General features: G+C 33.9%; 17 protein-coding genes, 1 non-coding gene and 1 pseudogene across 21 annotated transcripts; 8 read left to right on the forward strand and 11 right to left on the reverse strand.

Moving 5' to 3' along the window:
* Positions 1 to 851: 851 nt before the first annotated feature.
* Positions 852 to 6080, forward strand: LOC18597794 (cation/H(+) antiporter 20-like). Its single transcript, XM_018120651.2, has 4 exons — positions 852 to 1088; positions 1182 to 2207; positions 4728 to 5567; positions 5675 to 6080. The coding sequence occupies exons 1-4, from the start codon at positions 909 to 911 to the stop codon at positions 5987 to 5989; spliced, it is 2361 nt and encodes a 786-aa protein (XP_017976140.2). The 5' UTR covers positions 852 to 908; the 3' UTR covers positions 5990 to 6080.
* A 4002-nt stretch (positions 6081 to 10082) lies between these two features.
* On the forward strand, positions 10083 to 11350 carry LOC148762343 (cation/H(+) antiporter 20 pseudogene; annotated as a pseudogene).
* Positions 11351 to 12055: 705 nt separating this feature from the next.
* AGD7 (ARF-GAP domain 7) lies at positions 12056 to 15776 on the reverse strand. Its single transcript, XM_007027018.3, has 4 exons — positions 14813 to 15776; positions 14631 to 14720; positions 12586 to 13087; positions 12056 to 12484 (listed from the first exon to the last, which is right to left on the reverse strand). Exons 1-3 carry the CDS (start codon positions 15623 to 15625, stop codon positions 12587 to 12589), a joined length of 1404 nt encoding a protein of 467 aa, XP_007027080.3. The 5' UTR covers positions 15626 to 15776; the 3' UTR covers positions 12056 to 12484; position 12586.
* Positions 15777 to 21560: 5784 nt separating this feature from the next.
* Positions 21561 to 21632, reverse strand: TRNAC-GCA (transfer RNA cysteine (anticodon GCA)). The gene has a single exon. It is a non-coding gene; the product is annotated as a tRNA-Cys (tRNA).
* Positions 21633 to 21706: 74 nt separating this feature from the next.
* On the reverse strand, positions 21707 to 29015 carry LOC18597798 (putative E3 ubiquitin-protein ligase LIN-1). 2 transcript variants are annotated; one of them, XM_088806168.1, is made up of 17 exons: positions 28931 to 29015; positions 27781 to 28801; positions 27602 to 27665; positions 27082 to 27471; positions 26892 to 26977; positions 25503 to 26783; positions 24945 to 25089; positions 24579 to 24836; positions 24159 to 24468; positions 23948 to 24072; positions 23744 to 23863; positions 23500 to 23631; positions 22824 to 22946; positions 22606 to 22716; positions 22368 to 22511; positions 22041 to 22292; positions 21707 to 21934 (listed from the first exon to the last, which is right to left on the reverse strand). In XM_088806168.1, exons 2-17 carry the CDS (start codon positions 28722 to 28724, stop codon positions 21917 to 21919), a joined length of 4503 nt encoding a protein of 1500 aa, XP_088662294.1. In that variant the 5' UTR covers positions 28725 to 28801; positions 28931 to 29015; the 3' UTR covers positions 21707 to 21916. The 2 variants fall into 2 exon arrangements, with proteins under 2 accessions (XP_088662294.1, XP_088662293.1); XM_088806167.1 differs by having other exon boundaries at positions 27602 to 27668.
* Positions 29016 to 36168: 7153 nt separating this feature from the next.
* LOC18597799 (NAD(P)-binding Rossmann-fold superfamily protein) lies at positions 36169 to 38996 on the forward strand. The gene is made up of 8 exons (XM_007027021.3): positions 36169 to 36507; positions 37246 to 37477; positions 37588 to 37667; positions 37767 to 37920; positions 38030 to 38108; positions 38285 to 38369; positions 38460 to 38506; positions 38598 to 38996. Exons 1-8 carry the CDS (start codon positions 36183 to 36185, stop codon positions 38769 to 38771), a joined length of 1176 nt encoding a protein of 391 aa, XP_007027083.1. The 5' UTR covers positions 36169 to 36182; the 3' UTR covers positions 38772 to 38996.
* A 61-nt stretch (positions 38997 to 39057) lies between these two features.
* On the reverse strand, positions 39058 to 39835 carry LOC18597800 (forkhead box protein G1). The gene has a single exon (XM_007027023.3). The coding sequence runs from the start codon at positions 39508 to 39510 to the stop codon at positions 39148 to 39150; it is 363 nt and encodes a 120-aa protein (XP_007027085.3). The 5' UTR covers positions 39511 to 39835; the 3' UTR covers positions 39058 to 39147.
* Positions 39836 to 39878: 43 nt separating this feature from the next.
* On the reverse strand, positions 39879 to 43173 carry LOC18597801 (Major facilitator superfamily protein). The gene is made up of 10 exons (XM_007027024.3): positions 43000 to 43173; positions 42658 to 42821; positions 42329 to 42392; positions 42119 to 42232; positions 41926 to 41970; positions 41293 to 41543; positions 41097 to 41187; positions 40557 to 40669; positions 40337 to 40460; positions 39879 to 40200 (listed from the first exon to the last, which is right to left on the reverse strand). The coding sequence occupies exons 1-10, from the start codon at positions 43171 to 43173 to the stop codon at positions 40027 to 40029; spliced, it is 1314 nt and encodes a 437-aa protein (XP_007027086.1). The 3' UTR covers positions 39879 to 40026.
* Positions 43174 to 43183: 10 nt separating this feature from the next.
* Positions 43184 to 46606, reverse strand: MEE40 (Pentatricopeptide repeat (PPR) superfamily protein). 2 transcript variants are annotated; one of them, XM_088806067.1, is made up of 2 exons: positions 46153 to 46606; positions 43184 to 46014 (listed from the first exon to the last, which is right to left on the reverse strand). In XM_088806067.1, the coding sequence occupies exons 1-2, from the start codon at positions 46505 to 46507 to the stop codon at positions 44249 to 44251; spliced, it is 2121 nt and encodes a 706-aa protein (XP_088662193.1). In that variant the 5' UTR covers positions 46508 to 46606; the 3' UTR covers positions 43184 to 44248. The 2 variants fall into 2 exon arrangements, with proteins under 2 accessions (XP_088662193.1, XP_007027088.3); XM_007027026.3 differs by having other exon boundaries at positions 43184 to 46606.
* Positions 46607 to 48779: 2173 nt separating this feature from the next.
* On the reverse strand, positions 48780 to 51049 carry LOC18597803 (actin-depolymerizing factor 2-like). The gene is made up of 3 exons (XM_007027028.3): positions 50894 to 51049; positions 49508 to 49773; positions 48780 to 49416 (listed from the first exon to the last, which is right to left on the reverse strand). The coding sequence occupies exons 1-3, from the start codon at positions 50894 to 50896 to the stop codon at positions 49266 to 49268; spliced, it is 420 nt and encodes a 139-aa protein (XP_007027090.2). The 5' UTR covers positions 50897 to 51049; the 3' UTR covers positions 48780 to 49265.
* A 6745-nt stretch (positions 51050 to 57794) lies between these two features.
* On the forward strand, positions 57795 to 65694 carry LOC18597805 (Acyl-CoA N-acyltransferase with RING/FYVE/PHD-type zinc finger domain-containing protein). Of its 2 annotated transcripts, none has more exons than XM_007027030.3 (20): positions 57795 to 58130; positions 58232 to 59096; positions 59198 to 59266; positions 59369 to 59567; positions 60410 to 60491; positions 61054 to 61128; positions 61344 to 61412; positions 61498 to 61579; positions 61658 to 61717; positions 61806 to 61858; positions 61937 to 62103; positions 62503 to 62671; positions 62995 to 63052; positions 63146 to 63202; positions 63300 to 63548; positions 64251 to 64312; positions 64586 to 64642; positions 64769 to 64862; positions 65117 to 65257; positions 65344 to 65694. In XM_007027030.3, the coding sequence occupies exons 2-20, from the start codon at positions 58440 to 58442 to the stop codon at positions 65428 to 65430; spliced, it is 2487 nt and encodes an 828-aa protein (XP_007027092.3). In that variant the 5' UTR covers positions 57795 to 58130; positions 58232 to 58439; the 3' UTR covers positions 65431 to 65694. The 2 variants fall into 2 exon arrangements, with proteins under 2 accessions (XP_007027092.3, XP_007027094.3); XM_007027032.3 differs by having other exon boundaries at positions 61661 to 61717.
* Positions 65695 to 67189: 1495 nt separating this feature from the next.
* Positions 67190 to 70460, forward strand: LOC18597806 (RNA-binding (RRM/RBD/RNP motifs) family protein). Its single transcript, XM_007027033.3, has 3 exons — positions 67190 to 67394; positions 69796 to 69864; positions 69997 to 70460. Exons 1-3 carry the CDS (start codon positions 67280 to 67282, stop codon positions 70230 to 70232), a joined length of 420 nt encoding a protein of 139 aa, XP_007027095.1. The 5' UTR covers positions 67190 to 67279; the 3' UTR covers positions 70233 to 70460.
* Positions 70461 to 71505: 1045 nt separating this feature from the next.
* On the forward strand, positions 71506 to 76232 carry LOC18597807 (arginine biosynthesis protein ArgJ family). Its single transcript, XM_007027034.3, has 17 exons — positions 71506 to 71703; positions 71870 to 71995; positions 72110 to 72233; positions 72393 to 72466; positions 72699 to 72743; positions 72955 to 73005; positions 73103 to 73171; positions 73354 to 73412; positions 73753 to 73822; positions 74036 to 74116; positions 74194 to 74280; positions 74395 to 74517; positions 74918 to 74980; positions 75249 to 75326; positions 75398 to 75543; positions 75856 to 75926; positions 76023 to 76232. The coding sequence occupies exons 1-17, from the start codon at positions 71644 to 71646 to the stop codon at positions 76103 to 76105; spliced, it is 1410 nt and encodes a 469-aa protein (XP_007027096.3). The 5' UTR covers positions 71506 to 71643; the 3' UTR covers positions 76106 to 76232.
* LOC18597808 (uncharacterized) lies at positions 76206 to 78310 on the reverse strand. Its single transcript, XM_007027035.3, has 3 exons — positions 77985 to 78310; positions 77095 to 77416; positions 76206 to 76910 (listed from the first exon to the last, which is right to left on the reverse strand). Exons 2-3 carry the CDS (start codon positions 77383 to 77385, stop codon positions 76488 to 76490), a joined length of 714 nt encoding a protein of 237 aa, XP_007027097.1. The 5' UTR covers positions 77386 to 77416; positions 77985 to 78310; the 3' UTR covers positions 76206 to 76487.
* Positions 78311 to 80964: 2654 nt separating this feature from the next.
* On the forward strand, positions 80965 to 82212 carry LOC18597809 (histone H2A.2). Its single transcript, XM_007027036.3, has 2 exons — positions 80965 to 81278; positions 81786 to 82212. The coding sequence occupies exons 1-2, from the start codon at positions 81069 to 81071 to the stop codon at positions 82035 to 82037; spliced, it is 462 nt and encodes a 153-aa protein (XP_007027098.1). The 5' UTR covers positions 80965 to 81068; the 3' UTR covers positions 82038 to 82212.
* A 1099-nt stretch (positions 82213 to 83311) lies between these two features.
* LOC18597810 (histone H2B.9) lies at positions 83312 to 83997 on the reverse strand. Its single transcript, XM_007027037.3, has one exon. It carries the CDS (start codon positions 83894 to 83896, stop codon positions 83477 to 83479), a length of 420 nt encoding a protein of 139 aa, XP_007027099.2. The 5' UTR covers positions 83897 to 83997; the 3' UTR covers positions 83312 to 83476.
* A 1098-nt stretch (positions 83998 to 85095) lies between these two features.
* LOC18597811 (uncharacterized) lies at positions 85096 to 87367 on the reverse strand. Its single transcript, XM_007027038.3, has 2 exons — positions 86633 to 87367; positions 85096 to 85417 (listed from the first exon to the last, which is right to left on the reverse strand). Exons 1-2 carry the CDS (start codon positions 87220 to 87222, stop codon positions 85411 to 85413), a joined length of 597 nt encoding a protein of 198 aa, XP_007027100.3. The 5' UTR covers positions 87223 to 87367; the 3' UTR covers positions 85096 to 85410.
* A 751-nt stretch (positions 87368 to 88118) lies between these two features.
* Positions 88119 to 91523, reverse strand: PPA4 (pyrophosphorylase 4). Its single transcript, XM_018122162.2, has 9 exons — positions 91335 to 91523; positions 90228 to 90365; positions 90089 to 90117; positions 89695 to 89760; positions 89482 to 89589; positions 89132 to 89197; positions 88923 to 89043; positions 88744 to 88825; positions 88119 to 88511 (listed from the first exon to the last, which is right to left on the reverse strand). Exons 2-9 carry the CDS (start codon positions 90361 to 90363, stop codon positions 88469 to 88471), a joined length of 651 nt encoding a protein of 216 aa, XP_017977651.1. The 5' UTR covers positions 90364 to 90365; positions 91335 to 91523; the 3' UTR covers positions 88119 to 88468.
* An 8434-nt stretch (positions 91524 to 99957) lies between these two features.
* Positions 99958 to 103157, forward strand: LOC18597813 (ras-related protein RABE1c). The gene is made up of 9 exons (XM_007027040.3): positions 99958 to 100087; positions 100218 to 100329; positions 100949 to 101021; positions 101130 to 101230; positions 101944 to 102009; positions 102256 to 102353; positions 102484 to 102546; positions 102637 to 102729; positions 102868 to 103157. Exons 2-9 carry the CDS (start codon positions 100257 to 100259, stop codon positions 102949 to 102951), a joined length of 651 nt encoding a protein of 216 aa, XP_007027102.3. The 5' UTR covers positions 99958 to 100087; positions 100218 to 100256; the 3' UTR covers positions 102952 to 103157.
* The last annotated feature ends 955 nt before the right edge of the window (positions 103158 to 104112 follow it).

Raw genomic sequence — 104112 nt, forward strand, 5'->3', positions numbered from 1 at the left:
GCAGCGTTTGGTTTACAAGTACTTTACTAGAAATGTAATGTTAATTTTCAGAATTACCCTTGTTTATTAAAATGCAATTTTAATATAATTGTATTTTTTATTGTTAATTTTTATATAATATCATCTCTTATATATATTTTTAATATCATATATTTTATTTTCATTTCTTATTATAATTTTATATATTTTATTTTCATTTCTTTAATATAATTTTTTATATTATATATTTTTATTTTAATTTCTTTTATATCTATTATATAAATTTTATTTTATTTTATTTTATTTTCTAATTCTTATATTATATATTTTATTTTAATATATTTTATTTTAATTATAACATTACAAAATATTTTTAAGAAAATAATAAAGTTGAAGGGTAAAAATATCTTTAACAACATTATAGAGTGCAATGTAATGTGATTACATTGATTTTAAACTGCAATTACATTACATTACTTAATTGCAATGTGATTGCATTACAATCTTATATTGCAATGATCTGCTGCAAAACAAATACTGTAATACAATTTAATTGAATTTATTGCAAGAAATGTGCTTCAACTTTCTTTATACCAAACGTTACCAAAAGGTCTTCTTATTGAGAGGATTCTCAACCACGAAAATAATATATATACCATGTATCTATATGTGTTGCGGTAGAAAACCATATGGTAAACTTCCCATTAATCATAAAGCAGCATCTTTGAGACAATTATAAAGTATTGTTTGGCCAACCATAAATATGAGTGCGCCAAAATTAGTGGGTCACGAAACCCCCCAATAATATTGCCATGGAACAGACCCAGCAACACCTCCATGTCAAACTCTATAAGAACCCTTCTCCACTTCACGAATTTTCTGCCTCAGAGAAATCAGGTGTAGCAATAAATTTTTCCCTTGTCACAACAATGGCGATCAATGGAACCTCTGTCAGAACCAGCTCAGATGGAGTCTGGCAAGGCGAAAATCCTCTCAACTATGCCTTCCCATTATTGATACTTCAAACAACCATAGTTCTTTTCACCAGCCGCTTCCTTGCCGTCCTACTCAAACCTCTCCGACAACCCAAAGTGGTTGCCGAGATAGTAGTACGTTTCAATGTTATTTCACTGTGTAATTGATTCTCTGTCTCTTTTTTTTTTTTTTGATGTTGTTAAATGATATGTTATGTTTTCTGTCAGGGTGGAATTTTGCTAGGTCCTTCTGCTTTGGGCCGCAACAAAGATTTCTTGCACCTTGTTTTCCCTACATGGAGCACACCAATACTGGAATCGGCAGCTAGTATTGGTCTTCTCTTCTTTCTCTTCCTTGTGGGTCTTGAGCTCGATCTAACCGCAATTCGTCAAAGCGGCAGAAAGGCTTTTAGCATAGCCATAGCCGGGATGTCTGTTCCTTTCATATTTGGAGCTGCACTTTCATTACTTCTCCATAAAGCTGTCAATGGGGAGGAGAGAGTAAGTATTGGGCAGTACATACTGTTCCTAGGCGTGGCTCTTTCCATCACAGCTTTCCCCGTTCTCGCCCGCATTCTAGCTGAGCTCAAGCTCCTAACAACCCAAGTAGGCCAAACCGCTATGGCCGCAGCTGCGTTCAACGACCTTGCTGCATGGATCTTGTTGGCCTTAGCCGTAGCCCTAGCAAGCAATGGCTCAAGTGAAGCCCACAAAAACCCGCTTATATCCGTTTGGGTTCTTATATCCGGAGTTGCTTTTGTTGCTTTCATGCTAATTCTAGTCCGGCCCCTGATGAATTGGTTGGCACGACAGTGCTCGCCTGAACATGACTTTGCCATCGATGAAGCTTATATATGTTTGACCCTGTCAGGGGTAATGTTATCCGGGTTCATTACTGACCTTATAGGAATCCATGCAATATTTGGTGCTTTTATATTTGGACTAACGATTCCTAAAGGTGAATTTGCAGCAAAACTGATCAAAAGGATTGAGGACTTTGTAGCCGGTCTCCTTCTTCCGCTGTACTTTGCTTCTAGCGGGTTGAAGACGGATGTGACCAAAATACGTGGAGTAGAGGCTTGGGGCCTTTTGGCGCTGGTTATAACCACAGCTTGCGCAGGGAAGATTCTAGGAACTTTCGTGGCAGCGATGCTCTGTATGGTTCCGGCAAGGGAGTCATTAGCTCTCGGTTTGCTGATGAACACCAAAGGATTGGTGGAGCTCATTGTTCTCAACATTGGCAGGGAAAAGAAGGTGAGTTGTACTATCCTAATTAACCACTCGCACCTTTTCTTTCTTTCGCATATACTTTTCATCGCTTCCTTTCTTTGGTTTTACATTCTCCAATCACTATTCAATTACTGTTTCCCCATCATTTTCCTCCTCTTCTAACACCCCTTTTTTCACCCTTAAAGGACTTTATCCCTCTACAAAGCGTGAGATCTACATGAGTAAACAGTGAGGGTAGTAATCAAGACGGAACCAACCAATTTTTATTAAAAGGTCAAATCAGAAGAATAAAGAATAAAAATTTTAAAATTTAATATGTTGAATTTAACCGATAATTATTAAATTTATATAATATGTAAATTAAGAGAAGGAAGCTTTAAATTAGTCTTTTAAAAAAATTACGCTCGATGATGTTTTCTATATTCAAATTCATTAATTATTGATTTTATATTAAAAAACATCTATTTTTTTATGATTGAGTCTTGAATGTTTTGATTCAAATTATTATTATTCATGAGTTGAAGCATTAAGGTTTGGTAGCTCAAGTGTAGAATTTGTTGTTTTTTTTTAAGAATTAGTCAATTGTTTTCAACTTATACTTAAATCAAACTTGAAAAAAAGTTAATGTAATTAACATCTAATATTTTTATTTTATTTTTAATTAAATTTATAGTACTAAATATAAAACTATAATGTACAAAATATAAACAGTACAACATTCCAATTTATATTTAATAAAAAAAATGATACATTGATGAAATTTTAAGTAACAGTGTAATATTATAATTTATATTTTAAAATTACATAATAATTTATTAATTTTTAAATATTAAAATTATAAAAAATAAAATATACATAACAAAAAAAAAAACATGACAAGTAAAAGATAGAACCCACATATGACATAACAAAAAGGAAAGAAAAAGAATATAGTTAGTGGTTAATAAAAATTTGGAGAAGAAAATTTATAAAAAACCTAGAACATATAAGTAAATAAAATAAAAATAAATAATAAATAATAAAAATAAAATAATAATATAAATTAAAAGAAGAAAATAAAAAAATTTTATCTTCTATTAATTTCACACAATGATGATGAGTAGTTTCTATTTTTTTTGCCTAAATTAGTAAATTTATAAATCTCTTTTAAAAAATAAAGTGCATTCCAACGGTGAATTACAGATAATAGAATAAAATAACATAAACGATAAAAGGCAAGAGAAAAAGATAAAAATAAAAAAAGGGAGAAAAAGAAAGTGGAGAAACTTTAAAATAGACTCTAGCTACAAGGCCGGTTGATGTACACTACTAATGCGTTCCACGTCCTTACACTCAACATCAGACATATTCCTTATTAACCTTGTCGCCAAGAAATGAGGGAAAGGGAGAGGCGTGCAGTTGATTAGACATTGTGGTGCTTGGCCGCCGTGATGGCTTCAGGTCTTAATTCATACTTTCACATTATGCTAACGACAACCTCTCACACCAAGCCTTCACATTTTCTTTGCTTCTTACCATGCTTCCCTTGTTTCACTCTTTAATCTTTACTTCTTGTCTTTTTAATCTTTAAGTAATTATCCAAACTTATGGGTGAGAGTAACATCGTCTATAAGTTCTGTTCACTCCTGTCAATCTCATTAATTATATAAAGTAAAAGTCACAATAATAATAATAATAATAATGTCATGATGTACTTAATTAGTCAATCCACCCTTAATATAAATTGATTATTTGAAAAATAAAACGGTTTATCCCAATCATTTTATCACGTAAATCAAAAATTTAAAAACTCTACGTATTTAAATTATTTTAAAATTTATATATATATATATATAAATACAGACATATGTATCACGAATATAATAATTTAATTTTAAAGAGCAAGAGGGCAAGTGGCAGTTATGTTATGGAGCCTGGTTCCAACCTTTTTGTTTCGCATATATATTCTTGGACGGTGGAGAGAATTCTTTTACCGTCGTCTTCGCCTTGATATCATTTAAGAAATATGATGATCGCCCAGCCCCTACATCATGTAAACTGAAGAAGTGAAGTCACCTTTATTCGTTTGGGATTCCGACTGAGCAGATAACATAGGAGGTTTTTGGTATCACATTTATCATCGATATTATCATGAGCACATAAATTTATATAATAATAAAAAGATCACCTACTACTTATTCAAGCATTCAACTTCAAACTATTAATAAAACAACAAATCAAAAGATTTTTGAGTAAAGTACTTAAAACGAAGGAAAACAAGTGAATTTTCTAAAGAAGCATAAATCGCTGTCCCCCAAGTGGCGACAAGGGAACCCCATCAACTGAGTTGCCAATTGATTTGCCATGTGACATTTTTTTTTTTTTTTGTTTTGGATAGAAAAAGGAAGGAAAAGGAAAAGAAACGAAAAGAAAAGAAAAGAAAGAGAGAAAGAAAAGAAAGGAGAATGAAAAAGGGGAGAAAAGAGAGAGCGTTGTCGTCAATCGTTGGCAAATCCTAGTTAGTGCTTAGGAAACTAACACCATTATCTGATAATGATCTAACAGGTTCTAAACGATGAGATGTTTGCAATTTTAGTCCTGATGGCCCTGTTTACCACTTTCATGACGACGCCGGCAGTCATGGCCATATACAAACCTTTACCTCGCATGACTTCCCAAACCCAACGCCGTTTGGAGCGAGCAATGCCCCCCGCTGAAAACGCAGAAGATGAGCTTCGGATCCTGGCATGTATCCACGGTCCTGGCAATGTCCCTTCACTCATCAACCTCATCGAGTCAATCCGTACCACCAAGAAATCCCAGCTCAAGCTCTACGTCATGCACCTCGTTGAACTCACTGATCGATCCTCATCCATTGTGATGGTTCAACAGGCTCAGATGAATGGCTTTCCCTTTGTCAACCGATTTCGTCGAGGAAAATCATACGACCAAATTGCTGCTACCTTCGGGGCGTATGGCCAACTTGGGAGAATCTGTATCAGGCATTTGACCGCCATCTCAACATTGTCGACAATGCATGAGGATATTTGCCATGTAGCAGAGGATAGAAGGGTGGCAATGATCATCTTGCCTTTTCATAAACTATGGAGAGGGGTGGAAGAGGAGACAATGGAGAATTTTGGCAATGGCTGGAGAGGGGTCAATCAAAGGGTGCTAAAAACTGCGCCATGCTCGGTGGCCGTCCTCGTGGACCGAGGCTACGGTAGGGAGTCAGAACAGGTGGCAGAAAGTGCCAACGTCGTGCCCAAAAGAGTTGGCATTTTGTTCATTGGAGGGCCAGATGATCGTGAAGCTCTAGAGCTTGGTGGGATGATGGCTGAACACCAGCCCGTTCAGGTTACTCTTGTGAGGTTCCTCCAAAATGATGACAATAAAACAGACAAGGTATAAAATGCAGTGCATTTTGTCTCTTATCCATCCCATCTCCCCAAATTCTTTTCAAAATCTACCAAGGTTCCCATATTTTAACACTGTGAGAATGCTTTCACCAGGAATTGGATGAATACGCGGTGGCAGAGTTCATAAGGAGGTGGGAAGGGTCTATAAAATATGAAGAGAAGGCGGTGACAGACATCGCAGAGGCAGCGTTGGCGATCGGACAGAGCAGGGAGTACGAGCTTCTTGTAGTTGGAAAGGGGCAGCTCCCATCATCTACGGAATTGGCAGACAATTACATAGAACATGCAGAATTGGGACATGTAGGAGATGTTTTGGCATCAGACGGGGGAATGTTGCCATCTACACTTGTTATCCAACAACAAAATGCAGTTGTTGCAGAGGATGTTACTGACGTAAAGATGATATGACTAGAAGAAAGCTGTTATCAAACATTGAAGTACATGATATCTAAAAAAAAATGTAAACAACTTAAAATATTTTAAAAAAATATTTATATTTTTAGTATGTTTAATTAAATTTTTATATTTTTATTTTAAATTAAATAAGTATTTATATTTATATTTTGAATTAAATAAATTTTTATGATTAATTATTGACTTAGTTAAAATATTATTTGTCATTCTATACTACGTGACGTTAACATGACATACTAACATATTATAATTGATGATAATGTGATATGTTGATATATTATAATTGATGATTATACAAGTTTTTTTACATTTCACATTAGTGTCATGTTAATGTCATGTGAATATAAAATAATAAATAATATTTTAACTAATAATAATTAATCAATCATTTATCGTAAAGATTTATTTGATTCAAAATAAAAGTATTAAGGCTTGATTGAATACAATAAAAAAATAAAAATTTATTTAAATTTTTTCAAATAATTTAAGAATTTATTTGAACATTATGCCTATTTGAAGTTTATTCTTTTTGTAAGAATGTGGACATGCAACTCTAAATTCGCAATTTGCGTTTTGTATAACTTGATGCAAGTACGGCCTGAAATGGGACTTTGGATCAAAACCTTGACATAGAAAAACATAAAGGATAGGATTGGCTAACAAATTAATCATGAAAAATTGAGTAAACAATAACATGATTAAAATACTAATTCATACACGTCTCATATCACCTCAGTCCATCGTCAAAGAGTTATACACCAAAGTAACTTACGCTTCATTACTATTTTCCTATTAAAAAATAATAAATAAAAGATGACAGACTTGTGATGTAATAATATAAAAGAAGAAGATTTTTGTTCACTATTCGCCTAAAAACAAGATGAGATTCGTGAAATCACTTTTTGAGATAAAGAAGCAAAGATTTGGAAGAAATTTAAAAGGGGAATCAGCGAGATTTGGTATCATAATCTCCAAATTCTTTTGGCAATAGTACTATGTAGTTTCTTATCAAAGTGATCATGGAACCCAAAGACCATTTCTAACATAATCAATTTAGTGAAATGACGGGAAAAAAGCCACAAATAAATATACCAACCATCTCCAATCTCTTACAACATTGGACAGTTGAGAACAACAGAAAACCCTTATCTCAGGAATATGTCCACCCATATTTTTCAATCGTAAAGGTGATCACGATCTAAAAACTAATCCAAAAACTTCTAACACGTTGCAGTTTCTCGACCGTGACCTTGGGAATTTAGAAGATCACTTTAGGGTTCACAGGCCTTTTTCAGTTAGGCAAAAAGCTCACAGCCTTCACTTTCCGAGAATATCAAAAGCACGCACATTTCTCAATTCTTTTAAAGTTCTTGTCACTGAAACAATTGTTTTCCATAGAAAGTTCAGGTCATTGGTGGATTGACAAAGGGTGGGTCTGGCTTGATTTGGTGAACTTCATCCACAAATTGCCATTAAGAGTTTTAAAATAGGTATCAAACTAAACCTGCACTAGTAGTTCATGTCCTAGTATGATCTGTTCTTCATTTCCCCTGACTGAAAAATAAACTTAAAAAAAAATGGAAAATTGAGCCACCACCTTTAGATATCCACAAATAGATTTGAGAAAGCCAACTTTCAGTGCAAGAGCTAGAGCCAATTGATACATATCGATTAATATTTATTGAAAGTTTGTTTCTCAAGCTAGCTTGAACTGCTTATGTTTACCACATGGGGATTGCTGCTGATTTGAATTTTCAGTAATGGCTTAGGGAATATTTATGATAGTGCTAAAGGAACAAAAGCTTTGTTTGGATCAATATATTTAGTGCTTATTTGGCCTAATTTTTTTTCAGCTTATCTACTTCTTAAAAGCAAAAATCAGGTCAAATATAAATTTTGAAAAATTCTTGAAAAAAAGTAATTTTTTTTAAAGAATAAATTTTTTTTAAAAAAATAGTTTCTGAAAAAACTCCTATGAGGAGCTTTTTCTTCTCTTCTTTTAAAAATACAAGAGAATTTTTATTTTTGTTTCAAAAATATCCTCATTTGTTAAATATAATTACAATACTACCCTATCAAAAAAAGAAATACCATTTTATAATAATTTAAACCAAAATTATAACATATAAAAAATAACTTATAAAAAGAAATTTACCAAACAATTTTAGCTTAATTTTAAAAGTTATTATTTTTCATAAGAGCTTCATAATAATTTTTAAATTAAAAAAAAAAAAAAGCTAGGCCAAACAGGCTTAGACTTAAAAAATTATGAGACAAATATCAAATTTATTTATACTGATTAACTTAAAGGATAACTTAATCTTGAATCTTGAATGAATATGTGCTCAAGGGTCTACGACTTGATTTTGAATGAATATTTATTTTAAGGTACTATGACTTGATAAAACTTGATCTGATTGTTAGAGTCTTGGATTTACCCTGGAGTGGAACTTTAGAGATGCTTTCGTTGAGCACTGTATTTATAATGCTAGATGGGAGATTTTCATGAGGATTTAGTTTCTTTGAATTTATCTCTAAATTATTTAAATTTAATTAGAGATGAATCATGATGAGTCAGAGATGATTTTTTGATTGGTCAAATTTTTAGCCTTTGAATTTTGATTGACCAAATTTGAATATTATTTCTAAATTATCTTAATTTGTTTAGAAATAAATTGGATAATCAAATTTGGATTTTATCCTTAAATTATCTTAATTTATTTAGACATAAATTGGATGGTAAATTTTTATTGGTCAAATTTAAATATTATCAATAAATTCTCTTGATTTATTTAGAGAAAAATTCGGTGACTAATAAGTGAATTTTCATTAGGTCCAATTAATATATTATCTCTAAATTATCTAAAAAAAATTTAATTGATCCAATTATGTGTCATAATTAGCCAATAAATTAATTGTTTTATAATTAATTATATAGCTATCTTAATTGATGTCTTCAAATTCATATGACAGCTCATGATTAGTGTTTGAAATTTTTTTTCAATTTATCAATTTCAGACATGTGCCATCTTGTAAGTGGATAACAATTTTCCTCCTTTTACACTGCCTATGACAAATTAGATACTGAACATTTGTTGTTAATCTCGATCGATAGGGAAGGGGTTAGTAATCAAAACGCAAAAAACACTGGAAAAGCAAGCTGACTTAAACTCAAAGATGAAAGAAAAAAAAAATCCAACAAAAGAACTTAAAGCTGAAACCTTAAGAGAGAGGAATTTGGTAGAGGTTTTTCTTGTTGAAAGATTAAAAATCTGTGTGTCGATTCGCTTGATAAAACTTATTTGGTTATAGCACATTAATTTATTCAACTTGGTTCTTGATCACTGCCGTAAAGTGGACCTAATGTCGTGATATAGCTCCGTGGAGGTTGAGAAATCATGTGCTGCATACTGTTTGCCCTGACCAATAAACTTCAACAGTGGCAAATTCAACTTACTGTTAGATCTGGAAACAACATGGCGGATTTGCTTGCTAGGCCGAGGTGAGGAGGGAACATGATCTTTTGTTATTTCACTTTGTCTAGATTCCATTCTGAGCTGGAAAAATGGTTCTTGGATTTCTTTCTCTATTCGCACCCTTGGCTTCTTTTTGGGCTCTACTATGGCTCATGGGTGATCAAAGTTCTGCTCTTTGCTTGGCTCTTGCCGATTTTGAGGGCTTTTGTGTCTGATTTTGGATTTTTTATGAGTCCTGCTAATTGATTTGATTTCTCCTGCTCAGGTGTACGAGAAGGCTGATAGATGGCAAAGATGGGAAAGATGAAAAAATTATATATATATTTAAAGAACACAGTAGCAATTAAATTAAGTTCCAATATATAAACCCTCGTCTAATTTACCTCCATTTCTAGAACTGGCATTGAATAAAGAGGATCACTTCGTCAATCAACTCCATATAAACCCTTGACTAATTTACCTCCCTTTCAAGACAAACAAAGCTTCATTAGGTTTTGAAATTATAGTAGTCGTACATGCTTGGCAGTTTTCAATGGCATTGATCCTCAAGGTTAACCATGCTGCTCAAGATCGATAAATATATTTAAAGGAAGCTTGAAAGGGAGTACCTCATGTTCCTAGGCGTGGCTCTTTCCATCACAGCATTTCCCGTGCTCGCCCGCATTCTAGCAGAGCTCAAGCTACTAACAACCCATGTGGGCCAAACTGCCGTGGCTGCAGCTGCGTTCAACGACGTTGCTGCATGTATATTGCTGGCCTTGGCCGTGGCACTAGCAGGCAACAGCTCAGGTGGAGGCACCAAGAGCCCATCAATATCCATATGGGTTCTTATTTTCTGGAGTTGCTTTCGTTGCTTTCATGTTAATCCTTGTCCGGCACATGATGAGCTGGGTTGCTCGGCAGTACCGCTCGCCAGACCATGACTCTGTCATGGATGAAGCTTGCATATGTTTAACCTTAGCTGGGGTAATGATATCTGGGTTCATGACTGACCTTCTAGGAATCTATTCAATTTTCGATGCTTTTGTATATGGACTTACGATTCCTAAAGGAGGTGAATTCGCAGCAAAATTAAAAGAAAGGATTGAGGACTTCGTGGCGGGTTTGCTTCTCCCGCTTTACAATGCGTCTAGCGGGTTAAGGACGGACGTGGCTAAAATTCGAGGCGTAGAGGCGTGGGGGCTTTGGCTCTTACTATATCCACGGCATGTGCAGGGAAGATTTTGGGGACGTTTGTGGTGGCCATGCTGTGTATGATCCCCGTGAGAGAGTCGTTGGCATTTGGCGTTCCAAAGGGTTGGTGGGGCACATTGTTCTCAACATTCGCAGGGAAAAAAAGGTGAGTAAAATCTAATCTTTCGCCATGAAAAGTTTCTTATGATCAAGTGCTAAGCTATCTACTTCACTAATTAGCAGGGAACAGTTTCATCTACAGTGCAAAAGTTAGTAATTTTTCATGCAGATCAAATATAGTAGCTGAATTACATATTCCAAGGTATAATTCTCTCCATTACCATCATAGTAATTAATGTAATTATCTTATAATTGTCAAACAGGTTCCCAATGATGAAATATTTGCGATTTAGTCCTGATGGCTCTCTTCACCACTTTCATCACAACTCCAGCAGTCATGGACACCAATTAGTTCAGGTGACTCTTGTGAGGTTCCTCCAAACAGCTGGGAGCAGAAGGAAGACGGCAATAAGCATACACAATTTTATCCAAAATTTACGAAATATCTACGGCTTTCTTTCTCCGCTGAAGGAAATGTTTTTACCAGGAACTGGACGAATTCGCGTTGGCAGAGTTTAGGTCTAATGAATCTATACAATGCGAAGAGAGGGTAGAGAGCAACGTGGCAGAGGAAGTGCTGAGGTAGCGCAAAGCAGGGGGGTAAGAGATTCTTCTCGTCGGAAAGGGGCAGCTCCCATCACCTATGGAATTAACAGGGAACTGTACGTACAGAGAGTGAAGAGTTGGGAACTATGGCAGATATTCTGACTTGATCAGATCTAGGCATCTTTCCATCTACCCTAGTGATCCAACGACAAAAAGAAACAGATGAAAATGAGGGCACTGTCTAAAATCATCTTTTAGACATGGAACATGATCATAGATTTGTGATGGTAAAATGGGACGCACAATCGTGGCACTGTTAATCTAAAAGCCACAAGGAATCTTAGCCCTTGTAACAGGTTCAGGTCCAACCCAAAAACTGAATCAGGAATCATAATCTAGAACTTGAAAATAAGGACAACATTAATTAGTTTCAAATAAATAGGCCTGGATCTGTTTTTCAAATAACTTTTACGTCCTAGCAAATCTGGCACTGCTTTCAAATTTTCCAGGACAAGAGTTATAACATGAACTACTTAACGCGTAAGCAACCAATGTACTTGTTTCCATTCCTTCGATAGATTAAGAAACATGCCTTGTGGCCAGGTTAATTTGCAAAACAATCTTTCCATGACTAGTAATTCCATCAGAATTTTGGAGAAAATAAGAAATAATTCAAAAAAAGATCAAAGAAACTACTGAAGATTATGAGAACTAAAATAAAATGAGATCAAGCACACGACAAAAGGATGAAAGAGAAATAATGAACTATAGTTGGTACAGATCCAAAGCAATTTTGAATTTTCATGTCACAAATAATGTTTCCTCACACTCACAACCAGTTCTCTTTCCAGTTGGGCAATTAACCCTTTCTGTCCACAGTTTTACAAAATATAAACTACTCTCAAACTCGAAACTTACCCAAGTTTTTACATAGTAAAATTTTTAAAGATAATAAAAAAAAGGGCAAAAGATTTGCTAAAAATATACTAACTTCATGAAAAGCATCCCCCCTTCCGCTTGGAGATCTAATTCACAAGCTATATTCTTAGCAGCTGTGCTAAGGTAGAGAAAGTTCTATCCATCCACTGTGTGCATTGCACCAGCAGGAATCAATTGTGTACTAGTTGCTTTTTGTGGGTAAGGTTCAGAGACTGTAATATCATTCAACTTCAACCTGGCCAAACATCAGATAATTTCATTTATGTATACAAGTGTAACATGATCATAAAAGAGACTAATGCAAAAAGAAAATAAGGGGATATATAAGAAATTAACCTTAAAGAAAGCCTCCACCCGTCCATGTGGCATCTGATTTTCCATTGTGACCAACAGTCTTTTTATCAGACGCACCACTATAGAAATGATCATATCCATCATCTTTGGCATCATCCCAGCCAGCCCAACCATCATTGCTTTGAGAAGCAGTCACTTTTGTACTATCTTTCTTCCTATTGTCTTTTGAGTCCCAGTCATCCCAAGAACTTGAGCTATAAGAATTATAGCTCCCACCAGAAGAGGATTGTCCTCCGGGAGTAGAATTCCATCCTTTGTTCTCCTGTTTAAACTCCTGATAATATCCATTCTTCTCACTATCATTTCGTTGCCAGCTTTCATTCTTCCAGTTCATGCCATCTTTAGTGTACTCCTCAACTTTTTGTGAAGCTATTGCCATGACCCCTTTCATGATTCCCCATGTCCTCTGGCCAATCTCACTTGTCCTTGCAGTGACAACATTGACAGTTTCATTAACCCTGGTATCATAACCACCCTCCTTAACCTGCAAAAAAGGTACATCATGCCCCTGTGTATCTAATTCCAAATCCTCGTACCCTTTTAAATAGCAATACAAAAAAAAGCAAACACATTACCTTACAACTATAACATCAACAGTTTAACAAAAACAAAGTGCAAAATGTAAAACAATATGTTTCTCAAAAAATATCAATTCCAGGAATGAGAGCCTAACTTTAATGTAGTAGATGCTCAGGGCCACAAACAGCAACCCTCAAGTCAAAAACCAATTTCCTTTGCAGAATAAGAATGAAACAGTCCCAATCTTTTGCAACAGGTAAACAATACCAGCTTGTGTATCTCCAACTTAAATGTAAAGAAAATAAAAGTAGACAAACAATCCATAGGATGTGGAACAAACGGATGGCAAAGGATTAACGATTGAAATAATTCAAATATCTCTGCTTTCTTATAAAACAGAACTACCCCAAAGGTTCTAATCAGTACTTCATATATCTTCCATGGTACTGTTATATAACCCAGCAGTTTTGCAGTTTAAAATGAAATGAAGAATATTAAGACTCCAGAAAGTTAAAGGAGCATCTTGATCCTAACAATGCCTTTGGATATTTAAAAGAACAGAGAAGAGTAGAGAACGAAGAAAAAAATGGAAAGTAAGTGAAACTGATGGTGAAACTAGGTGTACCAGGCAGAAGATTACCAACTTGGCTTATACTGACCTTAATGGTTTAATTATATTTACATATATTTTACCCAACGTAATATAAGAAATATTAGGTCTTATATACTTCAAATATTTTTACACATTGTATTTTTATTATAAATATAAACATTGGGCTTATGAACAGGTTGGTTGTACAATATTCCATTTTGCAGGCCAGGGCAGGCTTAGGCATAGTTGACAATATTAATATCACCTCAAGGCCCGCATTACTAAGGTCCATAACAGCATGTACCCAGTTGGGATATGAATGCTATTGCTCAAAGCACTTTTGCTCAGTCACTTGGACAGCAATATCAATTGCTTTCGGACAGCCTATATTTATTTGATGGACAACATAAGACCCCTTCATTGTGAATAGGGTATAAACAACAGCCCCATAGTCATTCTTATGCAAGTAAAGAAGCAATATTCAATCACAACGATCCCATATCTTATTCATCAATTATTATCCTCAGAGATAAAATTGCAATTCAAGGAGTTTGCAAATATCACTGTATTGCAGGTAAAACAAATTTTGATGGACAGAATGCATCACTGATCGTCAAATTGTACACTTATCATAAACCCCCAATTAGATTTATGGTTACAATGTAAATATTATTAGCTGAAAGTTGCTTTATACACAGAAAGAACTTATCAAAAAGGATGGTTCAATCTGCATTGCATCTCATTCATGCACAGTGTATAAACCCATGTAAAGATAAAACAATGTCTATGCACCCAAAAGAAGATTAGCATGCAAACATGGAAAACATAGATTCAACAACAGTGAATATCATCATTAATCAATGTCAATGTGAACGTGCAAAACAACCATAAGAGAAATCAAAATTTCCTAAAATACCTTCGAGGTGAACTCCTTCGTTCCTGCTTGGACAACATTTGCAGCAGATTGAGCTGCGGATGCAGCTACTACAGATAACTTCCCAAGCCCCTGCACCAAACACAAATTCAACCAATAATTAACAACTGTTGCCATAAAAATCACCCGATTAAAAGAAAAAATGAACTGAATAATCTTCTCACCTGAGACACAACAGAGAGAACATCCCCCTGAGAATTATTATTCCTCTGGGTAGGCATAGGACTCGATCCAAACCCAACATACTTCCCTCCTTGCGAAGGAGGTAACCCGTCAGGCCTTGATTCATTCTCAGCCATCTTCCTCGCAAAAAAGCTCTCCTTATTCGCCGCCGAAGCCTCCAACTGGGATCGCGTGTACATATCCTCTGTGGATCTCGACCTCACTGGAGCACCTCCCATTTGACCACCATGATTATTCCCTCCTCTAAAATCACTAGCCGATTGATTCCTCCTCAAATCGCTCGAAGATCTAAATGAATCGTCATTATCCCAACTATCCCACCCTCCATTATTCCCATAATTACTGCCCCTGCCACCACCACCGCCACCGCTCAACGGCGGCTTTCTATTACCACCACCTCCGTTGAGAGTCTCTTTCACAACGGGTGGATCCCGCCAGGGGCGACCCTCGGCAAGGGCTTGGATACGATCGCGATAAACACTCGCGGCATTGGTGTTATATTTGGTGACGATATCGGTTTCTTTAGGGATTCCGTATTGAGCCAAAAAAGAGTTGAGTTGCTCATTACCGCCCGATTCCATTTTCTTGATCTGGATCTCGGACCACGAATCCATCGTGACGGATCGGACGAATGAGATGTGGACACCTAAGCCACGGTGCTTCCCGGAGCATTCTAAGCACATGAAAATGCCGTAGGAAACCGAAGCCCATTGGGGATTCTTTTGGTTGCAATCGACGCAAGTTTTGTTACCTGGCTGTGATTGGAGGTCGCGTAACCGCCTCGTTGCCGCCATTTCTGAATCCGATCTAAATCGGATTCGCTTAAAAAAAATAGATCGAAAAAAAGATAAAGGATAGAGAAAAAGAAAAGATCAGAGAAAATGGATCTATTAAAATGATCTAAAAAGAGAAAACACAAAAATAAAATTACTGGAAGGCTAAATTCTTGGGGGAGGAGATCACCGACACCGTCAAAACATTTTTAGGGGTAAGGGGTGGGGATGGCTGGTGGTGTTGTGTTGTTGTTGAGATACGCGATTTTGGGTTTCTTTTTTTTTTAATAAAAAAAAAGGGGGAAATTTCAGTTCCCTTAACTTAACGAAACACGTGTCGTTCGTGTCAAAAAATTTCAACTCGGTTTATGAGTTATGACTCGTTTTTGCACTTCGTAAAGCTGTCCTCTCCCACTTGACTGGCTGGCTGCTGTGCACCGGAAGTGGATGATTATGTTTTTTAATAAACTAGTAAATAAATAAAAGAATATAATATTTTTTTCAGCCTTTTTTGACTGAAATTTTTTACATTCAAATATGCGCATTGAAATTGGAAAAAGAAAAAAAAATGGTAGTATGAAATTGACATAATATCTAAAGCAATTATTTATTATTAAAAAAATTAAAATTAATTTAATTTTTATTTTTTATTACTTTAATTAAATTTTTATATTTTTTATTTTTAATCAAATAAGTATTTATGATTAACGTTTAAGTAACTATAATAGATTAAAATATCATTTGTACTTTTACATCACATAACATTATTGTAACTGTTGACATATTGATAACAGGATATATTAATATAATATTTTTTATTTTTTGTATTAATGTAACATTAACCTCATTTAAGTATAAAATGATAGATATTATTTAAATAAATGATAATTAACTAATCACTAATTATAAAAATTTATTTGATTCAAAATAAAAAATATAACTTTTATGATGTTTAAATTTTTTACATATATCTATAAAGAAAAATTAGGTATGAATCTAGATGAAAATTTTATTACTGGTATAATAAGGCTTGTGAACAAAAAATATTTGCAATTATAACATGCAAGAAAAAGAAAATTATTTGCCATCTAATGTATAATGAAATAAGCTGGAAAAGTAACAGGCAATCTTGTCGTACTTGCATAGTTCATAGTTGATCTCAGTTTTTATTTGTTTTTTATATATATAAAATTTAAAATATATAATATAATTATCATTGAATCACTTTTTATGTAAAATTTTAAATCTAATCTTTTTAGATCTTAAAGAAATGCAATGTTGTGAGGGAGAGCTCCTAGTACACCGTGACCTCAAACGAGCTTTCTCAATTTTAGGTAATTGGGTTTTCCTTAAAAGAATGTTTGATTTAAGAAATACTAGAAAAAAACATAAAATTAATTAAAGCATTAATATATAAAAACCATTTATTTATTTATTTATTAAATTATTAATTTTAAATAATGTAAGAACATTTAACAGCAAAATTATAGTTGTGTCCAAAAAAAAAAACAACAAAATTATTGTTGTCATATACTCTCAAAACAAATTTAAAGTTATATATATAATAATTATTTGAAAATGACAAATTATATTGTAGCACAAATGAGAAAATAAAATTATATATGTTGTAGCATGTTCGGGTTTAAGGGTTTGTGGAGATTACTTTGGTCTTTTATTTTTTTTTATAGGTACATTCAACTACGAAGGCATTATGAATCCGAAAGAAAAAAGAAAAAACATTTAACAAAAGCATAAAAGAGAGAAAATTCGCATTACTCCCAAAATAAAAAGATAACTTAATAGGATGATGAATATATGATTCCTTCTAAAATGATTAAATTTTTAATAAATTAAAATTTTACATTCTTGACTAATATATTATCAGATGAGCTAAACGTCAGTATATTCGAGCAAAAATCAAACGTACATTTATTGCATTTTGATTCTAATCCAAGGAGCTCTAGTGCCAGTCACCTAGTTCACAATTGTCTTTCAATTTCAAATTTTATACTCTAAAGTATATAAAAGTATGAATTAAATAAAGAACGGTTGAAAAATGTTGAATTTGTAATTTCAAATGCCTCGATTATTCTCCATAAGGCAAATTATTTATAGACTAGTGTTAATTATATTAATTAAGTATCTTTAAGGTTAGGTATATATTTGGTTGTTACTTCTAAATCTAATGTTTTCCTTTTTATATTGAAACAAAAACAAAATGTTTGAAAGAAAGAGCAAAGAATTTAACATTGGAAGGTTCATTTAGTAACCAGAAAATAACTTGCTGTGAAATTTTTTTTTTGTATAAAATATTTTATAGAAAAATTTAATATTTTTTGTTGTTTGGATAAATTGTCGAAATATTTACTATTGTTTGGATGATCGTGTGGAAAATAATTTCCACTATACTGGTGGAGTTATTTGGATATTAAAATGATAAATAAGAGTTGATTACAAAATAATTGTGCCATTTACTTTTCACATTAAAATTAAGAATGGAAATGAAAATGAAAAAAATCAATAATGATATTTTTCAAAGCATTTAATCAGATATTTATAATATATATAAAAGTAAGATGTTTCAATTTGTTTCAATTGAGTCTTTAATTGAATGACAAGTGTCATTCAATTAGAACTTTTTTTTTATTTTTTTGACCTTTCGTTTTCTATTGAATTAATTTTTTTTACACTTATGCCAAAAATAAGTTGTTTTTGATATTTGAAGGGTTTTTTTTTTGTTTTTTACCTTTATTTTTTTTAATAAAAAAACTTAAAAATAATAATTTTTTAATATTTATTAGTTACAATTTAATATTATTTTTTATCTATATTCTTTTATGTCGCATGAACCTGAATCTATAGTATATAGATATCTCTTTTATACTTAAATATTTAAATTTTAATAAATATTCATCAAATTCATTATATAAAAGTAGAATAATTGATTGGGTCAATTGATTGATATTTGTCATTCTTAATTAAATTAATTTTTTTGCACCTTATGTCAAAACTACATTGTTTTTGACATTTGAAGGGTTTTTTTTATTTTTTACTTTTATTTATTTTAGTAAAAAAATATTTAAACATAATAATTTCTAACTTTTAATGCTTAGAAGATAGATTCATTTAATATTATCAACTGTAATTTAATATTATTTTTTGTCTATATTCTCTTATTCTGCATCAATCTGAATCTATAGTATATAGACATATCTTTTGTACATGAATTTTTAAATTCTAATAAAAATCCATCCAATTCATTGAACAAAATAAAAAAGTCCAAAAGACCTACTAATTTCTCAATGTACATGGCACTCAGTCATTATTAAATAAATAAATCAATTAACTCTTTTTCAGAGGTGGAGGTGGGAGGGCATATAATTAACGAACAATTAACTCTTTATTTATCTAACAGTTATAGGTAATTGCAAGGGAAAAGTATATAAACTGTAAGGAAATCTAATTATCACATTAAGAACTTTTTATCATCTTACAAGGAGACAAAGCAGTACTAAGCCTAAGATTTTAAGGCCAGCAATAATGGGATTAGCATGTTGCGGGTGTTCTGAAGTCAAAAGATATAATATTAGAAATTACTGACTATTTTATATTGATAGGATATTTACATTATATTGTTACCTTATAATCTATCACTGTTTATTTTAATATGTTAATAATATAGGTTATATACTTTCTCATTTCTTAATAGTTTATTATACATCTAATAATCTTTGATAGGATTATCGTATTTTTTGGATAAATTCTATTTTAAATAAAATAACTAATTCGATCAATTTGTTGTCATTCTCAATTGAATTAATTTTCTTTTACACCTTATGTCAAAGCTGCGTTGTTTTTTTACATTTGAAGGGTTTTTTATTTTTATTTATTTTAGTAAAAAAATACTTGAAAATAATAATTTTAAATTTTTAATGTTTAGAATATAGATTCATTTAATATTTATCAATTGTAATTTAATGTTATTTTCTATTTATATCTTTTAATTTCGCATGAACTTGAATCTATAGTATTTAGACATCTCTTTTATATATGAATGTTTAAATTCTAATAAATATTCATCAAATTCATTGAACAAAATAAAAAAGTTAAGAAGGTTTATTCATTTCTTAATATACATAGCACATAGCCATCATTGAACAAATAAATCAACTAAATTTGACAATCTTTAGCCATTCATTTTATATATAAAAAATATATTATTAAAAATTAATAACTATTGTATATTGATAGGATTTTTATATGATACGGTTGTCTTATATTGTACAACTATTTATCTTAATCTGTCAATAATACATGTTATATACTCTCTCATTTCTTAATATTTTACTATTTTATAACCATATATGTAGGTGCAAGTTTCCTGTAATTGAAACCAGAACAAATAATTATTTTAAATTAATACTAGTTTATTTTTTCCTCTATCAGTAAAAACCGAACATTCATGCAGTTGACTAATACAATATTGCTTTCTCTACAAACTCTTTTAAAAAGTATCAAATTGAAATCCACTATAACATAATCAATATTTTCTGTGATCTTTTTGTAGCGTAGCTACGAACACCATCCTAGTTATAATAAAAGTAAGCTTTAATTTCAAAAAAATTTTCATCTCATCATTTTTTTTACCATAACACTATAAAAATATCAATATTCATCAATTATGTAAAATATTAAAAGCCTATATTCATAAATATGTATTAATTAAATGATAATTATTGAAATAGTTTTTGTTATAATTATCAGTAAGATTTAAACAATTTATAAATAAAAATATTAATTGCATTAAATGATTTCATTAAAAAATATTTTTTAATTTTAATAGAATTGAATAATTTAAATATTAATATTTTTTAATATTTTAAGTTAAATATTAAGGTAAAATACCCTAACATTTATAAGTTTTAGTTGAAATTTTAAGTGGGTCAATTAGTTTTCAAAATGGACACTTCGCTCTAAAAATGCAAACATTGTTAATAGAGATTTAAAAAAATTAAAATATCTATTTTTATCAATTTAAAAAATTATTATTATGTTTTAAAAAAATTAAAAAGAAAAGCAAGGAGCACTAATGGATGCTCCCCATCTTGGAAGGTTTTTCTTAATTAATAAAAAAATAATAAAATTATATAATAGTAGTTTTAAAAATTAATCAAGGATAAAATTATCTTTTTATTTTTACTACGTCAGTAAGTTGACAAAAATACTAACAGTTGATTAACAATTGAATCTACGTGTCTAGCGAAAAAAAATTTTTTGAACGAGATGTCCATTTTAAAAACTAATGGACTTCTGTGTAATTTATATCAAAATTTAGAGAGATATGGATATTTTACCTTAAATAATAATATTTATCAAATTTATTATGCTAAATTTAGTATAAGAGTAGTTTTTGTGTTTTACAAAAAATGTCTTATACCTCTCAAAGATGTAAGACATTTTAGGTGATCAATACTCAATAGGGATTTTTCCTGTTGACTTGTAAAATATTTTATTTTTCGAATAACTTTTTTATTTTTCAAACAAATAGAAGTGGTGAAAACATTTTTAAAAAACATTTTACATCAAAACGAATAACAACGGACCTTAAGTCAAAACATTTTTTATGTATGAAAAAATATTATGTTTAAATTCTATTAGCATAATATTTTAAAAAGTCTTTTAATTATTTTAAAATATTTAAATAAATATTTTTATTACTATTAATAAATCTTAATATTTTTGTTTTTAATTAAATAAATTATTATTATTATTAATTAATTAACTATTTTTAATCAAAATATGACATATTATTTAATATAACAATAAACGGATCAGATTGGCGGATTGTATGACCAGTTTCTTAAGCGGGCAGTATGATTGGAGCCTGACCGGATGGCTACTGATGTTAATTGTTAAATGATGATTATCAAAAAATTTTAAGCAAATTGGAAATTAAAGGGCCCAACCGGGTTCGAACCGGTGACCTCTTGATCTGCAGTCAAATGCTCTACCACTGAGCTATAGACCCCTTGGTTTTTTAAAATTGATTTAGTCTTTCTCAATTTTAAATTTGAGAAAAAGTCAAACAACTTGATTATCGAACGTTTAGACTGTTGCACTGAGAATTCGTAACAAGGATATTTTAGATAGTCGTATTATTTCATAAACAGACCAACACTTAGAAAAAATGTTGGCCTGCCCTTTATAAAATGATTTACAGAAATGAAAATCCACTTAGCAAGATACGAACATGATGCTAACATTTGATTTACTTGATAGTTGATACATTGCTCTTTACAAATGAAACCCAGTTTAGTCTAGAGACCAAGCCTGCAACCAAAACCAAAACGGGAGAAGGGGTGAGTCGTGAGTACCAGGAAAATCTGTGATTCCCAATTTTTATTCCAATTATGATTTGCGTTCTTGAATTTCTAACCTGGATTTTACCATCAGATGAACCAGCAAAAAGCATTCCTCCATCCTTGTCTGAAGCCAAGGATGTAATCTTTGCATGTCCCTTGCTGCCCATTTTAATGGAAGCTACTCTGGTGACTCTTTCTTTCAACCAAACCTCGATGATCCCACATTTTGTAGCTGTAAATATGAAGTCATTGTTGACAGCAATTTGTTGGATGTCGAATCCCGTTGGGAAGGATCCCATTACTGCCTTAGACGATCGGGAGAATACCTTCATAAACAGAATTGAATTTACTATCAGACTCTAGTTGTTTGCCCTGATAAAAATTGAGTTGCATTTGCATACCTTTCCTGCTATTCCATCAACTGCAGAACCTCCAGCATAGAGAAGACCATCATCTATGTGCAGGGCATTTATTGTTTGTTTCCCCAACAGTTTTCTTGTTCCTGAATAGAATGTGCTCCATGTAGAACTGCACAGGTCGAGTTCCTAACAAATATTTGTTCAAAGACAATCAAGCTTCAACCTTATTGATTGGCAAACAGTTGCAAGAAGCAGAACAGGGAGCGAAAATTATGCGTACCTGGATGCTGTAGCCAGAGCAACCACAGTATATCTTATCCCCTGTTATGGCTAGGCACTTTACATGTTTGTTGAAAGTTATATGCTTTGGAGTCCCAGTCCAATTATACACCTGCCCAAATGCCATTTTTGTTTTAAAGATTTTCTTATGGACTAAACCGCTTGTTATACCTAATATGTTTTAACCAGAAGGCCAAGGTCCATGTTCAATGCACTTACCTTAACTCCATTTCCTTGAGAAATAAAACATGCAAATTTAGAATTGGCTGACAAATCATGCACTGCCTCTTTCACATCATGAACTTGAATACAGTGAATTTCTTCAGGTTTGAGTGCCCATATCTGCAGGTAAAAGTATATACAGCACTTTGCAGCTGAGAATTTTTTCAGGAACCAAACTCAAGCACTTTATAGTATTAGCAAAGCTTGAAGGCTTGACACTAAAATACAATTAAGTCATAGCCGTGAGGTGTTACAAGATGCACTAGTTTTCATCTGCTGTTTCTGTATCAGGACTATGTACTCAGCTAAAAGTACTGAACTTAAAGGTATTTGACATATATTAGGAAGTCCAAATATGAGTTGTATAGACTGCTCCCTGTGGTACCATATTTTTTGTCTCTCAATTTGAGTTGTTCTTGTTTCTTTAGAGGCAGCTAAATTTTTTTATGTGAAAAATCAAAGCAAAGACTGGTTCTACTATATATCTAAGAGCTGTGTTCCAGGATAATGGATCTTCTATTCGGAGGTTATCATTGTTACTTTATAGTTAGTTCTCTATTGAAGCTTTAAAAACTCTGTAACTAGGTAATTCTGTAATCAAAAAAACAAATGAAGAAGAAACGAATAAGAGTTTAATAGAAACCAATGTCCATTCAGATATGAGATAATTTACCCGAATAGTTTTGTCCAAGGAGCCACTGTATAGTCTATCACCTGAAGATGGGACATACAAGCATGTAACAGCCTTCATGTGCTCACGAGCTTCTTGAACCAGCCTTAAACCCCTTTTCCCAGAATCCCAAACCTTGGGGCAATAACATTTAAGCACAGTTATTGGGAGAAAGCAGTAAAAAGTTGTTTATATTTCTTGCATGAATGCATGTTTGTTTGAGGGAAAGAGTCATATAGGCCCAGACCTTTATGGATCCATCTGAGTGACTGGTTATCAAACAACCCTTCAGATGAAGCATACACAGAACCTCACCATTTGTGCTTGAATCTAGTTCTACGATGTCGGTGCAACTCCACAACTCCATCTATAAAGCAGAACATTATGTACAATCAGTTATCTGACATTTTATATGATATATGGTGGAGGATATGAATGGTTCCGAACTTACTGCATTGACGGATGACAAATTCATTAAAGCTTTCAGTATATCAGTGGCCACAACTGAATTCCTCTTGAGCTTTCTCAAAGTTTTGTAGATGCCTTTAGCATACTTTCCCAATTCTTCAAGGGCAGCTAAGAATATGACATTTCAAGTTAACAATTATTTTTATGGAAATGGTCATGATAATGCCATTGTAAGATCTACCAACGTCACTAACCTGGATCATTGATAAAGGTTTTCAAAGCAAGGGCTACCAAAATCTTCTCCTCCAAGTTCTTAGATGATTGGAGGACATTTATAAATTCATCAAGCAAAGATTCACGGGCAGCCTGACTTACACCAGTATCAGGCAGTGTTGACAGCATGTAAGTGAGCCATGTGGCAATGACAAGGCTTGACTTTGCCATTTTTAAGGAATTACTCTTGAAGCATTCTTCCAGAGCTTTGAAAATAGAACCTTTTTCGTGGTTGCACAGGACAAAAGCCACTCTTCTCTCCCATAGATATGCAGCTTTCTCTTCCCCTTCCTACAGTGAACATTAAGATTCAGGATTGACCTAAAACAGCAAGAAAGGGGAAAAGAAAAGAATAGAGGATCATATCTCCACAAACATCTGTATTCAAAATAAATGCTAACCATGGTTTCATTCAAATCTTTTTCATGTTTTTGCAACAAGTTTGTCTTTATTAAAGCATTGTAAGGCTGATCAAACCCTGCCATTTTGAGTAGCCAAACTTCGATATAGGACTCCCCTGCAGAAGTAAAACGGCCTGAAAGAGATAGGAGTGCATCTAGAACTATCATTTGTTGGTTAGGGAAATCCTTTCTGTGGAGTGCTTCAATCAATGCCTCTATAGCTTCTTCCCTATAAATGCTCATCTTCCGTGGCTCAACCTGGAAAAATTCACACCTTTAAATCTATTTTAAATAGCCTATTACTACTAGTGAATATGAACAAGTTTTATGATAAATTTTAGTATTTTGGTTGATTTTAAGACAAACCAGGAGATCAAGCTGCAGAAGAAGAGTGGCAATGGCAGGTTGATGTTCCATGGGGGCCATCTGAAGATAGACAAGGAAAGTATGCATAGTGCTAAATGCTCCTTCAGTTCTAATTATTTCCAACATCTGATTGCTGAGAGTCCTCCTGAAACACAGAAGAAGAATTTAGACAGATATTTGGAGTGGTATCAATTGGTAGCAATGTGCAGCACTCGGTGCTTCCATTCAAGATTACTATGACTAAGGAGTGCCAAATTGAATAAGTTTCTATACCATATTCTAGGCTTCAAAGAAGGTATCATTTAGCAAACTAGCAAAAGAATTATGGAACCTAAAGGGATTAAAAAGTACATTTGTGACACTAATTTTGATCAGTGAAGTTGAAATATACTCTTTTAAATAGAGGCAGAGCCAAGATCACTTTCTTGTGGGGCCAAGACTTTATTTCTTAATGTTTTCATGATTCCACAACTCCTTCCAAATTCTCTACCAAAATAGTGTATTTCTCATATAAGAAGTGAAGATGAAATGTGTAAAGTAAAAGATGAGTTCAAATACCTATTCAGCTGAACCAATGCGAACAAAAAATCTATGCATATGCCTCGTATACTATCGTTGCCAGCATGAAATAACTCAAGAACATAAGAAAGCTCAATTCCAGTTGCTATCAGATTCCTGCAACTTTTATCAACTCTCATACAACACAGGAGTATGGAAATAATAGACCTCCTTATTTCCATCCTATCCAGACACTTGACCAGGCGAGGAATTCCATTTGCAGAAATTACACTCAAGGCATTGAAGGACCTGCTTTTTTCATCCCCACCCATCAATATTTGTTCAAGCATTGCTATAGCAGCATCTGAGGGTTCCATTACTGACGGAAGATCATCCGATTCTTCATTTTTGTGTAGTACCATCTGGACAAGGGAGGGAACAAGGTCATGAGATGAAAGCTGAGCAATTGCTGGCCTCAGTTGGTATATAAGAACAGCAGCCTCAGCTAGGCCATTCTTTAGCAGAGCAGCCAAACAATCAAAATCAGAATCTACACTGGTCAACGTCTCCCCAACATTTTCATTAGTGAAAATTAGCTCTGAAAGGATGCAAATTGATGTTCTGAGAACTTCTCTGTCCAAAGAAGCTGACAGTATCTCCACAAACCCATTAACAATTGTTGGTTTGGATAAATAAGAATGAACTGCAGCATCACCCTTTGACTCCTTCCATAATCTAGCAATTGCCAGTACTGCTGCTTCACATTCTTGTAAATTGTTTGAATTACAAAGACATGGCACAAAAGGTTTTAGTCCATTGATAATTGTCTCAACAGCAGCTTGAGATATCACACTGGTTGGTGATGTAGCTACGGCTGCTCGTATAAATCTTTTGCTCCTTTGGTTAACATAATCATCTATACTCTTGCAACCAGGGACTTTGGATGATTTGGGTGATGGGGAAACCAATACAATTTCTTTCCCCAAGGGGGAGCTGAATGAATTCCTATGTGTTTCAGAGTATGAAAATTCCTGAGCAAGTTCAGGATGCTGCTCTTTCCAAGATGTTATAAGCCTCTTCAAAACATAGTTTGTCTTAGGCAGTGCGCTTGAAGAGAGAGGTTGCCGAGTAATGGGGCATGTTGTGTTCCCTCTATTTAGCCATTCTTCAATTGCTTTTCTTTCATATGTTTGACCTGTTTCCAGTGTAACAGGGTCATTGAAAATCTGTCCTGTGATGGGGCAGACAAAATCTTTCGGTGGTCTTGACTGCGGTGTCAGCTTCTCAGATAAGGGGAGGGAAACACAGCTATGGTTACCTTCACTGCTTTCATTTTGAGAACTGCAACATGAAATGAATATGAATGTCACGAGAAAAGTGCTAATGAATCCTTGGTAGAAGAAAGACAAAGATAAATGCTAACGTTAACAAGGAAAGACATGTTTGTACCTATGTTCCGATGTTCGGATATTCACATTATCATAACTCATACTATGAGCTCGACCACGGTTCTTCCTACAACTTTTCTGCATCTCCTGAATTTCCAAGTTAATGTCAGTAAAAGTTAAACATTTCAACTTCAGATGCATTAAGAAGACAACAAATGAAGCGAAGTGACTTTGGTATTTGAGAAACATACTATCACTTCACCATCCGACTCTCCTGAGCTTATGCTGTGGTCATTACTCTTGCATGGCGAGATAGGCAAAGAGGTAGGATCACTAGAATCTGTGATACGGCAGGATAAAAGGCGCAATATCGATTTCGATTCCTTTCTAGAATTCCCTTCAGGTTTCGGAGATGAACTTTTGGAGGAAGAGGTTTTGGGGGTGTCTACAGGTGAAAAATTTGAGGGGGAATGTGTTCGATTCCTAAGTTTTTTGGGTTGCAGAGCTGATCCGATTTCCTTATCCTTGGTCATTTTCATCCCTTTGCTAGATTGAACCTCATTACATTGGTCTTCATAGTCAATAGAAGCATCATTGGGCTCACACTCAGAATCATCTTCATTTTCCTCAGGCACACCATCCTGCCGTCATAAAGCAGAGATAGGGAATATGTCATTAAAAGTTCACAAAGCCTGTGAAAAGTTTTGAGTTCGGAATATTTATCCGGGGGGAGAGAGAGAGGGGAAATACACATTCAAATTTCAGCCTTACATGAGGATCCCATGCAGCAGATTCATCCGTATTATGTGAGTAGACTGAAGTTGCACTCATCATTCTGCTAGAACCAAATGTCCAATGAACATTGTAAGAACTTCAATGTCTAAATCCTTCTCCCTAAAAAATTGTAACCAAGTTTCTTTCTAATAACTTTCTATAGAATTGAAGCTAACCTGTTGTTTCCTTCTCTTCTGCCATGTTTAGATTTGAGAACTGGAGAGAAGCCGGCACTTTTAGGCAATATAGGACCGAATTTTACATAATCAGGGATTGACCGGCTCACCTCATGTAGAGGAGTCATTGGTGGCTCAGCAATCGGTAACATAGGAGCCATTACTTTCTTGCTAGCAGTTGAATCAGAATTCATACAGTCTTTATAGTATTTAGCAAACAACCGCGTATTCTCATCTAATGATTCTCCGTAAAGTTGCTCCAATTTTTTCAGTTTCTCAACTTGGTCTGGCCTCATGGAGAAAATCAAAGATTCATTGAAGAATTGATCAAAATCAGCAGTAAATGACAGATCAGAAGAATCAGGGATTGCTTCCATCATAAGCCTATGCCTAGCTTCTGAATACCACCCAACGATTGAGCTCATGTGTGGGAGGAACAGCTCTTTCCAAAGTTCAGGAGCAAAATCAATCCTTGCAAAAAAGGGATCGATAATAAACATCTGAAGAATATGAAGAACTGGATTATGAACATTGTTACGCAGTTTCCAAAGGTAGGAGAGGTTTAAATGAGCCCATGCAGAGAGGTAGGAATTGGGGACACCAGCAGTTTTCTGATCAGAAGTCAGCATGGCACAAACTTGAAGCATCTTCTCTGCATAGTCCAACCGTGCATGCTTGGTTTCCACATTGGATGTGTTGATAGCTTCTTCAAGGGCTTCAATCCCCCAATCTAAGTTTGCTAGTACAGCTTGATCAGAGTACCGAACCTCCATGTCCTTGTCTGTGCTTCCATCCTCGGCTGCCAATCTCTCTGCACACTGTTCTTTGTGCTGGATTCTCTGCTCTTTATTGATCAACCGATCTTGTGTAAAACTTCCCACAGTTGTAATCAATGTCCTCACAATATCTTTCTGGTCCATCACAAACCTATAGTTTCCAGCCATCTTTCCTAGGCCTCTAGACTCCTTACTCAAAAGTGCAGGACTAGTACATCAAGTCTCCATTTTCATCAAGAAAAATGCTTCCGAAGGTGAAAAAATATACAAAATAAAAGATATATTAGGATTGAATAAAACAAAAAGTCGTCCATTCTCTTCGACTTAAACATGACACTAACAAAACCAAATAAACTTTGTGAAGAACTGCTTACCTTGTTGAAGAAGTAACCATCAAAATGAAGACGAAGACGAAGACGAAGACTATGAATCCACAATTTTTTCTTCAGGTACTGGAATTTTGAGGTGAAGAATAATTCTTCGTCAAGTTCAGAGGATTAGAAAGAGAGGGCCGGCCTCTAAATTACTAGGTGGCAGTAGCTAAAGCCGGCTTTGGCAGTTTTTGAATGATGATCAAAGCATATGGTGGACTAAGCATTAATATATTACCATATCACTATCATAAGCATATAAAATGTTACAGACCAACAATGTTTTAAACTCTTTCGAGTGGCAGATTTCATGTCCTTTTCAGTTTGGTTTTGTTTCTTAAACTCTCTTTTGGAATTAATTATGACTTTGTGTGGAATATTACTGATTTGATTGCTAGCTAGGTTTACCAAGAACGGATTGATGGAAGAAGCACAAAGCATTTGATGATCTGACAGCTTTCCATCTTCCAATTTTGAACTCAATATGTTACTCTTTGAGTTTCTTTTAATGTTCTTATTGCAAATTTAATCTTATGAAGAAATCTAAATTGATAATGGTATAAAATTTAGAGATTCCCAAATTATATATATGTGTGTTTAATCTTCAAAAATAGTTTTTTTAATCCTAATTATTCTTTATAAATTAAAAATGGTATAAAAGAATATTACCATATATTAATTTATTTATTACACTAATTTATTATTTTTTAAAAAATAATTTAACAAGGTATATGCCAATCCGTAACTCTTAAAAGTGAATGAGATAATTTTCTATTAGCTTATTGCATCTAAACACCTTGGCAATTGCATAGCACTCGAAGGGGCCTAGTATACTTCCAAGAGCCCATAAAACACAGTTCATAGCCCATGACCCATGACCCATGGCCCAAGTCTCAGAGCATAGCACTGGTTCCTATCAATGGATTTTTTTTTCCAAGTCCATGAATTTCTTTATTTTCTTTGCTTTTCAATAAAAGAAATTAATTTAATCCAAATACGACGAGGTGCCATTATATTTTTCTTTGATTTAATTTATATTATTAACCTATTTGGTAATCGTTTAGTCTTTATTGTGCATTTCGTACTTAAATAATAATTCAAGGACTCAAATAAAAACAAATACATATTAAAAAGCTTATGTATAGGTTAGGGCATCCCCTATTCTTTTTAGAACAATAACTCTTATTATTAATAGATTTTATGTTATATATATATATATTCTTTAGATGCCTTTGATAATTTGGAAGGAATGTTTGAATCTGAAGATAATTAATTGCAATTTATATTTAAAATCAAGGTTCATGGTTTAGAAGTGAGATTAAAGAGAGAATTTTGGCATTATAAGTACAAGGATTATGGAGATGATCAAATAAAATAAGATAAGAAAATAGATTGGATTAAATAATATAATTTATTGTATGCTTGGTGTGCGTAAGAATTACGAGTAAGATAAGACGGGTTTTATTTTATATCATGTTCGATATATACAAAATTAAAGATAAGATAAGATGATTTCTTTTTATCGGTCAAAATAACCTTTCCCTAAGTAAATATAATTTAAGTTTATAATTTTTTAGAGGATTGAGTCATCTTATATTAAAAGGATGATTAATTCTATCTGCAATGGAATCCTTCCTTTCTAAGCTTATACCAAAAATAGGATAAGGTGAGTATTCATGCCCATCAGCTTACGCACCAAACACGCCCTTAGCTGACCACTAAAAATTTCAACATCTGGTTGTGCCCTTGTTTAATTTCCTAATTGCCCCAGCTTAAAAAACTAATCAAACTATTATCTATCATGTTGACAGACAATAACATTATTTTGGATCTATCTTTAACCGACAATAATAAGTAAGTCACGGTCTCAACAAGGAACCTTGAATCTCATATTAGAGAAAATATGTTATTTTAGGAAAGAGTCATAAATTTTTGAGCCTTGAATCCTACATTAGAGAGAATACATGGTTCCAATAGAGAGCTAAAAACCTCATGTCAAAAAGAACTGCTACAATGAAATTAAAGAGAGGATATCATGATCTTAGAGAGAAGCCATGAATCTCATATTAGTTGAATATTTAAAGATTCACATCACCTTCAACTTAAAGCAAACAATATCTCACAAGATCAATGTGAATGGTTACAATTGATATCAGACTCCCCGAATACTAACAATGTATTAAGGAAGAAAATAGATCCTTGTTGAAGTGAAAGTTCATACCTTGACTCTGACATGACATGGATAAACAAGCCATGCGTAGCTGGCCAAACTTCCTAACTCCTTTGACTAAAACAAGAAAACTCCTCCACAATAAGGTCCCCCGTCCAACATGATGGGCGGTCGGAACTTGGAACCTAGCCACAAGTATGGAGCAAAAGCTAAAGATAGGGGCTCTGCTGCATGGGAAACACTTGCATTGGATTGCATGTGAATTTATGGCTTTTACATCAACCATACAACCAACACCAACGTCCAATATGCACCATATTGATACAGCTCAGATTGTCGCTTTCAGGTGATTGTTACAGACTTTCATTTACCGTTTCATTCCCAGTTTTTCTTTCTTTCATACAAGCAGGGGCGGAGCGTCCCTTTGTAATGGGAGGCCATGGCTTCTTGGAATTTTTTATATATTATATATTTTTTAATGATTTTTCAAAATAATTTGTTATTGAATAATTAATATAATTAAAAAATAATAAAATAATTTTATAAGCTCATTCAATTTTACTAAAATTTTTAATTTTTTTTAAATTTTTTAAATTTCTCCACTCATCTTTTCCTTTTTTCTTTTTTATCCTTATATTATGAAATTATAAAAAGGTAAAATTTTTATTTAATTTTTTTATTTATATTATTATTTTATTTATTTATTTATATTTCAATTATATTCTATTTGCTCATATATTTTAAATTTCTATAGATTTTCTTTTTAAAATTTTTATTAATCATCAACCACATTCTTTTTTTTTTGTATATAAGTTATATCTCTTATTTGTCATGGTTTTTTTTTTTCTGTTATGTGAATTTTATTTTTAATAATTTTAATTTTTAAAAATTAAAAAAATATTGTATATGTAATTCTCAAATATAAGTTCTAGTATTGCATTATTGATTGTTGTTCAAAATTTCACTAATATGTTATTTTTTATTAATCCTAATTATATAAAAAAATTATCTTGAGTATATGTTTTTAATGTACTTTATGTTTTATATTTAGTTGAAAGAAAATTATCTTGAGTATAAGAATAAATTATTAATTTTGTATATCGTATTTAACTATTTATAGTTTATGCATTATAGTTTAATATTTAGTATTATAAATTTAAATATAATAAAATAAAAATATTAGATGTTGATAATATTAATTTTTTAGTCGTTTATATTGAGAAAGATAAAACTTCAAAACAAAATAAATGATAAATTTTTTGTAAATAATTTAATTGTTTATATTAAAAAAGATATTACCATCGTCGAACAAAATTTTTCTAAAATACTATTATAATTTTTTTTTATTTACATGTTATATAAAATTATTATCTATTATAAATTTTTTGATTATTAATGGTTAAGTTCAATATATTAATTTTAAAAATTTTTAACTTTTATTTTTCTTAACCTTTGGTCCCCAATAAAAATTAGATAACTCCACCCCTGCATACAAGTATAGCAAAGTTGACAGATTAATCATGGTTTTGGTTTTGATCGATGGGCTGATTCCAGTCTTCCCAAAGCATCAACTTGTGCCTGTCTTAGCCAAATTAATTTCTCGATCATCTTTTCAAGATGAAATTGCCAACTTGGCTAGTAACCGTGGACCACTTGAGACGTTGGGGATGGGATAAACAATCAATGTTGGGGTAGGTTTTATACTTAAAACATTGATGTTAATGCCTTTCATTGGAATTAATTCAATCAAGCCCTACCAATTCAAGGGCGGAGCCAAGGGTTGGCATGTGGTGACGGCGGCCGTCCTTCAATTTTTAATTATCTTTGTTATTATAGGTATAAAACTTTATATATAGATATATATATAATATTATTATTTTTATAATTATTTTTTATTTAAAATTTTAAATTCGTCACTGCCTATCATGTTGTGTAGTAAATCTGTTAATACATCGAATATTAATCAATAACATAAATTAAAATTGAAATTATAGCATCAATGTCATTGTCATGTTTCCATTACTTGAGAGTCTGAGACTTGATACATTTCCAAAGTAAATATGCTAGTACCCACATATTATTCCAATGAAAGGCTTCTTCTTTTATGGTATGTAGATATTACTCTTGTTCTCCATCTTGAGAGATAATAAAACTTATGATATTTTTCTGATCAAAATTTTGAAAAATAAGTGCGTTAATTTACACGTCGCATCCTAATTTATATTTTGTTTTGTCAGAATAAATTTCAGACAACAAAATAGGACTAGCATTAAATTTTTTTGGTACAATTGAGCAGAGATGGGAAGATAGAACATGCTTGTGTAATCAGAACAACTTGTTCCAAAGAGTGTTTGAAAAGGAAACCCAAAAACAATAAAAAATTGAAAAGGACAAGAAATGTGCCCCATATGGGTTGGACAATGACAAGCGACAGCATGTAAGAAGAACAAAATAAATATCTTTGTCATTCCCCTGTTTTAACTCTATTGTCATGGAATGACTCCTCCTCTATTTTTTACTTTTACCCATCCTAAAAATAGACATTTTCATACAAGATACAACCAATATATATATATATATGTAAAGGGGAATGCTCAAGTAGTTTTTTAATAAACATAATTACGAGTGAACAAATTTACAAGCATAAGGTACTAAAATAGTGTCAAAGTATATAATTTTTATATACAATAAGATCATCAACTATTGACACTTCATTAATAAAATATCGAGATTTGATAATCTAATAATATATAAAAACTATATACGATCAATGCATCAAACATTTTCTTTTAATTTATAACTTTACTTTACTTGTCCCTGAACCATATAAAAAACGTGCATTCATTGTTGACATCAGGACATGGAGAAATGTTTTTCCTCAATTCCAAACAAGTTGAAATATCATGTACATAGTGTAGGTTTCTCATAATTCTTTTCCTTACTATATTATTATTTATATCTCAATTTTCCCAATATACTCATCAAATTCAAAGTTCAGCTTGACTCGATAGTTAATTTTGCCATGATTTGATTTTAAATAGCAAAAAAAACTATATCTTTACAAATGGTTATATTTCAAATTTGGTTATGGTAGCAAAATAAGAGATTTTATATGAAATAATTAGGCAAGTGTAATTCAATTATATCTTGCAAAGGAAACAAAAATCAAAACAGAGGCCACCTTTCTTTGAATAAGTTGAAGCTTGAAGAAAAGTACATAATTATGCATTAAATGACCACCATTCATGGTATGTGGTTAATATATTTCTTTTAAAGAAGGACCCAAGATATTTTCAAAGGAAAAAATAAAATAAAAATTTATCATAACAATCATAAAAAAAAAAAATCAAAGGTGTTTACATAATTATAACAGTTATACAAATTATAAATTAAATCAATGTAATTTTGTTAAATTATAATATTATTAGATTGCGTAATCATATGCAATTAGATTAGGATTAAAATACTGTTAGTTTAATTTCCTCATAAATCATTAAAAATTACTTGTGTATATATAACTCATTAATCTTCCTGTAAATTAAGTAATTCAAAATACCAATGTCTCTTTTGCTAACAAAGCACTTTTGCTGAAATTATTGATGTACACCCAAGTTTATGTAATTCTTCCCAAAAATTATATATTTATAGGAATAAGTACATATTTCATCATTAACTCTTAAAGAATGTACACTCCCAAGATAAGTAACCCCTACTCCCCATCCCAAAAAATTATCTAATTTTGATTTTATTATTCTAAATTGATATTTTATTTTAAGATATTTTCCCATTTAAATCTATTTTATTTCGAGATCATTATTCGTGTTTCTTTTATTATATATTAATAAAAATAATTTAGAATAAAAACTTTGAAATAATTTTTCTTTTCTAAAGAATTTGAGAGATACCGGCTAGGGCGGCCATTTATTTAAGTTATTTATATACATTGAATTATAAATTAATGATGCTTGGTGTGAACAAACAAATTAATGGAAACAAACTTTAATTAAGCAGGAAAACTTGAGAAACCCCTTCATAAAAAAATAAAGTGATTTCTAGAGCTGAACATTAAACCCTAACCTCCAACCAAATAAAGGAAAAATAAATGGAAAAGGTTTTGAATGAATGGCAGGTTAATAAAGGTGCATTGGGCTGCTTTAATTGTCAAACCAAATGGACAATTTATTTCTTCATAGTTATGGTAGAAAAAAGGTGCATGACTCTATAGCCTAGAAACTTGACACTCAATAATTATTTATCAAATAAATTCACATTAACTCAATAATTAATGTTTTATACAAAAAGTAGTAATAACATTATCTTCTACAGGACAATCTAATATCAATATTTAAATTTGGATTTATATTTAATGCATTGTTAATATATAATTTGGATTCTATATACTATTAATGAATTAAATATTATCATATTGTTAAGAAATAAATTTAATAGTTGAAAACCATAAAAATAAATACCCATTATTTAAAAAATATTTATTTTTAAATTTTTTTAAAAAAATTTATAAAATATTGTGATATTATATAAATATTATACGATAACAGTGCACTAAATACAAACTCTTTTAAATTTCCAATAACTGACAAGTAGGGGCAGGCCGAACATGATAGCCAGTACCACTCAGTCTTTATATTTTTAATGATATATTTTGTTATAATTTAATTTTATTTAAAAAATAATTAATTTTTAATTCAGATCAAATCATTGACTCAATTTATAACTTTGTATAATTACACTTTAACATGTAAAATTTTGAATTCATCACTGCTTACAAGATCTTTATCGCTTGAATTAAGTATTAAACTTTTCTCTTTTTGGGTACAATTAGCAAGGAAATGGAAAAAGAAAATATATCCAAATTATATGCTTAGAGAGGAAAGGGGCAAAAACTTGGAAAGTTGCATGTACCCAACCTGCCATGGATAGGTATAGCTGATGGGTCGTTGAAAGTATTAACTGCTCTCCACCGACAAAGAGTGATTACAGCCTCGTAAGCACCGAGAAGCAAGAGTGACCACCTACACATCGCCAAACCCATAAATACTCATGCTCTCCTCCCCATTTTAGTCAATGTTTTTCGTCTCATCTTTGGTTTTCATCATTCTTTGTTCTTACCTTTTTGTTTTTTTCTCCCCTCTTAGCTTGAGGAAACAAAGAGAATCTTTCCTTCTTTGTCTCTGCCTCGTCAGTTTCTCGTATTGCTCATCGGGTCTCAAAGTTTCGGAGCTTGGTATTGCGCCCTTTTTTGAGTGGTTTTTTGAATTAGTGGAAACAATGGTTGGGATCTTCTCGTTGGTGACAGGGTGGCCAGGACGAAGCGGCTTTGGTTCAGCTTCCACTGCGGAAGAGGTTACTGAGGGAATTGATGGAAGCAACCTAACTGCTATAATAACCGGTCAGCTCCATCGTTTTCCTTTTAATGGAAGCAACCTGACCAGTATAAGTTTCATGCATTTGCTTTTCCTATTACTTTTTACCATTTGCTGGTAGCCTGGTACTCTTAGGCTTAGCTATAGGCTTTTGTTTTTTTGGTAGGGAAAGATGAAAATAGTAATACTACAACTAGAAAAGTAGAGTTTCATTAATGTACACTTCATATCTTTTACATAACCATTTGAAGGAAAAGCCTGTGTTCTTCTTCGAAAACTGACTTTTGCAACCTTATTTGCATTGTTTTTAATCTTGTGTGAACAGGGTTTATGACTTTGTCAGCATTTCTTTGCCCCTCAGTTTGTACTAAGATTTTTCTTACATTTTGGCTTTGACTCTTGCTCATAACAAGTGGCATATCGTGGCTTCATCCTGTCTTCCAACGTCACTTCACCTCTCTCTTCCAACAAATGACATGTTGTTTAACATCTGCATGTTCTATGTTACACTGACTCTGAACTTAGCAGTCCAATATCCTCTGTAACTTTCCCTTGTTTATCATTTCTTTCCCTGTTCTTTTTGCTTTTTCACCACCGTTTTGCATCTGCCAAGAGTCTGTTACAGTCAGAAGTTGTCTCCTGTTAGACTTGCAAAGACTTGGAAGCCATCTCATTTGGATATCAATATGATTCAACATTTAAAACCTGATAATTCACAAAAAGAAAGAAAAAGTGTAATTGTTAAAAGGGTTTTGTAAATGCAGGAGGAGCGAGTGGAATTGGGTTGGAGACTTCAAGAGTATTGGCTCTTCGCAAAGTCCATGTCCTCATCGCTGCAAGGAACTTGAAAGCTGCCAATGAAGCAAAAGAAAGTATCCTTACAGAGAATGAAACCGCCCGTATAGATGTTCTGGAGCTCGATCTTTGCTCTATCAAGTCTATTAGAGCATTTGCTGACAATTTCCTTGCTCTTAATCGTCGTCTCAATATCTTAATGTGATCTCTCTCTCTCTCTCTCTCTAAAAGCCATGCACACCCATGCTTTTAAATTTCATTTATTTGTTGATTTTAAGGAATCAGTAACAAGATTTTACAATGCCTCTCAGAAACAATGCTGGGATCATGTTCTGTCCCTTTCAGCTTTCTCAAGATGGAATAGAGGTGCAGTTTGCAACTAATCATATTGGTGGGTACTAATAAATTACACTAATCATACATCCATTTCAGTAATCCAAGATTAATCCTTAATGCCTTTTTCTTTTTTTGATTGCATTTACTTTTCCAGGGCACTTCCTCTTAACAAACCTTCTATTAGACAATATGAAGAACACAGCTAAAGCTACTGGTATTCAGGGGAGGATTGTTAACTTGTCATCAATAGCCCACAGCCACTGTTATAAAAATGGGATCCGGTTTGATAAGATCAGTGAGAAATCTGGGTATGTTAAAACATTTTCAATAATATAGATTTATTCTATGAATTTTTTTACAGTTTTTCTTTCCATAATCAGCTAATGATTGTTCTGTTTTTTTGTTTTCTACTTTCAGTTACAATGACAAAAGAGCATATGGGCAGTCGAAATTAGCAAACATATTACATGCCAATGAACTCTCTCGTCGATTGCAGGTAGAAAGTGATCCTACAGTTTAAACCCTACCTGTGTCTGGAAACTGATACCATGTTTTATTTTTAAACCAAAGCCGGCAAAAAGTTGATGGTCCTGGATTGATTACTTGATCCAATAAATGACCATTGATTAGGCTACAAAGTTGTTGAACATCTAAGCTTGAATTGTTGTGTAGGAGGAAGGTGTGAACATCACAGTCAATTCGGTCCACCCAGGATTGATTATGACGCCTCTCTTCAGGCACTCCGCAATTTTAATGAGTATGTTTACACTCCGAAAGACAAAACTCTAACTGTATAACACTACTTCTTCTACCACTTACCTTACTCTGTTACCGGCTTCTTGTGCAGACATCTTGAAGTTCTTCAGTTTCTTCCTCTGGAAGAATGTACCCCAGGTAATTTCTCCCTGCATCCATCCATGGAATGGATTTCCTACTTCAAAATGAAACAATCTTCAACTGATTTCTTTCTTCTCTTGGTTTTCAGGGGGCAGCTACAACCTGCTACGTCGCGCTCCACCCAAGCCTGAAGGGAGTGACGGGGAAGTACTTTGCGGAATGCAATGAGATGACACCAAGTTCATATGCTAGAGACGAAGCGCTGGCGAAGCGACTATGGGACTTCAGCAACAAATTGATTCACTCTGTTTCAAAACCTTGATCAAGCCAGTAGCTCAATCAAGACAGAAGAAGCCTAGGTCGTCATATTCCTATAAGTTGGAACAGTTACAGTTGCCCTATGCCATGGTCTCCTGGTGTTTAAAGTTTGCCATTCTAAATTTATTTACTAGTAATACGGGTTCTCCACCTTGGTATGGGTGGGATGATTATCACTATGTTGAAGCATAAATTATAGTACAAAAAATTAGTTTCATGCATTTGTTCATTTTCATGTTTCCAAGGGATAAAATCCTTTGCATATTTCTTGATATTACTCCAATTTGCAATTCATCCGAATTACTTATTTTTATCATTAAGTACAAAGGCAAAAAGATGTGAACTTTTAACTGTATAAAGCGAACCTAAATGAGCCAAAATTAATGGGTCTCGTCGAATTCCCACAAGCCCATGCCACGGACCACCCAAGCCGACCCAGTCACGACGACAGCAGCGAAAACTGGTGGCACTATCCAGTCAATTTTGGACCTACCAAACAGGTGACCCGGCAAGCACAGTTTCTCTCCCGGCACGTCTATCGGAACTCTAACGGACCCCTCTATCCCGCACTCTTTCGAAAACGAGGATGACTGAGATATGGCGGAGACAAACGCAAGCTCCGGCGAGAACGATGCGATCGCCACCACCGCCGTTAAGAGAACGGTCCACGTGGCAGCGTAGAGTAGCACTGGCCACCGTAGGAAGAGGCGATGAAGCAGGGATGTGAAAAGAGCGAGCAGCATATTTGAAAGAGATTATGGAAGCACTGTTACAAGCTAAAAATGGGTTTTTATAAAGGAAAAGAGAGTAGGGAGATAGAGAGGGGACCTAACTTCCAACTACTTTCTAGTTGGGATTGGCAGGGTTTCATTGGGTGAAACGTGTGGAGAAGATGAAAGAGACCAACTCCAAGAATGTTTTGACTTATGAGATCCAGCTTTTGTACTTTTGTTTTGGGGGTTACTGTTCGGTTTTTGGGTTTGGTTGGAGACAGGAGAACAACTCCATGACCAAGGGAGAAAACATACACGTCAGGATACAACAGGAAAGAAGTTCCATGGTTTGAGTCTAGTTCTCCAAGACTGGAAAATAATTTAACACTGCACTTGCATTTCAGAACTATAAATTAATTTTGGAAGCTAGACTTGGAATAGGACTGGATATTACAATTACAAGCACAGCTGATATGAAGTTTTCTCGTTCTTTAAGAAACATACATTGATTACTCCATAGCTGGTGGAAATATCACCGAGCTGGGGCTAAGAGAATGCTTTCTCTACCTTTACAGTAAGGAATAGGAACGAAACCAATGAAACGATAATTGCGACAAGCATGATCATCACCATTGTCTGCAACGTGATAGCCGGGCTCAAAAAGAACACTACTGCAATGGCGGAACTCTGCCACACCTTGAGCTGTGCAAATGCTCCTTCCTGTTCTCAGGAATTAAATATATTCATTTGTGATTAGAGATTTGAATTATGAACTGTGTTTTTGGCCAAACTGGTAGCTTGACGCTTAAGGAAAGTTCTGAAGATATTAAGAAGGTTAGACCAAGCATTACCCTACCGTGTCATGCTTAAAAAGTAGAGCAAGTAAAGCGCTAAGCTGTGTATTCAATACGCCATCACCAATGCCCAGTAAAGCTGCCATGAGAAGCGGGTATACTATGCCAAGCACTCCACTCGTTGCGCTAAATCATGGAAAATAACCAGGAGTGGGTAGAACAGAAAATAAAAATCAATGGAAGTTAAATATAGAAAGCTTTATAAGAATGCATTGCACTAACCTGTATTTTAGCAAAAGCCAGAGGAATATCACTGCCTGAAAAAAAGCTCCCCCGCAAACTATGAAAGTTATTGACTTGAGACCAGATGTGAGTCGACCAGCCGCCAGTGAACACTAACACAAGTTTTACCAACAAGATAAGACTAGATAATAAACCATCCAACATGCTTTATATGCTTTATACCAAAATGTTTTATACAGGAGTCCACAATAACTCTGTGCTTAATGAGTGCATGGATATCAAGATTTTACCAGACTTTGTAAGACTAAAGTGAGCACTGCCATACTATACGAAGAAAACTTACTTGAATAAGTAAATGAAATGCTCTCTTAAGGAGGCATATGGATGATTATACCTATCAGAGAGAAAGACATAGCTATAGTCCTAGTGAAGAGTGTTGACAAAAATAATCAGAAGATTTTGAGAATTAATATATTTTTCACTAAGCTTAAGTGCAAATGTTGACTGTTTCACACACTATTTCCTGTCAAGTAAAACTAATTACTAATAACTAATCATTTCTTAACTTTAAATACTTACAATTGCATCAAAAGCCCCATAAACTGCCATTGCACCACCCACTCCAGCCTCTCCAAGAATTGGGTTTACAACATCCTTGGTGTAATCAGCCCTAAAATTGCAAAAATATCTCTTATTACGAAGATAGATGGAATTCTTTCTCTTAAAGAAGGCAAAGCTTGGAACAAATTGCAGTAATGGCCTCAAAACGCAATACCATACAAATGCTTGCTGTAATCCTGAATAAGCAATAAGAGGAATGATCAACAGCATCCGTATGTCAAGCAAAGGAGTGATAACTGACTTCAACCGAGATACCACAGCAGAAGAAAAACTGACAGAAGAATCTGCTGATACCTTCTCTTCTTTGTCATTAATTTTACATAAGAAACACATAAGTATGGTACCTAATGTCATACTACAAAGAAACACGATGAACAGCAAAGTTGTGTTGCTGGAACTTCCTTCCTACAGTGTAAGAATAATTTATCAGCAGCTGCTAAACATTTTAACAAGGAAAGAAACTATAAACCCAAGCCAAAAGATCCATGCCATCAAATATTATGAATGAATCAAATCCCATGTTGCTTGAGTTTTTTGTTTTGGGACATTGGAAGAGGTGGTGTCTGCATAATTATGTAAAGAATAAATCAGTTCTTCAAAGAGAAGTTTGGAGGTAAGTAAAAGATTGGGCATATCCTGAAGGAATTAGCCAATGCTGGAATGCTTTTTCCACCCCTATATTACACAGACCATCTTCCAGACCACAAAAGGTATTATAAAATCTTTTGGTAAATAAAACAGATAAGGAAACAGAATTTTTCATAGAGTAACCAGAGGCAACACATACCGCTCCATTTTGCAACACTGCAAGCGTAATAAGATTTCCAACAAACTGCAAATTTTAGGAAAATCAAATTGGGGTAAAAGAATTAATATTTACAACCTCATCATAGCAAGTTAAAGATATTCAACAAAAAGAGTTATTCTGACTAACAGAAGTGAAAAATAACTTGACTGTCACAGCAGAGATCTATGGTCACCTGGTGAAGAGCAAACATTGCCCAAAATTCTCCATTGAAGTTACCAATCACGGTTGCTTCATGTAAGTTGCTATCTCTAGCATGACTGCGTGCAATGGAAGTAAGATATGTCCCCTGATAAACCAAAATGGTTAAGGATTGAAATCTATCAATAACCATCATTAAGAAAGAAAGATAAATAAACTTAATAACTCTAAAACCTATACATACCTCCCCGACCCATATTATTGAAGCCGCAAAACCAAGGTACACAGAAACCGGTACCATGGTATACCTACAACAATAAGTCAAAATGATGTTCAATTCCAAAGTTTCATCAAAACATGATTAATACATAGTACGGAAACATGAGAATACAAACGATGAATAAAATTAAAGTGGGATTTGAACAAACATGATTTATCGAGTATTGCATGTATTAAAACAAAAAATTCACAAGATTCGGTTGTTCATTTCTACAATACCATTCAAAAACTGAAAAACAACTAACTTTTAGTTTCAGTTTATACCACCAAAGTGAGAGAACAAACAGTGATTACCATGTAGGCTTCAAATTTGCAGCTATGTACAACCAATAACCAGTAGTCCCCAGAACCACAGCATTCTTCGACCCCAGTACTCGAACCACCAACGATGCAAACAACGAGAAGAACGCAAAAGATACATACAGTATCCCGAGCGACACCGTTCCCAAATTTCCTTCCTAAAACCAAAAGAAAAAAAGGAGAAAAATTCGAACTTTTAAATTTTTATAATCATGGAAAACTATAAAAGTCTACAAGTTTTTGGGAATTTCATTGCAGTCAGTTTTCTCAGCAACCAAACAGGTGGAAGAAAATTCAATGGATTGAATAACGATGGAAGGAGTAGGAGAAACTCACAGCATTAACAGTAGTCTCCAAATTCTGAGCAGCTCCATAAGCAAGGAAGACCAACAAGAAGGCACAGCTCAAAATATGAACATCTCTCGTTCGGGTTTTCGGAGTCTCACTTTGCGAAATATCCGCAACCAGCGGCGCCTCCTCGTCTCGAGTATCCATCGATTCGATTGCCATTAACTTCTAATTTTTCTCCAGCCGATTTAAACCCCTAGAATTCGAGAGAGAATCCAAGAGAGTGCGGTTAAAAGAAATGGGGAGAGTGCCGGCTTGAAGCTTGAGGAGTTAAGGACATATGGAAACAGCTCGGAGAGTTTTTAATTAATGTAATTGGCTGAGGGCCCGTTCGTTTGGTGAGGAACTGTACGAAAAGGAAGGCAAAAGTTGAAGGATTCTGAATATTCTTATGATAAATTTTGTTTCGTATCTTTCCGAAAGGAATCAAAAGTCTTCAAATGAATCGAAGGTGATGACACCTGATGCTAAGACGGAGGACGATGGAAGCAGAACACGAAGAATTTTTCTTTATTTTGATTGGGTGTCCAGCGGCACGATGCACATGGGGACAATTTTGGTTTCAAATCATGCATTTGTTTATTATTAAAATGATTGATCTCTTACAACAAAACATAATTACCCATTGGATTCATGGTTATGTCTTTGGGTTTCTGCCTGCATCCCTTCTGCAATTGGAAATGGTTGTAAGAGCTAACATGAGGCGAATTTTATATGGAAATTTTGGCCGTTCTTGCAGAAAATCCGCTTTACGCTAGTTGTTGAAGAGTACAATATGTAAATCTCACCTGGTAAATTTCTCAAATTCAGTCGGTACAAGGGAAAATAAAAGCGATTAATGCCTAGTGCAACATGCACTCTGTACTAAAATCCTAAGCATTGCTTTATAACATGGTCAAGAAGAAGATAAATATTCCTGTTCTGGTGAAAGAGCAATGTATCTGCACACTGAAACATGCTGGTCGATTAGAACAATGCGTCTGTGCCTGAGAAATTAAATGTGGAAGAGGAAATCTGCTCCTCCGCGCTAGAAAAAAGAAAGCAAAGGGTACCATAATGCACTGATATAAGCCGGAGTACAAGCATTTCATCCTGCGGAATTTCTGTCAAAATTGTGATTATATTCTTGTCCATCAGCAAAAGGATATGAACTTGCACTTGAAATAACATTGAACGCCAACTTTATATAATCAACAATGAGGCTTCTGCATTTGCTACCAGTTTGTGGAGATAAATTTCATCTTAACGAGAAAGATTTCTTAGGCTTTTTGCTGTCCAGTATGTTTCCAAGAATGGCCAAAGCATCTTGAAATTTACGAATTCTAAGGAAACCCCTTATGATGGAAACCTCGCTGTCTGAGCAGTTTGCTTTCTCCATTACCATATCAATGAGCTTTACTAAGGTGTCCTCCATAGATAATGAACAAAGTCCTTCAGCCAGCATGTAGAATGATGAGAATTCAGGTAAAAATCCTTTCTGAATCATCTCGACTACAAAATCAACAGCTTCTCCAATTGGTCCTCCACCATTGCAAAGGCCACGAAATACTATCTTATATGATATGGCATCTGGAGGATCACCCTTCTCCAACATCTCTCTATAAAGCCTCATAGCTTCATTGGTTCTCTTCCGTCTAAATAGTGCTTGAATAACAGGGTTATAAGCATGTGGCGTCAAAGCCATCCCTTTCATCTGTACAGTTCTAAGGACTCTTGTTGCAACATCTACCCTACCTGCCTTACAAAGGCCTCCAATCAGGGTTCCATAGGTGACAATATCTGGTTCACACCCATTTGAAGTCATGGTTTGGACGATATCCACAGCCTTTTTAATATCCCCAGCCCTGCAAAAGTATGTAAGCAGAGAATTGTACGTGAACTTGTCAGGCTTCAATCCTTCCATTAGCATCTGGTCCATGAGCTGAGCAGCCTCCTCCACCCTCCTGCTCTTGCAGAGACCATCAATGAGGGTGTTATAGGTCACTGAATTTCTTGAAACCCCTTGAATTTCCATTTCATCAAAGATTTCCTCTGCATCTTGAATCCTCTTGTTTTTGCAGAATCCATCAATCAAAGTATTATAAGTAATAACATTCCGAGCACAGCCACCTGACTCCATTTCTTTAAGCAGGCTTAAAGCTTCTTCTAGTTTCCCTCTACAACACAAGCTATCAATCAACATATTGTAGGTAAATTCATCAGGTTGGCACCCTTTGTTCTTCATCTCCTCAAACAGTTCCATAGCAATACTATGATTTCTTGTCAGGCACAGACCTTGTATCAAAGAATTAAAGGTGCAAACATCAGGAAAAATCCCCTTACTTGTTAGTACACGAGCAAGTTCAGTGGCTTCTTCAACTTGGTTCTCCTTACACAAGGTGCTAATCAAGGTATTATACGTAACAGTGTTTGGTGAACAATCCCTCAATATCATTTGGTTTAAAATTTCCACTGCCTCCTCAATCTCGCCAATTTTACACAATCCAGAAATCAAAGAGTTGTATGTAAATATATCCAGATCAAACCCGTCTTGAAGCATCGCATCCATGATCTCCAAAGCATGTTTAACATAACCTGCCTTACACAAACCATTCACCAGTGTATTGAAAGTGAATTGATCTGGATAAAACCCTTCATTCGTCATTATCTGTATAAAATCCAACGCCTCCTCAATCCTACCTTCCTTACAAAACCCATGTACCAAAACATTCACAGTCACATTAGTAACTTGTTGTCCGGCTTCCACCATTTGTTCTCTAATCCTCAATGCACCATCCAAATTACCTTCATCAATAAACCCTTGCATTATCGTGGTAAACGTTTTCTCATCAGGGCTTAAACCATAACTAGGCATTTCTTCCATCATTAAAATGGCAGGCCTAATTTGATGTGCATTACATAAAGCCTTAATTAAAATGTTGAAAGTTGAAACATCAGGGTTCACCCCTCTACTAACCATTCCATTATGAGCAGCTTCTACTAACTTTAACTTATTCCCATCCACTAGAACATTCAAAAGGAAATTATAAAAATGGGTGTCGGACTTTAAACCAAACTCACTCTCCATCAACTCAACAACGTCAAGGATTTCATCGTACAAATCAAAATCGGCATAACTTTCGACAAGAATCAGGAATGTACCTCTACGAAGTTCACAGCCAGAGAGCTTCATTTGTTGTAGAATATGCTTCATAGAATCAAAGGAGCCGTGTTTTCCAAGCCTGGTGAGGAGTTCTTCGTAGATGGATAAGTTTGGGGTGAAATTGGGCTGCTTTGAGGCCCAATCGAATAAGCGAAGAGCAGAGGATTCATCGTTTTGGCGGCGGAGGGTGTTGAGGAGTTGAGTGGGAGTGAAATTGTGGGAGAGAGGAAACTGGGTTTGGTTTTGTTGAGTGGATGAGAAGGAGATGGACAAATACAAAGTGGGTTTTTGGAAGAAAGGGAGGGATGGAGAGTAAGACCAAGGGTAGCATTTGAAACATGTAGAGGAAGACATTTTTCCCTTTATGTGTTTCAAGGGAGAGAGAGAGAGAGAGCTTCAGCTCGTGAGGGAGACGAGAGTCATTTGCGGTCGTTTCTCCTGCCGTGTCTGACAAAGCAATCCATAAACAGGGAGAGTGAGAGAGGAAACAGAAACGACGCCGTTTGGGGAAGGTTAAATATTTTTTTTGGCCTCTGGAATCTGGCCCAATACCAAAATGAAGAGCCCATTATATTAGTTTTTCTCTTTGTTTTTTCTTTTTCGACTCCGAAGTCCGGCCCAGAAATTAAACTATTGAGTCATTGACTAAATATACCCTGCTTGGTGTTTGATTCCATCGTAAATTTTAGCCTCGACAACAAAGCATTCCTCCTCTTGCACTATAGTAGTGGGTTAGTGTAGAGTTACCAACAAGTCACTTTACTTGTGAGCTACTCCAATTCGATTTGTTCATTGTCAAATTAAGTTAAAGTTGCTCAAATAAAGTGTCAGAACCAAATTAGAGTTTTATAACACTTGATTCGAACAGTTTTTACTACAAGTAATTAGGGATGGCAATGAGTATTCTATTACAGGACACTCAACCCAATTACATAGAGTTAGGATATTTTATAATCAGGTTCGAGTGAGATTCGGATAGTGATTTTACTACTTATATCGAGTTCGGATGCCCAATACTTTAACTATTTTATATTTTTTTAATTTATGTAATTAAATACAAATCTATATTGTTAATTAAATTAATTCATGAAACTATTATTAATTAATTTATTTATAATATCTTTTAATACATATACTCTATTTATTGTATTAATTTATAAAAAATATAATAATTATTATTATTATATATACTTTTAGTATATATTTTTTAAATATATAAAAATATTTACTTTCTATTTTATATTAATGTTACAAAAATTAAAACTTATAATATTATTAATTATAATATATATACCTTTATTTATATAAACTTATGAAATATATACTTTAAAAAATTGTGAGATTAAAACAGTTTTGGTACCTAGTTTTTTTTTTAATTTCATATAATTAATAACAAACCCATATTGTTAATTAAACTTGTAATGTTGTTTAAATTGTTGTTTGGATATTTGTTTTTGATTATTTAAGTTGATATTTGAGATATTTATTTTTAATTATTTAAATTTAATTTTTATTATTTGTGTTTTTATAAATTTAATTATTAATGAATTATATGAAATATGAATGAAAATATTATTGTATATAAATACTTGTACGAATTCGTGTTTGAGTAATTAGGTATCCATGAAGAGCATATTAATAGTTTTTTTACATAATCCGAGTTTTTAAACAGGTTCAGATAATTATCGAGTAGTGAATATATATTAAAATTCGAGTTAGAGTAGTAAATTTAAAAAATATTTAAATAATTATAAGATTCAGATATTTTATTTACTAATCAGATTTAAATATATCAAAGTTAACGAATACGCTACTCATTGATATCTTTACAAATAACAAGCTCGAGTCTTGAATTTTTTTAATTGAGTCGAGCTCGACCTTGAATATTTTAATTGGGCTGACACTGTATAAGCTAAGCTCGGCTCAATCACACCCGGCCCTAGGCTTAGACAGTTAGGCAAGTGTTCACGCTGGCAGGTTTACAGCAAGAAACGCATGATCCTGGAAAGAATTTAAAGGCCCAGGCATTATGTAAACAGTCCCACCAGACGTCCATAGATGAATATTGGGAAAATGTAGTGCTTACTTAAAAAGAACAGACATAATAAAGCAGTCGTTAGTCCCGTTTCCACCAATTAAACAGCCCATAAGTCTGCAACTCGAGGAGATCCAAAACTACGTTCACCCAAGTCTCTCATGATGCACCAGGGATGAACATCAAACATTGCCATATCACTATCCTTTTTAAAGTTTTACACGATTGATAATATTTTCTTTCTTCATTCCAAAACCCTGGGTCCTATCACAACATTAGACCAAAATAAAATCATTTTAAGACAGCAAGGTTCAACCTGAGGACTAAAAGCAACTAAACAGATATCGACAGCAATCCATTACCTAGGTTCACAACCAAACAACCGACCCTCAACAAGTCAAACGAGAGAAATAGTTGAACATGATAAGCATCATTACTAAAGAACAAGTTGCCATCCAATCATTTGGCCAACTCTCTTATAAACAGCCAAAAGTAGTTGGTAAAGCTCTGTAGACAAATTACCTTTATATGCCAAGCCCCTTCAGCCACATCAATTCACAAATTCAGTCTACCAATAAGCAAAAACATGGATTTAGTTTCATCAGGATCCAAGAAGTTTGATAGAGTAAAATGTAGAACTTGTACAAAATATGTTTGCAAGAACCATAATCGGTCCTCCGAACACATTAATCTAAAGTCATACAGAACGGCAAAATTTCAGTGACTCGAAAGCCATGAAAGCATGCCCTTTAACACTCCAAAATAAATTGACGAGGGTCAATATTCCAAAAAACTTGAAAATGAACTAAAGGTGTTGTCTAACCCCTCACAAACAGTTACATATTAGCTTGAAGAGATAAGACTACACAAAGGCACTCAACACATAAGGTCTATAGATAACAAATCACATATACCCGAAAGCACAGGTTTATCTTCGAGACTAATAAAAGCCTATGGCAATACTTGGAAATTTGTGTCATAATTCTCCAAGTTCACCATTCCACAACCTATAAACATTTCACTCAAGTAAAAGACAAATGGAGGAAGCCCCCATTGCAAGGCCTAAAAGCTCCATACTCAGCTAGCACGGCTTTTGATAACATCAAGACCCATCTCAGTTGGATCTGTTGCTTGCAATTCCACCTGAATTCCATCCAGTTCTCTCTTGAATCTGTCTTTGGAGCTAGCATATATCATCTTACTCCTGACCCTTGATGTATCAGGAGACCTTCACAGGACAACAATGTAATAAGTACAAAGGGCAACAACAAAATACCAGGCAGTAAAGATAATTCAGAAGATCAAGAAACTTGCAGTACCATGCAATGAAAAAAATCCTGCTCTTTTGGACATTCTCTGGCGTTAGAAAATCAAAATCATACACAGCATATCGACATTCATCAGCAGGAAGACTTTTAGCAAAATCCTCGTAGCTCTGGGCTGGCTCACCAAGCTTCTCAACAATAACTTGCTTCTGCTTCTCCTCAATTTTGAAAACGATGAAGCGGTAGGTCCTTTTTGCCTTAAGCTCCAAAAACTTCAACTTGCACTCATCGTGCACAGCCATTCCTGATGCTGCATTGGCCTGAGAATAAGACAACATCACATGACAAAACATCAAATATCTGAGGCAATTTCAATGTTTCATTATATCAACTGGATACACCTGAAACATCAACATTTATCCTAAAAAGGAATAAAAAGAAGAAAAATCAAAATGAAACCATCATCAACTAGTCTCTCACTCTCAATCAGCATAATTTGGCCCTAACAAAGTGGAGGATAACACCACAGAACAACAACGCGCACTTCAATACCCTTTACACTAGATTCTAACATGATCTATTTCAGCTGCCTCCTATGTTGGCAAAACATGGTGTAGCAACAACATCGCTTTAAGATACAGAAGCATATTGGGCTCATTCTTACATTGTCTTGAGAACAACCTAATTAAAATAAATAAAACAGCTGTTTAGGCTCAGCCATGGAGTGTCAAAGTTTATTGCTCCCGACCATAGTTTATGTTTTGGACAAACAACATTTTAACCGTGGATTACAAAGACTAAGATTTCCTTGACTTTTTTGTTCGTTTTTCCTGTAATTGGGAAAAAAATAATAAGGGAATGGAGACAGAAATAACAACAAACAAAAATTACAAGGATCCAAATTAAATGCGCAGACAGATTGAATCAACATATTAATTATTAAACAATTTAAAAATCAGTAGCCAAGAAACAAAAATAATTGAAAATCATATGACCTTAAAACAGATATCAAAACATATTAGATTAACTGAAAATCCAGCAGAATCCAATGGCTAAATACGCTGGAAGCTAGATCAGTGACAGTTCCATTTCAGCACAAATTAAGTAAAGCTAATTCCATATAAATAAAATCAAATCACTAAAATCCACAGCATCAAACCACAAATTGCAGATTATAAATCCTACGATCTAGAACCTCAAAAAAAGAACTAAATAAATAACAGATAAAATCAGTCGAGTTGATGCAGGAAAATTCCACAAATATTGCTAGCATCAAAGCTTCAACAAAGAGATAATCAACCAATCAAACAACATATTTAGTAAAGAAAAATCAACAAAAAGTGACGATCCACTAGGATTCTAAGAAATTAGACAATAAAATCAAGAGATTATTTCATGGAGAAATTATTTAAAACCAAAACGACGCAGCAGAAACATTACCATCTCTTTTCGGTTTGTTTGGAAACGACGATAGGGGATCGCGATCGACGGAGGAAGAAGAGGAGGAGAAAATGTAGATAGAAAGAGAGCTCCTCCGATGACGAGGGGGAAGGAAGGGGATGTTAAAAGGTCCTTTTATTTCGGTGACTCTGCCCGGCGGAGAATTAATATCCTGGTTTTATTGTATGCTAAGTTAGCCCACGAAACATTCTGTATCTAATTGGGTGCTGCCACGTCGGGTACGGTTTATAGTGGGCACGTTTTGTTTGGTTTTGTGTCGTGATCATGATTAAGCACTGTATACCACGGGCTGCGCTTGAGCTTTGCAAATTGGCGGCTTCGTTTCACTCGGCTGATTTTCGCGGCTTCTTCTGTTCATTTTTGTCTGAAATAAAATTTATTTCTCATAGCTTATTTTATACATTATAATAATCATTAGACAAAAATTGATAATGAAAGTACCTTTTATGTTTAAAATTTGTTTATTTATTGATTTAAAAAAAGAACTGATGAGTTAAAATAACAATAAAAACTGTTAGTTCTATTCATATAATCTTTCGATATTTATACAATGAAATATTAAAATTATAATAAACTATTATTATTTGTTATTAATTTAGAGATAAATTAAAATTCTCATAATTAATTAATAATTTAAATTTAATACTAATCAAGGTTGTTTGATAAATTAAAATTTAATACTAATCATTTGTTATTTTATACTCACTTGATGTTTACATAACGTTAATGTAAATAATAAAAAATATCACATAATTATATCATCATCCATTATAATATATCACAATAAAACGTTAGCGTCGTGTGACATATAATCATAAGTGACATTTTGAATAAGTTAAAATAAAAGTATAATGATTTATTTTATTTAAAATATAAATATAAAAATTTATTTGATTTAAAATAAAATTATAAAAGTTTAATTGAATATAATAAAAAAATTTTAATAATTTAAAAAATTTTAGGTATTATATCTAAAATTTAATATAATTAAATAAAATTGACTAAATGCATTAAATAACTTTTAAAATAAATTTTCAAATATATTATTCAAAATTTTTAAATGATTTATCAAACAAATCTCAAATGAAAAAGTTGCAACATTGATAAAAAAAACTTGTTTTCAATATTAACCAAACAAAATTCTAACAATGCATTAAAAAAGTCTAGTCTTTTTCTCTCAAATAAAGCATTGAAAGCTTCTATTGATAAAAAAAAATAAAAATAAAATATTATTAAATTGTGTATATTCAATTAACTCGTAGCAGTGAAGGTTTGGCTTTTGTTCTGACTTCTAAGCCAAGCTAGCTGGTACGCGAATAGAGAATTAGAGAAATTTGTTGCTTCGTTGAATATTATTAAGGTGTTGGACTAATAATGGCAACTTCTGTATACTTACAATTAAGCAAGCTCAAACCCATCTCTCTAAGCCAATGTGGAAATCGTCACGAACACCTGGGTCGGGTCCACCGCTCCACTCCCATTAAAAGATTCTCTCCCCCCTTCCCTTTTTCTGCGTCAATCCAACGCTACCTCCTCCCCTCTTACCATATTTTCTTTATTTGAAATTTTTTCATAATTGGCAGCCTCATTCTGCTCTTTTCCACGCGTTCTATCCTTTTTGCTCAAAAGACAAAATAGCAAGCGTTTTATTACTAAAACACCTAATTATTATTATTATTATCAATTATTTTGATGAATGAATATATAATTTTTTTCCCCTTTCGTAAATTTTTATTAAAATCGTGATAAATAAACCTCACAAAAAAAATCCTTTTACTTATTATTAATTAGAGATACTTTAAAAATTTAAGTATAATAAAAGTGTCTTTAAGACAAAATAAAAAGTTGTTAAGGCAAGTCGCCTTTGTTGACCCAAATATAGGAAAGAATAGCTGGAAAATTAGGTGGACAAGTTGGCTCAAAAGGAAGGTTATTTAAGAGGTATTTTTGATAACAGTTTAGCCCTCGGAAATCAAAAGTAGGCAACGCTGGGACAAGACAACGGAGGGCTTAAAATTGTCGAGCATTTTAAAAAGGTTTTTTAGATTGCCTCAGCACCAGACACGGGGTCGGGACTCCCCTTTACCATAAATAGAGCGTAAGCACATGTCACATGACATGCACATGGCAATTACAATGTACCAAAGGAGGCATTGGAATTGAAAATTTCGTCAGTCAGAAATCTTAAGTACTAGTTCGGAATTAAAATTCTTCTTCTTCATTAAAAAAATTAATTAAAAAGTTGATAATAATACAATGAACAATTTGGAATTTAAGTTACCAATGTATTTGGAAACTCGATTGTATGAGTGAACTAGAAAAACAATATCGATTTTTATTTATTAAACTTTGATCGATCGATTTGTTTGTGATCGTAAAGTAACGGTTTTAACATTATATTTAACATATTGACAAATCGTTTGAAATTAGATTTAATAATGATAATGATATTTATATAATCGATCACGTATTTATTATAATCGATCTATTATCTTAATCAAATAAAAAAATAATTAAAAATTGAAACTCGAATCAAGTAAATTAGGATAGGGAATAATAAATTTCCATTGTAACCACATCAAAATGGTTGATTTTAACATGAATATATGAAACTTATGAACAAGTTTCTTCTTTCAATGTAGTACAACGGATCCACATAACACAAAAACAAAAATAAAGCAAAACGACTACCCGATCAAATACTTAAAGATAACTTATTCTTATAACATGGTTCAACTTGTAGCGTTTTATTCTTATACATTGGTTCAACTTGCAGCGTTTTTGGGTTCATTGTCGTCTTTGGCTACATTTTCCTTGGTCTCCGCCGGTGCCGGGGCTGCAGTCGGAGGAGGAGGAGGTAGGGCACGGGCACGAACAGTCAGGGAAGGTGGCGCTTGGTTGGTGGGTGGTGCAGGAAGCTTATTATCTGTTGCATTATCAGATAGGGGAGCCGACAGGTCCTCGAAGGACACGAAAACGCTTTGCGATGGCTTCCTTTGGTGGCGGTTGGGTCTCTGAGACATGTTTCTCTCGGCAAAAGATCAAGCAGAAAGATTATGAAAGTTTGTAATGGGAAGAAAAGAGAAGTGGAGCTGTGATTTCTCGTTGGTACACTCTTGACTAAAACTTTGATTCGTTATATAAAGAGGAGGCGTTAGTAAACTAGGAATTGTGTGGGTTCTATATATGGCAAAATTATCTTGCATCACTACAACGCCAATTTTTGATTCTAACAAATAATTACTTACCAAAAATTTCATACCAACCAACAAATGATATAAACACATGTTGTTATTTATATTAATTTTATGTCACATGATACTTAAAAAAATTCAAATAAATTTTTATTTTTTTATTGTGTTCAATCAAACTCGACTAAAATTTTTATAACTCATGATTAATTAATTAAAATGTCAGTTATTGTTTCATATAGTAGCGGACCCAATGTCAGTTATTATTTCATGAAGTGGTGGACCCAAAATTTTATGTGGACCCAAGATTTTGTGCGGACCCATAATTTTACATGAACTTAAAATTTTGCATGAAAAGTAGTTAAATGGTAATTATGTAAGATTATCGATCTATATATATCAAATTATATACATATTAAAAAATAAAGATTAAGAGATGGCGATTGTCATTTCCGCCATCACTTTCGATTTGTATTTGATTTCAATATTGAGAAAAAAGAAATTACAAAAATATCATTAAAAAAAATTAAAATCATAAAAAATATAAATGAAGGTTACCCATCTTATAATGTACAGATATGCAAAAAGGGAAAATGAATTAATTTTCATGCACTTCGAATTTATTGAGAAGTAACAACATAAATTAATGAAGTCTTGGGTTGGAATTGGTTTGTCTTTTGGGTATAAATATTTACTAAGTGCCAGAAATAGATGCATGTATTCATGTAGAACATAATGTACTTGTTCAACATAATGTTAGATTCTTCATTTTAATGAGCAAATCTTTCCCATGTGAAGTGCACCTGACCCAAAACTTAAAGTGTTAAAATCCTTTAAGAACAGTGGAGGTTCTGCTAATCTGCCCCAAGAGCATCTCTTCTGTTAATAATTTTTTTTTTAAGAAAAAAAAAAAAAAGAGTTTCAAAGCATCTCTCGTTGATTGTTGGAAATTTCCTCCGTGCATTAAATGAAGGATTTTCCGTATACTAATGAATGGCTCTCTTCTCTTTTGTAAATGGAATTTATTAGGTGGATCAAATATTTTTTTTAAAAATGATAACGCAATAAGATATATGTAAATTATGAAATATACAAATATGAATTTAATTAAAATTAAATTATTCATATCTTATTGAATTTAATTAAAAATTAATATTAATATATGAATCATGTTCAAATTCAATTATTAATGCATTTAAAACTGTGAACTCGACTATTTAATAATGTAAAAATTCCGCAGAAAAGCAAAGCCACAAGACCACAAACTATAGTGGATAGCTCCGTCACAAGGATGGTTCAAGTTTAACATCGATGGGCTGCATCTAGAAGTATGAGAGAGGCGAGAATTACCTGAATCTTATGTGATGAGAAAAGTTCAATAAAGGTGATGTTCTCCAAATCAATTAGCATAGGTGACTCAAACCTAATAGAAATATCGATGATTAGAAAGACGTTAATCATTTTTACAGCCTCGAAATGGTGTCACTCAACTAATTTGTATATCGAAAGCGATTCTCATGATGCAGTGACTTGGGCAAATAATCTTTTTAATGCCCCTAGGAGGATGAGAAAGTGACTAATACATATGGACAGTTTGAAAAACAAAATTAAAATGTGAAAGATTTCACATGTCTTACGAGAAGCAAACAGTGAAGTAGCACTTGCAAAAACGAGAGTACAACGCAATGAAGAGCTTCTTATTACGTAATAGGTCATAAGGTTATTTTTTACCTCACGAACAGTTACTTAAAGCCTGTTTAGTTTGATTTTTTTCTAATTTAAAAGTTATTATGAAGTTTTTATTAAAAATAATAATTTTTAAAATTAAGCTAAAGTTATTTAGTAAATTTATTTTTATAAGTTTTTTTATAAGTTATAATTTTTGTTAAAATTATCATAGAAGGTATTTTTTTCTTTTGAGAGTGTAATATTATAATTATTTTTAACAGATGTTCATATTTTTGAAACAAAAATAAAAACTTTCTTGTATTTTTAAAGAAGAGAAGAAAAAGCTCTTTATAGGAGCTTTTCCTAAAGCTCCTCATAAGAGCTTTTCCTAAAGCTCTTTTTTTTTATTTTATTATTTAAAAAAATTATTTTTTTAAGAGCTTCTCAAAATTTATATTTGGCCTGATTTTTACTTTTAAAAGGTAGATAAGCTGAAAAAAAACAAAACCAAACAAACACTTAGTAATAAAAACTTTTTAAAAAAAAAATTAATATAACATAGCTATAAATTTTGATATATCCAAATATTAACTTAATTAAAATTAAATTATTCATATCTTATTGGAACTTCATCAAAAAATTATACTTAATATATGGATCATATCCAAGCTCGATTATTAATACATGTGAAACCTTGAACTCGACTATTTAATAATATAAGATATCAGTAAATTTTGAGGTATCCAAATATAAACTTAACTAAAATTAAATTATTCATATCTTATTGGAACTTGAGTAAAATTTAAATACCTAATACATGAATCATATGCATGTTCGATTATTAATACATGTAAAATCTTGAATCTGACTATTTAATGATATCAGGTATTTGTAAATTTTGAGATATTCGAATACAAACCTAATTAAAATTAAATTATTAATATTTTATTGGAACTTCACTAAAATATAATGCCTAATATATGAATCATATCCAAACTTGATTACTTATACATGTAAAACCTTAAACTCAACTATTTAATAATGTAAGGTATCCAAATATGAACTTAATTAAAATTAAATTATTCATATCTTATTGGAACTTCATTAAAAATTAATACCTAATATATGAATCTTATTAAAGCTTGACTGCTAATGCATGTAAAACCTTGAATCCAACTATTTAATAATGTAAGGTATTCAAATATGAACTTAATTAAAATTAAATTATTCATATCTTATCGAAGCTTGATTAAAAATTAATGCCTAATATATGAAACACATTAAAGCTCAATACATGTAAAATTTTGAACCTGACTATTTAATAATATAAAATAGTTATAAATTTTGAGATATACGAATATGAACTTAATTAAAATTAAATTATTCATATCTTTAGGAACTTGACTAAAACTTAATACCTAATATATGAACCATATCTAAACTCGAATATTAATACATGTAAAACTTTGAACCTGATTATTTAATTATAAATAATATGAGTGCGAAACTATTATAAAATTTGGCTAGAAGCTAAGTCTGGAATAAAAAATAATTTAGTATGTATAGTAACAATGAAAATTAAAATAATAAATTAAAGTTAAAAATCATGTTTAAAATAATTTAATTATAAATAATTTGTAAATAGTCATCAAAAGCCCAAAAGCAAAATTGGGGTTCATCGTCGAAGTCACTTGAGCAGAAGAAGCCCCCGAAAAGAAGAATGGACTTCGTCCAGGCCCAGCGTAGTAATGAAGATTAAAACGTCAAACCGTCTGCGACCAATAACAATTGCTAGCGTCTAAAGGCAATTAAGTTTTAAGGATAAAATCTCAGCACACGTGTCCTCTAAATGACAGTTCATCGAAATGTTGTCTCAGGTGTCCACGGCAGTCCCCACAGTCAACCACGTGGTGGTTTCTCATAGGTTCTTTTATCCACAGGTCCCACCAGACATCCACTCGTCTTCTAGTTATTTCCAAATATCGTCAGCAACATTTTCAGTTTTTTCTTTTATTTTCTCTCTCACTCTCTATCTTCTTTATTTCTTGTGAAGAGTTAAATCTCGACCGCGAACCAAGCTTTTTTTTCCTTCTGGTTTCTTGCCGCCCTCCACGTTCCCTCTACAAATTCCATTTTTTCTTTCCACATAAAACAAAAAATCAAAAACCCTAACCCAAATCTTTCGCGCTTATTTTTAACCCAAACTGAATAATTCTTTTTCTTTCTTTCTCTCTTTCTTTTCTTTTAACTTTCCACGAATCTCAGATCGGCGAGATTTCAAATCTGGCTTTTCAATCCTCGTGCATGCTGTATTCTTCGATTTATGTAGATTTTCGTTGATTCTTGGATTTGTATAGGTAGTGTGTTCGGTTAAATCTCCATTTGGCGAAGTTATATTTCATATTCAAATGGCGGTTAAGCGGTTATTGAATTGATATATTCTTCGTTTGTTTTGCAGTTAGGTTTTTTTTTTCCCTTTTCTCGCATATTGTGAAGAATCTCGGTTTAGCATTGCTTTGGAGGTGCAAATTCGAGTTTCCAATACGAATTTGGATTCAAGTTTCAGCATATAAATAGATAGTGAAACTGTTGGGTTCATTACTTTCTTTGTGTTTCCACTTTTGAATGCTATCGTTATCAGAAATTGGGAAAGAAATTGTTGTTGAATGGAAGAAGAAGGAGCTTGTTTGGAAAGCTCAACAGAGGAAATTATGGAGAATGTAAATAGTACAAAGCCTGAATTGAAGCGAGACCTTGAATTTGTTGAACCCGAACCACAATCCGAGCCGGAGGCATCCCCTAACAAAAAACAATCGAAAGAAGTGTCGAATGAAGATATTCAATCAGAGGTCTCGAATCCAATTGTTTCTCCTAAAGAAAACACGTCTAATTTTTATGACATAAGCAGTAGAAACCAAGTTGGTTGCGGTGAGGTTACGTCTCTGTGTTCTGGGAATTCGAGCTCCGAGGAGACTCTCAGTGATAGTTCTGAAACTGGTGATACCTCTGGTGTTGTGTCGAGTTCCCATGTTACATTGGAAATTCCGAAGCATTTGAGTTCGTCGGGGATTAGGAAAATTACGTTTAAATTTAGCAAAAGGAAGGAGGATGATAATGAAACGTCAGTTTCAGTTGGTGGGGAATGCATGAATCCGGAAAATGGTTCAATTGAATGGAGTAGTCGATATTCTTGTGCTCCCAATATGGAATTGAAAATGTCTAAGAAGGTTGTTCCTAGTAACTACCCTACAAATGTTAAGAAGTTGTTAGGAACTGGCATTCTTGATGGAGCCCGAGTGAAGTATATTTCTATCTCGATGGCGGTAAATTGTTTTTTTTTTTTAATTTAAATTGAGGTTAATTTTGTTTTTGTAAGTGTTAATTTATAAATGAAAGTTATTAACATTTATTTTATGATTGTCAGAGAGTGCTGGATGGAATTGTTCATGCGGGTGGATATTTGTGTGGGTGCTCATTTTGTAATTTCTCTAAAGTAAGTCACTCAATTGTTCTAATTATTACTCGCATTATTTTTCCTTTTAGTGCTTGTTATGTAGTTTTTTTTTAGCTGAATGGTTGTGTGGTGTGTGAGTAGGTGCTCAGTGCTCATGAGTTTGAGCAGCATGCCGGTGCCAAAACTAGGCATCCAAATAATCACATATTCTTGGAAAATGGAAAGCCAATATATAATATTATTCAAGAACTAAAGAATGCTCCAGTCAGCAGTCTGGATGAAGTGATAAAAGATGTTGCTGGTTCATCTATAAACGAGGAGTCCTTTCAGGATTGGAAAGGTAATAATTTCTGTTAATGCTTTGAAGGGGTTTGTCTTGGTTGGGTGTAGTTCTACCTCATACAGTATATCAGGTCTTTTCGATTTCTTGAATGGATTTGTAATTCTTTTTTTTTTTTTCTTGAAATACTGCTTATTTGATACACTGCAAATTCTTCTGAAAATAGAAGAAACAGAAAGATGAGGATTGAATTAGAGGACAGCCATTTTACTTGAGGTTGCTTCCCTTACATGTTATGGGCAAGTGTATTTAGGGTCTCAGGCTTCCAAGTCTAGATATGCAAATCGACCACAAAACCATAGAAGAGGATAAGTATCTAGGATCAGGTTGCTTACGTGTACATAGTAGCTTATCCGATACATCCAATGCTTGTAAACGTTAACATGGAAATTTATGAGAGTGCAATAATGGAAATTAACTCTAATTGGGAAAGAAATGTCTGGATATAGACTAAATCAGAGGACAGCAATTACATTTGAGGTAACTGCCGTCAGATCCGGTTGGCATGTGTAAAGTTTAAGCAGAGAAGGTAAGTAAGAGTGGCCCACTTAAGCAGTGGTTGCGAGAATTAAAGAAACAACGCAGACTCTTCTGCCCTCTCACATGTAGTTGTGCTATAAGAAAACTTGATTCTCTTTCCCCCTTTCTGCAATCTCATTGTGTTGGAAGTCAGGGCGGAGTTTTAGAGTTAGATCTCAAATCAGCTTTTCCAGGAATATTAGTAGAGATATTGTCAACCTGCTTACAGGAAGGAAAACCTGATTTTCTACCCTGCCAGAATACAGCCACTTTTTTTTCCTCTCCCTATTGTTCAGGTTTTGACATAGTGTTATGTTCTGCAGCTAGTCTTCAGCAAAGTAACGGAAAGGTTGAAGCAGAGAAGAAATATAACATGAAGTTTTCTAGTTTGCCTAATTCTCGAAGGTAAAGCGATCTCAAGTTTTTTGGTGACTTCTATTTCTATTACCTGCTTGTTTCAACTTTTAAAAATTTTTCCTTCAGTATCCTTATCTGATGACAGGTTTATTGAATCCAAAAGCGATCTTAAGTTTTTTGGTGACTTCTATTACTATTACCTGCGTGTTTCAACTTTTGAAAATTTTTTCTTCATATCCTTATCTGATGACAGGTTTCATTGAATCCATTTTCTTGGGTTTCAATCTGGATAGGATTGTACTCTGTTGGTTTTATCCTTGGTGCTTAGTGGAATTGAATCTAGCATTTGAATGTCACGTTTGCTTTTTTGATTTAGTTCTCATAGGAGTTGTTGGAGAGAACTTTTTTTTTTTGACTAATTTACAAAAGTTGCATGATTAATACTAATCTTGAGGAGGGCTGTTCTATATGACCAAAGAAGCTTTATTTTCTGTTCTTTTCCCAAAAATGCTTTTGAGAATTGTTAGTTTTTGTGTTTGAATGGTGATTTTTGGTCTTGTTCTTTGATGATCAAATTTCTAATGATAATGATATTTATTTGAACTTTCAGATGCTTCGGTAAATCTGTAGGAGAAAGGATGGGGCCAATTTCAAGTGCTTTAATGCAGAATAACCCTGTTAGACAGTAAGTATTTATGGAGACTGTGGAAGAGTGGAAAAACATTCTGAAAAAGTTTGTTCTCTTGCACTCCTCCCTGTATAGTGTCTATGTAGCTTTCCTACGTGGTTTCTTCCGCTTTTGGTGATGCATGTTATTAGAGCATTCTACATTTCTCATTAAACGGGTTCTTTTGTCCTTTTACTTTTCCACACTTCGCTAACATTCTACCTTTTTTATAGGCCTAACTTGTGCGTTTCTAGCTCAGTCTTGCAACAAAAGAGAACTGCTGAAGGGGTGACGAAGAAAAGGTATGCTGTGGCATATTGTGCTCCCTCTCTATGTAAATTATAGATCTGCCTGAATTAAGCTGGAATTTCTTTAAATCGTTGGCAGGGATAATGATTTACACCGGTTGCTTTTTATGCCGCAAGGACTTCCAGATGGGGCTGAATTGGCTTACTTTATCAAAGGACAGGTGTGATGTTTTTTAGGAAATAAAATGGTTCATTGGCAATAATTTATGCCTCTTAGTGACAGCAAGTTTTCTTTTCAGAAGTTACTTGAAGGCTACAAGCAGGGAAATGGTATAGTCTGCGGCTGTTGTTTGAAAGAGGTAAGTTTCTAATTTATTATCAATTTGATGCTAGGTCACCTCTCTCATCTATGTTTTTCTTTTCTTTTATTTGTTTTGGTGTGAGCAGCTTAGCCCTTCACAGTTTGAAGCACATGCTGGAATGGCTGCCAGGAGACAACCGTGAGTGGTCTTTACAAAATTTGATCTTTCCCTAGTATGTTTTGAGTGATTCTTTGTTAATTGTGTTTCTTTTCACAGGTATCGTCACATCTATACATCTAATGGAGTGACACTTCATGATATAGCGTTGTCATTGGCAAACGGGCAGCGCATTACAACTGGTTACAGTGATGATATGTGTGCACTATGTGGAGATGCTGGAGATCTGCTTCTTTGTTGTGAATGCCCTCAGGCTTTTCATCCAGGTGTGTAATTTTTTTTCAGCCCTTTTTTTTGTTTAAATAGGTACTTGATTTACAGTTGATGTTACAAAAATTTGATACTGGCTGGCCTACATACTTACTTCTATGTTTTTCATGATACTTCATGTAACCAGTTCATTTACTACACATTGCATGTGACTCAGGATTTGAAGCTCTAGTTGGCTTTGTGCATTCATGCCGAAAGATAATCATGATTGTCTTTCTATGAATTATTTTCAAATAATAAAATGGTGGATGTAAATGTCAGCTTAACTTATTGTCATTTCACATCTTAGTTGTAAAAATATGTTTGATACTGAAATCTGTATGTTGTGTCCTGATTTTTCTTTTTGGAGTTAGGTTTTCTTTCATCATTAATTCCATTGAATGTCTTTGTTGCAGCTTGTTTGAATTTACAGCACCTTCCTGAAGGCGACTGGCATTGTGCAAATTGTGCAGATGGACATGGTCCTGGTAGAAAAGCTGTTTCAGGAGCAAGACCAATCCTGATACGATTGAAACGAGTTGTTAAAGCACCAGAATTTGAAATTGGTGGCTGTGCAATTTGCAGGTTGGTGCCTCTGGATTTTTTAATTTGGTTCCAGCTTATTCTGTTCCTGAGCATACCAATATATTAAAATATGAGCTTGGATGTGTGAGTAAATTCTTCCATCTATATTTTTGTAATTATTTATCGCACAGTGGCATGCTGGAATTGTTGATGGAGGGGCTTTTTATGAGTCAATACTCTCTTGATAGTTTCTTATTTGGATTTTCTTGTTCCTGGTTTTTCTTTTTCCATTTCATTTATGGATTTCTTACATGTTTACTGCTTTTAGTCATATCTGTTACTGATATACGTGTTATGAGATGATTATTATTATTTTTTGTCAGGGCCTTTGACTTTAATGCCTCTGAGTTCAATGATCGAACAGTTATTCTCTGTGACCAAGTATGTGCAGTTTACCAATCCTATTTCTGTTGAAGCAAGCATTTCTTTTGGTGTAACATTATTTGTCTTTTTTTTTTTTTTGTCCTTTCTTAGTGTGAGAAGGAGTTTCATGTTGGTTGCCTGCGGGATAGTGGACGATGTGATTTGAAAGTAAGTCTGAAATGTTCTGGCAGATTAATTATTAACAAATACATTCTAGTTGAGGTGTTTAATTTTTTTTTTTTTATGTTTTTGCTCTGCACAACAGGAAATTCCCAAGGATAAATGGTTCTGTTGTGATGACTGCAACATGATTTATGAGGTTCTCCAGAGTTCTGTTTCCAATGGGGTGCAAATAATTCCTACTTCGTTCTCAGATATAATCAGAAGGAAGCATTTAGAAAAAGGATTATTTATTGATGGAGCCATAGATTGTGTTCAATGGCGAATAATGAGTGGAAAAAGCCGTTATCCTGAACATCTGCCATTACTATCTAGTGCAGCTGCAATATTCCGAGTAAGTTTTTTTCTGATATGAAACATATTAGCTTTCATTGTATATGTTACTTTTTGACCAAACTTTTTGGTCATAACTGGGAGTTTGGTGTGTATGATGATGCATGTTAATGAAACTTTACAATTTGTAATTTGATCTGAGCTCAGGGCATTGAGTTGTTATGACTTTTGAACAATGTATAAAGGGAACTTGTTCTTGGAGTGAATACAGATGGGTTCACAGACATGTTTGCAGGACTGCTATTTGCATATGCCTTTATCCACATTTCAGCTTATAGTTTTAATTAAAGCAGTTGAACTTCTTAAGCATACAATAGAGGAGGTTGGGGTACAAAGAAATCATGAATCTTGGAGAGTAGGATTGCTTATACATTTTTGTGCATGTATAATTGATGGCTGATGGATAGTATTAACACCTAGCTTAATAAAAGAAAAATTGTACTTCTCTGATCAAATTGATGAAAACCCATCTGTCCAAATCATTAGAAGTGCACTTGAGGTAAAGCCTAAAAGATAAATTAATTTGGAACTGAATTTGATTACAGTCAGAAGTATTTGTTTTTTCCATGGGATTTTTGTGAATATACGTACATATATATACTAGCTGCCTTTAGATGATTGATTATCCTGCAGATATTTTATTTATTTCTGTTGTATTTAGCAATTGCCTGTCTGCTCAAGGTTTGCACTTCCTTTTTGACAGGAATGTTTTGATCCCATTGTTGCAAAATCTGGTCGTGATTTGATTCCTGTCATGGTTTATGGGTACATACTGATTCTTCCCCCCTCCTACCATTTAGATTGTTCCACTGTTTTACTTTCTTTTTTGCCTTCAAAGAAAATTTGAAAAACCTCCTTATGATCAGAAAAAGTGTTCTCAAGAAAATGTTTATATCTATACGTAGTTAAAAGGACATTTTGCTTGATTTATCAAAATTTTTGCACCTCAATGTGATCGCTAACAATGTCAAGAGAAATAGTTTACAAGTAGTCTGGTTTATTCTGACTGGATCTGATGATTCCTTGAACTTTTTTTAGGAGAAATATATCTGGACAAGAGTTTGGCGGAATGTATTGTGTGGTTTTGATTGTAAGGTATACTCTCTCTCTCTCTCTCTCTCTCTCATGGAGGATGGGGTTGCAAGGTGTTCTTGTCTTGTTTTCACTCTATTATTTGATTGCTGTATCAATTTATTCAAGGTGCATATAATCCATGCACAGGTCTGTTGTTGTATCAGCTGGTCTTCTTAGGATATTTGGTCAGGAGGTTGCTGAGCTCCCTATAGTGGCTACAAGTAGAGAACATCAAGGAAAAGTAAGTGCTTTAACAGATTGGACTAAGAATATGCTGTGTTGCTGCTGCCAACTTTAATCCTCCTCTTCTAGTCTGTTTGAAGTTCAATGCAATTCTATATTCAACTTTTACTAATTTGTCACCTTAAAATGCTTAAATATGGACCACCAACACTGCTACACTCTCGCTTAGTTTGTCGATTTTGTTCTGTTCTAAGCACAATGCAATGCCAATGTCGACCCATGCTAACTTATCATCTTTGATCTTTGCCATAGGGATATTTCCAGGCATTATTTGCTTGTATTGAGAGGTTACTAAGTTCCCTGAATGTGGAAAACCTGGTGCTCCCTGCAGCTGAGGAAGCTTTGTCAATCTGGACAAAGAAATTCGGCTTTACAAAGATGAGTGAGCAGCAAGTAAGTGCATTCTAAACCCTTTACCTGTTCGTACCAAATATTAAACAAGAGAGAGTTAACCATTGTAAACTTAATTTTATGTTCAGTTGTTCGAGTACCAAAAGCAGCTCCAGTTGACGATCTTCAAGGGAACATCCATGCTCGAGAAAAAGGTGCCGCCGATGGCAGAATGACTCCATTCATCTTGCCAGTAACCTCTCATCAGAACAACCGGACCTGGCATTAGTTACATTTGCTTTTCCCTCCTTTTGTATAATCGGTGGGAAAAAGTTTCCCTTTATTTCCAGTTTAATTTGTTAGTCGTACAAACTAGAACTTAAAAAAGTGAACGATTTGGTAGGGGACTCGGCGGGAACATTGACCGCAATCAAATCAAACAAAGGCATTGCATGCAGCATGCTGACTTTAAGCGTGCGTGAGGCAAGAAAAGTTTTATATCCGTTTTTCTTTTGGTATTTTTTTAAAAGCTTTTTTAATATGTGAAAATGATAAAAAAAAAAAAGAATAATTTTTTAAAAATGTCTTCGTGCTTCTCTTTCTAAAATGGAAAACCGAAGAAAAACAAAAAAGGATGAGCTTATAACGGCTTGTCCATAATTTTCACATGTGCTTTGTCTTTTTTTTTTTATTTGTTAGATAGTATTAATTGTTATTATGGAATGAAAGAAATATTCCTTTAGTCTCCGTTTAGAAAGCATAAAAATGCTTTATGAAATAGTCTTTTTAGGTAATTTTAGTGATTGAAAGTGGAAAAATGCGAAAATGGGTGTAAAAAATTTCAAGTTCCATAGAATTAAATGTATAGATTTACAGAAATTGTGTTATATTTTTTGATATAAGATAATTTGGCAAAAACAGATTTTTTATTAGAAGTAAGCAATTGAACAGTCCGATGTGTTATATTTAAGGATTAAATATTTTGTAAAAAAACGATTAATACTAATTAAATGTAAAAGATGATTGGACTGATCAAATATTGAAATATTTGATCGGTTTAACTTTAGATTAAAAAATTAAAATTTTTTCATTTGTAAATTATAATATTAAAATTTATAAATTTTATACATAATTATAAAATAAGAAATACAATTAGTAATGAAATTATATATCTTATGTAAATTTAAAAATAATATATATAATATTAGTGTGGTTTTTTGGTGAGTTTGATATAAAAATAAAAATCAAATATTGATCAAATAAATTAATTAGATCAAACTCCTTAAATTAATAAATCTAATAAATCAATCGAATCGAATTATTTTACTCAAATCACATTCGATTTGGTTAGATTATTAATCTGGTCTAATTTTACTCACCTTCACTCTTTATTTTTTTTAACGAGATTCGTTTAATTCTTTCTTCTTTTAATTGTTATTTTTCTCAAAAAATAATTTTTTAGTATATTTAAACAACAAAACATATTAAATTTTCACTTAAAAATTTTTAGCAAGATAATTTTTTATTACCAAACATAGTAGATGGATACATTTTTACTTGCAGATGCAGATGCTGACAAAGAGCAACATTTTCTTCCCAATCTTTTTCCCTCTGTCCATATATTCCTCATCAATTTATATATGATTTATCTATATTTATATTCCATAATAGTAATTTCTTATTTTTCCAAAAAAGCAAGGGATTTTAAGTTTTACACTTTAAAAAGAAGAAAAAAATTGATTTCAACTCAAAATCACATATGCTCCTTTTATTAAAAATTTAAAAAATTCTCACGAGACTCTACCTAACGTCATTAATAAACAAATAGGAAAGAAAAAAAAATAATTAATCGCTTGTCAATTGTATATCAAACGGCCAGGACGTTCCGCCGCACCCGGCACTTCATAGTCACGCAAGCAGCGGATCACTCTGTTACTGGAAGCTTCGAAGCTTAACCGACGTCTAAACGGAGTTTAGCAGTCCACTTTCAACAATTTAAACGCATAAACCCTTAAACCCTAATAGAGCCACATTGCTTTTATTTTTCCAACTACCGTCGGCTTTACCTCTTTTGACTCCGTTCCGATGGCTTTCGCTTCCAGATTCCGCCGCATCCTCACCGGCCCCTCCCCTCTTTGTTCTCAGTTCGCTTCGGTTCGTCTCAATTCGACTCTAACTTCCCCGAAGCTCTTTATCAGCGGTATTTTCACATTTCCTTTGTTTTTCCTTGGTTGTCATTTCCATTTCTTAGTTTAACATTCAGATTGCAAATTTATCTTTTTATTGTGTTATGAAAATTGAAAGAAAATTAGAAGGACAATGGAAGCCATCTTATAAAATTAGGGAAAAAGTGATTAAATTATAAAAAATAAATGCTTACATAAGATGCTAATGGTAAGCTAAGGTGTGAAAATTGGAGAATTTATTTTTTTTCTGTTGAATTAAACATAAAAGCATAAACTTATGGGGATAATCAAGCATTATAGGCGTAACCTCTATGAAAAACTACCACTTCTAATCAGAAGATGGGTTAGTAGGGAAAAAATCTATAAGAAAAAAGTTTGATACTTTAGTATGAACCATGTTGCCTTTCTTACTTACTTATTTACGCCACACAGAATTTAGTGTTTCCCTTGTCTTTAGTCTTAATTGTGCACTGCAATCACTTTATTACTGAAGAGTAGGTCTACCGTTTTGTGCCGTGCTATTGTGCCTATGGACCTTTCCAACCAGAGGTTCCAAGTTCTGATGGTTTTTGTAACCCTGAGGAGTCCTTGCAATGTGATAACTGGTTCAGGGTCCTTAGTCTTCATGGGAAGCTAGCATTCATTGGCGGTTAAGGATTTGTTTGATTGAGGTGGTGCCTCGTGAAACCTAGTATAATAATTGGCATTGGATTAGTTGGATTCAGGTGGCATCTCGTGGAGCCTGATAAATATCTTGTGGTAACACTAAGTTCAATGCTATTATCCATTATGATTGATTGGCATTAAAATGACAATTTTTCAGGCGAAAGGAAAGGATTTTGTGGACTACTGATTTCTTTGTCCACTTAATGGTCGGATGTTGTTGTCAAAGTGCCAACTTTCAAGCATGTAAGTCTGACGGCTTTGAGTGGTAGCAAAATCTATAGAAATAGTTTTCTAGATGCATTAACAGTTGTAGGGTTGTTGATAGCAAAATCTACAAAACAAAGGATTGAAGTGGTGTCTGTCGTGTTGTGCCATGCGATTGTGCCTATGGACCTTTTCCAACTAGAGGTTTCAAATTTTGTGGCATCTTCTATGATGATTTTTATAGCCCTGAGGAGTCCTTGCAATGTGATAACTGATTCAGGTCCTTAGTCTTCATGAGAAGCTGGCATTCATTGGGGTGTTAAGGATTAGTTTGATTGAGGTGCTGTCTAGTGGAACCTAGTATAATAATTGGCATTGGATTAGTTGGATTAAGGTGGCATCTCTTGGAGCCTGATAAATATCTTGTGGTAACATTAAGTTCAATGCTATTATCTATTATGATTGATTGGATTTAAAATGACATTTTTCAGGCAAAAGGTAAGGATTTTTTGGACGGCTGATTTCTTTGTCCGCTTAATAGTCGGATGTTGTTGTCAAAGTGCCAACTTGCAAGCATGTAATTCTCATGGCTTTGAGTGGTAGCAAAATCTATAGAAATAGTTTTCTAGATGCATTAACAGTTGTAGGATTGTTACTGGCTTGCGATGGCTTCTTTTGTGTGATGAACTGCCCTTTCTTTTTGTTTGGCTGCTTTCTGGTTACACAAGGGTTTCAAAAGAAAACATTCAAGTAGATAATGTTGAACCTAGTCACAATTGTGGGTTAGATGGAGAATGAATAGCATTTGTATAAAAGTGGCTGGAAAGCTCTGAGAGTGGCTTTGTGTCTCGATATGCGTGTGGATCAGATGCGTATTCTCTTGTAAATTGTTGAAAATGAGAGGTTGTAACTATGGATAGAGCAGAAAGGTGAAAGTCCTGTCCTTTCATTTTCACCTTTTCATTTAACCCAAGATCATGTCTAGGTTCAACCTATTTTATTCTCTGAGACTGTAAGGTGCCCATTTGTTTCCTACTGTAGAAGTGGAGAAGACAGTATAAATAACTAGAGCTGGCACTTACTTTACCAAGCAACAAGAACTAAGTGAAAGGGTATGCCAGGTGCCCACTAGAGTTCCCCTGGGCACTTCAGTTGATTTCTTTAGAGCTCAAAACCTCTTAGCTGTCTACTGAAGTGTTTGGGGGAACTCCGGTTGCCATCTGAGACAGTTATAATTAGGATGGGGAAAACATTATCTGTCTGGATTATGGATATTCCTAATTGCAGGGATGAAGCACTAGGTCTATAATTCAAAAGGGATTTTGGCTCACATATGAATTGTGTCATATGTAGGTGCATGCTGAAATTTTAGTTAGCTTCACCCTTTTTCTCCTTAAGGTGGTGGTGTTCCTGCAGGAGGAAACTAATGATTGAACTTTACGTCATACCTTTTTTTTTCTTATATTTCATTTATTTGTTCCTTTTATTATTGTCTGCTGACACTTTTTGTATCACAAACGCCCCCTATCTTCATGTATTAAACAGGTCTTTCAAGGGAAACAACAGATGAACAGTTTAACGAGGCATTCACCCCATTTGGCCAGATTGTTGAAGGTTTAATTCAACACCGCACTTTCCCTTCCTCATGCCATCACTTTTTGCTTTGATATTTAGAGTTAAGTTTCTCCACTGGCATGCTTCTTCCTTCTGCTTTCATCCTGATATACTCTTTAAATGTTCTTGCAGCCAAAGTCATAAGAGATAGAGCTACTGGAAGGTCGAAGGGGTTTGGTTTTGTTACATATACAGCCATCGAAGAAGCTGAGAAGGCTAGAGAAGAAATGAATGCCAAGTTCTTGCATGGATGGGTTATTTTTGTAGACCCTGCCAAACCAAGGGAACCCAGAGCTCCACCTAGGTCAGAATCTGAGTCGTCTGAATTTGGTTTCAGAACAAACAAAACTGTTGGATGGTGCGGGTAGTTGAGACGAACAAGGACAGGGCCATGGAGGGATTTATTTGAAGGCTAAGATTCATATATTACCTTATGTTTTAGCAAAAGAAGTTGAATCAATGATTTATTCATTCTGGGATGGGGAAAACTATTAAACCTCTTTTGTACTGAATTCATTCTGTTTTGCTTCTTGGAGCTGTTAATTATACTGTGCTAAAGGTTCAATAGATACATGCAAGCATTCAAACTCATAGAAGTTTCTACTTACGATATTATCCCTTTGATCACTCAAACAAACTTTCTAAGTATAGCTACTAAACATACTATGGTATCAATACCAAGAAGGGCATAGCAAAGTTCCTTGATCATCGAAACAGATTGATATTTTTGTTATTTGTTTTCTTTTTCTGTAAAATATGAATAGAAAGCAAACTGTAAAAAACAAAAGATAAATAATAAAAAGCAAAAACAGCAACCAAACGGAGTCTTAATGAATCTAATCCAAGGATTCCTTTTAAGGGCACGGCATTCTAATGCTCACAAGTCGTAATGTATTCAAATAAGTTTTTATATTTTTATTATATTTAATTAAATTTTTATATTTTTATTTTAAATTAAATAAATTTTTATATTTTATTTTAAATTAAATAAATTTTTATATTTTTATTTTATATCAAATAAGTTTTTATAACTAATGACTGATTTAATTAAAATATTATTTATTATTTTATATCATATAACGCTGACATAGCACTAATGTGATATATTAATATATCATAATAAATGATGATGTGGTATGTTAATGTAGCATAATAACATAAGCATATCGTTTTTTTACCTTCCACATTAACGTCACATAGATATAAAATAATAATAGATATTTTAATTATTAATAATTAATTATAAAAATTTATTTGATATAAAATAAAAATATAAAAAATTAATTAAATGTAATAAAAAATAAAAATTTATTTAAATTTTATAAAATAATTTAAAGACTTTTTGAGTATTATGCCTACTTTTATTTTCCTAGTAGCTGCAGTTGAGCAGTTTACACCGGGCCTGTTTGGGAGGGGCTTCTACCGAACCGGACCCTCAAATTTCCCCCAAATGCCCTTGAATCGGGCTTTGGCCCGAAAACCAGATACGGCTTTTGGGTGAGAAAACAAATCCATCTCAGTGAGAATCAAATTGCTATTTGGCCCAAAACCATATACGATTTCAAATTTCGCAATTATTACAGCAAGAACAGCGTGGATTCCAAGTGGAATAATTCATCCAGCGCCGCCCCCTCGGCCCATCAACTCTGACTCTGCTGTCCAAAACCCTCACAAAATCTCCTCCTCTGTTCTCTTTTCTTCCATTTCTCGCCATTTTCAGTCTCCCCTCCAAAAACCAGAGCCAAAAGATTCCCTGAGCCTCACACTCTCACTTCACAAATGTATTCATGTGCTCCGCATTTCGTTTCTTTGAAATTCTCTGGAATGTTTTCACCAAAGGTCGACGCACTTTTCTCCTTTCCTACTTAAACTCTCTGTTTGGCTGCGTTTGACAATTTAGGGCCAGCCAAACATAGAACATTTATATATAACTTTATAGAGTTAATAGATAATGAGTGATTTTTAATTTTATTTTTTTGTTTTTTTTTTGTATTCTATTTTGCAGATTATAAGCTCTATTTGTTCCTCGAAGGCGGATTTTAAAGTATTTGCAGCTGCATCGGATGTTAATGAGGCGTCCAGTTATATACCTGCAGCTCCTATTCTTATCCCTGACGGAGTGTGGAAGCAGGTCAGCCACTTGATTATTTGGTTATGAATTCTTTGTAATTTTCATTTTGACTTTAAATTTTCTATCAACGTTGGCTAATTAATTGTTTTCTCTGTTCCGGCTGCAATTACATAGATTCCGGGGGGTGTTACTGCTGCTAAGGGATTTAAAGCTGCGGGCTTGTATGGTGGATTACGCGCCAAAGGAGAAAAACCTGATCTTGCGCTTGTCACTTGCGACGTTGATGCCAATGTTGCAGGTGAAGTTTCGTTTGGTGGAAATTTGGAAAGCTTATTCTTTATTTAGTTACATTATCATACATTTCTTCTTTACAGTGTTTCTTTTTTTTTTTAATGAAGGTGAGTTGAGGGTTGATTTTCTGGCTATAAAATAACTTGTTTGGAATTTTATTCCCCAGGGGCATTTACTACCAATGTGGTTGCAGCAGCACCTGTGGTGTATTGCAAGAATGTGTTAAGTAGTACAAAAACGGTATGTCAGATTGGCTACCTAATTCATCCTCGTATAGGAGGGAAGATGTTCATGTAGATTTAGTCTTGAACTGAAGAAACAACTTGATTTTGAATTGCTTGCGTGGGAGATCATAGCTTTAGTCTTTTAGATGTTCTTTTGGTATGTATGTAGATATCTGCCCAGTTCAGTTATATATATGGTTTGATTTTCCAAGTTACATGGCTAATGACTAAATCATGTATCTTGTCAGGCGCGTGCCGTGTTAATAAATGCTGGTCAGGCCAATGCAGCAACGGTATGTCAAAGTAGCATTATTTTCTATTTGTTTAGTCTTTATCTGGATGCCATGTGCTTATAAAATAGTGAACCATTTCTTGGTGTAGTTTAAACATGGCAGAAAATGGAAAAGAATCAGTCTTTGACACTTTTCTTATTGTTTAAGCATTTGAGACATGCCAGATTGAATCAGGTTTTCCATGGCTAATTGACCTTTCAATGATGTTCAGGGTGATGCTGGTTACCAGGATGTGTTAGAGTGCGCAAATGCCCTTGCTACAGTATACAACTTTTAGAGCATAATGTTCCTTGTTATCATGGTGGTCTTGTACAGGCTGGATTCTTTTTCACTTTCTTTTACCATTTGCATTGCTGCAGATCCTTCAAATAAGGCCAGAGGAAGTGTTGATTGAATCCACTGGTGTGATTGGTCATAGAATAAAGAAGGTGCACATCGCTTTCTCTTTTTTACCTTGAACATGTACATCCTATTTATATGCTTAATTCGTATGCTGATCTATTATTGTTCCATTGAAGTGAATTGCTATTATATTTTTGGCCAGACTAATGTAATACCATCCATGATGCTCAATCTTAAGTTGATATTCAGTTGATAATGTCATATGCAGGAAGCGCTTTTGAGTTCACTCCCAAGACTAGTTAATTCACTATCACCGTCTATTCAAGGGTACTTATTATGCATATTCTTCTTTTTCTTCACTGCCCACCACTCTCTCTCTTTTTTGTTTTTTTCTTTTGGGTTTTGGAGGTGGGTGGGGGTGTGTGTGTGATGAGGGTGGGGTTTATTTACATGCTTCATAAGGGGCTAGATTCAGTTATTTTGATCCATGAAGTTATGCAATTATGATATTTTTCCATGGTTGGTAAATTACAAATAGCACTTGAGGTCTAACACTTAGTTGAGCAGGAATTCAATTATACATCTTTAAATGATAACGTAATTGGTCTTCTGTGTGGTTGTATATCAATTTTTGCTAAACTCTCTTGATCATATTTTGGCTGTGCAGGGGAGATTCTGCGGCAGTGGCAATCACCACAACGGACCTTGTTAGCAAGAGTGTGGCCATTGAATATGAGGTAAGTAACAATTTCAAAGGGTTATCAATTTAACACTATTTACCTCTTTGCTATTATTTAGTAATTGTTTCTTAGAAATCAATATCTTTTCCAATTTCGATGAGAGCATTATCTCAACTCTGTAGAACTTGAAGGCCTTTAAAGAATCAAGTCTTCTATAAATTGCATCTCAAAGCAAGCACAAGTGTCCTTGAATAAATAATTATTTCTCAGGTTCGAGGGACAAGTGTAAGAGTTGGGGGAATGGCAAAAGGTTCTGGGATGATTCACCCAAACATGGCAACCATGCTCGGTGTATGTTTTTCAAATGTATCCGACCTTTCTAAAGCATGTAACTCCAATTATATTCTCAAGGCTGATAACTCTTTCAGGTAATAACAACTGATGCCCTTGTTGAAAGTGATGTCTGGAGAAAGATGGTTCAGGTTGCTGTAAGCCGCAGTTTCAACCAAATCACTGTATGTAATTTCAATTAGGTGGCATCTTAGTTGAATGGACCCCTTTTCGTGCATGACATGGTCTAATTGGTCTCTACTTTGTCTTTAGCAAGTTCGTTTATTGCTTTGCTATAGGTTGATGGAGATACCAGTACCAATGATACTGTCATTGCTTTTGCCAGTGGACTATCTGGATCAAATTGGATCACTTCTATGAACAGTTACGAGGCTTTACTTCTTCAAACAGGTCTTGATGCAGTAAGTTTGGCCGATTGAGCTTTTCCTTCATCCTATCCAGTTTAAATTAGGCTTCTTAATTGCTGAATAAATTAGTATCGTTTCTGCACATCCCTATTTGCTCTGAGATAAGCAGTCTAAGTGGCATGATCTTGTCCTAAATGAAAATTTTGTTTCATTGATTGGGATATTTATCCTGCTGAGAGTCTTAGTTCCTTTCCACTTATGTAAAAGACTTGATCCATAGTTGTTTGGGATATTTTCTTATTTGTCTATGCTGACACAAATATCCACGTTTATTGGTGCCGCAAGCTCCTAGACTTTGGTTAAATCTTTGGGATGATTGCACTTGGGTTAGCCTTTTTACTTAAAACCAGTGTTGGAATGAATTTGCCTGAAGTTTTAAAGTATCTCTTCTCAGGTAATGCAAGGTCTTGCCAAGTCAATAGCTTGGGATGGAGAAGGAGCAACATGCCTAATTGAGGTCAGCATTCTTCAATTTTTTCCTTTCCTCTTGTTTTGGTCACTAGAAAGATCTTTTTTTACTGAATGAACCAAGTTGAATAGCATACACCTGCCTACAGCTCAAGAAGACCCCTGATATTAAGCCTTTTTAACTAATAACTTGTTCTGATATTAGGGAGTAATTCATTTGAATTGTAGGCTGCAAAAATCTCTTGGGTGGTCTTTTTGTTTTTGTTTATTATGGAGGTTCTTGAATATGTTTAACCAACACTAACCTAGATATGCAGGTCACAGTAACTGGTGCAGAAGGAGAGGCTGAAGCAGGAAAGATTGCACGCTCAGTGGCTGCTTCTTCACTTGTCAAGGCATGAAATTTGAACATAAAATCTATCTAATGGTTAATCTTAGCATTGTCTAATACAAATAATGATATCAGGCTGCAGTCTATGGGAGAGACCCAAACTGGGGACGTATAGCTGCAGCTGCTGGCTACTCAGGGATTTCTTTTGACCCAAACAACCTCCAGATACTGCTCGGAGATATTATGCTCATGGATGGTGGGCAACCACTTGCATTCGATAGGTAAGAAGTTTGCTCATGGCTTCTGTCTGTCCCTCCTGACGATGCAGAAAACATAAGATACATGCTAGAAAGAAAACAGTCACAGCAAAGATTTTGAATTAAATTGTGAAACCACATATACAGCATTCACCTAGCTAGTGCCTTTTATGTCCCATTGGTAAAAAAACCTGATTAGATCTTCAGTATGGTTAAGGAGCAATTAGAGTTATTTAGAGCGTTGGGAAGTGACCCTGTGAATAAATTCAAAGCCCGTTATATCCAGCACCTTTTTATTCTTGTCCAACCTAATTTAATTGCCCTTTATAATTTCAGGGTGGCAGCCAGCAACTATCTCATTAACGCTGGTGAGACACATGGAACAGTGGAAATTAAAATCACTGTTGGTAAGTTTTTCCCAAATTTGAGTCACAGCATGCCCTTGAACTGGCAAATGTCAGTCTCTCAGGATTCTAATGTATTTGATGATTGGCCTGCAACAGGTAACGGACCAGGATATGGTAAAGCATGGGGATGTGATTTGAGTTACGACTATGTCAAGATAAATGCAGAATACACAACATAAAAGGCATTGTTGCATTGAAAGTGACAATGTCCTGTTCGGATGCTCTAGATTGTTCATCATGTATGACATGGAAATGTTGTCAGTTCAGAAACTAATAAAATAATACGCAGAAAACTCCATTGCATCTCGCCATTCTTCTCATCAAAGAGGCACAAATAATACTCTATTTACAAAGCTAATGACGGTACAGGTGCTGCCTTCTACACAGTGTAAACAGCACATTAACAAAACTTTTCAAACCCACACCATAATCAAAATCCATTGCATAATTCTCCATTGTAATTGTTCAAAATATCCATAATAGAGAAAACAGAAACGAGCTTATTTATCTACATGGATTGTTAAAGCAACGGCTTTTCTCCATGATGTGAAAAGAGATGTATCATAGAGCCTCTGCCACGGAGTAGTGCATCCTAGTGGGTGATTCTTTTAGAAAACTGCTCCCGCAATAGGGGTCTGGTTTGCCGACGGTAAAACCATCAAGTTCACCTGAGGTGTTGACTACTCTACCCTGAACCTCCTGTGGTTTATAAATCCTATCAGCATTCCCGCCACCTCTGCGAAATTGTTTGTTGTCTTTACCACCACTACCACGTGAGTTGTTACCCTTCTGCCCTTTCTTTCCATTTTTCTTCTTGTCATTGTTCTTCTTCAACTTCTGCTGCTTCTTGCCTCTAACTGTGTGCAATACTGACGTTGGTGGAGGATCATACACATCAGGGGCCCATGTCACACTCAGCTTCTTTGGCGATAATCCCTGTTTCTCACGGCTACCTTTAAGGGCAGACACTAGCTTCAAGGGAGTCTGATAATGGTAAATGTTGGTGAGAATGAAGGAATAAGAAAAGGAGCAAGGAACCCTATGGATCTCTTCACAAGATGACCTTGAGAGTGCTTACAACAACAGGCTAGGGAAATTTAAAACAAATCAAAGTCCTAACTAAAGATTCTTAGAATAGAAGAAATTAAGAGTAGCAAAAGACACTTACAGGCAAAGAAATTGAGCGGGAGTAAGGTGACTGCACTGTATCCTCTGTGAATATTCGCCGCAATGCAGTTTCAAGTTCATCATCATCTTCAGGAGGAGACACAGCAGAAGAAAATGATGCACACTTGCCTAAACACTTTTGAGGAGGTTTGCTTTGATGTCCTTGCTCAAGTAAGTTTTCCACATCACTCGTATCATCCCCATCATTATCATCTTCATTCAAACAAGCATGAAGTATTGCCTGCTTTATGTCACTGAGATCATCTACCTCTCGAGAACCCAATACTTCCATTCGCAATACCGGTGACTACAAAGAATCCTAGCTGCCAAAGAAAAAAAAAAACCCAAAAACAAAAGGACAAATCATCATTCTCATAACTGTAAACTTTTAATCATAAACCTCAACAGGTAGAGCAGAAGAAAATGAAACCTATATCAAAACTCATTACTATGATAGTTAGTAAAAAGTGGAGCATGAATCCATCAATAGTCTTTGAAGAGAAAAAACTTATAGGCAGATAAAAGGTTCTTTACCTAGTTTAGAAGCTAATACTAAATTGTATCCCAATCAAGCTGCATGATTTCATATAACTAAGAACTTAAGCTTGAAACATTATAACCAAATAAAAGAGACAAGCAAAAAATATTCTGGGATTCCTTCTTTGACAAGTAATATTCAAAGAAATGTAGCCAACAAATTCAAACATTTACAATATTTCCATAAAATGGTGCAAACTATTACAAAACTAAATCAGGAAAGCGAGAAATCAGTTTAATAGGGGATAAAACACTAATTGCTTTGCATAATAAGCAAAATTTCCAACCAGATATCAGCTAGATACAGATTCATCACACGTGCGGATAGAACGTGCAAAATGGATAAGGATATACCTTCTTAAGAGTTAAGACAGCTGCAATCAATTCAAAACCTTAAAACCTCCGAAAATGGCGACCTGAGTTGACGATCGAACCCTAAAACCTCCGATTTTCTGAACAAGACCAGAGTCCTTCGTCTAGTAGCGGAATAACCTCGGAAAGATCAGAAGAATCTAGAAGAAGACGGAGAACAGAGAGGAAAAGGAGAGACAAGAAAGGGGGGAAAGTTACTTCAACAAAATTAATGTGAAATGTTAACTAAGATTACCACGCCGATCACTCTTTTCCAGATGTTTCAAACGATGGGAACAAGAACCAGCATGAAATGGGGTCAAAGAAGGGATCAAGGGAAGCAAAATCGATTCAAAGGGTAACGAAGGCATATTAACTTTTTATGCTCTTCGAAACCCCTAATTATCTACCAGTAAAACCCCTATTTTGCTCTTTTCTTTAATGACCCGATCGAGATTTGGGCGAAGAAAAAAACAAAACCCTAAAAAAAGATTAGGTAGAAGAAGGTGAAGGAAAATGAGATCAGCGGACGGGGAGATTGGCTGGAGGAAGACGAGATGTTGTACTCTATATTGTAGGGAGGGGAAAGAATCTTGTGAGTCAATGGATATTGGCGGTATTTGAAACCAAATCAGGAGCGTACACGTTTCAATCATGGACTGTTCATTTTACGAGTCTGACTCACGTATTTTTGTTTGCTCACTTTTTATTTGGGTTGGCTTCGGCTTTTGGGTTAGTGGTTTGGCCCACACACGCTTGCTCATATTTTATTTTATTTTTTTACCAACTTACTAAATATATTTAATTTTAAAGTATTAACAAAATGGGATCTTTTTATTTTCGTTGTTACTAAATAAATAAAGGTTTAAGTAATGTATGTATTTGCTACTTAATATCCTTATTCTTTTATTATACTTCAACCAACTTTATCATTTGATTATACTGACACTTAATAATCGTTAAATTTAATATTAATTGATTGTTTGTGAGTCTTACTTTAGCCTTAATTGATACTATCTAATATGATCAGATAATAATTGATGTGGTTGAATGATATCGGACATGGATTTGGGTGATATAATTACATTATTAAATCATATGCTACGTGAATGAAAAATGTTCGTTGATATTTTTTTTTTTATGATTAAAGACTTGTATGAATACAAAGTAAAATATAAGAATTTGTTTAGATATAATAAAAAAATAAAAACTTAGTTATATATTTAGTTAGAATTTAAATATTTTTTATTCTTTCAGCTATAAATGAAAAGTTTTCATATGAAAAAGGTTACTTGCTGATGTCCACTGCAAATAAAATTATTGAATTAGATGTACCAATATTTAATATAATAGTGCTATCTTTTAGTGTGTTGGTTGAGAAAATATTGAATCCTTTAAACTTTCAAATAAAAATGATTTTTTATTTATATTTATAATTGGGATCCATTTGAACTTAAACTAAACTTTACGGATAACGAGCTCAAGTTTTCAGTTCAATAAACATATTTATTAGGGGAATAAAAGTTATTAATTATAGACTCAAGACCCATCTTATCTTTTATTAATATGAAGATCTGTGACATATTACTTTCAATTGTACAACACTCTCATTGCATTAACTATTTTACCTATAAAAAAAAAGATTCACTTTGTTCCGAATCTATCTTGATTTTGGTATCTCTCATAGGCATAGGTGAACCCACCTTAGAGAGAGTGGTGTCATAACCTTAGCAAAAATTTTTACTTTTTATACAACTTTTTTATAAAGTTTTATTAAGCTTTATGTAGTTAATAATACTAATGAGTCTACTAATTTTTTTGTAATTTTGTAAGGAATGGGTTTAAAGATTCCAAGTCAAAGTAAACTTATTAAAAAATAATTTATATATTAATAATTAAATATTACATGAAAAGATAAAAAAATTCTTCTATAGTTTAAGATTTTATTAAATAAGTCAAAGACCTAAACTATTCTCTTTCCCCATTTTACTCTCGAGACTTGTAGCGACGGTTTTTCTTCTTGGTTCTTGGTTATGTTTTCCACTCTCCTTATTCAAAAATTCAAGTCTTATATCGAATAAGTAACAAATAAATGAATGATTACTTAGTGACATAATATTGAAAACAATATATTTGATAATGTTTTTACTGATATTATTATACATCGTTTTCAAAATATGAAAAATCATAATAGACAATTATAATTATTTTAAATATTTTTACTTATATTAAATAAATATACTAAATTTACATTTTTTTTAATTTAATGTTAAATTTTTTAGTTTATAAATTTTAATATATTTATATTTTTTAATTATGACACTAAATTTTTTTTTAATCTACCCTACTCATCGTATCTCACATATATAGAATTAAATAAACTCTAATATAACTTATCCACACTTTCAACTTAAAAAATATTTTTATTACATCGAGAAAAACTCAAATTTATAATTACACATGTCCCTTAAAATGGGTTTACTCTCAAATAGGTTAAGTTTGCGATTCTGAATGGGTTCAACTAGGCCCATGAATAAGTTTCTATGAACAAAAATTATGAGCCGTTGATCTTGAATACTTGATTTCAACCATATTTAAATGACGTGGCTCCTTGCTTTGGATGCCAATGAGTAAATGACGGTTGCAGGCCAAGATTTTTAAGGTTGCCAATAATATGTCGACACCTGTTTAACTCTGCGGTGGGGTCCACTATTAAAAACTTATCCAATCCATCCACCTGTTTTTCGCCCCCCTTCTTACCCAAAAATCTTTGTCTATATCCACCGTTTCATTTTTTTTAATAGAAAAAAATGGAAAAGGCCAAAAAAAATAATGCGGCAGTCTGATTGGGCCCGTTCTGTTTCACGAGGATCCTCAAAGAAGTACTTGTTCACCGTCGATTAAACAACCTATCGAACGGCTTCAAACCTTTAAGTCCGTCAGCCGATTGTCTCCCTGTTTCTGACCCAATTCCATATAAATCACACCTCCTTCTAACACAAACAAAAATCCCTGAATTTTTTTGTTGTGAAAAAGAAATTAACTGCAAGAATTCATTTTTCCTCTAATTCTCAAATTTTTTGAGTGATGGATGCCGGAGCGAAAGTGAAGAAAGGAGCCGGAGGAAGGAAAGGAGGCGGTCCGAAGAAGAAACCGGTTTCTCGCTCTGTAAAGGCCGGGTTGCAATTTCCGGTCGGCAGGATCGGTCGTTACTTGAAGAAAGGCCGTTACTCTCAGCGCGTGGGGACCGGTGCTCCCGTTTACCTTGCTGCTGTTCTCGAGTACCTTGCTGCTGAGGTAATTTCACCTTTCCATTGTTCTTTTCTTTCTTTTCTTCAATTTATTTGTTTGGCATTTTCAGGGTTTTTGCGTGAAATTTTGTGTTTTTATCTTGAATCTGAACCCCCCCCCCCCCCCCCCCCCCCCCCCCCCTTTTTTTGTAATGTTTGAGATGTGTTGTTTTTTGCTTCACTATTTAGGGTTTGCCAGGTTAGTGAGGAATTGGTAAAGAAAAAAAAAGGGGGAATTTATGCTTGAATTAACTTGTTAATATCTTTATAGCTTTTCTTGGAAGTAAAATGGGGAACTTTTATGGTTCAAATAGTAAAACAGAGCTAAAGGGCAGTAATTAGGTTTAGAAAGTAGGAATTTGCTTTTAATTCTGTAAGAAATGATCGTAATTGAATTTGGGGTTACCTTTTTATCTTTTAAGGTTTCTTTTGGTTGGTGAATTTACGGTTTTAGATACCCTTAAGTACATTGCTAAATCTGTTTCTGGTCTTTATTGGTTTTGTGTTTTTAAAGGTTCTGGAGTTGGCTGGTAATGCTGCGAGAGACAACAAGAAGAATAGAATCATTCCGAGGCATGTTCTTTTGGCTGTAAGGAATGATGAGGAACTTGGGAAGCTTTTGGCTGGTGTGACCATTGCTCACGGTGGAGTCTTACCCAACATTAACCCAGTTCTTCTGCCAAAGAAAAATGACAAGGCGCCAAAGGAACCTAAGTCGCCATCGAAGGCTACAAAGTCTCCAAAGAAGTCACCTAAGAAGGCTTAGTTTAGTCTAGTCTTTGCTTCTTATTTCTCTTGTCTATGTAGCTTCCTTTGTGAGCTTTCCTTGTAACAAAAATGTGGATGTTGGTAGGAATTTAGGACCATTGTACTTCTAATTGTCTGTGTTGTGTAGAACATCCTATGTTTGGAATGAATCAAATGAAATTTCCATGATCAAATTCTGTTTTTATGCTACAAGTTTGTTATACTCCAGTACTTTGTTTATTAAGTTGTGTTCTGTTTGTGTTCTTGCTCTTGATTTGATGGCTGAATTTGCCACCATTTATGGTGAAAAAACCTTGTAAATTTAGCAGTGTAAGACTAAGCTATCAATTTTCAGTGACGTTTGTTGCCTGATGATAGTTAAAGTTATTTTTGCAAAAGACACAAACCACTTGCTTGAAAATGGGATTAAACTGTCAAACTCTATATCCATCATTGTCATATAAAAGGTTGAAACAATCTTAAAAGGATTTGATTTGAGTCTTCAACCTACAACACCACCTGCACTGCTTCAACATTCTGCTAACTTGGTACTATATTAAAGTATTATTACTGTAAGCCTTAGTTTCTTTGCTCCAACACTTCTGTTTGGTAGGAAAATTAGTGGGAGAAAGGTGTGGACGGGAAAAAAAAATGAATGAAATTGATATTTGGTCCTTGTAATGAACTACAGAAATGTTTGAAATGGTGCAAATGCAAATTCACCATTTTCTTCTTACCAAATAAGACGAAATAGTTTTGCCCTCTATTTTATTACCTTTATGTAATTTGTTGAACTATAAGCTGGTAAGAGCTGAACATGTTAACAAGTAAAAGGTCTTTGGTATGAATACAAGTGTTTAGGTTGAATTGGTAGGAGGAAAATGTTTGAAACTTGCTTCCCATTCACTTCATGCCTGTTTTGACCTGACCTTGGACATCCCCTTCGATACGTTTCCCTCCTCTCAAATTTTTTATTTACTTTTATTCCTATGATAGACTTAGAACCCTATAAACTTTATACCTTGATTCTTCTTCAATCGATCTCCCTTACCCTGTCCTGTGCTTCCTTTGCAATTCGACCCAGGATTTTCCAACCAAATCTGTCAAAGATTACCTTATTTTGCTTACCAGAGAAAAATTACTCTAAGGCTTTCGCCAAATGCACATCAACTTCACAATCCGAACTCAAAAATGTGATGAAACTCATCCATCTCATTCGAACTCTTAATTTCCCATTTAATCTCCAAATCCAAGAAGCAAATAAGTAAAATCATGATGCTAAACCCAAGCATATATTCTTGGAAAAAATAAATATAGAACCAATTTGGATTTCCATTTATCTGTTCATTACAACTAAACTTCAGTACATTAAAAGCATAGAAAATGGTAAGAAAAAAACTAATATCCGAAACCGGAGATACTGATCGGATCCCAATCTCAAGCAAAATTGAAAGAAATCTAAGAACTGGTAAACTTGGTAACCGCCTTGGTTCCTTCAGAGACAGCGTGTTTGGCCAGTTCACCAGGCAAAACCAATCTCACCGCCGTCTGGATCTCCCTTGATGTAATGGTCGGCTTCTTGTTATACCTAGCCAATCTGGAAGCCTCCTGAGCCAGTTTCTCGAAGATGTCATTGATGAAACTGTTCATAATCCCCATGGCTTTGCTTGAGATCCCGATGTCAGGGTGAACCTGTTTCAAGACCTTGAAGATGTAAATCTTGTAAGTCTCGGTGCTCTTCTTAATCCTCTTCTTCTTCTTATCGCCGCCTTCTTTTGAGATCTTCTTCTCGGCCTTCGGCCTCTTCTCTGCCGATGCTGGGGCCTTCTCCGCCACTGGCTTTTTCTCGGCGGGCTTCTTCTCGGCCTTTGGTGCCATTGGTAATGCAGATGAGATGAGAACTGTAGCTTTGGAGAATGAGAAGAATCGTGCGAGAGCAAATTGAGGGAGTTCGGTTGGGGTACGTAGGGCGACGGGGTTGTTTATATAGAGAGGTGAGATAGAATTTGATTGGTTGATTGTGTTTCACGCGGATTGATGACGTGGCGTTGTTTGAGTCGGTTAGATGATAGGCGCCGTGAGGGGGGGACAGATTTGGATAGTTCAGATAATATTATTAAATGAGGAAAGTGGATAAAGAATGGGCTTTGGATTTGGACTCCCTTCCAAAACTTGCAAATTTGTTATAAGTCGTCATGGCTTATTCAAATGGGGCATTAGTCTCAATCTTTGGGCTTTGTTTGGGTTCCTTTTATCCCAAATTAGGGATGAAAGAGAATTTTATAATTCGGTATCCTGTATTATCCAATTAATTAATTAAGATTAGAACATTTCGTAATCAGATTAAGATAGTGATTTTATAGTACTCATTTTCCTTATTCGATTATAAATAGTGATTTTTAATAAAAATTTTGATATCATATATATTGTTTATAAATTGTTTATAATTAATATAATGCTTACTTAAATTCATTAATTATTCTAAATATGATTTTCAATTTTTATATAATTTTTTAAATATTTATTAATAATATACATAAAAATTGATTATAGATTTATTTTAATCAACGAATACAAATTTGAGTAATAATTTCAAAATTTGATAAAATATTTATAGAGTTTCAATACCTTATTGAATAATAAAGCTCTCTATCCGTTGACATCCTAATGCGAAATTTTGTGAAACATTGCATACATCCGATTTATTGGACGCCAAATGTGCTTATCTTTTAGGCCGAAAATAATTAGTATATTGAGAATGGCAGTTAGAGAGATTACCAGATAATTTATTCATTGGATATAATTATAACCTAGGCAACGGCAGATGAGAATAGTAGAACCCAGAGAATCAGGCTTCTCTCAAAAGCCATGGGAATCACATGATGGCGCATTCAGAAACCGAAGAGACAACCCCATGATTGGGTAAATCCTACAGGATTCACAGTTTCATAAGTACAAAACAACACAATTTCAGCAAACCTTTAAATCATATTCCTCTTAACCCTCACTAACATCATGCAAGGGGAGGGGGGAGAGAGATAAAATTGGATGTATATATAGCCAATATAAAAGAGCACTGCCACCAACTGAGACCATGTTATTGCCACACTTACACAAGCACAAACTGTAAGCAACAGGTTGATGCATACAGATTTTCAACTCATAAACTGAAAAAACCTGCTTGAACAAAATCATGTCTAATCTTACAAAACAAACAACTTCTATTGTATTGGAATTTCATACACTAAAACCCTAGAAGAAACCAAGAGAATCCCTGAGCCGCTTAGTAGTATGCATGATACGAAACAAAAGCCTCAATCTCTCACCAAATGATATACTGGGTGACGGCCTCTCTCTTTGCAAACCCGGAAAGTCCCATGTGAACTTCCAATCTAAAACCTGTCAATTTCAGAAGGTACAGACATGAATTATATTAAACACCAATCCACCGAAAATCACTACTAAAATAATTATCCAAGGACTAATATAGGAATCTAGAGTAATTTCATGAGATCAACACAATAAGTTACAACAAAGCACTCAAATGTGAGCAAAAATCTGAAGTGGAATCTAAATAACCCCAGGCATTTTACTCCCGTAAAAGAATTTTGTTTTTCCTTAATTTGTTGTTTTTTGATAGTCCTGTCTCTGAGATCTAATCATTTAAATATTTGAGGATATCAAGGTACTGTGAGTACAGAGGTAGTTTTAAACCCATCTAGAATACAATAACGTAGCTCAAACATCAGAACGACTTTGCCTTTATTCACATACAAAAACACTGGTTTCTTTCTAGCATCTCTTGTATCCTGTACAGCTATTAGATCACCAAAATATAAAATAATGCATCAGATAACACCCATACACTCAACAGTTCATGCTAATTCATTGTTCCCTGAGCATGAAAAACCACCAAAATCAATGTCCCAATTGTTTGCTACTCAACTCAGATGACTCTCATTAAACTTCTATGTGTCTGATGGCATATCAGCCACACTTCTATTGCCAATTGCAGCTTGAAAAATGTAGTGCTATAACTGTTAGGCATGAAACAAACATGATGACACATCAGACACGCCTCCATTGCCAATACCAGCATAAAAAAGGTTGTGCTATAATTATCGGATATGAAACAAACATGATGGCATAGCAGGCACACCTACATTGGCAATACCAGCATGAAAAAAGTTCAATTACCATTGCAAGTCGTTGATATCTTTACATAACTGCCAGCATACCACACTCACAACTACTAGCAGCAAAAATCATTGCCAGGAATTTGTTACAATTACATCAATTCGAAAACTAATAGTTAACATAAGCCATTTTGAAGACCGCACTTCTAACAGCAGTATTTATCACTTTGCAATCACCTTATCTTACATTTCTATTATTTTTCTACAACATTTAAACATCAAGGACACATTTTAACTAAACAATAAGAATGTATGAGAAAGTTGATTAAAGCTTGATTTTCACATAAACAAAGACGAAAAACCAGAAGCAAAAGAACCAAATATTTCCAATTTCACTGTCAATTTTCAAACCGCCAAAATAACAGACTTCAACACCTCAGAAATAGCAAACAAAGGCCAATGAGAGTTTTATATAAACCTTGGAGAACCGGCACTGATATTCCTATGAAGAATCCGACCCCCACCCGACTCACCACCTCCATCAATCAACTCCCTCAATCCCAAATTCCCAACTTTCTCCTCCTCCTCCTCTTCCGCCTCCTCTTCTTTCTCTTTCTCATCACGTGCCACGCGCGGTTTCCCCTGCAATCTCTCAAAGTAATTCCCGTAGATATATTCAGGCGTATATCCATTTTCTTCATCAAACAACATTATATGCCCATGCCACTCCCAAACCCGATAATCCGATTCTTTCTCTTCGTGAAAAGTGATGCAAATATGGTGCTCGTTGATGGTAACGGCTTGACCTGAGTTTGGTTTCAAGGGGTCGGTTTTCCCTAATAGGATGATCCGGATAATTTCCTTTTCAAGCTTGGATTCCTCTTTGGCGAGTTGGGTTTTGCTGTTATCCTCGGAGTCACAGTCGGACACATTGGCGGAGTCGAGAAGCAGGTCTTCGAGGGATTGGGTGAGAAAAGGGTTGTTGTTTGGGGGACGGATTTGGAGTCTTCCCATTAGGGTTTGGAGGAGGAGGTTGTCGAGGTTGGTGGTGTTGGTTAATGAGCTCATCGTTCCTCTTTCTCTTCGTTTGACTGAGAAAGGGTCGGATTAGGGTTTAGGCAGGGGAAGAGAGGGAGAGGGTTTTGGGTTTTTTTGGGCTGAGAGGGGGGAAAGGGGTTTTGAGGAATTGGCACGAGTTCTTTCGTTTGCTGGTAATTCAGGATTGAATGGGATTTGTCCAAGTATGGAGGTCCAGTGGGACACGTGTCTAGTTGATAGATATCAGTGTTTAATTTCCCTTTTTATTTTGCTTTTTTTTTCTTGGAAATGAAAATGGAACTAATTGCTTGCATTTGCCTATTGGGGGATGTTCCTAAAACAATTCGATCAAAAATCAAACCCGTATATTATTATTTCAAGACAATTTTACATTATTATAAAGGATTTATATTCAATATAATGTCAAATTTTATACATTACCTAATAAATCAAGTATTTATTAAAAATATTTATTTTAAATTTATTTACAATTTTATATTATATATCTATAAAATTACTCTATCAATATATCAAATATATATATTTTTTTGTAAATACTTTGATTGAAAAACTTTATACTAACAAACCCTTAGAACTATGACAAAATCATAAGTTATACTGCACCATAGTAATATTTAGTTAAGTGTATAGTAAAATCTAGTTTTACATTAGTTGCTTTTGTTGAAGAAACTCTAGGGCTGGTTAAGATAATAACCCGCCGATCACTACACATTATTTTTTAATGAAAGACGATGCTGTCAATGATCATGGTGGCGGTTGACACAATATATATATATATATATATGACAACTATGGTCTAAGTGTAAATCAAAGAAGGCCGACTGAACATAGTCAATTGAAGCGATACACCATAGAGGCAATTCTGTTCAAGCAAAACGAATAAAATAATTGGCAACTCTGTAGGGTACATGGAACAGCAAATAGAAGTGACTGGCATTATACAACCGAAAGAATATTAAGAGACAACCGAATGAAAAAATTTATAGCCACCGTCATTACATTGAGAATTATCCAAAATTATCGCCATCATCATTGCATAATTGTAATAAACACCCAACAACCGTTTCACCTAGAAATTATGTCTACTATATGGGATAAGCACACATTTACTGTTTTGCAAAAGCCAGTGTGAGGAGGGTGCGGTCTGCACGCACAGGGGGATGTTGAATTTCTTGTAAAGATGCAAAAGGACCTTAATATATATAGCAGTAACATATTCATGTCTTCTATGATTAGACGATTTGATGATGAACAACTACCGCCTTAAGCTCTCCACAATGTAGTCCGCGTACAGATTCCTTCAGAACAGAATGTTGAAATGAAATTAAATCTCTATTTTTGAAACCGTGTTAAAGTGACCAAATGGACATGGACATGAGAAGAAAGTTTAAAAAGGGAGAATCACAAGCTGCAATGCAACCCCACTGGGGTCTTTCCACTTTTTCTGATATATAAAAAGAATGTGATATGTGCATGTACATCTCATGACAGAGAGGCAAAGGGAATTCGAGACAGGAAACTATCACTTACATGGAATGCTGGATTGCTTCGTAAGCAGTAGTGGCTGGCAGAAAGTCGTTAACAGCAACTTCCTTGTTCTCATTCTTCTTGTCTAAAAGATTTATCAAGGAAAAATAAAGTTAACACACTTCAGATAAAGAAGCAGTTTCAACAGCACTTGCTTTGCTAATAAGAATAATTAAACTTACAGTCTTCAAAGAAGCGACGAATCTCAGCCAAACGGTGAGGTGGAAGATCCTTGATATCATTGAAGTGACGATACTCAGGATCATCAGCACAGACAGCAATAATCTTGTCATCTTTCTCACCCTACATTCATAAACAGTTTATCTTATTTGCTATCAAATATATATCCAAAAGTCAGATAGGAGTATTTTGATCAGTGGTTGATTCATACCTGATCAATCATAGGCATCAGACCTATAGCTTTTGCCCGAAGAAAGCATCCTGGTTGAACTGGTTCCTGCATGTGTTTCAATGGTAACATAAGTATTGCCTTAAAAGCTATCGAGCCCTTGAATATGCAACACATTTTAAAATAAAAATTATAAGTACTGCTTATGGCATTGGCAGGTGTATGGCCAACATAATTATGTTACTCAATCATTCACTTTATGGACCATGTCAATCACAGAGTGAACTGTATAAACCAATGTAATACAATAGAGTTTCAAAGCATGAAACATGCTATGCAACCATGCATTAACTATGATAACTTACGATAAAAATGTGCATCAAACAGCATACCTGCATAATAATCAGGACATCCAAGGGATCATTGTCTTCACAAAGAGTACGAGGGATGAAACCATAGTTGTGAGGATAAACAACTGATGAGTAAAGCACACGATCAACCTGCAGATTTATGCACCATTTATCAGACTTCAGAAACCAATTAGGAATCTATAAGGTGTAGCAAGTACATTGAAGACTACAATAGGAGTCGTAAAAGGTAATTACCTTGATCAGACCGGTTTTCTTGTCAAGTTCATATTTCACCTTGCTCCCTTTCCCAATTTCAATTACCTGCACATATTAACCATGTCTTCAGTATAATAGTCAAGAACTCTAAAATGCTTTGCTTATGAAGACTTTATTATCTTTCAATTTTAAATGAATTGCACAAATGTCAGTTCTTCATTCATTTTCCCAAATAAATCCCAATCATGATAACTGAGAAATATGGCCATGTGAAAAGATCTAAAAAGCCAAATGTTTACAATAAATGTGTTACAGACAATCAAATATGAATACATTTTGTACGAAATTATGAAGCATTTCATCTGATGTAAGACATGCTATTCAAAATGTCAATGTTACTGATTAGGGAGAAGGTAAAGTTTTGTATACTTACACAGTTGAAAACCATCGGAGCTCCAGGTCCTATATTAGAAATTAAAAATAGTACAAAAAGTAGTACATTAGATTTACAACAAACTGATAGGAATCGCTAAAAAACGAAACTATACACTGCTTAAGTTGACATTGCATACCAATCTCAAGATCATGCCATGGGTGAGCAGCAACAGACCTCCTGGTCATTGATGAAAGGATCCTTTCATTCAAAGGAGGATGTGAAGAGTAGTGAGAGTCAGAGGGCTTGGTTGGAGTCTCAATTGGTGGAGCCATCACTGTGAGTTACAAACAATGTATAAGTAACTATTTTACAAGCTGTAGAATCAAATTTACTGCACTAAAAAGTATATAGCAAGGACTAAAAATTTCATACAAATTCATCAAGTTAGAAGTAAGCAACGAGAAAAAACAATGATCACAAATGTGTCATTGATCTGTTGCAATTTTTTAATGTTCCTTTCATTTTATCGATCATATTGCTTAACCAACTAAATGTTTGTAAAACTAAGCAACTAAAATATAATTGTCATTTCACTTCCACTAAAAATCTTAAGATTTGCATTCCGTACGGAGCTTCTCTGCTTGAAAAGCTTTTTCTTAGCTGCAGAGTATCATCACATATAGCAATCAACAAACAGTTGAAGGCACAACTCTCAAGAACCCAAACGAAAATGGGAAGAAAAACCAAAGAACTCTGCATATATTAAAACATTTCCCACTCTCTGTTTGGTAAAGTAAGCAGAGAATTTTTGTTTTCAAAACCAAAAAAGATTTCGTAGCAGAGCTCTCGCACAGCGATTCCACGGTCGATTTTTTAGCAAAATGTTTTAGAATCAAATAAATCTACGATTACAGCATAGCAAACACAGATCTACAAAGCTACTACCACTTAAATCAACACAAAATGCTAAAAGGAGAAAATACAGAACGAAAGCCAACCAAAACTAAATATTCGTTGAGAAATTTCAAAAAAAAGTGATTTCAGCTCAAGATCTACGCCAGATGATTCTTCACCAGCATAAATAAACAAGTAAAAAAAGAAAAAAAAACTAATTTCAGATAAATTTTTATCAAAAAGAAGGTAAAATATATATCTCGGGACTCGGATTCAACGATTCAGTCAACATCCAAGTTACAACGAGCAGAAGCAATTAGATCCAAAAACTGAGCAGAAACAAGAAGAAACCGAGCAGAAAAATGAAAAATCAACGATCCGAACGCTGAAAGAGGGACTTGAAACGCACCTGCAACGGTTTCAAGCTCTTCCAGAATGAAGCTTTCAAGAAGTTAAAGGAAAAAACGCACAGATCTCAAAAACAAAGAGAAAAAAGAGAACAGGTAAAGAGAGAAAAAGAAGAGTAATGAGATGAAGGAATGAAACCCTATAGGACGCTTAAGTAGAAAAGGAGCAAAGAAAGCTGTACGTGTTCCCGCTCTCTTTCCTCGTTACCATTTAAAGGCAACCCCCCGACCCCAAAAGAGAGAAAAAAAACAAAGAATACTATTTCAATCAATTTAATTAAATAAATAAAAAGAAAAAAAAAAGTTGCAAAGAGGAAATTCCTTACGTTTCAATGCTGTGAGAAATTAAAAAAAAAAGGAATCGCGGATATTCTGCGGAAGCGAATAAGTCGTGGTTCACAGTTGCAATATCCGAGATTACGCGTCGTCTGGTGATTGGGTGGTTAGAGTGACGGAGCAAAGTAGAACCCACTGGGGACAGAGACGGAGTTCCTAACGGTCGTGCGGTGCTGTTTGGGATTTTAGCCCCCTATATGCTGGACGGTGAGGAGTCTCTGTTACGGCTTCTTTATTCTCCAAAATGGTTGGGTAGCTGAAAAAGATAAAATATATTACACATTGTCAATGTGGCGTGTGGCGGACACCTATCCTCTGTTTGTGGGACCCTTTTTCTCTAATCACAATTTTATTTTTTAAAAACCACTAGTAATTTTTTATTGACAAAAGGGTGAATATAAGACTATTTTCATAATGTAAATTATTTAATAAAATATTATTTCATTAAATAAAATAAAAATTTATATTTGATATTACCGTGTACTGTAATAAAGTTTTGACAAAGTTAATATAATATCACGTAAAAATGAAAGGAATACATACCTTAAAAATGTCGGTGTATAACGTCCATGTAAGAATAATTATGTTTGTGAGGTGGAAAAGGTGATCACGAAGCAAGCTAAAGCTTCCAGAATGAATGAAGACCGTGAAGAAATTTTCAATCTTATCATGCTATATGCGTTGGAGCTTCGTAGGAAAAGCCTATCCATTACTAAAAGGCTGGCCAGCAGCGGGTTGACTTCCAAAAACCTACCAGTCTCCCCGTATTCTATTTACTGGCTCTCGGCTGGCTGCATATCCTGCAAACACAAATAAACATAAACAACCAAAAAGGGTTGCTGTTGATACTTAATCCTAGTCCTGTCTCCTGTCGTGTACACGGTTTGAATTTGATTATTAGTAATAATCTTTTGTTGACGCAGGCAACGGACAACGGTCGAATCATGAGTGGAGTCTTTCAGCCCACCCACTTTGTGGGTGATTTGTTCAATTCCTAATTTGCGGAGTAAATTCTTTCATTTCTTTTTTTTTATTATTTCATGCTTACTTACCCTCCATTTGTCATCTGTTTCCATCAGACCAAGCTTCTCCCCAATTTAGGCTAATGTCAGCATTTTTCTTTATTTTTTTTAAGTGGGCTGCCGGGATATAACCGGGTTAGTTGTTAGATTTGGACATGTACTTTAACTGTAATTATTTTAATAAATTTCTTAATTTAAAATAATTATTTACTAAAATTATAAGGTGACTATTGAGAAAGTGAGAATCAAATCGGAAAGAGTGAGAGTTGAGAGAGAAGCTCTCACTAGTCCAAGTATGAGCCAAGAAACTTTCTCCTCTCGTTGTAATTGCGAATGACATTTTCATGATAAGATAACATTTTTAGAAATGTCATGGAGGTGTCATGGAAATGTCATTATCATTAATTAAATGCTTAGAAATATTAGATAAATCTTAACCTAATTGAAAATCAATACACATTAATTATTTTTTTTCATTTTATTAAAATAAATTAAAACATTCTAACTAGTTATTTTCTCTATCATTTCGATGAATATTGTTAATCTATGGTAAATAAATCAACTTTTCCTATTGTCGTTGAAACTAAAAGTTTCATCAACATTTCTTTTTCCGGATGAAAACTAAAAAAATATGGCTTGAGGATAGGGCATATGATGAGTATTTTCAAACAATATCGACAAGGAAAGAAGATCTTATTACATATTTAAATGATTGATCACAATGAAATGTGGCCAACCATAAAACATTACGAGCAATTGTTTATAAACGTGTTTTGCATGTTTTGATATATAATTACGATCACGTTTAACCACCATCGTCCTTTATCAATAAAATTGTATTTTAATATTTTGCCTTTTAATAAAGCAAATAAAACTAATGAAATCTTTATCTTCTTTAAGGAATTGAGCCTAAGCTTTTTGCTTTGTTTGAATTGTTCTTAATTTTGGAGTATTAAAATTTTAAGACGTATCAAAATTATAATCAATTGTAATATCTTTAATTTAATTGATGTGAGATTTTATTATTATTATCTTATTACTTCTTTTATGTGTACGTAAAGATAATAAATCTATCACAGTACAATAATAAAAAAGATAACATTTCGATATTATGTTATTTTTACAATAGATTATTGACTTGATTTATGTAAAATTTTTGATATAATACTTGAAAAAATCCTTAAACTATGTAAAAAAAATTCAAATATCACAATGCTAAAACAAAATTTATCATAGTTCAAATATCACAATGCTATAAAAAAATGTTAAACTATGTAGTATTATTGTAGAGAGTGAAAAATGTTATATTACTATGTATCATGCCGTGTGATTATGTTATCATGTTATGTCATTATTTTTTGTACATGTTAACAAGTCACGTTAAAGTCACATGGATATAAAATAACAAGTGACATTTTAATTAAATCGATAATTAGTTATTGTAGACACCTGAAAAAGAAAAATAATAAATAAATAAATAATTTAAATTATAATAAAACAAACTAAAAATAAAATAATATAAAAAATAATAATAAAAAAAAAGGGATGGTTGGGCGTACGCCCAGCCATCCCTTCCCCATCCCTTTCCCAACCACCACGCATGATGGGGTTCTGCGCACCAACTCCCTGGTGCCAAAACCCCCTCGTCGGGTTGTCCAAATTTTTGGACAACCCGGCTCTTTAAAGACTACCTGCAAAATCCAAAAAAGGGGGGCAAGAGGAAGAACAAAAAAAAAAAAATCCTAGATCTACCAGCAGCTACCTAGCCACACAAAATAAAAAAATCAAAAAAATCAAAAAGGGGAGCCAAAAATCGAATCGGGGTTTCAACGGGGAATTCGGTTCGGCTTGAGGGAGAGAGATCGGTGAGCGGTGAAGGGAAGGTTGGATCTGTGGAGTGCCGGTTACCGGCGTGAGAAAGCCTAATCCCATTTGGGTCACCGCCGACTGAAGGCAAAAGGGGTGCTCGATCCGTCGATCGGAAAGGAAGAGGGTTTCAAGAGAGGGTGTGAGGAAGCCGGCGAGAGATTCGGGGGAAGAGAAGACTGGACGTCGGCGCCAGCGAAGGAGGAAAGGCTTTTTCTAGAGAGAAGGGAGAGGGTGCAGCTAGAGAGAGAAAATGAAATCTGAAAATGAGAAAAAAGGTCGAAAATGGGATTTATATACCCGAGTTTAGGGTCTACATGGCATCATTTCAGTGGAGTGAAGAATTCAAAAGGTCGACGCCTAAACGACGTCGTTTGAGGGAGTCTCCAGAGCCCCAAAACGGTGCGTTTAGGAGAAGGCCAGACGGACCAAGGAAACAGGCTTGGGAGACCTCCGTGCGGCCCAGACAACTTGGGCCATCATTCTAGCCCAAGCAAGGTGAGGCCTTACCCGTTTCTTGTGGATTTGGGCTTGTTGTTTTGGACTTGTTGTTTTGGGCTTATCTAGTTTATTTAATTGTTTGCTTAGCTTTAATAAAAATATATAAATAATGACAAAAAAATATTAATATTATAAATATATTTAGAGGCTTGCAAAAAATAAAATAATAATAATAATAAAATTCATGATGCGAATGTATATATATATATTTTTAAAAAATAAATAAATAAAATAATAAAAAATAAAAAATAAATAAAATAATAATAAATAATAACAATAAATAATATAATTGGAACAAATATTTGAGTATTACCACTTAAAGGGGGCAAAGAGTTGCCTCTTTCGGCTGGATGTTTTTCGGGTGCGAAGTTCGAGACGGATTTTCACCGAAGCGTCGAGATAAATCTGAACTCAAGATTTCAAAACCCATTAAGTCAAATAGTCATTGTTAAAAAACAATATATGTAAGGAAATTTTGTTACATTCGAATTAATTTAAATAAATATTACTAAATAAAGTTACTCAAATCGTTTAAAAATTAATTAATTATTTATTAGATAAGCTTTATAATCAAGTAAAAAAATTGACCAACAACAAATATGGATTTAAATAGAAAACCAAAAAATAAAGTATATATAAATAAAAAATAATAAATAATTCAAAATTTTTTAAACACCTAAATCAATAAACGCGTACATGTAGATATCATCATTTTATACTGTCATTGCATGCCACTCTTATTTTGCAAATGGCGCGGGAATCCCGATGATAGGATTTCCCCGAAGAGCTCGTAGAGACGAGTTCTTCCGGAGATATCTCTAGGTGAGGAGAATTTCGAGATTTCACCAAAGCGTTGGGATGGTCTTCGAATAATTTTTCAATAAAAGATTACCGACTCCATCATTTAAAATAAACAAGTCATGACATCATTTTACGCTTGCATCATGTGCATACGTAAAATCAAACCAAATAAAAACTCTCAGTCAGTCAATTTAACAAAAATTTAATTAACAAGTAGGGATTAAATTAAAAATAGGTTATATTAAGATAATTTAAGATTAAATGGTACCGTTCGTGGAATGGGCGCCACGGAGGTGCTAACCCTTCTCCGTGCGTAACTGCACTCCCGAACCCATCTCTAAAAATGTAGACCAGTTCTCGTTCTTTCGACGGGCCTAAAATTAATTTAAAACTTCGTCGATTAGAATCGGGTTAATAGGTGACCAATAAAAATAAAAATATAATTAGTTATAAAAATTTATTTGACTTATAATAAATATATAAAAACTTATTTGACTTAACATAAAAATATAAGAGTTTCATTAAATATAATAAAATAATAAAAAATTATTTTAATTTTTTCAAAATAATTTGATTTAAATATTATATAAAATTTTTTTATTGATACATCTGTACGGAAATCTTATTCAAATAACTTAGAACCAACTTGGTTTCAGAAAAAAATTAGTAGTTACTTCCATAGACGCTCACACAAAATATCTTAAGCATTTATGAATATGGTAGATCTGGGACACTTGTTAGGTGATGCAGGCTTTGGCTAACATTCAATGCAGCTTTATCCATCTCCATAAAATGCCATAAATGTATTGGATTTCACCAATCATATTTAATTTTTGAAGCTAAATTTTTAATCCATATTTTGATGTTTGCCAAATTTATTTTCTTTCTTATGTCTTCCTTGAATTATAGATTAGCAGCCAAATATCAAATTTTGGTCTGTCAAAATGCATCGTAGGAAGAAGACTTGGTAACCGATAGTTTTGATACCAATCCTCGATCTGTCAATTTGCTCATATTTTTCAGTGTGGCTTTGTACCAATAAATTTATGAAATAATAAGGAAAGTAGTGACACAAATCGTATGCTTAGCAATTGTTGCTCATCCCTACATAAAAAAATCTTATAAAATTGATTATAAAGCACAATATCACAATACTATAACAAAATTTATCATAATCTGTTACTATAACATGATGACATAGGACTATAAAAATCAAATTTTTACTAAATCGAATTGTCATAAATATGTTTGAGAGTTAAAAGTGAGCTACAATATTTTAATTTATGCTTAGTGTTACAGAACACTTGTTTATAGTTTACTGACGATGAAATAATTTTTTTAATGAAGATTGAGTCCTTTTGCTGGTGATCAATGATTTTATTTGAGTTGGGGAAAGAAGGAATAAAATAGTAAAGGCAGAGTACATGTATATTTTTTTCTTCAAAGAATAAAATTTGACGCTTTGAGTACTGAGCCACGCCTGAAAAATTCATATGTGGCGGTCCCTTTCCCTAAGGTAAAACAAGCAGAAAAAGGATGGATTGAACCCAGATGTCACCTGGATTCAGCCACCATTTTCATTGAGCTTTCCAATTTGGCGACTTTGGGTAGCGTTCATTCCCCTAACGAGAATGAGCACCAATGCCTCACGGCATTTATCCAAGAATTTGAAAGCTTGACGGAACGCAGAGCACTAGAATTTTACTTTCGAGTTCCACTAACCCTCCCCCTGATTCCATTCTTCCCCAGCTCGTCCTGTCGCGGCTGACCAGCTAACCCTTCACGGGAAAGAAAACGAATGAAGTTTCTTTAGCATTTGTCACATATATACAGTGCATATACTTTATTTGAAAACGAACACATGCTTCTGTCCAGGTGCCCAGATTCACGTCAACTAGATGACTAATTTACGAACTGAACATTTAACAGAAAATGACATTTGGGCAGTCTGGGAACTTGATCGTAAACTTAAGGCTGCCTTTTTGATTGGGCAAACAGACCATATAAGTCCATAATGGAGCCATCGAATGGCTGAGTTTAAGTCTTGGTAAGGATCGTGGTGATCTGGAAGTTTAAACCCGAGCTTGCAAAAGCCTTCCTACGCAGAGGAATCAGCCATCAAGCTAAGGAAGAGATGGGCAATCTCAGGTTCGCTTGGTGCTAGTACCAGTGAGCGGTGTGGTTGAGACGAGAGAATTGAGATAATGGCCACATAATGTAATTGAGCTTCGTAAGCTGGCGATGGCGAGTGAGCTTTAGCCCAGTTTTTAATTGCTTTTCATGCTGATACCAAATTGCTGTAAAATATCTCTTAACGGTATTATGAAAAATAAAAAGTATAATATTTATATTTTTTAATTATTAATAAAAATTAAAATAATTTTTAATTCATTCAATTTAATTTTTATATTATTTTTTAAATTTATAATTAATAATTAATTAATTATTATTAATCAAAATATTATTTATTATTTTTTATATGAGATGACATTCACATGATATTAATGTAAAAATGATAAATATCGTATGATTATATTATTATATTATATTAATATATTATATTATAATAATATTATAATATATTAATATATCTCGTGATATAAAATAATAAATAATATTTTAATTAATAATAAATAATTAATTATTAATGTAAAAGTTTATTTAATTTAAAATAAAAGATAAAAAATTAATTAAAAATAATAAAAAATTATTTAAATTTTGTAAATAAAAACCATATTTCCTATAACAAAAAAACGCGTTACGAAATTCATCTACACGAAAAGTATTACTACTTGTCAATTTAGAAGGTATTATTATAATCAAATGACGATTTTGACGGCAAACAATGCAATCAGGTAGACCATATTGGCCGGGTCCTAATATTTGAAAGGTTGACATTTGCATGTGGATACATTATTTTTCTTTGACTATTAATCTCCGTAATAACTAAAATTGGAATTATGCGGTGTTCGTCAAACTGACTGTGATTTTAGAAGGTCTTCCTTTGCCGTGTGGCATGGAATTGATTGACCGATGCAAATTTCGCTTGACATTTTCTTTTAAAATTGAAATTGTTTTCTCAGCAACGCCAGGGGAAAACCGCCATTGAAACCCTTTGGCAACTGTCCTCGCTGACCACCTGCCCACGGTTTGGCCCATCTCTGTTCCCACTTGACCAAGTCTTGGGACTTTGACATTTGTATTAGGCCCGGATACAGTTAAATAGTATAATAATGCAGGTTGCAAAAGTTTGGGTTGGGCCAAGTGTTAATAGGTTCCCTAAGTCTGAGCTTATATTACGTTAAACAAGTTTAAAGAAAAATTAATTATTTATTATGAAATTTTTTTTATGTACCTATTAAAATAAATATTCTTTATTTAATCAGGTATAGTATAAAATAAATAATTAATTCTTTTTAATGCTTAATAAACCAAACACTAATCAATAATGAAGACGAATCTGGTAAATATCTGGAAACCGGTCGATTAGACATTCAAGATATTGTAGTCCCCCATAGGTAATAGTGTTAGGCATTGATATTCCTTTCCATTTATTTATACTTCCTATGCCATTATATATTCTTCACTTACGTCGGTTCAGGTTTAATGCTGGGAACCTGGCGCAGATAATGATGGTACTTGCTGCTTAGAATATTATGTTTTACTTTTTCAATGATGAATATATTCTAATTTTATTCTTATTATTAACTTTGAAGCACTTCGACTTTTAAAATAAAAAAGTTATTTATTTATTTATTTTTTGCAAGAAAATTTGTTTCTTTTTTCAAAATTTAAAAAAATTTAAATTGTAAAACATCATCTTAAATCTCGAAGTGCATTCTTTGCTTGCTGCATCCTTGGTTTTAGATTCCCAAATCCAATGCGTCTATCACTAGCTAAACGGTGCCGTTTAACTAACAGCTAAGGAAAAGCCCAGTCGTTTTCTTGAATCAGCTATTTTCTGTCCGTTGACGAGTAATTAAAAAAAAAAAAAACCCGTCCGTTAGATCCACACATATCTCAACACCCAATATCAATCCAACGGTTGGGAGTCGAATCCAATAACTTATTTCTCGACGATACTCTCCGCTCTAAATTCTTTTTCTCTCTCTCAAAAAGAAATTTTTTTTTTTTCCAACGGCCGACCGGTGCTGACGTACCAGAGACGCTTCCGTCCTCATTTCTCTCATCTCCCCTCACCAGATCTCACTCTTCTTTTCCCTGATCCGGTATTGCTTTCCTTTCAATTCACCATAAAATTAAAACCATTTATTTCTATTTCTTTTACCTTTTGTTTTTCTTTTTTTACATTCATTATTTACGTCTAAGCCTTTTATTTTTCTTTTCTTATTGGTCTAGGGTTTATTTGTTCGTTTCAATAGATTTTGTTCTATTTCCATGGCTGCTCCACCTGCAAGAGCTCGAGCCGATTATGATTACCTCATAAAGCTCCTTTTGATCGGCGACAGCGGTAACTATTTCGTTTCTTTTTTATGCGTCTCTTGATATGAAATGCGATCTATTCGTTAATCTACATTGTTTCTGAGAAATGTTAGTGTTCTTTAAAAGGATTTGATTGTATTTTCTAAATATAGAGAACCTAGATGTGATACCGTGTGATGTACATTTCCATGATCATTAATTACCTTAGATTAAGCTTCATTTTAGGTTTGTAGGTTATGTTAAATACGGAAATTTTATTGCGTTAAGCGAGATTGATTAAAAAAAAAGTCTGTTTTAGTGCTTTTGTGGTGAATCTATACTACTGGCATTTTTTCTTCTAATATTTTAGGTTGAATATTTGTTGATGTATTCTGTGTTAATATAGCTCATTGCCATGCGAATATTCTCTGAGTCCATTAGTGTTATTGATGATGGATATTGTGGAGTCTTAGCATGTACATTTGCATGAGGGAACCTTTTCTTGAGACAAGGGATCCGCTGCCACAAATAGTTGTAGTTGCCTGCAATTAGGGATGATAGGTGGTATTGTAGTGATTTTAAAGGAGGTTTTCTTGTTATTCTGCACTTTCTTTTGAATTTGAGTTCTGAATAACGCTTTTTACTTGTACTATTGTCTGGTTGCACAGGTGTGGGTAAGAGTTGCCTCCTTTTGCGTTTCTCTGATGGCTCATTTACTACAAGTTTTATCACGACAATTGGGTTAGTGTTTTTTCTAATGCTGTATGATGGTCTTTTTCTTTTAAAAAAATTTGTTTAATTTTTTTATGAAGTGCATGTGGTTCAATAAGGTTGTGTTTACTCTGGCAGAATTGACTTTAAGATAAGGACTATAGAGCTTGATGGGAAAAGGATCAAACTGCAAATTTGGGATACTGCTGGGCAAGAGCGGTTTCGAACAATCACGACAGGTTAGTTTTTGGGCTTCTTTTGAAGGTGTCACTGACTAGAAATGAACTGTCTAATCAGAATTATAACTTATCTGATTGATAAAATAACTTGCTAGCATAGCATGACTTGGGCATTCCTTTACTTCAGCGGGTTAATTGTGAGTGTCATTGCATGATGTGAATTACCATTGACATCCCCTGTTCAAGGTTGTTGTTGTTTCTCTTTCCCTGTGGTTTAGTCTGTAATGGTGTTAGGAGTTTGTATGCTTCCATGGTGTGTCTCTCTCACACTTTCCAGCCCACTGATTGTAGTACTCTTGAACTGCATGATAGGACTTGGAAGTAAAATTACTAAGAACAGATGGTTAGGATTGAAATTCATGTAGTTCTGTAGATACCTAGCCTCCCATATTTTCTAGATTCTTGTCGCTTAGTGTTTAGAGTTTAGACTGAAGGTGTTTGCTATTAGTATTATCTCTGTGGGTGGTTGAAAATTTTACTACTACATAGGTTTTTTCTTCTTCCCCCTCCCCCCTTCCACCCCTGAATATGGTTGCCTGATCTGTTTTTTGGGCACTTATCTTCTTTTACCCTTTTGAGGTGGGCATAGGGGATGTTCACTTTACTTTTGTTGCTCCAGATGTGCACTCTCTCTCATGCATCAAGATTTTATTGTCTTCTAGAGTCTTTTTTGGTTCACAGACGTAAGTAAGTAATATTTTCTTTTTGTGCAGCTTACTACCGTGGAGCCATGGGTATTTTGCTCGTGTATGATGTGACTGATGAGTCATCTTTCAATAGTAATTACTTAACCTTTTATCATTTGAAATTTGGATTTCATACATATGTTGTTCAATTTTATCAACCTTTGAATCTTTAGAACTGTTTGTAATGGTTCCACCAAAATTTTGCACATTATTGAAACATTTCACTTTCCTGCATTGTTGAAACTTGAAAGAATACTTCCTTATCCAGTGATTTGAATTTTTATTCTTTCTCCATTATAGTCATGTTTATCGACTGAACTAATATCCTTTTCTGCTTAGACATTAGAAATTGGATTCGTAATATTGAACAGCATGCATCTGACAATGTCAACAAGATTCTGGTGGGTAATAAGGCTGACATGGATGAAAGCAAAAGGGTCTGTTTCTTTCTCCTTCTTCCATGTGCACATGTGTGCTTGTCTTTGCATGCATATGTTGTTACCCTTATGTTTTCCATATTGTGCTGGATATTTTTCTTGTCAAGTTGACAGGGAACTTATTTTTCAGGCTGTCCCTACCTCAAGGGGCCAAGCTCTTGCTGATGAATATGGCATCAAGTTCTTTGAGACTGTATGTAAATTTTTGCTGTGAATGTTGTAGTTACTTTTGATGTTTTAGTTGATCTCTTCCAATTTGCTCAAGAGCAACTCTATCTTGCAGAGTGCAAAAACAAACTTAAATGTTGAGGAGGTTTTCTTTTCAATAGCCAGGGATATTAAGCAAAGACTCGCAGATAGTGACTCAAGGGCTGAGGTATAGTTTCTTTAACATGAAGTATGAGCTTTTTCATATCAATATACATACTTGTGATATTTATGCAAAACCGTTTCTTTAACATTTTTTAATACATATATTTTTGTCATTTTTATTATTTTCTTCTTTCCTTTGCAGCCACAGACAATCAAAATTAACCAACCAGACCAGGCAGCAGGGGCTACGGTAGCTGCTCAAAAATCGGCTTGCTGTGGGTCTTGAACAAACTATGTTGAGGATGAGATCTGAAGGGTACATTCCCTTCTCTAGGAAGCCGTTTTGGACCGGGAAAACTAATTTTGTTACAACTATAATGTTCATGTTTGTATTGTTCTGCCTATCATTATTTCGTATCTGCTACTCTTTGGTGTGAATTTTAGATCCTTGGTATTTTGCAAAATTAATTATATTAGATTATTTTTCCTTAATAGCATCCTGTGTGTTTGAAAGAAAATTTGTTCTACCATTTTGGTAAATGGAGTTGAAATTAAGGACTGCTCTAGTAATTTGGTGACGAATAGGGAAACCAACATGTTAGTTGAACTATATGTGAATGAGCTTGATTTAAGTTTATGTTTTCGAACAATATATCAAAATTTGTTTAATAAACAAAGGTGTGTTCGATTCCATTGTGTTCAACAACAATCTCTTCTATTGATGTGGTATGTTATTATTCATTTCCCACGTTGCATTTGCAAGGATGGGATCGGATGTCACTTCATTTCTTTGCTTTTTATAATTAAAGGTGTGAGGTGTCTGTCAGAATATAAGTGTCTTATCTGCAGAATATAAATCTGGTACATTGATTCTCTTGGTACTGTCTTAATGCGAAATCATCTGAATATATGTTTTTTGTCCCTATCATGAGCATCATTTGGGATGAGAGTCGTGTGTATCTAAATCGTTTGAGAACTTAAACCAGATGTCACGGTCGGCGGAATTGTTGCATGCACAGTTCGTAAGATTCGTTGGAACAGCAGTACAAACAGGTGTCGCACACCTCTTAGGGTCAAAACTCAATCTTGGGTGTCATGGTCCTAGTGTGGATCATGTGAATGCCACATTGAAGAGTATGCTCCCAACTCTCATGGGTAGAGCCATAAGTCCCATAACCAAGAGAAACTCTCAACGGGAAGTCAAGAGAGGATGTGATGGTCTTCGAGGAGAGCCATTAATCTTACATCGGTTTTATACTTGAAAAACACAGGGCATATAAGAATTTACACATACATTGATTATGTATCAAAGTGATATTAGATATAAAATAATTCACATCATCTCCAATCTATGAGATATTTTTTGTGAGACAAAATCTTGAGGGGTCAAAGCGAACAATATTTCATAGGAGATGATATGGATCGTGACACTAGGCCAATATTGATT

The sequence above is a fragment of the Theobroma cacao genome, chromosome 5, assembly GCF_053813885.1.
Source record: "Theobroma cacao isolate CCN51 chromosome 5, ASM5381388v1, whole genome shotgun sequence".
NCBI lineage: Eukaryota > Viridiplantae > Streptophyta > Magnoliopsida > Malvales > Malvaceae > Theobroma > Theobroma cacao.

Excerpts from the sequence above, each read along its gene's own strand:
- LOC18597799 (XM_007027021.3), top strand. The coding sequence starts at position 36,183 with ATGTTTTTCGTCTCATCTTTGGTTTTCATCATTCTTTGTTCTTACCTT. Across the intron at positions 37,668-37,766 it reads GTTTGCAACTAATCATATTG|GGCACTTCCTCTTAACAAAC; the intron begins GTGGGTACTAAT and ends TTACTTTTCCAG. Across the intron at positions 38,507-38,597 it reads TCTGGAAGAATGTACCCCAG|GGGGCAGCTACAACCTGCTA; the intron begins GTAATTTCTCCC and ends CTTGGTTTTCAG.
- MEE40 (XM_007027026.3), bottom strand. The coding sequence starts at position 46,507 with ATGTCTTCCTCTACATGTTTCAAATGCTACCCTTGGTCTTACTCTCCA.
- LOC18597798 (XM_088806167.1), bottom strand. The coding sequence starts at position 28,724 with ATGGCTGGAAACTATAGGTTTGTGATGGACCAGAAAGATATTGTGAGG. Across the intron at positions 25,090-25,502 it reads GCATTGGTTCAGCTGAATAG|GAGGACTCTCAGCAATCAGA; the intron begins GTATTTGAACTC and ends TCTGTGTTTCAG. Across the intron at positions 22,293-22,367 it reads TTGATGGAATAGCAGGAAAG|GTATTCTCCCGATCGTCTAA; the intron begins GTATGCAAATGC and ends CTGTTTATGAAG.
- LOC18597805 (XM_007027030.3), top strand. The coding sequence starts at position 58,440 with ATGGAAGAAGAAGGAGCTTGTTTGGAAAGCTCAACAGAGGAAATTATG. Across the intron at positions 63,549-64,250 it reads GTGCAGCTGCAATATTCCGA|GAATGTTTTGATCCCATTGT; the intron begins GTAAGTTTTTTT and ends CCTTTTTGACAG. Across the intron at positions 64,863-65,116 it reads GTAGAGAACATCAAGGAAAA|GGATATTTCCAGGCATTATT; the intron begins GTAAGTGCTTTA and ends TCTTTGCCATAG.
- LOC18597800 (XM_007027023.3), bottom strand. The coding sequence starts at position 39,510 with ATGCTGCTCGCTCTTTTCACATCCCTGCTTCATCGCCTCTTCCTACGG.
- LOC18597808 (XM_007027035.3), bottom strand. The coding sequence starts at position 77,385 with ATGGAAGTATTGGGTTCTCGAGAGGTAGATGATCTCAGTGACATAAAG. Across the intron at positions 76,911-77,094 it reads CCCGCTCAATTTCTTTGCCT|ACTCCCTTGAAGCTAGTGTC; the intron begins GTAAGTGTCTTT and ends TACCATTATCAG.
- PPA4 (XM_018122162.2), bottom strand. The coding sequence starts at position 90,363 with ATGGCTCCACCAATTGAGACTCCAACCAAGCCCTCTGACTCTCACTAC. Across the intron at positions 89,198-89,481 it reads ATGTCCTGATTATTATGCAG|GAACCAGTTCAACCAGGATG; the intron begins GTATGCTGTTTG and ends AAACACATGCAG. Across the intron at positions 88,512-88,743 it reads GAAGCAATCCAGCATTCCAT|GAATCTGTACGCGGACTACA; the intron begins GTAAGTGATAGT and ends TCTGTTCTGAAG.
- LOC18597806 (XM_007027033.3), top strand. The coding sequence starts at position 67,280 with ATGGCTTTCGCTTCCAGATTCCGCCGCATCCTCACCGGCCCCTCCCCT. Across the intron at positions 67,395-69,795 it reads CCCGAAGCTCTTTATCAGCG|GTCTTTCAAGGGAAACAACA; the intron begins GTATTTTCACAT and ends TGTATTAAACAG. Across the intron at positions 69,865-69,996 it reads ATTTGGCCAGATTGTTGAAG|CCAAAGTCATAAGAGATAGA; the intron begins GTTTAATTCAAC and ends ATGTTCTTGCAG.
- LOC18597794 (XM_018120651.2), top strand. The coding sequence starts at position 909 with ATGGCGATCAATGGAACCTCTGTCAGAACCAGCTCAGATGGAGTCTGG. Across the intron at positions 2,208-4,727 it reads ACATTGGCAGGGAAAAGAAG|GTTCTAAACGATGAGATGTT; the intron begins GTGAGTTGTACT and ends ATGATCTAACAG. Across the intron at positions 5,568-5,674 it reads ATGACAATAAAACAGACAAG|GAATTGGATGAATACGCGGT; the intron begins GTATAAAATGCA and ends TGCTTTCACCAG.
- LOC18597807 (XM_007027034.3), top strand. The coding sequence starts at position 71,644 with ATGTATTCATGTGCTCCGCATTTCGTTTCTTTGAAATTCTCTGGAATG. Across the intron at positions 72,467-72,698 it reads TGTTAAGTAGTACAAAAACG|GCGCGTGCCGTGTTAATAAA; the intron begins GTATGTCAGATT and ends GTATCTTGTCAG. Across the intron at positions 74,981-75,248 it reads GAGCAACATGCCTAATTGAG|GTCACAGTAACTGGTGCAGA; the intron begins GTCAGCATTCTT and ends CTAGATATGCAG.
- LOC18597803 (XM_007027028.3), bottom strand. Across the intron at positions 49,417-49,507 it reads AGGATTTTTTTCATTGCATG|GTCTCCTGATACATCAAGGG; the intron begins GTACTGCAAGTT and ends TGTCCTGTGAAG.
- LOC18597810 (XM_007027037.3), bottom strand. The coding sequence starts at position 83,896 with ATGGCACCAAAGGCCGAGAAGAAGCCCGCCGAGAAAAAGCCAGTGGCG.
- LOC18597813 (XM_007027040.3), top strand. The coding sequence starts at position 100,257 with ATGGCTGCTCCACCTGCAAGAGCTCGAGCCGATTATGATTACCTCATA. Across the intron at positions 101,231-101,943 it reads GTTTCGAACAATCACGACAG|CTTACTACCGTGGAGCCATG; the intron begins GTTAGTTTTTGG and ends CTTTTTGTGCAG. Across the intron at positions 102,547-102,636 it reads GCATCAAGTTCTTTGAGACT|AGTGCAAAAACAAACTTAAA; the intron begins GTATGTAAATTT and ends TCTATCTTGCAG.
- LOC18597801 (XM_007027024.3), bottom strand. The coding sequence starts at position 43,173 with ATGGCAATCGAATCGATGGATACTCGAGACGAGGAGGCGCCGCTGGTT. Across the intron at positions 41,544-41,925 it reads CAGTGTTGCAAAATGGAGCG|GAAGGAAGTTCCAGCAACAC; the intron begins GTATGTGTTGCC and ends CTTACACTGTAG. Across the intron at positions 40,461-40,556 it reads TGGCTTTTGCTAAAATACAG|CGCAACGAGTGGAGTGCTTG; the intron begins GTTAGTGCAATG and ends TCCATGATTTAG.
- LOC18597809 (XM_007027036.3), top strand. The coding sequence starts at position 81,069 with ATGGATGCCGGAGCGAAAGTGAAGAAAGGAGCCGGAGGAAGGAAAGGA. Across the intron at positions 81,279-81,785 it reads TCGAGTACCTTGCTGCTGAG|GTTCTGGAGTTGGCTGGTAA; the intron begins GTAATTTCACCT and ends GTGTTTTTAAAG.
- AGD7 (XM_007027018.3), bottom strand. The coding sequence starts at position 15,625 with ATGGCGGCAACGAGGCGGTTACGCGACCTCCAATCACAGCCAGGTAAC. Across the intron at positions 14,721-14,812 it reads TTCTCTCTGTTGTGTCTCAG|GGGCTTGGGAAGTTATCTGT; the intron begins GTGAGAAGATTA and ends TGTTTGGTGCAG. Across the intron at positions 13,088-14,630 it reads CGAAGGAGTTCACCTCGAAG|GTTAAGGAGGGTGGTTATGA; the intron begins GTATTTTAGGAA and ends CCTTTTTTGCAG.
- LOC18597811 (XM_007027038.3), bottom strand. The coding sequence starts at position 87,222 with ATGAGCTCATTAACCAACACCACCAACCTCGACAACCTCCTCCTCCAA.